Genomic DNA, 144,179 nt, shown 5'->3' with positions numbered 1-144,179 from the left:
CCATTTGGCTTTAAACTACAGTACCACTTTTCTTAAATTGCGTAAAGTCCCGGATAAGCTAGTTAGACATGAACTGCATAAATCAACGTTGCAGGTGTACCTGAGCGCAGGAATCGCCCCGAAGGGCATGTCTCTCTCTCTACCTCCCGCAATTACAAACCTAGACAAAAGTGACCAGTTAGATTGGCAAAGCGTCCTACTTGAGGCTTCACTCAGAATGGTGAAAATTGCAATTAAACACAGTGATAAACAGGTAAAAAAATTGACCACCTCAATCTGGGCCACTTTACGCTCAAACACCACGGTATCGCAACAAGAAGCTGACGCATTAACTGAGTTTAAGAGAAAGAAAGGCACGGAAGTTGAAACTAGAATGCTACGTAAACTTAAACGAGACAAGGTTCCAAACTTCGGTGTAGCTCTTCCTTCGATGCCAAGTCAAAATAGTTCCAATACTGAGCCATCCACATCTGTGACAACTAGCCCACAAGGCGACATCCTTGATACCGAAAAGCTAGACGACATAGCCATCGTAAACCTGTCGGGCGTCTCCATAACCGCGGATGAAGAAAGGCTTCTATCAAAGGGTCTTAATTTCTGCCCGGCAACCGGTCATTTCGACGAATTTCAAATCCTTAAAGACCTGGACAACTTTGCCCGATACTTTCTGGATAAACCTCCCGTACCCCAGAAACCGCATTCGTAACCTACGAGTGATTGGACGCCTCGCACTCAGCGCGACAATTGTCTTGACTTGTATATGGCACTGCGATGGGTACTAAGATGGCACCTAATTATGCCAACGTATTTATGGGAAAACTGGAGACCAAATTCCTCTCTGACTTTTCCTTACCACCACTGATCTACAAAAGGTTTTTAGGTGATTGTTGTGTCGCGCCGAAGCGCCAAAGAACAGAAGCTCCCACGCAGAGGAACAGCACGCAAAGAAATTTTAATATGGCGAAGACACATTTTACAGGGCAAAGACCAGCGCACCCTGGTGGTGAGAATAGGAACCTGTTACATTGCTTTATACATACACAACAATCATAGTTTTCTTATTTGGCCGCACACAGAAGAGAAGCCGCTAGAGTTTATAAATCAGTACAATACTGTACATTCAACCATCCGCTTCACTCACGCTTATTCACAGACCAGTATCAACTTCTTGGATACCACTGTAATTTTAGAAAAAGGCAAGCTTACAACTAATCTTTATCGTAAGCCAACAGATCGTCAAAAATACCTCCACTACGAAAGCGACCATTCCTGTTATTGTAAGAATAGTATACCTTACAGCCAGGCCCACCGCTTCAAACGTGTATGCTCACGGCAAGAGGATTTTCAATCGAACTCTGATCATTTAAAGAACGCACTGGAAAAACAAAAATATTCTCTGCGGGTCATTAACGACGCAATTCAAAAAGCCACCCAACTAAACCGCGCTGACCTTCTTGAGGACCGCCCTCCTCAGTGCAACGAGCAGCGCACGAATTTGTTTAACCTATAGTATGAATTTCCCCAACGTAAATAATATATTAAGGCGACATTATAACATTTTAGAACAAAGCGAACGCCTCAAACGTGCATTCCCATCAGCTTCCGGGATAATTTACAGACGTTCACGCAACCTTAGCGACAGCCTAATTAACTCCCGACTGAATTCGTCCCAACCAAATAACGGATGCCGACCGTGCATGAAAGCAGGATGCCTGGTATGCAACCATGTGCGAGAAACGAACACGGCCAATAGCACGCATTCCCAGTTCTCAATAAAAATCCGAGGGCAGCTTACATGTGTCTCTTCAAACGTAATCTATCTGATACAGTGTGAGGTGTGCAAAAAACGATATATAGGACAGACCGAGACAGCGTTCAGGCTACGTTTTAACAATCACGGATCTCACGTAAAAACCCTGCCGAGCCTGCCAATTTCAAAACATCTTACCCTCCAGAACGACACATTCGATAAATTATCTGTTACACTTTTAGAGTCTGGATTCAAATCAAATCGGGAGCGCGAACACCGCGAGTCATATCTTATATACCAATTTAACACAATAAGGGAAGGAATAAATAGAAGCCTAGGAACACTTGCATCGATTGAGGCGCTCTCGAATAAATAGTATAACGACCATAAATAATATACCATTTGGACCTAGAATGTTGTGGTACTGAGTTTGGAGCTAGAACTGGACAGTGCGTTTTCGTTCCTTTGTTGTGTTGTTCAGTTGATTCCCGTGCATCCTGTATTTCCGTACTTCCTACCACTCATATTGAATGGGTTAGGGCAGCGCAAGGGGGACGAAGGACCAGTGAAAGGAAACACACAGACGCAGCGCTGTGTCTGTGTGTTTCCTTTTACTGGTCCTTCGTCTTTTTTGCGCTGTTTTAACCCATTCAATATGAGCATCAACCAACTCGCCCAACTTTCCACCTTGTTGCAGTTCCTACCACTTTTGATGTGTCACCCAAGTATTCGGCGACCTCCGTGTGCGGCTTCCTTCGCCTTAGATTTCGTCCCTTTGTGTTCTCTGTGCGATTTTTTTTTCGTAGTTTTATTCGGTCAGTCACCTACTCTCGTCCTCGCCCTTTTTGTTTGCGACCTTTGTGTGCGGTTGCCCCTACTTAGAGTTCATCCCTTACCTTCTTTTGTGTGAGATTCTAAGGACTTGGGGCCAACACATCCATCGTGCCATTACATCCATCGAGAAAGTACGTCCAATTTATTGTCATTACATCGATCGTGCCTGTACATCCATAGTGACAGCACATCCATCATGCCATTACATTCATTTTTGGCCAGTTCATCCAACGCGTCGTTACATCCAACATGCTGTTACAACCATCGTGCCATTACATCCTCCGCGCCATCACATTCATCGAGCAACTTCGTCCAAAAGCGTGTCATTACATCCATCGTGCCGTTACATTCATCGTGTCATCACATCCATCGTGCAGCTTCGTCCGAAAACGTGCCATGACATCCAGCATTCACGAAAGTTTCTTTCTTTGTTTAACTATACTGTAGGATGGTTCACATCATATTGAAGAGTTATACGCTAAATTGAATGTACTAAACCGAGTAAAAGGACCCTCTGTGCGTCATGCAATTTATGCGGCCCTCGGCGTCTCGTTGTTTGTTTTTTCCACACTGAACAAAATTTTAGTTACTGCTTTTTTCAGCCTCAAAATCCACTAAGTATTAACATTATTATAGAATTACGCCAGTACACAAAATCACACCTTTTATATCGTTTGAGAAAAAAAAAGTCTCAATCTCTTATAGAATTTAATTGCGATACAGTAACGTTCTGGGGATTATGGTTTGTTTCCTAGTCCCACACCAATGCGGGGAGCAAGTCGTCTGCTTCTTTTGCAGGCGTTGGGGTGACGTCAGAAGGACACCAAGCTTTGATTGCTCTGATTGAAGGATAGTTGGTACACCTCAAAGCAAGCTGCCTTGAGGTCTACCAACTATCCATCATCCAGAACCATTCAGAGCTCGACGTTCTGACGCAACCACAACCACCGCAGCACCACAACCCCTGCAAAAGAAGCAGACAAACTTGCCCTCCGCATAAGAATGTGAATAACGCAAAAAGCCCAATCGCGGCCATCTTGGCTTTTATGGATGTACTAGCACGTTGGATGTAATGGCACGTTAGGCGTCGTAACAGGAAGGATGATCCATTACATCCATTGAACAACTGCGTCCATCAAGCAACTACATCCAACGGGTAACAACATCCATCGAGCAGCTCCCTGCACATGTCAACGCATCCAACACGCTAGTAGATCCACCGTGCCATTACATCCATCGATGGATGTAATGGCTCGATGGATGTGTCAACACGTAATCGATTCTAAGTGGTGTACTCCTATCTGTTCTCCCTACGCACTTTCTTTGTATCCGAACTCTCTCCCCTCTCAAAACCGTATAAACAGAACGACATTTTTCTTGTAACCCTATTCCTGACGAAGACCTGCCTCAGGACGAAACGTCGAATAAAATCCTCCTGGTTTGTTTTCTACCGTCACCCTGCATCTCTCTCTCTCTCTATATATATATATGTATATTTATATATATATATATATATATATATATATATATATATATATATATATATATATATATATATATATATATATATATATATATATATATATATATATATATATATATATCCAGGTTTGCAGTGCACAGCACATTGAACGAAGCTCCGATAAAACACTCAGTTAAAAAAAATTGTTGATGCGACGAATATTTGTTTGCAGAGTGTGATTGTGATCATGTGTGATCAAGCTCCGAATGCCGACGTCGTTTCCTGTTTTGGATCTTCCTGAATGTGACACAAATACAACACGTTTTGGGTGAACAGAAAGCTGTTATACAAATTAAACTAAATACCGTTGCTCGTCGCTTCGTATAAAATTCACCAAGAACAACTCACTCTTCCTTGTTTCGAAAGCGTAACGCGCTTGTCATTTTGTTTCAAAGTAACCAGATATAAATAGTATCACATCACTCGCAGCGTGTGATATCAAGAGTGCAACGCTGTTATAACTGTTTCAGAACTGAAGCGGAATCCTTAGACTATTATCTCAGTGGAATATATTCATTTCTGGTGTCTACTTAGTTGGAAGAAATACGGCATTCATCAATAGGACACTTTAACTAAAGCAGAAGTTCCGATGTCTTGTTCGCTTTAACCAAGTGGCTCAGTATTCATGTCATGTCTGCTTTCGATCTCGTCGGATAGCTCTCCCTTCATACTACGTTGGAAGATTCTACACGTGAACACATCTTTGTTGTAGTTCTACAAAGAGCTGCTTAGTAATCCGCGCTTTACAAAAAAAAAATAAAAAAATAAAACGCCCGTAATAAAAAACAAAAAAACATGAACCTTACAAAATTGCAGGCTTTGCCACGGCAGAAGAGGCGAATAAATACGCAGCACCTTGCGCAATATCAACGCACACTGAGCCTTTTTTTGTTAAATATACAAGAAAAATAAACACTGAAAAATTTGCTAGAATAAAGGACTTTAAGGCGTGGCGGATGGCGGGCGGAGAATAAAAAAGAGCGCCCGCTTAACCCTGCCCACGCCATTTTCTAAGTTTGGTGGTCTTTGATCGTGTGGGCCCCATAGAATGTGACAGGATGTTTCGTTTTGATCTAGCCGTGCGAGGCGCAGAAGCGGAAAGAATGTTTTTATGGAGAAATGAAGTAAAAGATGAGGAATAAGCCTCCATAAGCCTGGGGTTCTTTTCAGCTAACAACAAAATTTAGGAGAAAAAAAGGGCGCATGGAAGAAAAGTAGGACTACTCAACACCGTAGGTATGAACCCTATACAAAAAGGCTTCTGGTCGCTTTTAGGTGTTTATGCACGCCTTCGCTTTTGGAGGCTTTTCCACCACACACATTTATTTGTCTAAGGTTATCACGTTTTTAAAGATAAAGATGTAACAAAAGATGGTCGTGTAAAAGGTTTACAAATGAGCAGTCTGAATTGCTAGCCAAATATGAATCGCTTGTTTTTTTCACAGAAATGCTTTATAGCTGTGTCTACTTCTGCGTTCCTAATTGTTTTGTACTTTCTTGTTTGTTTGGTCAAAGATGTACTGCTAATGTGTCATTTTTACTTTGAGGTTTGGCACTGTCCCAGCTTGATTTTTTAGTGTTTGCTTGTTTACAGTGTTGCGTAAAGTACATCTAAAAATGTACTTGAAGTAAAGTACAAAGTAAATGAGAGGTTATGTACTTCAAGTAAAGTAGTAAGTACACCGGGTGCAATGCACTTGAAGTAACATATATACATACAATATATTTCAAGGTAAATTACAGCCACTTTTAACACAATCTTTCATGACGCCCTTTCACCCCCTATACTGTGTTTTTTTAACTGGTATGCATTGCTCCAGGGGTAATCGGAGGTGCATCAGTTTTTTACAGAAATGGCAGCAAATATTGTATAAGGTCAAGTCGCCGCAGAGTAATTGTTTTACTCCCGCTGAGGAGTTATTAGACATAATCAACTTAAAGACACTTATTTCCGTTGGTCTTACAGCCGCCATTACTTCACTCAGGGAAATGACCAGATGACGTCTCGAAAAAACGCGTTTTCACACGACGATACCGCCATTTTTTGTTTTTTGTTTTTATTTCGGGGAGTGTACATTGAAGTCGGCAGCTTTACTTTCCTTGGAAAATGCAAGTACAAGTTCAGAGAATTTACTTCAAGTAAAGTACAATTTTTCTAAACAGTAGTACTTTAAGTAAAGTGTACATAGAGTACTTCCCAACAATGCTTGTTGATTATTTTTTATATAAAAACGTTGGGAGAATTACTACAGGTTCTAGAACGATCTATGAATCTTTGAAGATCTGCATATTTTGAGTGTTGGGAGGAGGCAACGCAAAAAGGAAATCTTTGCGTTACCCTTCAACATGCGATTCTACGAGTACAGCAAAAACTACGAGAGCACCAGATGAGTTTCAGAGCAGGTGCTGCATTTTGATGCCTCCTTTGAGTGTGTGCCCCTTCTGTAGTGGGCGAGAGCTTCTACGTTGGGGAGAAGTGGGGACCAACCCTTTTTTCAAAAGTGTCGGTCGAGTCCCCTTGAGCTTCGAGACACAACGAAACGCCAGTCTTCGGCGCTAATCCCGCAGCTACTCGGCCTCCCTTGCGTCGTGTGTGTTCGCTCCCCGCGCCTCGTAGCTGTGTTGTTGCAGTGGAGGGGAGGGGGAGGGAAGGGGGGGGGGGGGGGGGGGGGCGGGGGTGGTTTGTGAAAATTTCGGGGCTTTGGACTCTCCAAACCCTTTCTCCCCCCCCCCCCCTTCCTACACCACATGCTTCCCCCTCTTTGCAAATGTCAGCTGATTTTTGAACATCTCATCTCCTTTGTGCAGGAATGTTTGTTGATAGGCAAAACAACAACTAAAATTAGGAAGTAACTTTTAACTTGAGTAGAGGTTACTAAAAAAAGTAATTAAAGTGAACTACTAATTACCGAAATAAAAATGCAATTGAAAGTTACTAAACTACTCAGAAAAGTAGACTACAGTAACTTGAGTGGAGTAGTTGAACTACGTACAAGTCTGTGTATATATATATATATATATATTGTGGGAACCATTGGGTTCCCTCTATCCCTATCTAGGCCTAGCTTCAAGCAGGCCGTGGGAGTCGTCGTCACCAATGGCGTCGGCCTCCCGGATTCAAGGAACGACGAGGCCGAATTCCCCGAAGGGGCCGGTTCTCCCTTGCCCTTTTGGGTGAACGCGCCATCGGCACACCCTTGGGAGTGATTATGGACGCTTCCCGTTTTCGAGTGACCTTCTACCGGCCTCCCCGGGCGCGTCTATTTCCCGCAGGCTACATAAGCCGGCCACCCACCTGTGGCCGGGGCTCTTGGTTAGGGGGAGCTACGCTCGACGGAGCATTCATCGTTATTTTACTGTTCCCCCTTTTCCGTGATCCTGCCAGTTAAGGCAGCGCGGACCTTTCTCCTGGTGATCCTGTCAATTAAGGCAGCGCCAACCTCATTTCTCTTTTGTTCCGCCTACGGGCGCAAAGCGTGTGGCGTAAGCCTAATAAACACGTTTCTACGATATCCCTGTGTTTCGTGTGGTCTCCCGTCCATCGGAGCCTAACGGCAGGCAACGGACGGACCCGGCCGTAGCCGCCATAGCAGCGACCTACGGAGTGGGTGTTGCCTCACAGCGATCAGCAAGGTAAGTCGAAACCCGCTTTATTGCAACCGACGAGTTAAGTAGTGGGTATTTGCCTCACTGAGGACTTTGGGGTAAACTAGAGTCCCACAATATATATACAGGGCGATTCAAGGAGACGCCAGGCTCTTTAAATCGACCGCAAAATTCGGTTTCTTAACCTATCACGCTTCCACTTTGTGCAGCGTTTCCCACAGATGGTACACTTTTTTTTTTGCAAAATTTGCAAAGAGTGAACTTACCTGAGGAAAAAGTAAAGAAAGAAAAAGGCTTAGCTCCTATGGAAATGCAGCGACGCCACCGGTATTCAAACAACACGGCGCTGTTTCGCAAGGGAGACAAGAGATGGCGCAAGCGGTCGCGAAGCCAACTGCCGCCAACGAACGACCATACGACGCTGAGAGCCGGCGTCTTTAGCAGACAAGGGACTGCAGTTCCTTGTTGTTACCGCGCCTGTTTTTGTTTCTGCGACTGTCGCCGCCTGCGGAACGCGCGCCGCTTTTGAGTCGAAAAGATTGTCTGCTAAAAACGCCGGCTCTCGGCGCCGTATGCTCGTTCGTTGCGCCATCTCTAGTCTCCAGTGCGAAACGGCGCCGTGTTGTCTGAAGACCGGTGGCGTAGCTGCATTTCCATAGGGGCTAAGCCCTTTTCTTTCTTTACTTTTTCCTCGGGTAGGCTCGCTCTTTGCAAATTTTACAAAAAAAAAAATGCACCATCTGTGGGCAACGCGGCACAAAGTCGTAGCGTGATAGGTTAAAAGGATACTACAACAAAATTGCGGCGCTCATTTTTTGGTCTATATGTGTTCAAAGGAGCAGCATCACATCGAACATACCAATATCTTCTTGAAAAAGTCACGAAAAGGAATTTTAAAACGAATTCAACGATTAGCAAAGAGCACCTGGTGGATGTCGCTAACGCCTCGCTTGTAATGCCCGTCTAGGAAGCTTGACAGCTAGTGACGGAGGTTGTCTCGCCTCCGGCCACGACGAGACAAGAGGGGCAGGAGTAACTCTCCTCTTCCCGAGAATGCCTTTTGTGCATCCCAGAAGTCGCTATTGTCCCCCTACAAGATTACAGAAGATTAACCCGTCACTCAAAATTTGTACAAAAGCAGCTGCTTCGGTGGCTGGAACGACTAGGCCATTCTCTCGACGTCAGCCTCGCCGTAGCTTTGCTCGTCCTGAGACGACCTACGTCACGATTGCGTTGAATGTCACTTGGTCTCCGCTGGGCCTTCTCCGAGCGCTTGCCAGAGTTGGCCGTTTATAACGAAAAATACAGCCACCAGGCTCAAAATAGAAACGTGCGATTGTCATTTACGGATATTGTGGATCATATTCAATCTATTTTTAACACGACGGGAATATTTCAAATTTCGTTGAAGTATCCCCTTAAGAAACCGAATTTTGCGGTCGATTTAAAGAGCCTGGCGTCTCCTTGAATCACCCTGTATATATATATATATATATATATATATATATATATATATATATATATATATATATATATGTATATATATATATATATATATATATATATATATATATATATATATATATATATATGTATATATATATATATATATATATATATATATATATATATATATGTGTGTGCGTTTGCGTCATGTGTGTAAGTTTCCAGACGATTTTGGGGCCATTGGAAATGTCAAGTGCCACAAGATCCGCAACATGCCCGAAGAACAGAAATTTCTGTAGCAATGTTGTGAAGGGGTAAGCGATGGTCATTCAACAGAGTCAATAGAAATAAAGATTACTATTACTATTATTTATTTATTTTTTGCAAAACGCAATCTTTATAGTTAGCTTAGTAGTGCTTGGGAAGCGAGCTCAGGCGACAGAAAAGACAGGGGATACTGCGAGTGAGAGTCTAAAAAAACATATATCTAGGCATCCTGCTGGTTTGGAAGTAAAAGTGGAGGAAAGCTTTTCAACCAACCAATAAGATTGCTGAATAATTCATGGACCTACAACGGGGAAATGATGGCTTGACAAAATGGTGTCCTTGAGCATCTCATGTGCTGCCACACCGAGAAGTTTTACTACGTGACAACGTGCTTTTTTCTGCTCTCGCTGTTGTCTTGTTTGCTGGCTAGTTACCAGCCTCAGCATGGAGATTTTTTTTTTCGTTTTTTAGAGCATATTACAGTCCTAGAGAGATCCTGAGTGTACTTCAATGAAATCTCTGGAAGGATTTTTACTGAGGTTTTCTAAACTCGATCCGTGAAAGGACGTAAAGAATTCGGTCTACGATAATGTCGCCATGTTGTTCATGTCGGCTGGCGCAACACTTGCACCCACAATTCTTCTAATTTGTAGGGCTCGTTTATATTCCGTCTAAATTCGGGTTCCATTTTGATCTGTCCTTCATGACAACACGCAGGGATGGGCAAAATACATGCAAATATGTATCGAAATACAAATACAAGATACTTCGTCCAAAATGTATTTAATTACAAATCTAATTACATTTCCAAAGAGCATTTAAATACAAGATACAAATACAGCCAAATGTATTTGGTCTCCTCCAAATACTTTTCCAAATACATTCCTCAAAATTTGCGTCAGCGACTTCAGGGCACCTGCAACGGGTTTCTGGGTACCTCACTTTAGTTTTATATCGCACACTCGGGAGTTAGTGTGCGAGCCTCTAGTACGTAATAGAAATATAACGACAAAAAAATGTAATCAGCTTGGACGTAATAGGTGAAAAAAGTACAGAGCTTCAAGCAGCTTTTTTTGTCGATTACATTTTGGTATAGACCAACAAAGAACCGAGACGACCAAGACGCGGAGCACTAGCTAGAGAATTTTTTATTGTTGCAACTCGCACCAGTTACGAAAATCTGGACGACCCGCGCATTTAGAATGTTCCAGGCAAAAATATGGATGGAAATCAGACTGGAAAGCATCACAAGTCACAGGCACTTATTTAGCCAGTCTGCCTGTGAACGTCGATTTCGTGACTATTCTTACCCTGGACTAGCACCGTAATCACAAAGTCACTAAACGCTTGTGCTTGATTGAGAGACACTGCATTCGGTGCAGAACGTAGTTTTCTTCCTGCTCTGGACCGTGACAATAAATTTGAGAGATGTATTTTCGCCCACAAAATTGTATTTAATTACAATTGTATTTGTAGTACCCACGTTTTAGTACTTAAATACACACGTCAAGTACATGACCCACTTTGTAATTAAATACAAATGCGAAATACACGAAGTATTTGAAATACTGCCCATCCCTGACAACACGTCACACCGAGGTATCCAACCCTTGTTTGTATTTTGCTTTTTACAGAGTTGACCACAAGTGGTGCATTTTTTCTATAAAATTTGCTAAGAGGAAACTTACCTTAGGAAAAAGTAAAAAAAAATGAAAGCCGTTTACAAATCCCTGTAACGCCGAATTGGAGCGCAGCTCTTGAGGAGGAGTAGGGAAGGGTTCTGAGGGGGGTCACGTCACCTGCGGGTAGTCACGTGACCCCGGGGGGATGGGGGGGGGGGTCACGTGATCGCGGGGGTCACGTGACCTCGGGGGGATCACGTGACCTCGGGGATCACGTGACCTCGGGGGGGGGGGGGGGTCACGTGACCCCCCCCCCCCCCGGTTACGCCGACGCCGACGCCGCTCAGGCTGGAAACGGGCCCCTAAGAGCTGCGCTCTAAGAAGAAAGGCTTAACTCCCATGGAAAAGCAGCGAAGCCACCGGTCTTCAAACAATTGGTTACCCTATTGTTTTAAGGCCGGCGGCTTCGCTGCGTTTTCATAGGAGTTAAGACTTTTTCTTTCTTTACTTTTTCCTCAGGTAAGTTCGCTCTTTGCAAACTTTATAGAAAGAAATGCACCACCTGTGGGCAATGCTACACAAACGCGTAGCGCGATAGGTTAAGAAACCGAATTTCGCGGTCCATTAAAAGAGCCTGGCCGCTATTTCGGACACCCGATATATAACATATATATATTTATATTGCTAAATTTTTTTTTTCATTTTTGCAGTTTATCCGGTCTATTTTCCTCAGATTTCAACCCGGAAAAGCATGCCACCCGAAAAAAATTAAAATCTCTCTCAAATATTTTGAACGGACAATTTTGCCGTCAGTTTTTGTGGAAAAAAAAAAAGCGTGTCTATCAATAACCGCGGGACTGGCGCGTCGTTCCATCACCTCCGACCGCAGCGGCAGCCCCTTGTGGCAGTTTCAATTGTGCGTGGGCCAAAGGGGCAACGCGAGAAGACGTTCCCTCGCGGGGCGGATCGAACTTTGGGTAGACCCAGAGTGGTACCCCTTCCCCAGCCGGGCTGCCACAAAAGGAGACCAGCGGATATGAAGGGGCACACGAGAGGGGCTGCGGCGCCCGGTCACCGAGGGAAATCGGGTTTCCGTCCGGGAATCTATACGTCGGAACGTTCCGAGGAACCCGCAGTACCAAGGATACTCACGTCCTTCACTTTTCCTCCGTTTTCTTACTCCGTTGGGTCTTCGTTTTCGACTTTTGTGGAGTTAAAATTGAAAGTGTGTTTAGGCGTCTTGGATGGCTGTGCCCCGGTTCAAAAAGTTTGTATATGGACTTCCTTTTCTTCTTCCTTTTTTTTCCTGGGGAGGTGGATGGGAGAATTCACTCTACTCGATTCGGGCAGGATCGCGGAGAAGACTTATAAATACTTAAACAATTAGCAAGGAGAGCCAATTTTTTTTTTTTTTTGGAAACAATATACCCCGAGACGCAGGAACACACGAGAGGAAACGAGCATATATACGTTTCTGGATTTTTCTTGAGTTTATCGTGTTGCCTACCTGCAGTTCTATTCACACAATTACTCAAACAGCACAGTTTTTCCGAGATCGTGCAAGTTCAAAGTATTAGCTTCACGAATGTGTTGAAGGTCGGACGAGATGGCAGTAAAAAGCCGCAAGTTTGTTTCATGGCAGCGTTCAACCGAAGACTTGAGTTTGCCTGCCACTGCTTCAGTAAACTATAGAACTGTTTTATTAGCAGGTACAGCAATACACCTATATTACTGTTTTACAAATCTTACACCAACCTGAAGGCATTTTCAAGCTAGGATTAGGAAATGCCTCTTTCAGTGATGTCACGGGATCACGATACCTGCTTTTATTAAAGGATGAAATGCTTTTGAACGTAACCCTCATTCTGAACATTTCGCTTTTTCCGTCCGTCCGTGTATTTACAGCTAAATTTAGCTGAAAAGTGGCGTCACATGATGTCACGTCTCCAATGCAGCCTGGTGAAATATACGGCACGGGAGCTCCACGCCAATTCAATTTCCTTGGCAAATTCGGCGGGTGAAATCGACGTCACGGGTCCAGATGCCACGTGACCTGCACAGCAATTCAGTTCTTCCGCTAAAGTTAGCGGGTCAATATATGTTACATGCACACAAATTTCCTAACCCTTCCCCTCTCCCTCTCAATCCCCCATCCCTCCCCCATCCTAGCAGCATAACCCTTCTCCTTTCTCCCCGATCCTAGCAGCATAATAATGCTTCATAACCCTAGGTGACCCTAGGGCCCCATCCTCGCCTCCCTCTCTCTCTCATTAGCCCCTCTTCCCATGCCTCCCTCATTCTTCTACAGAGCCCTACCGTATGAAACACCAATTCATATTAAACACTAATTCAGTTTTGCCGCTTAATTTAGTGGGAAAATGTACTTAATGCCACCAATTTCGTCTGCCCATTACTCTCTCCTTCCGTCTCCTTCTTTCCCAACTTCTGCTGCGCCCTTTACCAACCTCACACTTCTGCAGTGCCATTTACCCGTTGCCATCTGCGTCCCTTCGCCTCTCTCTTCTTCCTTCCTCTCTCCAATTCCCTTCCCTCTCTCTATTCTTTCCTCCCTGCCACAGTACCCTTCCCTCCCCTCCATTTCCACTTGCCGTTCTTCCCGTTCCCCCTCCCTGGTCAGGTAACAAACCAGTCCAGATACCTCAAAATAGCGACCGCTTAATTGATTAACAATTGAAAGAATTGCTCCTAAAAACTGCAGTTCATGCATTTTTACTTTGAAGGTAAAGGTCGCTGCCATTCCTTGAACTAACATAAGTATAAGTCATTCCTAGCCCTAAGAGAGTTGCCTACGATGATTAAGCTTGTTCTAGGTTTTGCAATGCTCAAAGTCGAGGTTTACTTATCGATCTAAGTATCGTTCAGTGAAATCGCAAAAATACTTACTGCATTCTGGAAACATGCTATAAAAGCATGCTTTGTGCGGGACTTTGCTTTGCACTTCGCAATAATCTGGCGTTGTTTCAGTGCTGTAAAATATATGCATTCATAAAAGCAGCAACTACTAGAAAGGTCCACCTCACAGGTTCGGAGTGATTACTGCTGCTGCGCATACCGCAGAAAAGCAGAATTACCGGCCGTCCTATGATTCCTTCACCCTATGAGGTGGGCGGTGCGCATATTGCCAAAATTGTCTTGGAAGTCTCAGTGGACCTAAGGCTGTGCGTCATTTTGCCTCTCATACTGCATCCCCATTGAGCAGCGATGCCTCCCCTCGTTCCCATTGGCTAAGCTGATTAAAGGAAAGTAAGTTATGGGCATTCCGAGTGCGTCGTTGTGCGGCACACACTCGTGAACGTTATAATGCTGCCAGTGAATATAGAGAAAAGATGACAAGTTTTGGCAGGGACAGTCCCGCTTTAAAGGTGCATTTCTCCCGTCCCCGTAATTGTGTATCAACGAAGCCTCACGTCCGGGTGTCGTGGGAAAGTGCGTGCAAAGTTGCAAGATGGGAGGGAGCTAAGCGAGTGGAAGGAATGTGAAAGAACACGTACTGTATTTTATAAAAACAAGCTGACTAAAAAATGTTACCTCTCATAGAGTAAATTTAGAGCTCGCTTTGTGGTACCATTGGTTAATGCTTTCAGTTGGCACAGATGTTTGTTCTGTACACCTTTATATATTACTATATTTATGAAGCGTTTTGTTTAAAAATGAAGAAAGGTGCTGGTGTGTCAACTAAACGAAGTTCTTTGGAAGAATATGCATTTTCGCAGGGTACTGCATAGTAGCAGAGCTTGCTTTAGAGCGCAGCTCTTAGGCGGCCGTTTCCGGGTTGAGCGGGTTCGCCGTCGGCGTATGACCTCGGTGACGTCACGGGGGTCCGGTGACGTCACGGGGGTCCGGTGATGTCACGTGACCCCAGTAAAGTCAAGTGATCCCCGTGAGGTCACGTGACCTCACGGTTACGCCGACGGCGACGGCAACGCCGACGCCGCTCGGAGGGAGGAGTAGCAGGCAGGATCAGGAGATAAGGAGGGAAGAGGGGTATATCCCTCCCCTCAGTACCTTTCCCTCCACCTTTTCATGAGCTGCGCTCTAATTCGGCGTTACTGAGTTGTAAACGGCTTTCATTTTTTCTTTCGGCTCTGCTACCCACTTCGGTTCCACCCCCCCCCCCCCCCCCCCTCCCCCGATGTCCCGTTTTTTACTCTGTGGATTGTGATCACCCTACCTGGAGACTAAAGAGTAACCCGTGGATGCAGCCCCGATCGACCGCATAATGGGCTGCCCCTGGGAGCTCCACGTTCCGGTAGAAAGTCGAGCGCGTCGGTTTTAATGGCACGTGAGAGCGCAACTTTTGTATCGTGCCTCCCCGCAGATGACATGTTTCGTAAAAAATGAAGCCACTCGGAGAGGCAGGAAGGGCTGCACTTTTTTGGCCCCCTGCAACCTCCGTGTTAGCTTCGCAAAACTACAAAACTTCTTGAGATTTCAAGGAAGAAAAAAAAAAGCTTATCTGCTTCTCTGTAAAGCAGCAAAAGCCGGTAGCTCGCTCCCGGTCTTGACCAAACAAACACCGTATCGAAACGGCTGCGTTTGGAACGGGAAGCGTCAAGGCGGCCTGGAGGATTAGTGTGTTTACGCTACGACCAAGAATAGCCGTGGCTCGTTTTCTTTTCTTTCCCTGCGCGCGCTAAAGCTCTTTTTCTTTTTTTTTTTAATTCCACAGATTGTGTAATTCCATCCTGCACCGCATGCAATCAAATTACCAGCCAAAGATAGGAACCAGCTACCATGGGTCAAATACACTTCATTGTTTTTGTTTCGTTGCTTGGTTGGAAATCCTTATTGGGTTTCGTTGGTACTTGAGCTTACTCTTTGACGCCGTAATACTTTTGTAATACAAAAAAGCGCCATCTAAAACTATTTTGAGTGTCTTTTTCGTATTTTATTCTGGATTCTGGATTTCGTTTCATTCTTAATGAGAGAGTGCCTCAGATTTTAGTACTCAAGTCTGCAACGAGTGTATATTTTTGTAACGGTAAACACTAACGACATTATCCGTCGTAAACTAGTAGATCAAAAACATCAAATGAGCATGTGAAGACTTCAGTTTCCGGAAGGACACACCGAGTGTGAGATAGAACATTTTCTGGTATTTCAAATACAGAATGGGTAGATTACACTGCTACTGCCTCAGGTGTCACTGGCTATATGCCGTATCATGGCGCACTTGGAACACCAAACAACCTTTGGTCAGTTCAGCTGCAGCTTTTCTCATTTGGGTCCCTCATCACAATCGATGGAAATAAAGTTCTAAAGGAGCAACGAGATCGATAACAATTTCCAGTAAAGACACCTTTCTAACCAGAAAAGGGATGCGTGTTTTATGATTGTGTTGCTGTTGTGGTTATTTTTTTATTCTGAACAGAAACAACTCTTGGCATTAGTAGCGTGCACATTCTACGAAGTTAAGCACTAAAGAAGAAAAAAAAAATACTGGAGCAAATAAATAAGAACTATTTAAAAGTCAAATTTGGCGGTTTTACGAGTGAAACTAATGAAGGGTATTTAACACGGCCCAGCGGAAAACTGTGGATTATTTTCGACCACCTTGCGATCCTTTGACGTGCAACCGAACGCTCCATTACACGGCACCATCTCTGCAATATGCCTCCGTCATATTGCGGGCATGTAGGCAAGGATTCGAACCCTCCACCTGGGGATCCGCAAGCCAGCATTCCGACTGAAAATTTTCGAGTTTTTTTTTGCTTAGTTTTGACAAGCATAAAGAAAAAGCACTGCAAAAGTGATAAAAAATCATGTCGGGCCTGCAGCAACAAACATGACATGGTTGAAAGGATTTCAAATGCGCCATTTTTCCTGCACAGACTCCCAATCAGGCAAACACTTTGAGCTTTCCAGACACATTTAATTTGCCGCGTGATTTCGCAAAAGTACTCATGAGTCTGTCTGACGTCAGTGTTGGCATGCCTAACGACAATACGCGACCTGCGAATGCTTTGAAGCACCACAAGGGAAACGAGGTAGAACGGTACATCGTTGTCATTTTCAACGGCTAAGTACCGAATACCCTGGTTCAGAGGCATAGCGCCTTCTTCAATGTACTTTGGAGAGTGTTCCAATGATATACACCATCTCAGCACTCTAAAAACATATGCTTTACTGTCTCTGGCTTCTTAGACAAAACAATTCACCCCCACGCTACAAATATACACTTCTCATCCAACCATGTCTTAATCTGTAACACTCCGTTATGCAATTAAAAAAAACGATTTTACATTTGCAGGCGCTTCCATTCTCTTCATTCGCTGAAAAACGTTCTGAACTGGATCCGCACAATACAACGATCTCTATAACGGAACAGGGAGAGTAACATCGACAAGGTCCCTAGACAATTTTCCCCGTGGCACTTCACTTAAATATTCCAAAGAAAAACGAGTGGTTCAAACCTGTGTCGCCTGAATGAATTCTCGCCAGTAGCCAACCGGTTGGGGCACACGCGGAAGAAACAACAAGCTTAGGCAAAGCTCTGTTTCAGCGCAGCTGACACATAGTGCGCAGAAAAACATCATTCGCATTTCGCACAAAAATTAATCGGTTCACAACCTGACTCAGAAATAAATGAGCTAATTACAAGCCACCGGATTGGGCATGATGAAAGAGATTCGTTCGGCTAGTCCATTCACAGGTCGATCCCCAAGCAAAAACGGCTAAGACTCTATTTATTTCGTGTACGCTAACGCGCGATCGAGCAGTGCAACAATTGAACGTGGCTACCGATATTTTATGACAAGAAACAAATTGCGCACCGTAGCACGTGTAAACATCGACAAGTCCCTGCTCTTCCATCTCTCGGCTTTGTCGCGCAGCTCGATAGTATGTCTTCTAATATTGCTCGCTACCACGGTAATTTTCTAACTGGACTCCTTAGTACGGTGTAGGTGTGTTTACCCAGTTAATATTTTCAAATACTGTGGGGGCTCAGTTCCCTTTCCCATGCCGGAGACAAAGAGATTTCTGCCAGTTTACCGAGGTACCACTATGTTTGCCAAAAAGCTTAACAAGTCTCACTGTCTCTCTTATGTTATTTTATCCGCACAAAAATGGCATAGTCATCCGCATATGACAATACACGCATCTCACTCAACCTGACTCACCAAGGCGGCATAGAAATTAGTATAAAATAATAAGCCAAATACGGGGTTTGAAGGTGCCAGAAACCGCTTTCTAAAAGTTACGACAAGGAAATTGAATACAATTTGGGTTATTATGGTTAAAAAGAAGCTCCAAGCACCCGTGTCGCACATCAACATTCTTCAATTAAAAGAAAACAATATATCTCGCACGTTTTTGGAAAGCACGATGTAAAATGTCACCAAAGAGCAACTGTGAATCAATCACGGCGTTCACAATTTCGTGCAAGAAAATTAGGACATTCGTAGGCCAAATAAGTGCGAGTTCCAAGTAACCGGTCGTAAGCAGTAAGCACAATACGACGTTACGCTTTTTAAGGTGTAGGACAGACTCACTCCAAGGAAGATCCTCGCGACTGCGTAGGACTGACTCACTCCAACGAAGCGCTCTGTCCTGTCTTCTCTTTCTTTCCTGTGTTCGTCCCCAGTCGCGCTAATTGTGTGTACTAGGTTCAGCCAAATAGGCCATCATATTATTTTGACTGCGCAGGGCTGCTGTTTTGATAAATCCATTGCGTAAAAAAGGTGAATCATGTATAAGCGCAGTCTCAATGCCACCCACTGTGCACCGATTGCCACTGAGACCGTATGATCATTGGGGCGCGATATCAGCCAACTTTTTCAGTGACTGAACTAATCAAAAAGAGATGACAGCTTTGTATAAAATTTCCTTACGGAGGAGTATACATTCAGCAAGTTCTGATAGTGTCCTGATGGGCTCTGATACGACTAAAACATATGGTCGAAACACCGAGCCAAAATCACATGAAAATCAAAACATGAGGTGATAGTTTCACATCATTGTTTTAAAAACGTACTGGGCGTGGGTACCTATATTTCGCACAAAAGGTTCAAACACCCTGTCAGCGAAATGCGATTTACATGGAGTTAGTATCTTAGTTTTTTAGGAAAATAGACTGGAGCTATTTTTGTGCGATATGCCTGAAGTTCTTCGCACATGCGTTCCAGTCTGCCGTAAACACGTCTTGCGTTTTGAAAAAGTAGGCGCTGACACTAGCAGTAGTTTGACGAAGCATCGCATGGGAAATCCCTCCTGTACCACAGCTCCCTCTTTTCGAAAGACGTCTAGCTTGTGCTTTTGCAGTCTGTAGCTGTTGCTGCTCCCTTAGAGCACGCGCGCTGCTTCAACACGTATTCGAGACTCGCTCAATGTAGGCTTGCTGCGCGAACCCGCCCGTGGGCGGTTCTCGGCGTTGTTCCGCTGCTATTGATCGGAATGCATTTCCTCCACAGTGCTTCATGGCAGTCTCAGCAATGGCTGCGAGAAAGTGCTTCGTTCAGACATGTGTCCGCGTACCGTGGGTGTAATGCTTCTCGAATATATTTATTGCTTCCCGGCGCCAGTTGTGGGGAGCTCTTGAAGGACAGATCGAAATTGCATATCGCATTCTTTTGATCAGCGAGGATCTAGAATCGCGTCTGGTACGGCACTTCGAGGAACTGCGAATGCATTTTGAGCAGAACCCATGACATCTGTGGGGAGAGGTACTTGCTTTTCTTAAGGGGGCGACGGCTGTTCTAGGTGAAAATGAATATTACTATACCAATTACAGTTGCTAATAATAGATCGTCAAAATAATAAGAAAAACGGGGTGTCCCAACTGTTACCTGATTGAGGAGGAGATGAGGCACGGTGAGAGGTAGTGGTAGCGTGTACGACGAAGCTCCACCTCCGGCAGCTGCTCCTCAGTCCGGAGGATGGCGGGAGGAAATAAAGGTGCCTGAACACGGTCAGAAACAAGGCGAAAATTTCACTCGGGCTTCGGTCATCTCCTGGCAGGGACGCTATTGGTTTCGGGCCTTCGCGGAGGCGTGGTGGCGCCCCACGCGGCCTTTAAAGGGGCACTGACACATCAAAATCATATTTTTTTTTATTATCCGAAACGGTCGAAAACGATGCCGGGACATTACCCTCAAAATTTGAAATTTGGGAATTCAGTATTCGTGAAGTAAAAAAACAATTTCCAAATGCCGAATTCGAAGTTCCCGCGCGATCGGCGCCGGTGCCTTGACGTCAAAAATTGCGGAGACCTGGGAGTCCCCTTTCCTGTCACCACTCCCTGCTGTTGCCATGGCGACCCAAAGCGAGGAGGAAAGGAGCGAGCGCCGGCTAGCGCCGGCATTGCGGCGGACCGGTTTTGAGCGGTGTCGCCTGTTTTCCGTTGGAGGATACAAATCCAGGAGACGGCACCACAACGAACTCCCGATTTTTGGTATTTCAAAAAGAAGGGCCGTAGTGCGTTCGCAATTGCGTTAAAAAACATGTTTTAGGATTGCCGTCATTAAATGTTATAAAGATGCCGCCTACAAAGCTTCTAAATTTCCTGATTTTTGACGTCACCGATCAAAAGAAGCGAGGAGGCGAGAGGCGGGAAAATCAAACACCAAAAATAAAAAGGCGCGCGTGCGCGCGGGAAAATTTTTTTTCGCGATGCGGTTTTTTTTTGCGTGTCTATGGCTGCAACTTGCATCGTTTTAGACAATAAAAATAAATACGACCTTTGGGGTGTCAGTGCCCCTTTAAGCACGTACGCTCGCGCCTTGCAAGGACTTGAATCATGTGCGCAAATAGGTACGCTTCTTCGAGCCCCTACTCACGTTAATTTATTTAGAGCAAAATACGACCTTCACCAATCGGAGACAGTAACATCTACTGATTTAAGGAAAGGCTCACTCGTCTGTGGGTTAATGTCCCGAGGCGAGAGGGAAAGAATTGTGGGGATGGATGGGAAAGGGTAAGGGACCATGTGCAAATCTTGATGAAGTAATGGATTCAGAGTCCCCGATTTAGCGGATAAGGGAGTCAATGATTTTGTTTTTTTGTGCTGCTGCTGTCCCCCGAGATGGATCGAGTCCTCAAGCGTCGTGGGCCTTTTCTCGCTGGGTAGCGAGTCCCATGCCTCTGCTCTAAAGTCGTCCAGGCTCTTGCGTTCCTAGCTGTATATGTGTCCTTCTGCTTCTTGTCCCTCGTCGTTTGCGCTGTTTTAACCTTTTAAAAAGGTCATACTTTGCATGAGCGGTCAGTCCCGGTAGAAGCGACCGGGGCAGCCACGAAGTAGTTTGTTTTGAGGAGAGATCTGAAGGCTGTTTTAGCGCAATACAGTGTTCGACGCCATGAATTCTAAAGAAAAACACACTGACAGATATTTTTGTACATTCGATTGTAAAACGTTCCAAACTTTTTATTCTGTCACAACACTAAACAATGTTTGCTCGTATAATCGAGCGTGAAGAGGAAAACGTATTCGCGCTTTCCCATAGGAATGTATTACCGGAATTGAAATTGAGACTGCTTGCTGTCTGCTTTAAAATGCAACAACACACTAGCGCCACCTGAACCTCTAGCGTTTATTGTAACTGTATGGGCGAAAGGCCTTGTCTTCTAGATGGTATTGCTTGAGTCTCCCATGGGATCCGGAGGCCATTTCTTTGATTGTTCGCACCGTCATCTTCAAATCGGCACAAGAAAGGAGGGTCGACAGTTTTCCGAGACGCGTTGCGAAAGTCGACGAGGCGAGTCGGGGGGCGAAGCCAATAAGATTTTAATTTAACGGCCTAATACTCGGCCGCGGGCTCCGGAGAATTTGCGTCCAGAGTCTGCTGGGGTAAAGTCGTTCTGCGTTCGCCCTCCCGTAACAAATGGCTGCCTCTAATGCATTAGACAAATTCTGGAAAAAATAAGTGAATCGTTTTAATGGAACGATGGTAGGTGGTAATTGAGGATTAATGTGATCAAAATAACTACCTATCTTGCTTCCACATTTGTTGAGTTTATAATTGATTCTGATCGCTTTTCTGGAAGTTGCCCCAACAAACAGACCGACTAAAATCACTGGTAGTGCTTTTTTGTATTAAATTTGACACCATAAAGCTCCCCCCCCCCCCTCCCCCAGCTTATCGGTTGTGGCGCGGTAGCATCAACGTGTTGCTCGCAATTCGCTACTGGTGCTGGTGATTTTTTTTTTTAAAGATTAGGAAGGATGAATTTTAAATATCTCATTTTTACGGAATGAGGACGAAGAACGACATTTAATCACCTGATTCTTCATGTTCGCGTGTTGCGAAATCGCAGAAGTGGAAACCCCAAAGCAAAAGAAACGGATACTGTGTCCGGCAGTTCTTTTCTCTTTTTCCTTTGCGTAGTCATATGGTTTTACTTCCCGAAACAGCACACCTGTAAAAAGAGTGACGCCGAGTGGGGGCTGTCTTCTGGTAAGCCAAGCTGTCTCTCAAGGCAACCTACTTTTCTTGTAAGTTTTAGATATTTCCTACTAGTAGAGGAAAAAAATATTACTCCCATTAGTATCTAATTAGGTTAATGCGTGAATATTGTGCACACGCATGCTCTATACAAAAGATGGGTTTCAGTTCCACCGATCTCAAAAACTCCGGAATATGCGACCTGCGACAGTTCCATTCCCGGAGTGACCCTATGAAAGCAAATATCGCTTACCTATGCACTAATGGCCTGACGTCAACTTCAAAGAACTCCTCTTGCGAAGCTATGCATATCGCCAGACGGTGGTGGCAGTGCGGGAGACATTCTTGGAATTTATTCTCCAGAATACCTTAAGTAACGTTGTTGTGTGGCGCTGGATGTCAGGAATGTCAGAAAATATTAGTCCTTTCAGGGCACTTTTTTTTTTCGTCTTGAGAAGAGCTTAAATTTGCCGAGCGCTAAGTCAGGTGAATAGAGCGGATGTTTTATTAACGGGAAAACGATCTTTGGCTAGTTGCTACGGATTTCGTGGAGCCGCATTTTGTGAAGCCGCATCTCGTGGAGCCGTGGCATGTGACGTCACTCGACTTCCGTTTCCCCGATAGATTTAGCGGAAAAATGAACGTCACGTAACCTCAACACCAATTTAATTTCCCCGCTACGTTTAGCGGGAATTATGATGTCACATGACTTCATGTCACATAGCCTTACATAAATTCAATTTCCCCCTAAATTTTAGCAGAAAATATGGCGTCTCGTGGCATGATCTCGCGTGTCCTAAACTCAATTTCAGTTTCCCCTCTCGATTTAGAGAGAAAATTGACGTCACGGGACCTATGCATAAATTCAGTTTACCCCCTAAATTTAGCGGTAAATTTGACACGTGACTGACGGGGAAAGTCAATGGGGTGGAGAGGAGTGGAGACACGTGGAGGCACAGCTCGGAAAGAAATGCCTAGAGGTTGCTAGCGCTAAACCAAGAACGTTTCACGTAGCAAAACACTTGCAAGGCCATTCGTGATACAATTTATTTTGTACTGTATTTATTACCCAGGAGCTCCCGAAATTTTAACACATCATGCGCAGGGGCCTTATCATGATAGAAAAATCACTTCTCAGGTCAGAGTTTGGGTCTTTTCCATTCAACAGATTCCCGTAATCATAGCAACAATCTAAAGTAATCATGTTAATGAACCACTTGTTCTTCCCTAGAAAAAGAAAATGTAGCGAACTATCCCGTTATTATCATAGAAACAAAAAAACATGGTGTTGCAGCTGCGACGATGCACGCGTGCTTTTTTCTTTTGAGGTCAATGTCGTGCTTTCTACTTTATTCTCTTGCGTTTCATTTCAAGGTCAAGTGCTAAACACTTTGTTTGTTTTTATCCCCGGTGATTGCCCTGTCATACATTTCCGCATTTTTAAATTATCAGATGAAACTTGAAGCCAAATGTTTTCTGGTCGTCTGTGAAGATCTGAGGCATCACCTTCGCACAAATATTTATAATTTCCGAACCCTCAGTAAACGTCCGTCGCCCTGCCCTGTATTTTTTTATACTCAATACTTCCGCTATTATGGTGAATTCCATTGGTAGATGTGGATCGGTTTCCGAAATTGGCGAGGAAGGAGAAGCATCATGAGCCATTTCACTCAGTGAAGGTGGATGACCAGCGAAGCCGTTGAGCAGACGACACAGACGTGACACTGAATTTTGAGCAAAGGTACGAACACATTTATTGTCTTGATCCGTGGTCATCGTAACAAAAGGCACGCGCCGGCGTCTCATTAACTGTTCTAAAGCAAAAGCCTAAAACAAAAGGCATCATGCACGCGCGTTCGTCAACGCTTTATTTCGGTTATTTACATCGAATCTTTTATAGTAGGAAGGCGTGCGCGTGCTGCGCGTCCGGCGGTCCGAGCTTGGAGTTCTTGGTTGCGCACATGAAAAATCCACGGAACAATAGCCATTAACGGCTTCGCTTTAGAACAGCTCCGCGGCACCCGCTCCATATTGACGAGCGGAAGATGGAGTCGCATTTTGGGAGCAACCTGCGGAGACGGTCGTTGAAAATGGCCTCTGCTTAAACTTACCGGAGCTCGAACTTGACGAGCTGAATTAAATCTACGACAACCAGTCAATACTAAAGTTCCTAGATAACAGCTTCCTATACAAGTAGTGACATTCTTTAAAGCGCCGACTGCGTGACGGTGCATGTTTTAGGAAGTGGATGGCGGCGCACAGCAGGAGTCTGAACTATATAACGCCATTTGGTTCAAGCTGAACGTGCTTTGTCATTTGTATTGGTTGGCGTTACTTGTATAAAGAAGTAGCGAGGGACTTTAGTAAGAACCAGTCATTACTGTTGCAGTCCACCAGCAGGAGAAATACCCGACACAGGTCGAGCACCATACCAAAGAGTGCATGTCATCCTGAGGGGGGTATAGACAGCAAACAACGAGGGAGATTGCCGAGGCGTCCACATATCCCGATGTGGAAATGACGTGTGTTTAAGTGTTCCCCCGATCGCTCGGTTCGATAAAGAACTGTTGTTCCTGGAGACACGTGTATGCCAGTCATAGTGCATAACGAGGTGATAAGACTTGCGTCCTATTTATTCACGGCGATCCTTTATCTATTGCTTTCTAATAAAGTTCAATGGACTTCTTCCAAAACCGACGCGCCCCATCGCGGCGAAATACCACGCAGTGCACTCTGGGAACTAGTTGGCCACTCAGTTTCGGTTTCGACTGAGCAGCTTCATCTCATGCTATCACACCGCGACCGCACGCGCTGCTTGCGTTTTCGATTCTCTGGCTTTTTACGAATGTACAATACACTCACTCTCGAGCGATAGAAAACGAAGACCGAGGCACTTTCCATAATTCCTGAAACATCTGATATTGTGCGTGCGTATGCAAACGTAGTAAGACGTTGCCTAGTCACCTCACCCCACGAATGCATCTTTGAGTTCGGATTTCAATAACCCCATCTAGTATTAGTGAACTACAACTGAAATTCGGTCACCTTGAGCCTTACACGTATTTTGTTAGCCAAAGTCCGTTTCTTGTTGCTTCATTGGGCGAAAAGCAAGCCGCATCCACACAGGAGTATCAAAGTTGAGTCCAGCGTTGACGCATGAACTTTTAAGGAAACGCAATAAATTCGATCTCACTACAGCACAAAATTTACTATGATGTCTTCCTCGTGTCATCATATATATCCCACTCGAATTTTATGCTGATAGACGATTAAGTTTTCGCAAACGCCGAGATCGGCTAGCTACGACGGAGACCCTTAACAAGCGTCCCCTACTCCTCGCTAAGCCTTTTTGGACGAGCTTTTACTGACGCCCAAGTTCTGTGCCTGAACGGTGTGTCTGAAATTTTCTCGGCATACTCAGTCAGGAATAAAGCAAACACATAACAAATATTATGGCCATTAGCAACCCTCAAATGCGCTTTGAATCATTTCGTTCGTTTGGCGCAACGCATAGGGGTTCATGCCCGTCCTGCGCACTTCCGGCGAGCGGTGCGACATTCCTCACACAAGTGCTCGACTTTTGCGTTCTTAAAACGGCTTGTATGTGCGAACGTGCCTATATGATTGCAGGATAAATTTATCCGGATACGCGATGTTGAATATTAGTGGAACGCAAGCGGTTGGGGACTTCACTTCGCGCAGTGCTGCGGGTCAGTACTAATAAGAGATAAGAAGTGTGTTAAAATTGAGCTTTTCAATGGCGCCTCCGAGTTTTACCTCGCGTACTCGGACGTATTAAGAAAAACAGTAATTGCAAAAAATTATATATCGTCTATGGACGCACGAAACAAACAAACTTCCTGATCAATAACACTAATGTAAAGGCGCGAGCTCGATGTATGCATACTTATTGGTTGCTACAGCTTGTTGACTCGTACACAAACAAGATCCCCGAGCTTCGCAGCGTCGAGATTCCCAGCACTGGCTCGTTCACATACCTCGAAACGCTAAAAGAAAGGCTCAAGTACAAAAATACAAGAAGCATATGTTAAGACAAGCTGTACGTCTCGGGCTTGTGCTAAAGCTTCGAGATCTGGCCATTTAGGTTAGTTTAGAGACAACAAATGACGCTCTCGGGACCAGAAAGCATGAGATAAGGGCCGTTAATAGTCCACGCTCTGTGTAAAATCTCTTATCGACGTGCCGATCGAAACCGAAACCATGCCACTCTCCTCCCTGGCCAACTAGTTCCCAGAGTGCAACGCGCGCCGTGTTGCATGCAGGGCTTTATGGAAGTAGTCTATTGAGAGTCAGCGCTCTGTCTGCCTACGTCTCCTCTTGTCCTTCGCTTTATTCGCGCTCTTTTTAATTATTTAGTATGCAAAAGCAACTCGCCCAATTCTTCACCCTATACTGGAATAGGTCAGCGTTCGCCCCCCCTGAACGTCGGGGCACGCAGTGATTGCCAGCGGCGGAGCTCAGATCGCTGGCAAGGCATTAATAAGCACAGAGGTAGCAAACCATCACTTGCAGTGTCGTTGCCTAGTTTGTTCTTGCATTATTGCACTAGAACATAACCGGCGGCATGCAAAGTACACAGGTAAACAATCAGTTGCGGCAAAATGAACACGCCTAAACCTGCGTCTGCTTCCTTCGGATTTTCTTTCGTGCTCTTCCTCGCTCTTCCTTTCGGGATCTCAGATGTCAGCGCTTGCAATTTGCCACGTCCCAGTCCCGCCTCTCGCCGCGTCGTGGGCCCTGCATATGGTTCATGGCCGCGTCGTGGGCCCTGAACCATGCGAGGTAACCTTGTACGAAGCTTAATGCACGCACCGCACGCACTGCCCGTAGCAGCTCGCGTAAACAACCGACCGACCGGAGCAGATCGTACATGCTCGGCCCACGACGCGCATGCGCAGTAGCGAGCTGCTGCCGACTTCCGGGGAGATCTCCCGAAGCTGACGGAGCGGTTGCGGCGCGATCGGAAGCGCTCCACGGAGCTTGCGCTGCCACAAATCTGCGAGCGGAAGATGACCAACTTGAGCTGGATCTGCCAGGGGAAGATGCGCGCTCCGAAAGGGGCGCTTTTGGAGCGCGCCTAATCTGCGACCGGAATTCACCATTTGTCGCACAAATAATCTCCTGTCTGAGAGAACCAGGACTTTGTCCACATTTGCATTTGTCCTAATAAGAACTGGGCACTATAGCGACAGTAATTTAAAGAGACTTTTGAGTATCTTTATCTCCGTATCGAAATACATTTGAAGAAAAAAAATAAATGTATGTGTACCTCAGCTGCAGCCAACAAGCAGAGGAAATACCCGACATAGGTCGAGCGCCGGACAAAGGAGTCCATGTCATCCTGGGGGGGGGGGGGGGGGGGGGGGGGGAGGGGGAGGGGGAGGGGAGGGGGAGGGGAGGGGAGGGTATAGACAACAAACAACGAGGGAGAATGCCGAGAACTGTACCTCAAGCGATACATTTACAGTGTATCGCTTGTATCGCAAAACTTTGCCAGACTTGGGTATCTTGTTAGATTTTTTGCCGTTTTTACGATAAATTTAAAAGATAAAAAAAAATGTGTTTGGTGCAAGCTTCTTCAGAATTCATAACATGGACCCACCCTATATAATAATCCATCACAATCACGAACATAAAGAACAACCTGTGGTTTAGAGAAGGCTACTGGCAAGGATAACAAAATAACCTCCTCTCTCAAAGCCCTCCACTCTTTTCAATTTAGCATAGCGAGCGCTGTAAACGAGTTGAGTTCAAGATAGGTATACGGCTCTGTTGTCGAATCTCCTCACAATATGGCTGACTCGGGGGCATATAATACAACAGTTTGAGGTGCGCCAGCACATCAAAACAAGTTTCAGTTCATGCAAACGCCTTTTGTCAAGTATGGCACGCAGTCTTTACCGTTGAGCAACTATGTGGTTCACCAAGCGTAATATTTTTTTTTGACGGCTTTAGTGTGAGGTAAGGGGAAGTACATAAAATGACACAAAAGAGGAGCACAAGCATTCGCCTCGAACCATGTCCTCCCCATGTAACACCATTCGGGAACAAATTTATTTCTATAAGTATATGTATCTGCATTCCGGAATACTCTTTCAGTGTCTTTTTTTTTTTTTTTTAGAAGTATCTTAGGGATATTTCGTTGCTTAAAAGACGAATGTACTTTAGCATCTGTATTTTGGGGTCTCAAAATACATGTATCTCAGTATTTGTATTTCCGATTACTTTTTGGAGTATCACTGCCCAGCCCTCGTTCTTTTGTTATTTGCTGCCTACTTTTAAGATTACCGTGCGCACCTGCTCCGATGTACTAAACCACCTTTGTCACTCAAAAACGCCCAATTTTTTTATTGAATGTTTTCCATTAGCTGTTCTTAGGGCTAACGATTTACAACTGGTTTGATCTATCTTCACACAAAAGTTTATACGCCGCTCCAGATTTTTTTCCCCCATTTTCCGCCCTAAGTATAAAATACGAACATGTACGATCTGCGGATCCTGGGTTCAATCCCCACCCTTGCCCGTTTCTGTCTGGATAAGCATCGCACCGGTGTGCGGTCGTGTATCGCTACTGCGCGGTGCACGTTAAAGAGCCCAGGCTAGCAGTCGTGCTGCTCTGGCTCAGTTTCCCATCTACTGCGTAAACCAGTGCCGCCGCAGCTCAAAGGAAGACCGAACTTACGCTGTATAAACACGAACGTCAAATATGTTTTCGTTATGCTGTCCTTTGCTCGCCACCGATTCACTTCTGTCACCTTTGTCTCAAAGAAGATTCCGTTAGAACATGTCCTCAACCTGCTTTGTTCGATCCCAGAAATACCGCAATCCCTGCCACTCCAGAAATTATTTTGTTTCGCCTTGTATTCTACCCAAGACGCACATGTCCGCCGAGAATTTAAAACAATCGTAAAAGCCTTCTTTCTTTTTCACTTACACTTCTATGTACTTATAATCTTGCCAGTAAACATCTTACATGGTGTGTTTGGGAACCTAATGAAATGTATGAATACATTACATTTACAGCGCGATCTTGCGTTAAATGCAAACGAAAATATACAAAGTCAAAAAGTTAAAGTTTTAATGTTTCCAATCTATCTGTACGTCCATTTTTACCTTCTTAGTTTTTTTTCTTTGTATTTTTAAAAAAAAAATATTTTTTTAAAAGGTTTTCTTTTTTTTTTCTTTTTTTTTACGGTAGCAGGTTAGGATATGTTAGATAACAACAAGAAGTAAAGCGAACAGATTGTTCAGCGTGGGCCAGAAACTAAAAAAAGCGAATCAACAATTTCCCGGGCGGGAAAACAGTACTTTACTTCTCCTGAAGTTTACATTTGACCCAAAAAGGCACTGGGTATACATCCTGGGCAGATGAAGCTCGCTTCGCGGCAGAGCGTCGTCGCTTGATCGTGCAAGCGGGTACACACAACACACAAGCAAAAGTGGCAGGGTCGAAGTCCTCATCAATTCTTAAAGAATAAGCACTCTCCGAGGGGCCTGGCAGCATGCTTTTCCGAAATGCACCTGTAGCATCTATTTTTAGGTGATTTTAACCACTTCAGCCAACTACACTGTTCGCTTGCCTCGCTGGCTAAACTGGTTAAAAAATAAATAATACCGTTCTGAGTGCATTGCGGTGTTTTATACAAGGCCCTTCCAAGAGTGTATAGATCACCTGACATCTCATATCGCTTCACGTTCAGCTAATTACGCTGGGCTTTGGGAAATCATACACATAGTATTCGCAATATTCAAAAGAGCACATATTGTACAAGCGTAAGGTGAACAGCCCTGGAAGTTCTCATGCAAACCCTAAACGCAAATTACAACGATATTTGAGCCGCCGTGTAATGTTACAACCTCTGTTGAGAGGAAATTTACTAGCCAGATACTGCGCTCTCTGCTCGGATCGTAAACATGCGGTCCTGCAAAAAAAAAAAAAATGTATCACGCCTCTAGATACATTTTTTTTGTTGTTTTTAGAGCACAAACATAGATGTGTTCTTGTTATAGAAATTACGGACAGTTATTCAAAATTATTATGCAAGTAAATTTGCGCTCAAGCCATTGCGGAATGATCTTGATCGCGCGTTTAGTTTAATGATATTTTCTAAAATATTTCCACGACAGCGTGGCGAATAATACTAGCGTTTCTGACGAAACTATATAAACAAACATTTCGGGAATATCAGAAAATCCACATCCAAACAAGGACACATATCAAAGTTATTACTTTGTTTCTGGCGTCAAATACACGTTCATATTAATTCAGGTTGATATTAGCATGCACCAAATAGCGTCGTCATCATTGCGTGCGTAAAGCGTGTTTCACAAAAAGAAACATAAGGAATCACTCACAAAATTGAGACAAAAACACGTTGTGACTAGCTACGTCTAGGGTGCGCAATATGATGCTAGTGTCACGACTAATGCATTCTACCTTCAACATGACTCATATTTACACTCCACCCTATCTGTACAAGCTTTGAAAATATTCTTTTTCTTTAGTATGCCGACAAAATAAAATCATCATGAGTTATCATCTTAATTAGCTTCGCCGCTAGGAAAGGCACAAAAAAAAATTCGCGTCTAGTATATTATGTTTAGAAGCTGTGAGCACGTTGATGAAATTGTACGTCGCTGAAGAAATAAACACAGGGACAAACAAGAAGACACATCTTCATGTGTATGCGCGTTCGTCCCTGTGTTTATTCTTTCAATAGAATATACATTGCTTCCCAAACATTCAACTGACTCGTGTCGAAACCATGCGCAAAACAGCAGAAATCACACGCTTCGGGGATGTTCCTTCTTAATTGTCAAACATTGTTATTGCCACGCTAGCATTCATAGCAATCTTTTTCTTTGTTCCCATTTGTATATTTTGGAGAAACTACAAGAAGTAGAATAATCTCAAGTTCCTTTTTTTAGAAGGCTTACCATTGACAAGAGCGGTTAAGAAAAAATAACAATACTCAAAACTGTATTTTTTAACCGGATTATATTTGTTCGCATTCGTGTTATAAATGTCAGTTTTAACACATGAAGAGTCTGAGACAGTGACATAAGAAAGAATCACCCCAAAATGCAATGGCTTAAAGCATTGGTTGTTAAGGTTGGAATCGGCTGCGTTCTATGTGTTTTAGATACTGTATTTATGAATGCTCTTTAGAAAACGTTATTTTCCTATAGTTAAAAGCTTTCTTCATGAAACTTATTTCGGAGGGGTCAATAATTATTCAATGTTACCTATGCACACGACGTTCTATAAAATATTTTTTTTATTCGCACAAAAAAAAAAAGCACGATGAGTAAATCCTATTTGTGTTTCAAACTAGCCCCCACAAAAAATCTAGCCTTTCGCAAGGTTCTAAACTATCCAAGACAAATATCACTGTTTCCCTTAATCGTCATATAATAATCCATGCAACAAGGTATTCGGTCGTACGCATACCAATTCTGCTCACTGGACCCGAAAATAAAATGAGAGGCACGAATGAGAGAGTAAAGATAAATACAGAGTGAAATTATTTTTAACAAAAGGCGTTTTCGAGAACAAATCATCCGAAGTTAACCGACCGATGTGACGTCCGTTTTAGCTCACGCGAACGCTTCCTGCGAGCGGGATCGTTTATGTATGTGAGGTGATCTCACCGGCCGACAACCTACCACATTAAGAACCAACCACCGGTCATTTGATCACGCAAATAACTTTGGCTCCAGACAGAGAAAAAGAAGTCTCAAGTAGGCACGCAGCAAATCATCTCGAACCTCAATCGCTGTGGGAGTATTTCTATACATTCGAAAGTTATTGCATGTATGCTGCATCGTGATGCACAGAAAACACCAATACTTCGGCACTCTCTCTTTGTGAAGTGGAGTGGCAGCTCGCGTTTCGTTATGATACTTATCTTCTTCGGAGCAGTCTCTGAGTGAAACTACGGTTGCTACCTAGTACCTTTATACAGAGCTCTTTTTTTTCACGTTCTCGCTATTGTTATTGAGAGCTTGAATAATGCTGGGCGTGGAAAATTCCAAATATCTTACTATCATTTCTCAGCCAACAAGACTGCTGCATCCTACGAGAAGGATTCCAAAGATCGAATGACGAGAGAAAGAAAAGATTAAGGCCACACTCCTTGTCAGTGACTATACGCCTCGCAATTGGGTTCATTTTCGTCTTCTGCGCATGAGAAAGGAAGTAGCGGTGACGTAAGAACGCCGAGCCCTGATTGGCTGATCGCGACCCCCTATCTGAGCGTCGTCTGCTCCTTTGCAACGTCGTCTGCTCGCAACGTCGTCTGCGTCTGTCTTACCTCTCCTGCGACTTTCGGAAGTCGAACGAGCTGGACTTCGCATTTCAGAGAGGGCAGACGAAATAACTCGAGCGGTACGTTGTTTTTGTCTAACAACTAGCAGACGCGCATCAAGGAGGGAAGTCAAAGGACTCACTGGCGAGGTGTCCCGAGGTGCCGAGGTTTTGTTTGCTAAGAACCGAGAGTGAAGGTGTTTAGTGTCCCCAAGTTCCCTCCCAAATACTTTTTCCCTCCTTTCGTGTGCGGCGAGACTCCTCACTCTTTGACGGCGTCGGCGGGTTGGCGCCAACGCGCAGACGTAAAGCAGACGGCGTCTGCTTTACGTCTGCCAGTCAAAGCGATGGCTACTTTACCTTTACTGCGTCTGTCGGAGATTCACCGCTTTTTACCGGCGAGAGTCACCGTTGCCTCGGAAATCAAGGAGATGACAAGGGGAAGACCTCTTAATCTAAAACTGAGGTCAGCGATCAAAGTACAAGACGGGAAGGGTTCACAAGGGTCGCGCGGGCATATTCCATTCAGCACGCCGGCCGGTCGTGGGCAGACGGTCGCCGAGTCGGAGTGCCTGCTAGGCCTATATCTGCCGAGCTTGCTTCGTCGTTGTCGGTGGAATCGTCGCCGTTGGAGCTTTTCCCGGGTGTTTGTGGATCCAGCGTTCTTGTTCGTCGTGGTCTGTTTCAAGTGCTTTTTACTTTTTTCTTGCTGCTTGAAGTCGGGAAGCGTGAGAAGCGCACGTAGAAAAATAAACGTCCGTTGGTCGTCGCGACCGCGACGCTGTCGGCCATGTTGATTTGATCGTACGAAGTGCGTAACAGCTTCGGAGCTGTCGTAGGATTTCGTCGTAACCTGCGCAAAACTTACGAAAATTTCGTTTCGTGAATACGAATTTGTTCTCAAGTTTTGTCTTACGTATATTTCTGGCTTAAGATAGTTTTGTGAACCTGGCCTCTGGCCTCTGCACTTTCGAAAGTCGCAGGAAAGGTAAGACTGACGCAGACGACGTTGCAAAGGAGCAGATGACGCTCAGATAGGGGGTCGCGATCAGCCAACCAGGGCTCGGCGTTCTGACGTCACCGCTACCCCCTGCCAGTGCCTCCTGTATAAGTTACACTATGCCTGTCAGCTCCGAGCACTGGCAAGCGGAAGGGAGAGGGCAAATAGTACGTGCGGTTGCCGTGCGGTGGAGCCACCTAGGCGTACAAACTTGCCGTGTAGTGAAGCCAACCATCTCTTCCGTAGAAGGTTCTATAATGTCGCGCCAGCAGCACCGACAACAAGAAATCCAAATGTTTTTGACTGACAGCTCGGGACCAGCTCACCGTTTTCCAACGGAATATGACTTCTAATTTGCCTACCTTTTCACCCGCACAGGACCCGGCGCCAGCCTTTTCTATGCGCGTGATTGAGGGTGACCGCCAAAGCCCGAAGCTGCCGCCAAAGCAGACGGTCAAGCGACCAAGCGTTCTCCGCGTTGGCGCTGGAAAAGCGAAGCCTGGCCGTGCTTGTTTCGTATTTTGTCTCAGCGAAACTCGTTTGAATCAGGGCGGTCACATCTAGAACAGTGTTCCACATGATGTTAAAAAACATATATATGATATATCTTCAATAATAATGTATATAAACATGCTAAAAAAATATAAAAAAAACAACGTCCGCCAGGCGGCGCTACCTGCCCGTACGTGCGTGTTGTGAGGTGAAGCACCACGCCTGGACACCTCTTGGAGAGAAGCTGACAGGCATTGTGCAACTTATAGAGGAGGCACTGCCCCTGCGCAAGAAGCAGACGAACTTGCCCTCCGCATACCAGCTACGACTACGGCTCACTTCTTGTTTATTACAAAGCTTTAAGGAAACGTTTTCGCAGTCCCGATACGGTTCGATGTGCCCTCCGGTACGAACTGAGCATATGCGAGCCTTCTGGGGTAGCGCATGCGCAGTTTGTACCGGAGGTGCCATTGTACCGTATCGGGTGTGCAAACACGGTTCCCTAAAACTCCCTATTGACCAGCGAATGAGAAGCGCGAGCGCCACCGCGCTCCGATGGTTACTCCATCTCGGAGACCTCCCATGTTTTTTTCTTTTGAAACCGCTGTTTGGAACACGTAAAGCTAAAGTTATCGCTGCAAAATAAAGAAATTCTGACTTTAGTCCCCACCCCTACCTGCTACGGGCGTGCGGGCGAATATCACCACTACGGAAGGCAGGTTAAAGAAGCCACGCTACCAGTTTGAGCCCACGCTCTTATCTACAACAAGAACCACTGTCACCATATTCTCGAAGACCGACCTCACATTGTCAAAACATCTAACGTCTAAATGTTTTATTTGTATTTGTTGACCTAGATTATTTTAATGTAATTTTGTTTTTTACAATTGGGACATTGTATTGATCGTCCTGTCCGTTGGATAAATCGATTAAAAGAGGTCCAGTGTATATTATTTGGACCGCCTCCCGATGCAGCATTCACCGAAAAACTTCTGATAGCTTACACTGTAGTTAATAAAAGTATAAATGATAATGAAGACTTCACCGACATCGCCGCCAGGTAAAGTGATTTTTGCAGCATCGTATCTTGACGTGTAAATATTTATACAATTCAGAAATAAATATTCGGGATCACTTTGGTGCAATTTCGATATCATTATGGTGTTGTACGTATACAGCACATTAATATCAACGTAACCAAAAGCGAAAACTCATACCCCTGTACAAGAATTTACATTGACTGAGATGTAAGAGGTTTGACTGCTTACCGGTGGTTTTTTGCACCCGCTCTGCTATCTAATAGGTCTCATTATTCGTCACGCGCATTTTTTTTAAGTGAAAAAAGAGGGATAATCTCGGTTTGATGAGATCAGCTATGCCGGACCAAAAACCCTGCGGTGGTCATCCCGCTCGCCACCACGGCGAAGAAAATCTGCAGCGTGATGCTCCAGCCGACCAGCGAGGCGCCGGAGTTTCCGTTGTCCTTCCGCGAGTGGGCGGCTTGCTTCTGCATCACCTTCCGCTGACTCAGCACCATGTCAATCTCGTTCTCCATTGTTTGCGTCGTTGCGGTCGCGTCGTACCGCGCCTCCGAGGCCAGCGCCTCTTCAGACACCTCCTCTTCGATCTGGTTCTTGTCCTCCCGGTGTTCGAGGATGTCGCCTTGGTCCGGCGAAGCGACGGTAGTCATTGTCGTGCTGTCGACCTTGGCATCGGGGCGCGAGTTTTCGAACTTGGGCCTCTCGTGATCTTCGGTGCAGTTGAGCTCCTTGGCGCTGAGGCGGGCCACCTTTCTGCTGGTACCCGTCGCACCGTCGGCCGCCGCGAAGTCGCACTTGATGTGCCGCAGCTCGCGCCGGAAGTTGTCGTTCCTGGTGGCATTGGCCAGATGCGCGATCCAGGAGATCCTGCAGTCGCAGCTGAACTTGTTGCCTGCAAAAGAAGAGATGGTACGAACGGGGCAGTCAGACACGCTGCTAAAAATAATCATTCGTCGATCCAACCGCATTTAAGCAAGTTACTTCTTTCCAGAAATCGTCAGGAAACTGAATTTTCTGGGAGCCTCACAATAATATCCGACATCTCTGTAAGAGACTTAGCTTAGAATTTTTTTTATTAAATATATCCGCTTTCACTCTGACGCTTTCAGGATGGCTCTATTCAAGTTCACGAGACAAGCTTTGGATACTTTTTTTTTCTTAACTTACTTGTCGCAGAGTCTCAAATGTGACACTTTCCTTTCGTCGCTCCTGATACATAAGAATTATTAATTGAAATTAAGTCTAGGAAAGAAACAAAAGTAATTTGCCTGCAAAGTTAGACTGAAGACCCTACTCCTACTTGCATTCTGCCTTCTTAGGTGCAACAAAAAACGCGGTAGAGCTGGCGTGTCCATCATTGAGCAAACTCGTGTACTGGTAAACTTTGTGGGAATGTCTGTCATTCTTTGATGTTTTAAGGTTCAATATTATAAGGCAAAGACGGCGCAGGCTAGGGTGAGAACAAAGCTGGAGTTTTTTTAGTTCTCCGGATGAAGTAGCTCAGTCTTATTTCTCGAGATTCGGTCAACAAAGAAAAAGTCCACAAGTCCAGTTTTGATAGTATCATATCCCGATGACGGGTGGCCACATACAGTCAAGAGAATGATGTGCAGCGGTTGTACTACGTTAGGTTAGGTTACAGTGTTACAAGGGCCGAAAGTTTGTTGAGGCCCTTGATGCAGACGTGTTACATATACAGAGCAAGAGTAACGTCACCTTTAGCGCCTGGTTTCATTAGTATAAAGCCCTTCTTATTGATACAGGGAGTATATATCAGCATAGTGTTCCACAGAAGGGTACTTTTCACCGCTGCTTATTTGATATTTCCTGAGCTTAATGAGCATGCGTCTCATAGGCGTCGTGCGAAGACATGACATAGCAAATCTGTGTCCCAGGAAAATTGACACTCGAGGACGTGCCGTCAAAACACTGTGGTAAAAAACGCTACATGCAAACTGGAGACTGCGACGTTAATTTTTTTATGGGTGCAAAGGTGGCAAACTCTCATAGGAAAGTCAAACTTAATTAGTTAATCGTGTCTTTTTATCACAACTTGGGCGTACTAAGGCTCAAATCATTTTGAATGACGCATCCTTCTTAGTCTGACGTAAACAATTTTTTACATATGTAAACACATAGATCCAGAAACAAAATAAAGGATAGCACCCACGCTCGGCGATAACGAAGGCCGGACTTACGAGAAAAAAAAAAGGCGTTTAGTAGAGTACAATTAATACGCGCAAATTCCAAGGCCGAGCACATAATGAAGATCTTGGATTAGAAGGCGCGAACAATTACTCCTATTCCTTTCTTTTCCTAGCTTATATGTTTCTTACTCTTTATTTCTGACGAAAACCGCAGTCAGTCTGTGGTTTAAAAGAAAATTGCTTGACTATTTCTTTTCACTTGTTACTCCTGAATGGCGAAACGTTTATTAAAGATAATGCACAACGTCGGCAAACTTAAACACAAATTCAAGGTTACAAAGGAAGTTAGCAAAAAGCTATAATTACTAGCAGCTTCAACCTCCGACGCCTGGGCGCTGCCATCTTAGAATCACGTGACGCGGCCGCCATAAGGTGGCCTTAAAAGGGGGGGGGGGGGGGGGTGCACCGATTTTAAGATTAAAAGAATTTCCCTCTCGTCATTTTTATATTGTTTATCGTGTCCCGGGGGATACAGAAAACATCTCCATTAAAAAATGTCGCGATTCCACTGCATAATCGCAAAGCAGAAGTCGAGCTTTTTCCACCACTTGCAGCCGCGAGTGGCAGCCGAAGGAACCACGGCGAAAAGCTTACGTGACCTCGCTCGGCTCTAAGCTCCCGCATAACACCTGCTAATGTCAGCAGAGAGAGGGAAAGGAGCGCCCTCCAAGAGAGCGCACGGGAAGCTACACGGCACCCCGAATCACGTCATTAGGAGGGGCACCAGGTGTGACCCTGAAGACTGGGAGTGAGTTGAGGGGTGCCAGAAATGCCAATATTTATCTTTCTCTTTTACACAACTAGGACACGCGGGCGATATCGGTTTTCTGTTTCTTACCTTACAAGTGTCAGAGGGCAGCTTCCACAAATGTTTAACCGAAGTCTGGAAATCGCTGTACCCCCCCCCCCCCCCCGCCACCCCCCTTTAGATCGTCGCTCCTCAAACCCCTCCGCGCCTTAAAGAAGGCGTTGTATTCGTTTGTTTGTTTGTCTTTTGTTGCGTTTCACCGAAATTTTTTGTCTTGCTTTGTGAAGTGTCTGATCTTACTTTTACTACTTAACTGCATGCCATCATGATATGCATAACTTCCACACGTTATATTATAACAATTTATGACGATTTGAACCGTCGGTGTACCAGACACGCGCTAGGAAGAAGTCAGCGTTAGCCCTGGCGCACTTTGAGTATGTAGATGTTTTTCAGACAGGCGAGGGTGAAGAAGCCAATTATTTATGACACTGCGAATTTGCTAAGTGATAGTGGCTGAATGTTAATGGCGGAATAAAATGTGCAAGGTATATTTATGATCCGTCATTTATGATCTTAAAGAAAAAGGCAAATATAGTCAACGCAAGAAATCACTATGCACAAGGTGCCCCCCCCCCCGCCCCCCCCCAAAAAAAAAAAAAAAATACAAGTTTATATAAACTGTGAAAATAAACTAGGCGCCGCTGAAAGCTTATTCTCCGCCCAAAGGTAGCGCCAGAGGTCACAACCAGATGCCAAAGTTTCAGCCCGATCCGATACCTTATTCAAAAGTTATAAGTGATTTTCTGAAAATATCAGTGGGAAAATGGCGGCCGACGGAGTTTTCGAACACATGGGACTCTATGGCACCAGACACCCAAAACGGGCAAAAATGGGCTCCTTTTTCCAATTGAAGTTTTCAGAAAATCACTTATAACTTTTGATTAAGGTATTGGATCTGAAACTTTGGCATTTGGTTTTGACCTCTAGCGCTACCTTTGGGCGGAGAATGAGAGTTCGGCGATGCCTAGTTTATTTTTGCGGCAAAAAAAAAAAAAACTGAAAATGTTTTTTTTGTGACATTTAGGGATGGGCAGTATTTCAAATACAAGTATTTGAAATACTTATTTCAGATACTTTGTGTATTTTGCATTTGTATTTAATTACAAATTGGGTAATGTATTTGACGTGTGTATTTAAATACTAAAACGTGGGTATTTCAAATACAATTGTAATTAAATACAATTTTGTGGGCGAAAATACATCCCTCAAATTTATTGTCACGACAATTCTTGTTTTTATTCATTATAATTAAATTATATTCATATTGTAATTAAATACAATTTTGTGGGCGAAAATACATCCCTCAAATTTATTGTCACGACAATTCTTGTTTTTATTCATGTGATAGCAAGATATAATCTCCATCCTTTATTCGGCCATGGGGCTTTTTTCCTTTTCTCCTCCGGCTTTATTTTAAACGCACTGTCCAGAGCAGGAAGAAAACTACGTTCTGCACCGAACGCAGTGTCTCTCAATCAAGCACAAGCGTTTAGTGACTTTGTGATTACGGTACTAGTCCAGGGCAACAATAGTGACGAAATCGACGCTCACGGGTAGACTGGCTAAATAAGTGCCTGTGACAACTTGTGATGCTTTCCAGCTTGCTTTCCATCCATATTTTTGCCTTGAACATTCTAAATGCGCGGGTCGTCCAAATTTTCGTAAAAAAATCTCTAGCTAGTGCTGCGCGTCTTGGTCGTCTCGGTTCATTGTTGGTCTATACCAAAATGTAATCAACAAAAAAGCTGGTTGAAGCTCTACTTTTTTCACCTAATACGTCCAAGCTGATTACATTGTTTTGTGATTATATTTTTATTACGTTACTAGAGCCTCGCACACTAACCCCCGAGTGTGCGATGCAAAATTAAAATGAGATACCAAGAAACCCGTTGCAGGTGCCCTGATGTCGCTGACGCCAATTTTGAGGAACGTATTTCGAAAAGTATTTGGAGGAAACCAAATACAGTTGGTTGTATTTGTATCTTGCACTTAAATGATTTTTTGGAAATGTAATTAGATTTATAATTAAATACATTTTCGACGAAGTATTTTGTATTTGTATTTCGATACATATTTGCATGTATTTTGCCCATTCCTGGTGACACCCTGTATGTTTCTTGAAAGCATAGTGCTCTCACTTCGTTAGAAATTCAAATCAGTTGCTTTTGATCATAAGGAGGAATCATTTTTCCGATATAAACATTCACTTAGTCTGTTTGTTTATGAATTAAAAAAGGTTATACATTGTGCTTTGTCTCATGTCTACAGTCATTCAATTTTCTTAAGATCTTGGCGCCCCGTCAGGCGACAGGAGTGCTCTTTGCGCGAAGGGCCATTTCAAGGAGTGTGCGCGTGCTGCATTACATCCGATACATGTTTTGTGCCTCCTGTCTCAAGAATGGTCCTCTAGATGAAGCCTCTTGGCTTCTCGGCGCTGAGATGCACGGTTTCTTGACACACTCTCATCGACATCACTTGCTGGAAAAGTCCAACATGCAAGCAGCGCTGCAAGCTTCCAGTCAGTGCATCTCTCATATTTGAAAAATGCGAGAAATTTGCTGTTGCGCTCTCCTTGAAAGAACTTCTTGTCGCCGTTCAAATCTACAGCAAATGTGTATGCATCTTATTTACAGTCTAAAAATAGACGTCACAGCCAGGCGAGACGGTCGTTGGTGGGTTATTTGTTTATCGTGTCACCCACGTACTTTTGGCGTTGTTTGCAGCGACATAATCCTCTCCGTAGTTTTTCAGGGGGGATCGGTGGCCGAGTGCTCTAGCGCACACCAGCTCGGAGCACGTGGACCGAAAGCTCGCGCTGCAGAACCCAGGGTCCTGGGCTCAATCCCCACCCCTGCCCGTTTCGATCTGGATGAGCATCGTACGTAGCGGCGTGCGGTCGTGTACCACTACTGCGTGGTGCACGTTAAAGATCGCAGGCTAGCGGTCGTACTGCACGGGCTAGATTGCTCATCTACAGCTGAGAGACTCGTCGCCCGTTGAGGCAGACCAAGTGCTAGGCTGTATAAACATACACACTACCGCCCCCCCCCCCCCCCCCCCCCGTAGCTTTTCATATAAATTTTAACAGCGCTTCAATAAAGAAAAGCCACGTTCACAACCCTAAGGCAGCAATGCATCGTGTAATATATATGATAGTTAAAGGGAAGCATGTAAATGGCTCATTGGTCAGATTTTTTCGTGTCGGCAATCTGATGTGAAAAAAAACATTCAGCGATTGAAGCGAAAGTGCATATATCACGCATACAACACAGCGTAGCATTCGTTTCAGTGAAGAACGAGCACAAGACAAGCATCCGAACAAGATAATTGATAATAAGGCGCTCCTGATAAGAATGCGAAGCACATAGCGCTCACCGCATACGTTTCCCGATAAAGATTACCGTTGCTTCAGCTGCCGCGGCGACTGCAGCTTGCGACGTGGGGTGCAAGGATATAACAGAAGAACCCTCCTAGCAACTGATTTCATTGTTGTCGCAGCACCGCCGTGGGTAGGCGATAGCGATTACCTCATCAACTCAAAATTACTAAAAATACAAAGCATGCATCATGTCTGTTTTTAAACGATATTTTTTGTGAATCCCTCTCGTCTGGTAACGTACCTCATAATTGGAATATCTTCCGTATAATCCCATCATACGTAATTCGGAAAACAAAATTCACCTTTAAACTACCGTCCTATATCACTGACCAGCATTTCTTGAAAAACATGGTAACATATCTTATGTTCAAGTGTTATTAGATATATTGAATATCGTAACCTTCTCCCGGTAAACAAACACGCATAGTTAGGACTCCCGAGGAGCGCAGCGCGAACACAAGGAGCGGGAAAGGGAAAAAAAAAGGCAATACGACCAGCGGTGGCATTTGGTATAATGCAGTGGTGAATCGTTCCAGGTGACACCACAGCTTCGCTGGCAAACCACCTTCACAGCGTGGGTTGGAGCCGCAACATGATTTTTAGTTCCTATTTGAATTAACTTTTTCTAATCATATTTTGAATCATGTTTGATTGTTGCAAGCACTCAGAATAGTTTCATGTAAAAGTGCAAAATCTGCATTTTAGGGTTAAGTGAATAGACTGGCTTACTGACTTTTGGGCAGGTCATGCATACTAGAGTCACCCACGTAAGCTTACATCACATTACTTTTCTCCTTGTTCACAAGCATTATGTTCGTGTATTCTTGCAGTTGGTAGCGCGGTCTTCTTGCTGAGCCTCGGAAATTTGGACCCGCTCTGAATAAGCCACACCTAGATTATGTATAGTGCGTCATCGCACAGAAAGGCTTTAACGTTTATGTCAGAGTCTTTGTATCTGTACGCGCAACCACCAGCTATACTTTCCTTATTTGTACCTATCTCCAAAAATAAAATCATCATTCATTCCAATTTTTATTGTCTCAAAGGTGACTTTTTAATACCGTCGCCACGTCCAAAATTAAGCGCACCCCGCCATCTAGTTGAAACAGTGCAAGCCCGCGGGCTCAATTGTCTGGCTCTTCTTCTGTTTAGGATGCATAATCATGTTCTAAAACAAAAGGGGAAACATTTATTTATAAGCTCGTGAATAGAAACAAAAAAAAAAAAGAAAAACGACGAGTACTTGGATACACTGAACAATTGCTGGCCTAATAAATTGAAAAAAAAAAGTTCTAGCTCAGTTAAAAACTGATTTTACCGAATGAGTTGCTTATGGAAAGGGTCGTGCCCAATAAATGCGGGGAAAGTGACTTGATTGCCAATTATCGCCATATTTCTTCGACCTGTGCGTTGCGTAATTTATTGGAGCATATGGTAAATAAGCAGCTAGTCAATTTCATGGATGAAAACAATACACTAAGCCCCAATTAACACGATCTTCGTAGAGGGTTTTCCACATCATCCCAATTAATTTTATGTTATCATGAAATCTCTGGTTATGTGAACGATCACCTGCAAGTTGATGCCGTTTTTATTGATCCATCAAAAGCTTTTAATCTAGTGCCCCACTATGAGTTAGTTAATGTACGAACTGAATTCCGTGTACCTTCATTAATCATAAGATGCATTACTGCATATATCAAACATTTACAGCAATTCGTTGATGCTAATAGCAGTTTTCAAATATTGTTAAAAGGGCATTCCGGAGTTTTACATGGCTCTATGTTGGGTCCCCTGCTTTTGTTAACATTGTTTAACTGTTTGTTTTTTATCAGCAGTAACGGGTGAATGAAAATAAGGAGGTTTGCTGACGATTGTATAATTTATGCTCCTATAGGTATCTTCAGTAGATGGCCATGGGAATGTAAACAATACCTTATCTCGTAACTCATCATGGTGTTGTAATAATATTATGAGAATTAACATAACAAAAACAATACAATCATGTTACAACACAGAAAAATATACTATGTTTTGACCATAAGCTTGACGCTAAAGTTGTCAATTATAAGTATTTAGGTGATATCACGAACGATCTTAAATGAAATAAATACGTGGACTACAAGAAAAGACAACTAAAAACTGGTATTTACGTAGAAAAATATATGAATCAGCTCCTGTTAAACTTTTGGCTACAAAGCCCTTGTAAGTCCGACACTAGATTATCAGTCTGACGCCTGGAACTCATGGCAGGTCCTTCTTTCTCCCACTCAAATTAATTTGAAATGCCTCAATCACTTACGGCACGTACACTCTTTTCTGATTTCAGAAGCACGACATCGGTAACGGCGCTGAAAGAACCAAGCTGACATGAAGCCATTAAGGAATCGAGGAATCTGCCAGCGGCTGAAATTTATTCTGACTTTTTTAAAAATCGTAAGTACTAAGAATATAAAGTCAAAAAGCCATAGCTCAGAGCATTTGCATCGCCCAAAAGTGCTTACTCCAATTATGCCTGCACAAACACATCTGAAAATCATTTTGTTTGTACAGGCTCTAAATTTATGAAAGAATTTTTGGTTTGCTAGTTTGGTTTGTTTGTATTTTGCCGGCATGTTCTACTTGCAGCAATGTACCCACCTACTAAAATGCCAGCTGAGGATTGCAGTATTAATAAATAATTTAAACAAAACGTTTTGGGGGTTGTTGCTCTTAAGACAGTTTTGGAATTCGACAGTGCTTTAAGTATATTGTTTAATAAGACAAACATTCGTTCTCGTTGTTAGGATGTGAGCTTCGTCATGTTTCTTTTAGAGCGCAGCTCTTAGGGGCCCGTTTCCGGCTTGAGCGGCGTCGCCGTCGGCGTCGGCGTCGGCGTCGGCGTAACCGCGCGGTGCATCATGGGAAATGTCCCATAATGCACCGCGCGAGCCCCCCACCGGGGTCACGTGACCTCGTGGGGGGGCACGTGACCCCCCCAAGATCACGTGACCCCGGTGCATCATGGGAAATGTCCCATAATGCACCGCGCGAGCCCCCCCACCGGGGTCACGTGACCTCGTGGGGGGCACGTGACCCCCCCCCCCCCCCCGAGGTCACGTGACCCCCCGAAGTCACGTGACTCCCCTTAGGTCACGTGACCCCCGCCGATGTCGCGTGACCCCCCAATGACGTCATCGTGACTGATGACGTCACCGACATCCACATCGTCATCGTCATCATCACTGATGACGTCACCGGCATCCACATCGTCATCATCACTGATGACGTCACCGGCATCCACATCGCCATCGTCATCATCACTGATGACGTCACAGGCATCCGCATCGTCATCGTCATCATCACTGATGACGTTACCGACATCCGCATCGTCATCGTCATCATCACTGATGACGTCATCAGTGACGTCACTGATGTCGTCACCGGCATCCACATCGTCATCGTCACTGATGACGTCACCGGCATCCGCATCGTCATCGTCATCATCACTGATGACGTCACCGGCATCCGCATCGTCATCGTCACTGATGACGTCAGTGATGACATCATCGGCATTGGGGGTCACGTGACCCCAAGGTCACGTGACCCCCCAAGGTCACGTGACCCCCCCTGGTTAGTTTAACCCCCCCCCCCCAGTGCCCTTCCCTCCTCCTCCTCAAGAGCTGCGCTCTAATTCGGCGTTACAGGGAGTTGTAAGCAGCTTTTTTGATACTCCAATAGGAGATGCGAGTTCGTAAGTGTTGCGTGGATGCAGTGAAAGTTTTCCTCTGTATCGTCCACTACTACCTCTTCCCGTTATAGGGCTTGCAGTATTGTGAAATAAAATGAAGTGTGCGAGAGCTCGTTTTTATAAAACAATCTGTCACCCGCCACCAATTGATATTGGCTCACTCAAAGTAGATTAGTCAAAACCGAGCTCCACTGGAGAATGGCCCGAAGAATGCATTGCGTAAAAAAGTGAGTCTTGGTTCTCATGCTGACACGAAATATCCGCTTTACAAATTTGCAAAATGTATATACTACATGCAACGTGCACATTCTTGGTGTGGAAGCAGGTTCGCACCCTTAATGAAGGGCGACAAAGCGTTCATGATACCGTACGAAGCAGAGGGACGTCTCTGGTCCCGACAGACCTGGTAGAGGATATTAATAAGAAAATTCTGGAGAACGGACGCTTTTTAACTTTCTGTCCTGCAGCGGGTGTCTCTGACAGTTTTGAAATCATTACTTCACGAAATGGCTATGGCTAGTAGCACAGGTTGTTTTTACGGTGTACTTTCATGAGATGACTATTTTTGTGCCACTATATCTCGAATTCCCTAATATCAACGGTGATTACATTAAAAGATAGATTAAGGTATGGAGCATTTATGCTGGCTACGTTTTTTTCTCGTGTTCAGAGGGAAGTTAATTTGAGAAAACTCCTTGTAGATGTCTTCATAAGTGATATCAAGATAAAGTGAAGGAAATACAGAAAATTATATATTCCTAAGTTGTGACAGGAATGTGTCTTTATAAAAAGAAACAAATATGTACTTTATGTTAAGGGTTAATGAGCAAAAATGCGCAAGAGAAGCCAAGGCACTAAACGACGCTTCCAAATGCAAACTACATAAAAAGGACAGCGAGTGTGCGTGCGAACTTGTGATAAATAATCATAATGTAACACCTGACTCTGTTGGATGAAAAAATAACAATTAACTGCTTTTGAGCTGTTCTACTGTCTTTTCGTTTCGACTTGAGAGACTTGTTAGCTACCGACTGAACGCCGACGCTCCAGAAAATGTGGAGAATCTCGCCAACCGGCTGGGACAAATGAATAATATAATGACAATTTTTTTGCATTAGGAATATCTTTTATATTTGTTTTCGCAGTCTGCAGTATGTATTTTTTTAAATAATGTGAATTTTATTAGTTTACGACCTCTGTTGTCAATATGACCAGTTAAACTGGTTCAATTGCATGGAGTGGACCAGTATACACAGTTGCACAGTATTACCAGTATGCACATTTTCACAGTGAGACCGGTATGCACAGTTTCATAGTAAGACCAATATGCACAGTTTCAGTTTGTCAAGTTCAACAATTTAACCAGTGGCACTAATCCCGTTTGAACTGGCCCAGTTTGCAAAATATTTCAATAGGGGCCGGTAACTGCCCTGCTGTTCCGGGTTGAATTTCTATAGTATAGCCAAGCTTGGCTGACCACTCGGCCGCTAACCTGACCCATGCTGTATATACAATAAAGAGCCAAGCTTGGGGTACCACTGAGCTTCCCTCCTAACCCAGGCCATAATTCCAGTGGTAAGCCAGTCCATGGCTATACAGGGAACTGTCGGTGGTCGCCAGAGTGGTATATCACGATGGGGCTGCCTAGCGCAATGGGGCAAAACAATCTAGGCCCACTGAAACTTCCCCGGCTGCCAAGTCTGGTTCAAGCTTGAGCCGGTCATAATGTGCCGCTTGGGATAGTACAGCTTCGCTGGTCTTTCATCTTCGCCTGTGGGGAAATGCGGAAACATTTTTTAATAGTCGTCTTTATCTATTCTTAAACTACCGTGGGAGAGGTGTGACTGAAAAAACGAGTGATACAGGCATATAGTTTCAGTCAGATCGATATAAATCGTTCCTATTTGCATGCAATCAAGATATCTTAGTGGCTAGGTTTTCATAGGGTCAATGTGCGAATTACATGCGAGTTTTTTGTCAAGCCAGGCAGTAATATAATCGTTTCTTTGCATATTTTCAAGAGGTACCTTTAAATTTAATGGATATTACGTCCACTTATTTGGTTACTGGATTATACATATTGCGTATGTAGTTAAAGGTGCATTGAGTTGAAGTCTATTTCAAAATAACCACTTAAACTGATTTAATGTAGCTGTTCATATTTATTCAAAAAGTCGTATGACCATTTCACTGAAGACAAATTCGTGTCGTCTGCGTGCTTATATGTATGCAGAAGACAATAGAAGTACTTATTTTTAATTTTTCAGTATAGACTAACAAACAGTCAACATTCTAAGCTAGGTTTGTCATCTCGAACATTAAGTATAATATTAGTCTCTTTAAAGAACACGAAAGAACTCAATGCAGCTTTGTGGACCGAAATGTACAGACATTAAAGGAAATATTCTGGACATAATTCCACACTAACTGCAGAGCCAGTCAAGTATATAATGAAGTTGAAGCTCTGGTGTGACGTGAACCCATCGGCCCGAACCTGATTGGTCTACCGGAGAATTGACAAAATATAATAAAATCAATTATTCAGTTTGTTTGTTGTAAACAAATTACATTCTGGCGCAACAATACCATATTTTAGAATACCCCCCCCCCCCCTCTCCGTTTTGGTTCTCAACAGGATGCAACTCAAGGTGCTGGGAACGGTCTACACGATATAAATGAAAACATCTTTAAACATTAAAACCTCGCGCACGCAACCAGAGGTATCTAAACAGAAACGTACACACACACAACACATACCGGCCCAGAAATATAGAGACAAGGACGCACACACGTACACAGACGATCACAAAGGTACAAACACAAATGCACGCCTCCGCACATATACACAAGTAACCTACATTCAGACGCTCATGTCAAAGGATAGCATAATGAAAAAGAAACACAGCGAGTGGTATACAAGACTACTGTCTATACAGGCTCAAAACGAAGCGATTTCATAACAAACACTGATGTGAATCCTTCCCACGTTCATTAAAACGTTCCGCACTGCAGACTACACCACCGTGGAGGCGAGCAGCCTTAAAAAAATACTTCGCTCACTGAAGCTGACGCCTGCATAATCAAGACGATTTAATAATTAAAAGTAATAATTAAAAAAAAACTAACTGGGACAAACTTCTTTACGAAAATAAACACTGCACTTATTAGTTGTGAATTGGGGGGGGGGGGGGGGGGGGGATAAATCGGAATATATGCGAAAGGGATTAAGCCGGCAGAACTAGCGAGAGAGGCAAGCCGTTTTGGTTGTCTGTTTTTGGAAACCCCACCAAAAAGGCCAGAAATGTTTTTTTTTTTTTTTATTAAGGCGCTTAAAAACTTTTTTTTTGAAACGTTTAATCCTTTGATGCGTCCGTTTTTGGTGGAGATTAAATCTACCGAAGCTGCCATATTTATTTTTTCTGTAAGGAGGTAGCAGTTAAAAAAAAGTTTAGAAGCTCATTCAATCGGTTATAGAAAATAGATTTCAGTTACGCATTTACCATGCAATTGGAAGCGTCGACCAGCATTCCGCATTATAAACCGAAAGGTTCATAATGCGGAATACATTACAAACCTTTTCGTTTTTATTGTTACAAAGTTTACTGAATAACATCACAAAGACTATAATAACAAATATTAAATGCAGTCAGCGTGAAGGAAACAGTAAGGTCGAAATATCGCTTTTCTTTTTCTCTTGGAACGGCGTTTCCTCAATCTCCCTGTACTAACAACGTATTTAATAAAAAAACAACTCAGTTAATTTATTTTTGCGATTGGGTCTTCTTTGCATTTCGCTAAGATCTAATTATATACGGGGTGTGATTGTGAACGTATAATTAACTAAATCTTCTTCAGATACTATAGCGGACAGTGTTGTAAGGCACGTGAAAAAATTAGAGGAATGCGGGTATCTACTTACGCTCATCGAAAGAGTTGCAGAAAGATGATTACGAGAACTTCAAGGAGAAAGAAAGAGTGGTAGAGAGCCGAAAAATGATGGTTAAACCAGCCGTTATACCTTATAGAAACACAATTATCCATAGTTTAAAGAAAGCGAGATAAAAACATCAATTTCCGGTACTACTCTCAGCGTTTCAGAAATTGGGTAAACTGTGTGCAACAGTGGAGCAGGGGGATCTGGGGGAGGTGTCTGTAAATAAAGCATTTGACTATATTTTGTACACTGCATGGAAGGGGTGGCGTATAGAATACCTTTAACTTGTGGGAGGGTTTACATAGGAAAGTCTGGGCGTTGCGTAAATGATCGACTAAGAGAGCACGCACCGGCAATGAGATCGTCCCCCGCGGGTAATCTGGCGGAGCACCGCATCAGATGCGACTGTGTCCCAAAATTTCAGGAAACAATTACCTTGAGCGGGAACCGAAAGAAAGTGACAATGGCTACGTTTACATAAATCCGACTGCTGCGCATCAGATTCAGTTAGCGAATCGAATCGGTCCATGTAAACAACTCCGATCGGATCATATCGGATCCAATCCGCTCCGCTGGGACGGGGTGGTTTCAGATGGTCAATCCGAATCGAGACTCTCCATGTATACGCTAGCGGATAGAATCAAGTGCTCGAGAGAGGGATTACGGAAGCTTTGCTTTGCATGCCGCTAGGCAAACCGGACACCTCAGAAACAACGTGAAGGTCACGAGGTTTGCGTTGTGATCCTTCGACACGAGGTGCCGCAACTGGTCGATCCGAATCCATGTAAACGTGTTGGTTGAAGTGGATCCGATTCGCTAACTGGATCCGATGCGCTGTTGTCGCATTCATGTAAACGTAGCCAAAAAATTTTAGAAGCGTATTTCGTAAAGAAGTGTGGTCACGATACGTATGTTAGCGCCCATCGATTGCATTTTATGATTCGGAAGTGGCGCATTCAGAGTCATTTTATAGGCCAACCCTACCGAAAAATCCGGCGTAACTTTTCTCTATCCGGATTATGGAACCGGAAATCTATCTGGATTCTATCTGGACTTTATCTGCAATTTGGGTTTTCAGAAATTCTTCTTTTGTCTGCAATCTAGAATTCGGGTTTCCAGAAACAAATTTCCGGTTCCATAATTCGGATAGTGAAAGTTATACGTGGTTTTTCGGTAGGGAAGCTGGTAAGAATAAAAGTAGACTAGTAGGACGATGTGCGTACATGACATAGGTGTTTTGTTGATAAGGCATATATGTTTTTTTCTTGTTAGATCAATTCAGATTAAACGTCAGCTACAAGTGGGCTCTTGGTGTTTGTGTGTCTTCTTTTATTGGTCCTCGTCTTTTTAGCGCTCTTAATTGTCACAATGGATCGCCAACTAGCCCAAGTAAATACCCTTATTCAGAACATATACCTATTGACGCGGTTCGCACATATTTTAGTCTTGATTAAAATTGTGACCTTCACAATATTTCATACACCACTGCTGAAACAACCAGAAATCTGTTAACTTGCAAATTAAAAAAAGAAAAACGCGACGTAAACGTACGTTGTTCAGGCGGCATATTCTGCGGTGGTGGACCGTTATAGAATTGGCGGTATTTACAAAGAGAAGAGGGAAAACGTCAAAATTATTGCTATTCACATGCTATTGCTTTATTAATTTTTTTATGCCAATGTTGTACCCGGTTTGTAGCCAGAAAACATAGTTTTATTGAGCATTGCTAAACTTGTGTGTTTCAACAAACCGCCCCAATTGGTACATATTCAGGTACATATTCAAGTTCGCTAAGTAGATCGAAGATTTATGTATTATTATTTACATTTATCGATACGACATGACAGAGTCAGCGTGGGTACAAAATCGAATGTTTCCCCTTTTTCAGTTTGGTAGAAGCACTTCACATATGCCAGAAAACAATCTGTTCTATCCCTAACGAGCTCGGCATTTAGCTGCATTATTTCTGGCTCGTCGCTTTTTAAATCAAACACACTGGTCAGGGTGGGTATTCGAACTTTTCACAATTATATATATATAATAGACCCATGTCAAGGAAGACCAAGACGCTTTTTTATTTAAGTCTGAAAAAAATGTTTCGTTTAACGAAAGAAAAGTACAGTATTAGGTGCACCAAGCTGGAAATAAAATATTCTGTGCTTGATTTTTGTACGAAGTTCAGTTACTTCTTATGCATCCTGGAAACAGTAAACTATTTATAGAAGTTTGTCATGTAAAATCTATAGTATGCCAAGCAGTATTTTTTCTACACTTGACAAATAAGGCAAATTCCATTACCGAGATAAAAATTGCCAAACATTGTACCTTTGAGGTGCAGGTGACATATTCTGAGCCTTACATCTCCATGTTTGTCTTTTTATTAGCGCTTACCAAATACTATCCACATGTAGTCCTATCCAGGGGCCGAAATCTTAGTGTTTGATTTATATTGACGAATTATTTTATATTAATTTTTAAACTTCAAAAAACCATTTTTTGGTATTATTAAAACTGCTTTAATTTAAAAATCTTTTTCGTATTTTCTTTATACTTTGTTTTAATAATTCACAGTCATATTGCTTTTCTTGTGGCGTGATCTGAATGCCCTCTTTTTTGTTGTATTTTCTCTAGAAGACGACAAAATCAGACCCATGCACCAGAATTGGCAAACAGCTAGGTTGCTCAAGTTGGCTTTATTTCAATGTCTATATCTTTTATACTCAGGGTCAACTTTCTGTGGCAATGCGGTCGAAAGTAATAGCGCGTGCGCTCGCGCACTTTGAGCGCTTATCGAAGATGCGCAGGAGAGCGTTTCGAGGAGCGCTCGCGTGCTCAGCTTCAATCGGCGCTCAAAGTACAGGAGCGTACGCGCTCCTACTCTTGACTGCATTTCCACAGAAAGTTGACCCGGAGTATAGCTTTCAGACTGAAGCGTTAAATATTTCTGCCACATCAATGAGCTGAGTCGTGTTGGGGTGAAGAATGATATTCCACTAAATTAAATGATGTCCACCCTATCGTCCCCACTAAAAGAACCACCGCCCTTTTCGTATTGAAATTATTTTTCAAACAAACGCACTTCCGCTAGGGTTGGAAGCCCTTAGAACTAGATTGAGTGCACAGCCTGCAAGGTAAATATTTCTTCTTTCCTTTTACGATGGTCAGCAATACTTAGTTTTCTCTGTTCATCTGGCAGGGGCAAGCAGCATGACCTTGTGACCAGTAAGGAGACAACGAGCCGTGAAAGACGCATCCTCTTGTCCCTAGCGCCGAGGCCTAGCCCGCCATCACTTCGGCGCGGTTCCTTTAATCTTACCATTTTTGTTTGCCTCATTGTGCTGCCACTACGCCGGCTTGCGTTGTCGCAATAGACGCGCTGCTTTATGCACATTGTATGTGGTCGGGAGTTTATACGCCATACCTTTTCTGCTTGCTTTCTAGTCGTGTTCTTATGCTAAGGAGGAATTTACCAACTCGATCATCACAACCGTTAAAGACCACACCAACAAGAATATTCAGAAGGACCAGATCTGTCCTGGTGACACAGCGACGCAGCTAGCATTGACGTTCCCTGCTCGAGATTTCTACAGTCGCAGTTCACCCTGTCCGCTTTGGTCAATAGCCAACTTTCACACTTCTTGTCAAGTGTCCTGCGCTGACCACCACTGTCGCCATACAAGGGAAGATTAATTGGAATTCACGTTTTCGCTCTGTGAGGGACCTGAACATGGATCTGCCGAGGTCAGCCCTTCCTTTCCCCCCCCCCCCCCCCCCCCCCCCCAGCATTTCAGCAGTGAGGGATACCAACATGTTGTGCCAGAATTGCTTCGCACGTCTGGGGGAGAAGCTTTCTGTGTCCCGTGCTTGTGAATCAAGCTCAAGTTCATGCCCAAGCGCTGTCTCCAAGTATGAGTTACTGAAAGAAAGGAATAAAGAGATTTCTGGTGGCAAACAACTCCACTGAGAGTGCCGTCGGTAATGAATCTGAAATACCAAAAATTCTTCGTGAAAAGAAATCAAGGCGAAATAAAGATGGCTTTCAGTAGAAATGTCTAAACAAATTGGCTGCTGCCGATATCGCAGAACCAAGCAGCTCGAGTCTCCCAACAGATCGTTCTTGCTTTACTTGCGGCGACTGGTGGCTGAGTATCCACCTAGCCTTTGTCAAGGCGCAGACAAACCGAACGAGGTGCCAGCATTTGACACTTATTACTTCCATCGCTATTTTTACTAAAGCAAGGAAATTAATTCTAGAAGCATCGACATACCTGCTACGCAAGTCGAGAAAACTGCAGACAACAATGATCTTGATAGTTCCATTAAAAGTCTGAGCAAAAAAGACGTTATGAATGTCATTAAGGATGGCAAGAAAGGAGTAGGGATCAAAATATTCATGACAAGGTCTATTCGGGAGACGTACTTAATGTCCAGGAAAGCCAACCCAGAGACTAAATTAGGGATAACGAAATTTTACTCGCTCCGTCCGGAGTGGGTAAAGGTGAATCCGAAACAAACAGTATGCGCCTGCGTGTGCTGCAGAAATTTTCAGCTTTGTTTTACTGCTCTGAACTCTTTGCACGAAGAAGCAATCACAAAGCAGGAGCTGACATGTCTATGTGCATTTGTTCGGATCCAACTCGTGCTTGTTTGGGATGAGAATGGAAGGAATGCCCGAACACACGTAGTCTTACGTTAGAACTTTTAGGAACTGTTGAGGGGGAGCAAGTAACACTTTGCGTGTGGGAGAAAGGAGATCTAATCGAGAGGACAACTCAACCACATGTCTTCCTTGAAGAATTTCAAAGTTGTACCTTTCGGTTTGTTACGCATGATTACGTTCGAAAACTTCAAAACGATGAAAGACGACTCGTGAAAAGCGAAGTAACTAAGACAAGCGCTTTGATTCATTTTGATCTTTCCGAGAATTGGACCGTTATAGTGACCGAATGAAGTTCAAGAGTGTCATTTGCACAAACACCAGCTTTCGATTTTCACGTGCGTCGCATCAACAGCAAAAGGCTCCCGGAGTTTCGGCGTCGTGTCTGAAGACTTCTGCCACGAATCATCAGACGCACTACAGGCAATTCAAAGGATTAAAGAATGGCTGGAAGACAAAGTTCCGGTTTATTCAAGCGTCACCTACGTTTCTGATGGAGTTGCATCTCACTTTATAAACCGTTACCAGCTCTTCGAGTTGAATAACAGTGGCTCTGATAAAGCGAACCGGGGTTCTCGGCATCCGGCCATGAGAAGTCATGCGACGGAGTCGGTGGCTTACTGAAGCACCTCGCCACAGTTTTCGTTACCGAGACGAGGTCCTTACTATGGACGTCGCAGGGCTTCGTGGAAGAAATCCAGAAAAAAACAAGGAAACGTCGTCCTTTTGAACGTACAAAAAAAAGACCTCGAGACATTCAGGCAGCGCAAGAAAGAACAGTGGGCATCCCTAGGTGCTGACGAAGGGACGCTCTTCGCATGTCTGGTCCAAAATTGAAGTTCCTAGTCAAGAAGCTCAGGTGACATTGTGTTCAGTCTCGCCCCTGAGCCCGGCGTGACAATGCGTTAAAGAAAGAATGGAAGTCAGTTAATAAGTGACTGCTATCGTTGTCCGGTAAGTAATTCATTGTTCGTGAACTGGATGAACCATTATCGCACACCTTATTGGGCTTCATGTGGACGGCGAAAACTGCGTTCTGAAATGTGTGTAACCAGTATATTTATTTATATCTATTAACTTATTTCGAATAAGCAGCTCGTGTTTCGTAAAATAGTGTGCTTGTTTTATGCAAATATGTATTGTAATAGCCATACATGACATATCTCGTTAAGAATTTTCAGTTCTTATTGAACAATTCGTGTTCATATAGTTCTTAATAAACAATTCTTGTCTACGATCATAAATTTAATATTCGGACCCAGAAGCGTACAAATGGAGTATTAGCTTCCGATATCCCTGTATGCCCGATTATGCGTTAAAATGACTTGTACTCTCGCCTAATGAGTAGGATTCTGCGTTTTCGGATAAATGCAGTGAACTTCGAAAAACACTCGCCGGTAAAAAAAAATGAGCCGATTCCGATTTATCTTAATAACTACGAATTTTGAGACTGCAAGCTCTATGAACTTCATCTTTTTTTTTTTTCATATTTTGCGAACAATTTTGGCGCGTCCTTTCTTCTTTGTTCTAACTTTTGCGCGTAAGTTAAAAAAAGTACTTTGGCCTTCTATTAACGAAACGCGTCATCAAACCTCCTCGGCAATAGTCGAATATGGTCTCACGTAAACAAAGAAACTGCTGGACAAATTTTTTTGTCTTTTATTTGCCACAGATAAAACTCCAAATACGTTTTAGAAAATAAACTCCTATAAACATCCTATCAATTTGCTAAAAAAGAAACCCCGAACACGCAGAATCTTACTCATAAACCTCGGTTTTGCGTTTTGATACTGCTACATAAAACAAATTTCCAGTTCAGATATGTTTTATTAAAATAATATACATCATTAATAAATTCGAATAAAAATATTCCCCCAAGACGAATTTTCTAATTAAAGCGGCCCCACGCTGCAGTCTTTCAAGGCAAAAACTACAAGCTACAAGCCTTGCAACGAAGCCAACTTGCGGAAACTGTCATTCTGCCGATTCGGGTGTTTTGATGTGTGTTTGACAAATTCTAATGAAAGTACATAAAAAAAAAAAGCGGGCCGGAGGGGGGGGGGGGGGGGGGGGGGGAATTCGGATTACACCTCGAGAAAAGCAATATGACTGGAAATTATAGGAACAGTTACAAATAACACAAAAGAATGCGACTTTTTTAAATAAAAGAGCACTCAAATATTACATAATTTAGATTTTGATAAAGTTTGAAAATAATATAAAATAATTCGTAAATATAAATCAAACAAACGTATTATCATAATAATATGGACCACGAATAGTTCTACACTAGGACAGTATTTGGTAAGCGCTAATTAAAAAGGATATGGAGATACAAGGCTCCAAATGTGTCACCCGAACATCAAAGGTGCAGTGTTTGTCAATATTTATCTTGGTAATGAAATTTGGTACATTTGTCAAGTGTATAACAAAAAGATACTCAACATAAGATAAATTAACACAAAAAAAGAATTTATAGATCTTTTAGTTTTTTTCAGTATTCGTAACAAGCTACCGAACTTCGTACAAAAATAAAACACACAAAATATTTTCTTGCTTCTTCTACGCTTGGGGCTATTATATATATAATTAATTTAAAAAAATCTAAATACCCACCCCGAACAGTCTGATCAATTTGAAATAAAACGACCCTTCTATTGCTTTCTTATTGTTTTTTGTTGTTTTTTAACGGCCCGCTAATGTCAATAGTCAGACAAAAGTAATACAACAGGATGTCCAAAATAAGGCACCCGGTGTTTAAGTTCTTTGGCGCTTTCAATTGGCAAAATAAAATATTATATACCGTTTTGTAACTTTTTAATCCTCTGGAACACGGAAATAATCGGGGCTGACGAACATTACAAGCCAGAATAATTGCCACATAATCCCCGCTAATCCTCCAACGCGAATAGTGCTACCAGCCGGCCAAAAACAAGATGGCGGACACTGGTATAGTGTTCGAAGTTACGAACAGCCTGCCGTCTAGGCTGCACACTGTGTCCGTACATCATTATTAATCGCACGAAAGATAGGACAAAAAAAAGAAGAAAACCCCGAAAATTACGACGCGAGGTACGCTTCGCCGATTACAGCATGGATCATCGAGGCGAAGCGAGGACAGAGGAGGCCTCCTGGACAGGGGTTCAGGACTCGCTCGGTCATATTCGGGTTGGAGTGTACTCGAAGAAGCCCATCGATCCCACCCCCCTTATTTTTTGCTTCGAGCGATGGAAGCGGCGTTGGAGGATTACCGCTCTCATTTTCCGCTAACGAAGTCAGGCTGGGCGGCGTCGACACGGTCCCGGTAGGGTAGATATTAAAGACATCGCATCCTCAGAAGCACTGACGTTTTGTGTGTTCATAAGAAGCACTAAGCTGTTTGGAAACGCTTCATAACGGAACAGATAAGTGCTATTCTACGCCACACAAAACAAACTTCGCTGTTCTTTAGCAAACGAGAGGCCGGTCGTCTGCCCTTTAGGTATGGAGTTGATCTGAACAGTCGCACTGCATCGGCTGATGCAGTGCGACTGTTCAGATTCCTCATCGTACATCACGCACCAGTCATTGCACCAATGCACGTCCTGCTGAAGAAGAAAAAATATTTGTCCAATAAACATATCAGATACTTATTTATCAGTTAAGTTCTGCGTAGATGCTTTTAATTGTTACCCTATATATCTTTGCCTTTGCACTGAACGTATTGATATAATTATTTTACTATTGATGCAACAACTTTGGATCACATTGTATCACTATGAAAACAAACGCTCATTTTTCGGTACTTGGGTGAACGACGCGCTTGATCTTTTTTATTTGTTTTACTGTTTCTATCTTAACGTGCAACGTTAACCACGATATGCTGCCGTTAGCCTACGCATTTATTCAATACCCTAACACTATGAAGATAATATGTTCCTTTGTTGAATAACGCGGGCCCAACAAGTCTCCGAAGCTTCCCAATTTGTACTAATCAGCGAAATAAAAGGCGGCGAGACCACACTGCCATTAGATAATGATAATAACGCTGGTCGCCTTTCCATTTTGACTAAACCGACCAAAGACAAACAAAGTTTAATGTTCGGAATGCATCGCGGCGCAGGACACTGCATGACGAAGACTTTTAGGAGTGCAGAAGCATGAATTATACAAAAAACGTCATAGTCTTGGCGTAGCGGAACTCGCACTCAAACACCTCAGCTTCATTTCGCAGAGACGCCAAAGACGGAGCGTCTGGAGATGTGCACAGATTCGGCCGCCCTGAATGTTAGTTGATGATTGTGAAGAAAACGACCTGTTAAACGACGTTGGAACGACCCGTTATATAGTAGATAGGCAGGACGGGGCAGTATTAAGTCAAGCATGATATGTGGAGGCTTCGTGGACAAGGATAATTTCGGGTGTGCCGCTTCGCTATGCTCACAGCATCAGAGAACATCGCGCAGACCCAATGTTGAACTCGATAAAGTCTAACAATCCGAAAGAACGGGTTTCTTGTTCTTGATCGAATTTACTAAAAGAATGCTGGCGTTAATTTCGTTAAATTTTTATTTAAAAAACGTACAAAGGCACGTCTCATGAAGCACATGCAAAACGGCTCCTAGACCAACATCTTCCCCTCCAACTCGAATAATTTGTTTGGTTCTCCAAAAAAGCTAAAAAAAAAAAAAAACTTATCTGAAAAAAAGCGTCGGAGCGAACGACGCCTTACTTGCTGACACTCGGAGGTAAGCAGAAGGTGTTTCTTTTTCAGGCTCTTTCTGCCAGCTTCGACTACCAACTGGAGTTTTGATTGAAAGACGGATACCCTTGACTAAAATAAAACGCGGAGAGTTGTCGTGTCTCAGAATGGTATGATATATCACATCTCATAATTTACTGCGGAAAGAAAAGTATGGTCTTCAAAGAAGGTAGGTGCCCTTAGAAATTTATCTGCTGTTTGACGTTTACGAACACAAAAGTTGCAGAGGAAACAGGATTCAGCCTTTCAACCTTCTTCGAAAAAGCTATATGTTCCGCGTTTCAAAGAACATGAGGTACCACCAACAACCAACAGACATGTACACATATCGGCGTCTACATCAGTTACATGAACCGAGTTTACGAGTGAAGGCCCGTTCACACTCTTGCAACCGAATACGACCGAGAGTGACGAGACTTGTTAAAACCTCTTAAACTCTCTTAGGACGAGAGAACACACTGGCACGTTGGCGCCATCTATGCGGTAACCATGGAACTGCATTTCACAAGAGCGAAGATCATGCGGTATTTCCGAGGTCAAATGTGCGTAATACCCAGAAGAAAGGCTCGTTTATAACGTTGACAGAAGTTTTTGGAGACAAGAAAGAAAGGATAATGCGCGACAGGAAAAGAAATAATGCCGGACCGCCAAGTATACACTGCTACCCAATAGATGGCGCCAGTGTGTCCTCGCGTTGTAAGAGATTTTAAGGAACCCAGTTTTAAGATGTCGCAAGAGTGTGAACGGGTCTTAAAATCTAACAACGTGATTGACCCTGTCCCGATAGCAAAGAGGGATGGTACCGCCACCCAAATACTACTTTAACTTCGACATCGTGACTAGCGCTCAGTTTTCGGCTATTAGTAAGAACTGTGGAAAGTTTTGCGGCAGAAAACCTCGGATATATATTTTTCTTTTCTATTCATGTTATTTTTTTACTGTTATGTATTAGTGAATTCAGGGATTGGTAAGGCAGGCATTACGATTGTGAAATAGCAGCATTCAGTCATTTCCAGTTTAGTTTTTTATGGCTGTCAAACTGGGAACAAACGAAGGTCTGACGAAGGCCCAAACGTCGTCTCGTTCAGTGTAATAAAACTGCGCAGCCCTTCAGGGCACGTCTTTTCAGTTATGAAAACGGGAGATTTCATATAAAATTAGGCAGAGTAAAAATGCATATATTGTTGTTATCTTGACGAAGAAATGTATGCATTTGAGCGCGAATGGCAAAGTTTGTCATGCTCTTTAACTTGACGTAAATAACGTTTTCTAATACTATCAATATCTCTGAAAAATTTAGAGCTAGCTCATTTAGTGATTATAAATTCGGTACTTCATCTTAAATAAATAGGAGTGTTAATGGTAAATTAAGAAGTGACTGTTTGAAAACGTTTCCAAGTTCAGTATCGATTTTCTTACGAAACCCAATTTCGGTATTGATTTCCTCATAAAGCTGCTCAAAGTGGCCGTCCTCTCTTAAGTCGAGGGTCACGTGCTCTTTTTCCATCCCTCACGTTCGGACTTAGAGGCGACGGGGGCTTACCCCTCATCTTCTCTTGTTTTCGCGTCATTGTATTCTGTATGACGTATTCATTTCCTTTCTCACCTTTACGCTACACCTTTAAAAAAGTAAAAGTTCCTTGATCATTTCGAGGCTGCTGAAAAAGAGATTACAAAAGTTGAGACCTTCCGCTTCTATTGGTTTTTGAAAATACGATTTTAACCATTGTCCGGGCTGCAAGGAGCTTTCTTTTTTATATATCCATAGTATGTGTACAGGGTTTTTTTAAAAACGAAAAAAAAAACATTTTGAAATATATAATATATTTATAAAATCTATTGTTTCAAATAATGAACGAAGAGCGTGTTGATGCGGGCCAAGGTTGAAGATAGAAGAAACATGCAGGACAAATACAATCCAACCACGTCTTTCAACTATCAAGGGACATATAAGAATTCCAAAAGCGAGGATCCGATGAAAGGCGGGAAAATCAAGGAAAGGAAAAGTAACAAAAGTAACTGAGGAGAGAGGAAAAAGAAAAGAGCCGAAAAAAGAAAATGCAAAGTTAGGACGACAGAACTTATCCAATGTGGCCTGTATCATCTGGTTGGGCCTATATTAAGTTATTAACGACGGGTTACAAATCTCAAATTTAGGTACGACAGCTGAAAAGAAAAGTTAAAAAGTTAGTCAGCCAATTTAGTTTAAGTCACTAAATGTTTCTTCATACTCCTCTCCCGGCGTGCACCGCGATCGATAACGTTATTGTGCGCAAATATTCTTCCTGCCAGTGTCTTCTAATTGTTTACACGCTTAGGAAGAACCGCCCTCTATATGAAAGCCCCTAGCACATTAGAAAATTAAAAAGAAAAACTAGTAAAAATCCAAAACAAAGGCAAAAAAAAAACTTCCTGGAGGTTTTAAAAGAGAAGTCCACGGCTTCCACGAGGTCGAATTTAAGAAGATCATCTTTGATGGAAACGTCGACTGAAATTTCGAGGCTTCAAAAATCTTAATTTTCAGACGCTTACAATTGTATGAAACAGATATCGGAACAAACCATAAACATTTACGATACCTACCTTTTTTAAAAAGGGCTTTCTATATCATGTGCTCATTTTATTTTTGTAGCAATGAATTATGTATATACCAAAACCAAACCGGCATCACATAAATAGTTAAAAAAAATTCAAAACAATATTAAATGAAAAAAGGTTAAATACAGCATTGATGACGACAGCTTTTTCTTTAGCAGCTTCTTTTTATTTTGGATAAAACCATTGAGGGTGAGGATGTTTAACTGCGTTTCACCGCTTCACTTCAGTACCTCAGCATTGAGATCTCGCATTAAAAAATGATCATCCAAAGCACGAGAGGCATCACTAAAGTCAAGGGGCTGAGCATTACATTCGCTTCCGGGTTTCAAATCGAGATACGCAAATTCGGGCTCTAATGGAAAAAAAAACATTTTTATAAATCTCATACCGCTCATTTCCCGGTGGTATCTAAAGAAATACTCATCCGTAAAAGCACTTCCTTTAATGAACGCAAACCAAGTTTTGAATGCTTGTTTCTTAAGGTGCTAAAATTTTAAAGATCTGCTAGCTAGTAGCTTTTATTTAATATATGTTAATGGGATAAAGAAACCATTAATCAGAACGTCCAGTCTTTGTCTTAAAAGGGATGTTATGCATATTTAGAAATATAGCTGTGCATTGAGACACTCAATAAACATTCATGACGTGCTTCATTAGGCCTAATATAATACGAGGATCTTTCTTGTTATTCATTCATTTGTCTATTCGTTTGTGCTTGTGAACTGCTTCCGCCTTAGTAACACTGCGCAATATACACATACCAAAAAGAATGACAATGAATTCTAGGGATTATTGAGAAAAAACGTGAACGCGACAAAAGTTGGATTAAAAACGTCAATACAGGGAAGGGAGCGTGGGTGGTATTATACAATTTCTAAATCCGTGTCAGGGAGAAAGTCTGAAAACTTTTATTAACATAAAATGAAAAAAAAATTCGCAAAAATTGTATGGGTACATTAATATAATCGCTGAATTTAGATCAGAGCAATCAATCACTCCGTGAAGGCGTTTAAACAAAAATATAAAATTTCTGTCGCGTCGTCCTGCACTCAAGGTAGAACAACTACTTCCTTCCAAAGGTATTCTATATTTAAAAAAAATGTGCGACCCACGCAGCGATTCCAGAAAATTCGAAAGAAACACTCTTAGACATTTTAATCGTCTATTGGAGCGTGAGCCCGATAGAACTCCATACGGCGGAGGAAAACTCCAACTTTGACCGAATTAATGAAATGTATAATCAAATTATGCAGGCTGACATGGAAAGCTCAAGCGTAATTCTAGAAATAAAACTCGACGCACAGAAGAAGGCATTGACAATGCTATTGAAATATGTACTGAATGAGAGAGGGGTCTATATAAACTTCAAGATCACGGGAGCACCCTACTCTTTGCAACGAGGCAGTGCCAAGTTGCAAACAGAAATTAATAGGCTTTAGTTTCCTAAGTAAAGACATAACAAGTCTTACTAGGATTAAGCGTCAACATGTTCAGACCACACCAATCGCGTTCTGATTTTACATCATCGATAGGTTTCACAGAGTAACTAAGCACCCCCATAATCAATTGAAGGAAATCTACGACTATTCTGAGGCAAAGACCACCGAAATAGTGTCAGCCATGAGGATCTTTTCGGGAGAGTTCAGGCGGTCTTTCCACTTACGGTATGTCAAAGAAAACTGGACTGCTTTAAGAATCTGGTTCATTCTCTATTCATGGCTCCTTTGTTCCAAAAATCAATTTTCCGAACGACCCTCACCGTCCGTGGTTTAAAAAAAATTAAGTCTACTTTTAACAAAAACAAAACTTTTGTACACAATAACTATGGAAAGAACGATAATGTGTCCTGGGATTTGTATGATCTTCATTCATCGATATGTACTTTTGATATAAAAAAAGGCTAAATGAACATTTTACTGAGAAGACTTAAAAGAGCTTTTGAAGTCTATTCCCAGGAAATTTTGGAGTTGTATAAATCCGCCGAAGACAAGTTATGCTATTTCTGGCTTCACGGATTCCGAAGAAAATGTGTGTTCCGACCCTAAAACTGCTAACAACGTTAATATCATTTTTAGAGAAGCCTTTACTAATTAATCGTTTCCCTTACCTAGTTGCGGAATCACTTATAACCACGATTTCTTAGAAAATATCACAATGTCTTCGCGTAGTTTTAGCAAAGTTATCGAAGGCCTCCCTTATCGTTCATCACCAGGAATAAATGGCCTTAATTATAAATTGTTAAAACTAACAGAACCTCACTCCAGTAATATTCTAGCTTCCTTGTATCTGAGTCCCTTGGTGAAGGTTGTTTGCAGAGTGAGTGGAAACATGCCAAGGAAATTCCTCTCCATAAGTCAGGTGATGCGCAATGTTTAAATAACATCCGACCCATATCATTGACGGGCGTCCGGTGTGAAAGTTTGAAGCATATTATTTATAGTCACATAATCAATTTTTTCTTGGAGAATAACATTATTTTCGATGGTTAACGTGGCCTCCGCAAGGGCGAGTTTTGCGAAACCCTACTTTTTGATCTAGTAGCCAATTTTTATGGAAATGTTCATTCGCTTAAGCTGACTGATGTAATATTTTTAGACATTTCCAAATTCTTTGCCCGTGTGGCCCACAAGCGGTCAATACATAGACTTTAAAAATTGATTATGGACCCCGCAATCATAGTTTGGATTAGAGAATTTCTTACGAATACACTCGAATCGGTTTCGATTTCTGATCACTTATCAAACAGCACAGAGGTTAAGTTCGGCGTGCCGCAGGGCTCTGCGTTAGAACCCCTTTTTTTGTTTTATACATAAATGACCTCCCCGCGAACCTTTCTTCTTCGACAAGACTTTTCGCAGATGATAGAGCGTTTTATAGAAAGGTAGTTAAAACTGACGACGCTCATACTTTGCAAGACGATTTCAACTCTCTTGCTTCATGGTGTGAGAAGTGGCAGATGCGTATCAACATAAATAAAACCACATTTATGACTGTGTCAACAAAGAAAACTATAGTTAATTGCAGCTACACAATACAATGGCGTTCCTATCAAAAAAGTAAATAAATATAAGTACCTGGACGGTTTTATTTCCGATATTCTTTCTTGGCTGGATCATATTAACTATGTTATGGGCAAGGCAAGTCGTTCTTTGGGGTTTAATAGCCAGCATCATATGGTCTCCTCATCGGGGTTATCTGAAAACTAAACTAGAGAGCGCTCAAAACAAAGGGGCGCGCTTCATTTTTCATGACTAATCACCTTACACGAGTCGGCATTGAAACAAGGAGCACATTTAGCTCTATTAGAAGCCAGGTGTAGCGTCTCCCGTCTCACGTTCCTTCACGACATGTATTACTATAAGGTTTCTCTCAAAGAACGTGTATTACTTCGAGCCCATCGCATTTTGATAAGCATGATCACGGTCACAAACTTCGCTTACCTCATTGCAGAACTAACAAATTTCGCAACTCACCGTTACAGCTTGCCATTTCAGAACGGAACTCATTATTTCCGTGTACAGTTGAACTTGCAGATAGAGCAAATTTTAAATCGTCGTGTGAAATATTATTCCACATTATCCCGAAATAAATATTGTGTGCGAAGTATCTTTTCTTTGCTGTTCTTTGTTATCGCTACACATGCGTATACTAATGTAATAATTAATAGTGGTACAGTTTTGTTGATTTCCTATGACTTACTTATCACATGTGTTATTGTGCATTGTATTGTCTCCGCCTTTGTAACTCCCGCCCCCCTCCAATATAATGCCCGTAAGGGCGGTTTGAGGAATATTAAATAAACCAATAAATAGATAATATCTGCCTAAATAGCTTGATATCATCGGCGTTTCGCAGAATATCTGAGTTCCTAACAGATGGGCTGGGGTCGTTTATGAAAACATTAAAAATAATGGGTCCAAGTACAGACCTATGAGGAACACCGGAGAGGGTAGCCTCATTGGCGTTCCTCATCTTCTTCAATTATATGTACCCTTGAGGAACACCAAACAGAGTAAACTCTCTGGTGTTCCTATATCTTCCTGTAGACACAGGTTCCAAACTAATTTGAAGTAATTAGGAGACCTGATTTTCTTATCATGGCAGATCCCTCAATAATTAAAGGCGAAATATTTTGATCTATTAATCTGCCTGTTGGACAATTGAGACGGAAATTAAATTCTGAATAAAAAAGTAGCTTTAACCGAGCCCTGATTCTCGGGAAACTTTGATAATTTAAGCATGGTTGAAAGCACTTTTTAATTATTTCTTTTCATCCAAGAATATATTTTTCAAAAATATTCACGTTGAAAGTAACATCCACAAGCGCAAATTGGATTTCAGATACCGCTTTGACATCCAGCCCAGTGTCAATCAAGCTGAAATTATATCCCAAACAGATATAAAAACCACACAATAGCTTGTTAATTCTGAACCTTGGTATATCTTAAAAAAACATAGTCATTTAATTAAGAAAACAACAACTTGAATTCAGAACCCTTCCAGATTGCACCCTTCTACAAATATAAGGTGCAATAAAGTACAGAACTAACTGCCACAGTCAGGTTTGTTTTTGATGCACTTCACACACTTAGAGAAAAGTCATATACTAAACGTAGACTTATTTCTACGTTCATCACGTAAAAAGTACGCCTAACGTATACAAAACGTAACAAAATCTTAGTATTCTTCGTATTTTAACGGTGCTGTTCGCAGGTCGACCCAGCCTCGCAGGAGTTTGTACGCACTAAATGTATGTTTGATATTACTAAATGTTTAACATATTTTCACTGTCTTGGACTATTCTACACTGCGTTTTGTGATTAGCAATACCGTAATACGGAAATCAAATCAACATTTCACGACAAAACACTTCAACGCAGTGCAGTTTATCCCAGACACTTCATATTAAATATATCTCAAACCAAGACGCTTCATCCCAAACGACTTCATGCCAGGAGCATTCCATACTCGGATATTTATTTTTTCAATGTAAAGCGTCTCAGGATGAGGTGAATATACCCTAGACGTTCTAGGCACTTCGTTTTTGTGTCATGAAATGCGCGCTAGAAAATGTCCCCGGTGTAACAGCTCTTGTGAAAAAAACATCTTGGAATGAAATATCTTCGGTATGAATTCTCCGCGACGAAGTGACATGGCATGGTAAAGCCGCCATTCGAATTATACACATAGCAAAGGCGCGAATTGAATTCTCTACTTTTTTTAGTGAGTCTCAGCGACAAAATGACGGACGTCCTTTTGTCACCAGGACGGCATGCCATTGAGGTGCGATACTGCTCGTCTTTTTTATTGGTTAGAGTGAGAGAAGCAAAGACAATTATTGCTCTTTCGAGTTTCTCGCGAAGAAATATTCACTCCATTCCATGTCAGAAGAAATGGGGGGGGGGGGGGGGGGGGGGTATGTTTATACGCCTCAGAACTTAGTCTGCTTCAACGGCCGGCTTGTCTCCCAGCTGTAGATGAGAAATTTAGCCAGTGCAGTACAACCGCTGGCCTAGAGTTTTTAACGTGCACCACGCAGTAGTAATACACGACCGCACGCCGGTACGATGCTTATTCAGATTGAAACGGGCAGGGGTGGAGATTTAACCCAGGATCCTTAATTTCTGCAGCAGCGCGAGCCCAGTTATTTCTGAGTGAAAGTTCCCAGTGTCTATAACTATTATTCACTGAGTTCCTATTCATTTTAAAGAGTGTAGAGTAAAAATTCTTTGTCTAATTTTTTAAACCTAGCTAAACGCGCATCTATTATCAGTATTCGACGAAAGGAACTTTCGTTCGTTCCCAATTTCTGTATTAATTGTGCACTTCTATTCCTTGTTCATAACCTGACCACATTGATTAACAATTTCGGCTTCTACCACCCTGATATTCATTGCGTAACTAAACAACAGTTTGCGATATGTTGGTTAAAGTGGGAAGTGTTGTTGTTTTATAATTTATTGTGTTCTAGACGTGCAGAAACATCGGAACTAATGAAGGTTCCTATTGGAAGCTTTTTGTCCGGTGCCCTCGACACACATTTCTTTTAATAAATTTCAAGGTTAAAGTTCGAGTTCAAGTGCAGCTCTTTATTTGTCACTTGCAAATACACTTCGTCAAAGAGAATCCTCATATATGTTTTCTTGATACCCAATATTTTTATAGTTGTATGATATAAGCCTCCACGGGACTAAAACTGCAGGGTGACCCCTTGTCGCCATGCAAGGCACGCTTAGCTGGATTTATGTTAACTTGAAACCAGCGGCTTACGAAAAAACAGATCCGGTCAAAAAGTTTTTATAAGCAGAGTGGAACTATGTGTATCATGTCCCATTTAGAAATAGCAACTATGATGCGACAACTGGCGAAATATGTCTATGCTATAACAAAACTTCAACAAAACATTTTCCTAGACTAGGTTTAAAAATACACGATAAATCCGAAACATCTCACGTTTCGCAAACCTTGTTCCAGCGTCCTCTGGAGTTCTTGAGTGTATACTGCATCCAATCATCATCCAATCATCGGTTTTCCTGCAATCATTCCAACCAATAAGGAAGGCGATTTCTTCCTCTCCGACGGCTATCCACTTTCAGTAACGAAAGCGATGGTCCCCTTGTTTGTAACTTAGGCAGCGTGCAACTTGTGGAACGGAACCACGTTCGGCCAGTCACATGCGAGGCTAATGAAGTTACAATCCATGGATCGGTGTTTCGAGTGCATTGGGAGCACAAAACCTCGAGGATACCCGAAAATCTGTTGCTGAGGGTTCTCCCTCGCACTTGAATGTTCACGAGTCTTGAATTCTCCGTACTTTCAATAACTCTCAACCATACAATTGCATGTTTTGTGACAAAAACTGAATAGGGATATTGACCAAATACTGTTGGCGCCTCGAGCGCGTCTCCGATTGTTGTCTTTACCGCGTCCTCATTTGTGATACTTCCATGTGTGCCTTATGACACCATAGAAGTCTTATGATGTTGCCTGCAACGGTCGGGGTAGTGGCACAGCAGCGAAGGTGGGTACGGCGAACGCCTGTTCTACTGAAGGTCGTTCTCTGGCTTGACGATTCCCGAAAACGTCGGCAGTCAAAAGTTGGGACGCTGAGAGGTCAAAGGCTGTTGTGTTCGCTTGTCTCTCGTTGTTTGTTTTTTTTTTCTTTTTTTTGTCAGAACATTTTTGATTAACTCTAGGATTGGGACATCCAACAGGATGACAGGCGAGTCCCGTGTCGTCATTTGTTGTAACTTCGAAACCACTTTCGAGGCATGGGCGGTATAAAACTCTAAACCCATAAGTGAAAGACACGTTTCAGGTAATGTAATACTATGTACGTTGCTTAGACGAATGCTCTCACCTCGTACCGATACAGATGCCTGTCCAAGAGGCACCTCCCTTATCTCCCGTCTGACCTACTGTCAGCACTCCCGCGCCCTCGACCCGTTTGTGCGTACGCATCTGTGTGTGCGTCTCTATAACGGATCTGACGCTATAAACGGGAAGAAATTTACTGTGTGTAGCTTATGCGACTGCTCCCATCCTGTACCAATCCGGAGGTGCGTCCGAGCGGGGAGCAAACGCCACTAACGCCGGTCTGGCAACATTCCACGCGAGCCGAAGATTCGCGCAGGAATAATAGTCTCCGATTATCCGCTTCGTCGAGCAGGACTCACGTGACCCTAAAGATGGATGGCAGTCTTTAGATATAGTATACATCAGTGCTTGTTCCGCGAAAATCCAACCGCTATGCAAAAACAAAACAAAAAATAAAGGCGAAAAAGACGAAAGATCAACCTTCTTTGCTGAAATTTGGTAACTTTGGCCATTGGACCCTGGAGGAAGCCCCAAATTCATCGGTTAATTCATTCTTATTTAAATGAAGAGTAAAAACAGCATTAATGAAAAAACCTAGTTCCCTGGTAAAACGTGGAGCTTTAAACTGCCAAGGTGCGGATCTCAAACTCGCGAGTGATGGAGCACCGAGTTATCGATCGCAGACTTTGATGACTGTTATGTTTAGTTGTTGCTTCTATTATTATTATCACTGCAATTTATTCAACGTTAATCAGACAAATCTAGGTGCATCCTGAGCATCGCTGCATACATCGAGAAACAGAAAAAGAACAAGCGTAAAGAATAGAATAACTACCAAACAGGCATTCTCAGAAGTACTGCATGAATGCCTCACGCGGAGTGCTTGGAAGACCATCAATCAATGTTCCTTCAGACAGTTTGGAAAATAACTAGGGCGAGCTATATATCGCGCTCCCATCGACAATGCAGTCTCAGTAAAAGAGAGGCGTCCACCTCTTATGCCACTAAGGCTGCATCTATCGGGGCATGCGCACTTTTCACACTTCTTGGGGTCTTTCAAGGGCATCGGGTGGCAGTATAGATATACAAGCGGCTGACATTGCGACTGAGGTGACGACAAACGTCATTCAATTTACTGCAAATCATACCTGCATCACCATTGGCGCAGAAAATATGGACGCCACTTCGCTGCGGTGGCGCTGTCTCAAAGTATGACGCGCAAATTATAACCATTTGTCACGCCTGTGTAAGTGTAAGTTTGAGCGTAACAAAAGACAAAAGAACTACGCGCTTTGAACGACTCTGTCGAGCACGTGTGGTTTTACGGATCATGAATGTTTCAAGGCAGTATGCTCGCGCATGTAAAGGTTCGGCTTCGCTCACACTTATTGTGAGATAGCCTTGTGCATATGCATGGGCAGTGTCGCAGTGCCCGCAGTTTTCGCATTACGACAAACTTGTTTTTCAACAGTGAGTTGGTCATTGGAATCTACATTGAGTAGACCCAAAACCTTAATGTCGAGTAACACTCGGATTATTCAATATGAGAGCCAAATATTGATTGAACCCTTCCATCGATCGAAGCGGTGCGTGAAGGTTTTGACAGTTCAAACGATTCGAAATTTTGCCAGCGGGCTGCAATATGCTTGAGAGGGTAATGTGTACATTGGTAATTGAAATGGACGACCGCAGACGTCCTTTTAGCCGCATCTGATTTTAGACGGCGGCGGCATACATTAGTCGCTAATGAATACACTTCTCTAAGGTTTTTTGTTTTTTTTTTCAGTTTTGCTTTAAGTGTTCTGAAAGCTGTAAGGTCTTTCTGGCTGTTATTGTTTTATTTATATGCTCTCGCGTGCATTTGCAGCTCGAGCAAGAGTAAAGCCTCACTATAGTAAATTCAGATTTTTGTTTCTTTATAGGAAACATCTTTACTACACCAGAATTTTCACTATATTAGTACTTCACAACTTTGCGCACGTATATCACGAGCGTATTTCAAATGCGCTTAGCTACATTAATGTCTTCTTATCAGCCTCTATCATGGAAGCTCTTTTTCTATACAATGTTACTCTTGCTCTATTCTCTCACTACTCCTATTTTTGTTGGCGCGGCTGATCTCTGGATGTAGATTGTGATAGTAGAGTATAATAGCACACACTAACGCGGCACAACACGAATGAATAAGAATCATATTCATCTATAAGAAGAAAAAAGACACGCTTGTTGAGTCGTTACCTGTCGAAGTATTATTTCTTTTGTCGAAGACTTAGAAAAATAGTGAACTGAGTACGAAAGAAATATCTGACGTATTGATCTATGTGCTCTCATTGAAAGTGAGGACTTCCAACTAGCTGAATAATTTCAACAGGAAATGAATAATTTAGGCGTGGCTTCCAATGCCGTGCGTGTTAATACGCGTTGAATATGTTCACTGTTGGTCAGAGCCGCGCGCCCTTTTATGCATCCTTCGTCACTCAACGAGCACTGCTTCGTAGTCCATACTCTTAGGCATTCCGGAGTGAATGCGGCATCTCGGTGCACTAAGAACACCAATTATTGGTCTTCTCTGAAGCAGTTTAATCAATAATAACAGTGATCTGTATCGTGACCCAATGGCAGTGAAGTATTCGGCAGCAAAACGGTGGGCCTCAGTGCTGAAACGCCATGACCACTGGGATAGCGAAACCATTCGCCCGTCTCACTGGCTAAACTGATTATAGGAGGAGCAGTGATTATGGTCCTACCGTATCACGGGGCGGAAGACAAGCAAGGCGCTTGACAGTGTCTATAAACACGATAATCTAATGCAGTCGAATGGATTGACCCCCGGGGCTTCTCGCGGGCCACTTCAGTTGGGCACTGTCCACCCTTTTTTGCGCGTTGTCGTGATCAGCTGTTTCATCTATTATTTGGCCGCCCTTCCAGCGCAATTTTTCGGCTAATTCCCCATTGCTTATAGGGACGTAAATCTTCCTTAATTGCTCTTTCCCAGCCTTTGGATCGGGCCTTCCCGAAAAGCTGACGCCAGAAACGTCCATTTCTCAAATGATGTTGCCCGAATACACCTCTACTCGTTACATTCGTACGTATTCACCGAACTACGTTACTGACTTCACAACCTCCAAAGGAAAACGTTACATTCGCATAGAACGAGAGTGTCCGCTGTAATCAATGAAAACCTAAAAAACAGAGGTTTTATTATGTTCAGGCTCCTTGCTTCGTCCTTCTTCCTTCGGCATTTTTATGGGCTGCTCTCTTATTGGCTACGGAGCGAGAGTGAGATGATCGGGACTCAACACACCCAGGGTTTCTTAAGAGGCCAGTGAACGTAGCAGCCTTCGTTGCTCTCAGGTTTGGGATGTATGATTTTTGGCAGGGCTGTTCATGTTGTTCTCGCCTTTTTGTCACCGCGCTGTTGGTGGCTTGAATGTAAGTATAACCTCGCGCCTCGCATAATATTTTCTTCTGTTGCTGACGGAAAGGACACGCTTCGCCAAGCGACGCTTCTTTGCTTTATTCTTTCTGCCTTGCCCTCTTTATTAGGGGGAAAGGGGTAAAGCCGAAATTTGAAAGTTAGAATTGGTTCTCGTAATCAATTAACAGACTCTTTTTTTTTTTTTTAGTACGGTGATTTTTAAATTGTTAATATCTCTGATTTAGAACAAAAAATTATAAAATTTTCGCGTAAGGTTAAAGTCATTGATGCATTGTGCCACTTAACAGGCTTCGCGTATCAGCAAAGTTAACTTTTATGCTTCTTGATGCTCTAGCAGACATTTTATTTGTCTGGATATTTGTTCACAATACGTATAATATTCGTTCGCCTTCTCTGATTCTGAAATATAATAGCAGCCTCTACTCACATCATGTTGACATTTCCGCGACAATTTTTCGTGCCGCCTTTTAGTTAGATATTGCAATGATATCGTAATGTAGGCATAATGCTGACAGAAGTAACCCTTGTGTTTTCCTGTGTTTTTAATACTTTTATTGTCTTCATTGCTTTTTTTTTTTTGCTTTTTCGTTTAGGCGTACCAAATTGAAGAGCGTTATGCGATAGGTATTGGGCTGCAAAAGAAAATATATATATTTAAAAATACCCACGGTTATACGTAACTAATCATGGGCGTTGAACGCCGAGCTAGTGCAAAGTAGGGGGGGGGGGGGGGGGGCGAGATCTCATTTTTCCTTCCTTAATATGCCGTGATCGGCGAGCTAGTAAAAAAAGTCGCCAAATGATTTCATATTTCCACCTTTCATGCGAACACCTTGAAAAGAAACACGATCTAAAATCGGATCCGTGTTCGCGATTTCGCATGCGAAGGCGGCTACTTCGCTTCTTCCATCGTGAGGGTCCATAAATTACCGAAGTCACGAAAAGAAAAAAAAAAACGCCAAAAGAAACTCCGTTACCAAAAAAGGTATCAAAGGCGGAGGAGACTAATAGAAGGCGGGGTCAGTTTCATTTGCCATTCCTCTTCCGAGGTCACGAGGAGCGTTTCACCTTGCGGTGCACTGCAAAGGACGCCACGAACAAACTGGGCCAATTCAATACCGTCCGAATGTCACGTGACCATACAGGGAGTGTTAGGATCACACCTGCGGCGCGTAGTGACGTCACACGTGAGATGTGCTGGATTGGCTGCTGTAACTCGTAGCCTCCCCCCGCGGGTCATCGCACCGTGACACGGAGTACCGTTTTTACTCGAGTAATAGCCTCACTGTTTATGAAGAAAACCTGAGGGTTCGCTTATCAGCGGAGAACACAGATTGCCAATCACCGTGATCGATGGCATGATTTCAGCTGTTTACAGGATAGAGATAACGTCCTCGTGCGAAGATACCATATGTAAAGATTGCACCTGTATGGAAAATCGTGTTCTCGATCTGGTCATTGGCTGTGTTATTTATGCGCAACGCAGTGATTGACTGTATATGTGTTCTGTGGGAAAGAAGACGCAAAGTCCTTGTTCATAAATAGTGCGGTTATTACTCGAGTAAACCTCTCTTTAGCCCTAAGGTGATGGTGCGGCGGAAGCTCCGTGCTCGCTGGACCAGACGTACAGTTCGGTCTTTTTCGCCTCGTGATCCACGTTCCTATCCATTCCCACGTAGCTTCCACTGCACTGTCAGCCCAGGGTGCACCGAGATGCACGGGGTCGACGAGCTCACGAAAGGGCAGGTCTGCGTACTTCCGCGCCCATTTTAGTGTGCCTAGATTCCGGAGTGTTGCCAACTGCTCGATCGGGATCACGTGCTTCATGAGTCGCGTTTGCAAAACTAGCTGCGAGGTCATGACGGAAGCGATGATCGTCTCGAAACGTCTCTTACCCTCCGCCCGCTTTTCCACTTGCCATGTGACGACGCAACGCATGCGAACTTGCAACCCATCGGTGCAGGAGGCGACCGCCATCAAATTGCAAACGTTCTTCTGTGTTCGAGTTGTACCCCCTCTGAAATCTAGGCTCTCTAGCCCATCTGAAGCACACCTGGCTCTTCCTCTCGAAACTCGACGGCTCAAGAGAGATTCGAGGGGCGCCGGGAAGCGCGGTCTTTGGGGCTGGAAACGGGAAAGTAGCCGCAGGGTGCCCGACCTCGGGGATCGCTTAATCATTCAGAGGGAGCCGGCACGCGAACGACATCGCTCGGCGTCGCGTGTTCCGGAAAGCTCAGGGCTCGCGTGATAACTGCACTCCGCGACTCGAATGGTGCGCCTTACATCTCCATTCCTGCGTTTCACATTTTTGACACCAGGCCGCGGAAGCTTTCACCGCGCGTTTGGACAGGTGCGAGATCCCCGTTTCTATATATCGCGTCTTCGCCGCTGACAGAGTCTCCTCCTCTGGAGTTGCGCATAGAGCGAGACTAATACGTGACGCGTTACAAGTAACGCGTTACCTTGCGAATGGTTATACGATGAAATGCTTAAAGAAAATACCAATAAACAACGCGTTGTATCTTGTACATTTTTCCTTGCCCCCGCAGCATCGACCACGTGTCACCGAAGAGTGCGAAAGAGGATTCCGCAGTTGCAAGCCTGCCCTTTCCACCGCTCGCCCTCGATTCCTCGTTCGCCTCCGTCGTTTGCTACAACTGGTTCTGTACATACAGCTTCCGGCATTCTTTTCGGCACAGGGGAAAACGCTGCACGCTTTGCAGAAGGTCTATTGACCCCTGTCGAATTTGTAGAAAGTGGACGTGCGGAAAAAGGTAGACCTGCCTTCGAGTAAGTGTCATGTTGTAGAAAGCGAAACGATTAAAAAACCCGCAATTTCTGCGACGAAATTCTCGAAGATGCCAAATGACTGAGTAAGGAAGCACCGCGATCCGGTGTCTCTCAGCGCTGTCAATGAGATAAAAACAAAACTACCATCTCGTTAGGCGCCATCTTGCGCCCATAAGCTCCGAAAATGTTGAAAACAAACTGCCCGCGAACAAAACACGTCGTTTATTTTGTCAGCATATCCGTTACGTTTCTTTTGAGCAATTAGGTAACACACGCTGCGCCACTGCACGGAGATTGCGGCGACGGAAGGGCCATAAAACGCAGCGGTGGCCGGCGTTCCTTGTCTTGGCGACGGCGGTGCGCCGGGTGATGCCCCATCGAGCGGTACGCCCATCACGTCTCCTTTCCCGGAGGGGATGCGGAAAGACGTTCAGATGGTTTCTCCACGCCGGGCGGCGACAAAGTGTCCAGACAGGCGATAACAGCTGAACATTCAATGTGTTTTGAAATGCTAGACAAATATATCGTTAATGTTCCAACCGCGCCTTCGGAATCGGGGTCACCGAAGTGTCTGATAAGGCGGTCGCAGCGGTTAAAGTTTTAACGTGCAAACGTGAAATTCGGAAATATCTATCGGCTCGCGCGCTCGTAGATAGATGTACGCACTACATGATGATAGTAGGAACGTTCGTTTTTATCATTATATCCACAGTCGTTTTACAAGAAACGTACGCTTCACGGCAGCGTTGGCAGAGCACGACCCTCCTTCGCCTTTTACTTCAAGAGAGCACTGGGGCCATCGAAATGTAACAGTAGGGTTGTCACCCCGACTGAGCACTTTCCATCGCTGGAGTAGTTTTGATGACAGTCCTTGCATACTGAGAAACAGAGAGCAAAGAAAACAGAATTATTCTCAATAAAAGTGTCGTGGAGTGTACATTGTAAAATTTCAGTCGTAGTATCGTATTTCCAGGTGTTCATGCTTCAGCTCACATGCCCACATTGGTCTCCAAATAGCCGGTCTCTAAATATGGATCCAAGTTTTCCATCCCCTAAATTTAACATGTAAACACGAGCGAATGAATAGATCTACAATTATCTGAAAATTCACTTTTGCATGCCCAAAACATTACTTGTAATACTGCAGACCTACAAAACATGAAGTGAATTTAGTACACGCAGAATAACATACATCGGGTCAATTCACCTTTTCTCCTTAACGTTTTTTTTTATGTTGTTTGTGAGTAACATTGGGCATTCGTAGCACTACTTTAAGTCGAACGACTGAGAGCAGTTACGATTTGGGAGAAGGCACAGGTGCATTTCGAATATCGTACATAGAGAAAGGTGTAACCGGATTTGCAATATTTGCGGCCCTTTTTCTTCCCCTAGTTTCGAGACCAGTGGTGCGCACCATTCTACCTCGCGTCGGCTTTGGTTTGAAAGGACGAGCGATCTGTTTTGAATCCGCATTGCGACGCTCTACACTAGTGCACTGTAGCTCTACTGCCAAGCGCAACCATACTTGCTCTCGCGTCAGAGGGCGGTGTACATTAATTGAGGCGCATGTGGCACCTAAGTAAATAAATCATTCTTGAGTCGTGGCTCCTGGGCAACGCCGGACATCAAAGGGTTAAACAGTGGATATCACCTCTCTGGAGAAAAGCCAGCAACTGACAACGGATGGAACATGGCCTCTAATGATCAGACTTCGTGATTGGTCGTTGTGATCGGCTAATACCGCAACCTCGTTGGCTGAGGAGCGATAATGAGGCGCTCACCACGCCCTGCGTTTCTTACAATCTCAATCAGTATGGACTTTCACAAGTCCGTGAGTGCATACGGCGAGAAACCGATGGAGCGGAGGACTTCGAGCTTTGGCCAGAATGATGAGTGGGGAGACACAAAGACCTTTATCTCTTCCCAGTGTTCGAACGAGAAACGCAGAACGCCGGCGTTCGGCGTTCAAACATTGAGCGCAGCGAATACGGCATAGAGCAGAACGCGAGCGTTTCAGTGCCCGTCAAGCAGGAGCTCGATATCTGCGACCAATCAGTATGTGTGTGCGCCGCGCTGCGCCGCGTTTGTATACGAACGACGTCGGAGTATAAAGACTCATTCACGCAGTTGCGTCGACCGCATTGCACCGCGTTGCGTCGTGCAGCACAGCGACTTCCCATTGGCTCGTCGTAAGTGTCGCCATAGCAACAGCTCGACGCAAGCAGTCTTAACGAAGTGCGAGTGGTTGCAGTCGCACTGGCACGCAACTATGTGGACGAGCCTTTACAGAGCCTTAAAAGTGAGTAGAGTAATATATCGCCCTATATGCTCGCAAAGCCTAGCAGATTGCCACGAGGAGCAACCGCCAAAATGGAAAAGGTGGAGCGGCACACAACGGATGAGAGAGAAGAGCCACGTGACTGGCGCCCCGCTGCGGCGAGACGCCGAAACAGATTTCTCCCGAGCGAACAAGCGTGTTTGGGGTCCTCGCCGCGGCAAAAGCTGTGCGCTGATGTTCAGGTTCCCCGAGGAATGGCTCTTTGGTGCTCTGTGATACCACATCCTCGCGCTCCAAATCTGCGACCGTGGGCACTCTATGGCTCCGTCGTCGAACTGCCAGGCTTTGTGGGTATAGAGCATGCTATGGTAGAGACAAAGGCTTTGCCTCAACGCACCAATCATTCCACTTGGAGCTCGGCGTTATGGCGTCTCCGCACGCTCCAGTCTCGTCCTCTCTCTCAATTTCTCGCCGTATACTACGCCGCGAGTCACTCGAACCCCCGATCGCTGGTTTTCCTCTAGACAAGTAAACGAATGAGAAGAGCGGTCAGTAAGTCTCTCGGCGGAAAATTAGAATCTACCCCTCTTCAGCGTGACCGTCGAGGCGCAACCCCGATCGCCCTTCTCGTCGGTTGAGCCGATTAAAATAAGACCAACGATTCGTATTCCGAGTGTATCGCTGTGCAGTATTCTGTCACGCGCATCGAGCATGACAGCACTTCAAGTACGACAGCAGCCATCGCTACGACCCGATAGGCCCAATGGAGCAGCGCCAAAAGTGCAACGTCATGGCGCTCATATCGCCTGTGTGCGTCTGCTATCATCGACTAAACCACCGTGACTAAACCGATCACGCACGCCGAATGCACCGCGATCCAACGCTTTTTTTTTTTTTTTCTGCGCGAGGTTGGTTGAGTTGACGCTGCTTGAGAACTTCGCAGAAATCGGCCCTTCTGGTGCAGAAAGCGATTCTACCCTCGTCGCCTTCTGCGCTCTGCCATCTTTGTCTGCTGGGCTGTGAAACGCCTTCTGAACATGCGCTGTAGCACTCTTGTGCGGCATATCAGACGCTGCGCACGCGTTCGCAGCTCAGTGAAACTCAGCATTTTTTTGCCCGGAGGGTAAGCGGTGGAGAGGTCTCCTTTTGCGCTTTTGTAACTCACCCACACGATGACGGCGATTCCAGATCCTAATCGACTCCTCTTTCGAACTCGCTCGATTGAGGCGCACCGGACTTGAGTCCGCCGAGCCGTGCGGCCGATGCGGCATTTGCGGGACCAAGGAAGCGCAAGCGCGGGGGTCAAAGTACACACGCCCTGTTGCCGTCTTTGGGGCCTCCGAGCTTGTCGTTTGTCTCGCTCTGGATTCGATTTGCTCTTCAATCGCTCGGCCCTTGCTATATGCGCGGCCCTGCTGAATCTATTCTGTCGCTCGAGCGAAGGCGCCGATTCGCGCTCTCCGTTGGCCGACAGACCGGAGCTGTGGCCACGGCCAGTCGAACACTTCACTGGAAGCGGGCGGAGTAAAGCTCGCCTCCTTTGGTGACTGTGCGGTTCATCGGGCGACTGGACGACGACCAAACTAACCGAGTGGACGGCAACGGGATTGCATTATTTTCTGCGCGCCTGTGCGTCTGTATTGGGTGTGTGCCTGCGTGTGTGCGTTTGTTTTTGTATGCGAGTGTGCGTGCATGGGTTTGTGCGTATATATGTGTGTGTTTGTGCGCATGTATGTGGTTGTGTATATTTCCGGCGCGTGTCTTTGGGCATGTGTGTTTGTGTGTATGTCCGTATCTGAGAAGAACGGTAAAGCCCCCTTTTAAAGCAGGAAATTGTTTTTATTTCTTTTCGGGGTCATTTTTACGTTTGTGAAGCATGGTGTTTCGAGGAGTATTTCTGAAGCACATAATGTTTATCATATTCCAGATAAAAATGAGGCTATGAGGGCGCCATTTAATTTTATTCAGAAGGTTACGCGTGAGGGTAAAACCATTTACTTAACATACAAATAAATGACATGGGCAAGTGGTACCCGATCAGGTAAAACAAAGAGTTTTCGGAGCGATTGAAGTTTGGAAGCTACAAAGTAAGCAAGATGAGAAAAAGTATTAAAATCCGCACACAAGGCTAATCGGTAAAGACATGACCGCTACCCCGCATAGAGCAATGTGGCCGTACGTACACATAGAATATTATATCACGCGCATGAAAACCGTATAAAAGCCCATAAGCGCAGCGATGACTGCCGATGTTCGACCGGAATCACCGCGATACACCAGGACGAACTGAAGATATAAATCGACCAATCCTGGAAGGTTTCACCCGGGCTTGGTCAAACCATGCTCAATGTAGTCACGTATACAGTCAATTCATGCCGTTGGTTCAGGGCTCTGAGGAACAAAGAGAGACATTACAAACAAGCAGTAAACTGGACACATCTCGGTGAATATCGTCGATTTCAATTTTGTAATACCGTTTATAGTATAATGCGGAGATATGCCCGAAAAGCTGCAGAACTACATAGCTCAAGCTACGACCGATAATATTCCACCTCATTCGCCGCTATCACAACGAGGCAATCACAATGTTCTGTTATTAAGCGCTATAACCACTCAAGGCTCAAGAAAAGCAGACCGTTTCCCGGGCACCTTCTGATCGCAGTCGATAAGAGTGCAGCCGATAAGATTGCAGAAGAAGGAGGTTGATCATATGGTAGTTATTTTTTTCTGGAAATCGATGATGAGCGGTTCCCAAGAACACAGGGGTTCAGGAGAAATTGCTCATTTCACGGACCAAGATGGCGACCCTATGGGGAGCTTGGCGCTACTTTCCCAGAATCCAGTGACTTCATTCACTCCCAGGTCTTGAGGCCGCCAAGCGCTTGTCGATCGTGTGGGCAGCGCGTGTAATTGCAAGCTTGCCAGGTAGAGACAATTGCAAGCATGGCGCCCCGACTGATGCCCCATGGGTACAAGCAGGGTGCCCGAGAGCATAGCTTTGGCAAGCTTGCAGTTGCACTGGTTCGCCCGCACGAGCAGTGACATGGCGGCGCCAGTCGCCTTGTTTGCAATTGTTTATACACCTTATCCACATGGGGGCAGCCATCTTGAGTGTCGTCACTTCTGGTATGCGTTAAAACATTAGGTCTGTTCGATTCGCCTGAACTGGCTGAACTAGTTCAGCAGTGCAGGTATTGGTGCATTCGATTCAACCGGAAGCTGCACGGCCGCTGCACTGGCGCGTTCGATTCATCCCAGTTCTGAACGAGTTCAGGCCCAGTTCCTCAAAATCTTGCACCGCCTCCAGAGTCAGTTCAGCGTCCGTGCAGAAGCAGACGAAAAGAGCAGAGGGCGATTGCAGACGACACTCCTCGTTCGTCTCTGCTCGCGGTGCCATTTTTCGCAGCTCTTGCTCAAATGTCTGCGATGTTTAACAATAACGCCGATACGACGTTGCATTTCATCTCATTTATGATAATAACGTACCCGCGGTGGACGCGGAATTGATATCATAACTGGGGGTAGGAATTTGATTGACTATGATATTCTGAAAGCGTTTTAGGCACCTGCTCGTGTAGGTTTGGCTACCTGTGGTAAGTGTTGAAATACTGGCTCACGTAAATTGTTTCTTTTTCATGCTGTGTGGGGATCCACAGTGTTGATATTCTCCCTTAGCAACACGGGAAAGGTAGTGCAGTCTTGATAGGCCCCGCCTTCAGTTGCTCTTGGATGCATTCTGACGAATCCAATACACTGCAGAGGTCTGGAATTTAGTATATTGGCCCTCGCATGCAGCTGAGCATAATACCGCATGCTTTGTCCGCTGATATCTGGAAGCCCACTAACGGGTCTGGGAAAAACGGCGCTGAGAATCGGCATTGGCTTGGTAGTTCCATGCAGGTCTTTCTTGAGAATCAGCATAAACGCTTCAGCTTGACGCCAAAGTTACGGTTGATAACTGTATTGGCCAAAACGCTATCGTGAGGCCTTCGTCTTCGAGGTGACCGCTATCGACCGCACGCTGCCGCCAGTGACTCCCGACGCAAAATCATCCTGATGCCGCGAACCTATCGTCGAAATGCGGAACTCGGGAGACTTGGAATGAATCTACTGTAGCTAAATGAATGTGAAGGACACGAGCGCTCATGGAAATGAGATGAACTGAACAGCCGTTAAAAATGCAGACAGAAACACATTTCGTGCAGAAAACGTTTTTAGTAGCCGCGAATAAAAAAATATTCACAGGGAAGATTCCGTTACTATACTTTAAAACTAAAAAAACACGAATGGTCTCATCAAACCGCGACTCAATAAAGGTCGCATCTAACGTGGCGAGGAGAAACAAGAGCCAACAGATGCAGACGACACCCATGCAGCGCTTCCGCTCGGAAAGCCGATCACAGCGCCAGTCCTAGCGCGGCGGCTGCACTGGTTCTGTGCCGCCGCTGCACGACTCCTGCACTCCTCTGAACTCGGACAGAACTAGTTCAGAACTTTCTGGCCGAATCGAACAGACCTATTGTCTTGATCTCCCCACTCCACTGGGAGGTGTTTACGAAAAATGCGTGATTGCGACACATTCTTGTTTTGCCTCACCTATTGTTTCTCGCAAATTTCAAGTTTAAATGTGCTATTATTTTTTCGTCCCGCATACCAGATACGGAACCCACGAGACTGAACCCACGTGACGGAACCCACGTGACGAAAGGAAACGGAACGAAAGGAAATATTCCCCCGCACTGACACCGGTAGTGACGTCATTTTCTGTCTTTTTTTGAAAATAACGAGAGTGCGCGTGCATAGCTTTGATAGGCTCTGAAGATGCGCGAGAGCGGAGATTCCGAAAACTCTGGATATGATGTCACGCTCTGGGGGAGGAGGGGCTTCAGCGGTCTTTGAAAATTATTTTATGCAGCCGCCGGGCACGCAGTCGAAACATAATCTCAATATTCGTGAGTCCCAATGAAGACGTCTTAAGTGTGTTTTTTGTTGTTGTTTTTCTCAAATACAGAACCGCTTCAGTTTCCCTCGAAGCTCTCAGTGGCCGGGCAATATCGGATCGGCAGGATTGCATCGACGGACTTTCTCGACCCCGACCCAGCCGCATGCAGACACTTTTGCCACTGACCCGCGTGCAAATCGAAACTTGGCTGTGTCGCTGCGGGCCTCTCAGCAGCTCCGTTGTTTGCGAGGCCGACAAGCAGCCGGGCCCGGTTCTGTCCCCGGCTACAATACGGACACTTCCGGCGTGGCTTTATTTAAAGCCCGCGACCTCCGATCGGTTTTGTTTGGAGAAGAGACGCTGCTGCTCCTGTCCCACCTTCCCCGCCCCCCCCCCCCCCCTGCCCTCCCCCTCTTTTTCCTCTGCCGACTGGATCGCAGATCTCCTGGCGCCCGGCGCGCGCCGTTATTTGCGGCTATATTTTTTAATACCAGGTGCGTGGGGGAGCGGGAGAGTCCCATCATTTCATCGGGTCGTCGGTTTGCTTTTTTGCGGTATAGTTTGTTGCACCTCGCGTGGCGCAGGAGCTCGACTTCAGACGTCCTTTAAATGGCGCGCTGGACCGGCTCAAGCACGAGCCAGGTGGGAATGCGGTGTAAAGCAGTGTTCATACTACAAATACATCACACAAGAGACAAGTCTGCGGACACAGTCTAAGGCAGTTCTTGTATCACATTGGTCATACTCTCTGCAGACGTGTTCGAAGCGTGTAGGAAGCGCTTCGAACATGTTCGAGGCCTGTCCGCAGATGACATCATGCCTGCAGCGTTTATGGTGTACGAGCCTGCGGCTTAAAGGGGCCATGAAACGATTGTTAAACTTTTTCCTTCGTAGCTTTTCTCCTCAACTCACAAATCGCGCAGCGTACCAAACAGTTCAAGAAGAGGGGAAGGAAGAATTCGCTCTTGCTCGAACCCTCGTTTCTGTACCCGGACACTACCGTCCTACCTCTAGAAGATTAGCCCGTCACTCAAAATTCAAACAAAAGTTACTGTTCCCACCCCGTTGACCTCTGAGCTCACAGTACTGTGAAAGGCACGTGCTCGTTGGGACACGAACTGTTCTATCTTTTTCCACGTGATCACGTCCCCTCGCGCATACCCACGCGCAGAGGACGGGGTCAGGTGATGAAAGGGAGGCGGCTGATTGGTCCGGCAAGCGCGTAGCTCCCACCGCACTGTCAGCTTGGGGGTGAAGGGAATATAATGAGGTCGGGTGTCGTGTGACGTGTGTTGGGGACCGGGTGACGTGCTTTGGGTACGCGGATGTATCACAGTGTAAAGACATAGCTTTCGAAGGGAAGGAGGTACGAAATAGACCGCTATGTTTTCAAACGTTCGCAACGAAAATCAGGTTTGTGACTTTCTACCTTCTTTCTTCTGACCCGCTAAACAATATGCAATTCGTAAAGCCCCAATCTAAACTCATTCATTTCAGTCCAAAATTCGTTTCATGGCCCCTTTAAAACACCTAACCGAAGTACTGCGACATTTGCAATAAAATTTTGTCAACTTCGTTTTAAGATGCATTAAAACTCCACTCTAAAAGATTTGGCAGTACCGCGTTAATTCACAGCATAATCACAGCGATAGCTGCAACAAGTCACGGCGAAGTCGTCGGGTATCGGCGTCGCTTTCACGCACCGTGGGGTACGTGAATAAGAGCGTTCGTAACAAAATAAGCGTCTGAACATTTTGTTCCGAACGCATTTTTTTTTCCGGACCGCGTGAAAGCCCCTTTCCCGGCACGGGTTTTTGCATAGTGTCCTCTATACTGAGAAAGCCTGGCAGATCGCCACGAGACGCGGCCGCCGAAAGTGAGAAGGTAGAGCGGCAGGCAACGGATGACAGGAGAGCCACGTGACTGGCGCCCCGCTGCGGCGAGGCGCCGAAACGCACTTCTCCCCAGCGAACACGTGTGTTTCGAGTCCTCGCCGGTGCAAATGCCGTGCGTTGAATACCAGGTTCCACCAGAGTTCCTCGATATGCTCCCCCGCAGGAAGAGCAGAGTTGCGCATTTGTTTTCCCCGCGCCGCCACGCCGCTATTCGCCCAGATCCATCACGTGAGGAGCAAAGCATCCGGCGCCGTGCAAGAAAGCCACCTTTACGGTCGCCCCGCTGACGTTGCTCGCGCCCCGGCGTATGTTCCCCTGCTTTGGCCTCTTTTCCTGTTTTCCACGCGCGGCGGCGCGCGCCACCCCGCTATTCACAAAAAAGCATCCAGGGTGTGCAGGAAAGCCGGCGCTACGGCCACCCGCCGAGGCTGAATGCGCAACACTGCTACCGTAGGTAGCTATACACAGGAACTCTAGGTTCCCCGAGAAATGCTCTCTGCTCTCAGATCCTCGCGCTCCTATTCTGCGAGCGGGCCTCCCTGGCTCCGTCGTCGGACAGAGAGGCTTTGTGAGTAGAGAGGAGGCTTTGGTTTTTGGCATTGACATTGCCACAACGGCACTTTGTTGTAGGCTAGTCTATGTCTTTTCTTTTTTTTCTAAAGAGGGCGTAAAGTGGGCATTGGGCGCAACGAAAACCCTAAGTATATAGCGGGTTGTTAACGCTCTGATATAACGCCTTATCTTTACAAGCAGCGGTCCCACTTTTGATTCCCGCAGGCAGCGGCGATCTTTTTCAAGGACTTGGCGAGGGTCAGCGATATCTTTCCAAAACAATCGGGTGACTCCCGGTTTACTACAATCATGCGGCCCCACCATGAAAGTCACCAGATTCCATAGATGGAGTCCGACAACTCCCAAAAAGGAACGACTGGATTCCGCCGCCTTTATTGTGCGCTATTGATTTACTCGGTAATAGCAAACCTACAAAGACGATTATCGCAGCGACATTGCACTTTTGGTGCTTCTTCATTGGCTGCGTCGAATCGTAGCGTCGGTTGCGGTCAAACTTATAGACCGAAGACCAGTTCGCGCTATCCACTTTTCCCTCGTTTCCTTCTGTTTCCCCTTCTACCCCGGCTACCGTGGCCTGTTCCCCCTCCCCATGGTGAGAAGGATCTTCTGCGTTGCAGAATCTCAAGCCTGGTCGTCGGCCTTTAGATTGAAACAGACAGTCCGCAGGCGACTGTCGGCGCGCGTAGCTGGTTCCTGACGAAGCGTACCTTCCGACGTGGCCTCACGACATTAGGGGTTGAATCATAACGTACAAAGGCATAGCGCTGCGGGCGTATGACGTCGCAGCTTAAGACAAAAAAAAACAAAACATAAACGCGATAAACCTCCTCGATCCCCTCGCGACTAACTTCAGTTTCCCCGAGGGGCTCCTAAAAATCCGAGAGTACTGAGAATTCAAGGCCCGACACCCACCTACTAAGAAAGCAGAACCCGTGAAAAACTTATCATTAATTAAAACGTGCTCGTAACACAATCTTCCCTCGAATAAATTTAAACGTGTCTCACGGCCGGCTGCCCGCCACCGCGGCTGCTCACGGCTGCCCACACGGCTGCCCACAACCAGGCATCGCCACATCATCACGCACGCATAATAGACACATCACGCATTCTGTGTTTCGCGGATTTATTAAAATATTCCAAGCAAGTTTAATTATTTGTTTAATAACTTTCCTTCGCCAACTTGAGAGCGAGGAATCACAAGGATGGTTTTTCTCATTGTATTTTTTTTTTGGGGCCTTTCGTTTCGCGTTTTGTATATCGTCTAGAATTTCTATAGTTGATTCTCAGTGATCAGTTAGCGTACCTTGGAAAGTAACAAAAAAACAAAAACAAAAAACGCCGTATTTGTAACGCGTTTTCTTATTCTGCTTACCAGCAACACATTTAATTACTTTTGGTGTGAAATACGATTCACGGTACTCCTTTTACAGTCTCTTGCTCCATGCCTGATGTGAGTATACCTTCAGATGACCGAAGCAGCGTGCTGGTCGCGGCGGCTCGGCGGCTGCCCGCACCTCAGCCCCGGCGCGAGATCGCTGGCGACCTTCTGCCCGTGACGTGTGGAGAGCATGGCATAAACGGGTCATTAGTCCCGCAAGACCGATGGGCAGCCCCGAGGGCCACATCGAGTGGACGGCGCCAAGTGGCCGGGCGCCAGATACTCCAGCCGCCATTCCCCACAAATGGTCGGGTAGGCGCGTTAAACTCATTTGTTCGCGCTTCATTCGTTTTGGGTTAAATACTCGAGAAACGTGAGAAAGAAATGTTTTTTTTTTTTTATTAGTTTTCTTCTGAGCATTGCAGGACATACCGCGTTGGCTCAATGACGGCATCAGAACCAAGATTTCATATTCATTCTACAGGGTGCCACAAATAGCGCCGAGGCTCTTTAAATTGACCGCATAAATCGGTTTCTTAACCTATCGCGCTAAAACCCTGTGCTGCGTTCCCCACAGGTGGTGCATATTTTCTATAAGATATGCACCACCTGCGCCATTTTAGAATCGGTGAATCACCCTACCCCTTCCAAGCTGGATCCGAAGCACAACCCCATGCGATGGTGCGGGGAAAAAAATATATAACGCATTTTTATGACGAGACCTAGTATATACAGGGCGCAGCCATGATGGATGCACGCTCCCTTTCGTTTCATTGAATACGGTCTTCAGCAACGTGAGTATTACCGCGCTCGAACATGTATCACAACGTCCCGTCGTAGCTCTGTTTCTACTCGTGAACTTCCACTTTCTTTATATACTAACGCTTTATTTTTGGGCACTGCTCGAGGGATATCCGACATTTCTCTTCTACCCTCACCGCCCGCAAATAAAACAAAATGACGAATCGTGACGCAGGAACAACGCATGCCATCTTATATACAAGAAACATGGGACCCAAAGCCCACTCAAAAAAAAAAAAAAAGGCAGAGGCAAAAGCACACACCCCACGCACCTATAGAGACACATGTACACGAAGGAAGGAAAAAAAAAGGCGAAGGACTTTACTGCGTCCTTGGCTCCTCGTCCGGAAACTCCGGGCATGAGCCAAAGCGAGCCCGCGGCCGAGACAGAAGGCGTATCTCCCGTTCTTGATCGTGACAGACGGACCGAGAAGCTTCGTTCGCGTCGCTGAACGAAGCGGGCCGAGCATCAATCCAGCACGACTTTAGGAAAACAAATACCAGGGAGTTATCGGAGACCAAATGTGTGCAGGATACATACGAACTGTCGCGTAAGGAGACAAAGGAAACGCCTATTTCTTTTTTAACGCGGTGTGGTGTTCTTTACACTACATACCTTTAATACTTTTGCAAGAGATTACGTCAAGATGCGAAAGCACGTTATCACAGCAGCCAAGCAGGACAACGCTAGGTTATTACTGTAGTTCGCAGTCGTACTTAACGAATGCCCTCCCAACGGCACTCTAAAGGAGGGCCCCCCGCAGAACGCGAGACAACAAATTACGGTAAACAACACCAGGATGAAGTTTCACTTGCTCATTGTACGGAGTATAACGTTTAACTTGCTGATTGTACAATGTTTGTGAGTATAACGTTTCACTCGCTCATTGTACAATTTTCATGATTATGACGTTTTACTTGCTCGTTGTATGATGCTCATGAGTATGATGTTTCACTTGCTCATTGTACAATGCTCATGAGTATGACGTTTCACTTGCTAATTGTATAATTCTCATGAGTATGACGTTTCACTTGCTCATTGTACAATGTTGATGAGTATAACGTTTCACTTGCTCATTGCACAATCCTCATCAGTAAAACGTTTCACTTGCTCATTGTACAATGTTGAGGAGTATAACGTTTCACTTGCTCATTGCACAATCCTCATCAGTAAAACGTTTCACTTGCTCATTGTACAATGTTGATGAGTATAACGTTTCACTTGCTCATTGCACAATCCTCATCAGTAAAACGTTTCACTTGCTCATTGTACAATGTTGATGAGTACAACGTTTCACTTGCTCATTGCACAATCCTCATCAGTAAAACGTTTCACTTGCTCATTGTACAATGTTGATGAGTATAACGTTTCACTTGCTCATTGCACAATCCTCATCAGTAAAACGTTTCACTTGCTCATTGTACAATGTTGATGAGTATAACGTTTCACTTGCTCATTGCACAATCCTCATCAGTAAAACGTTTCACTTGCTCATTGTACAATGTTGATGAGTATAACGTTTCACTTGCTCATTGCACAATCCTCATCAGTAAAACGTTTCACTTGCTCATTGTACAATGTTGATGAGTATAACGTTTCACTTGCTCATTGCACAATCCTCATCCGTATAACGTTTCACTTGCCCATTGTGCAATGTTTATGAGTATGACGTTTCACTTGCTTATATTAAAAGGCTCATAAGTATGAAGTTTCACTTGTTTATTGTACAATTTTCATGATTATGACGTTTTACTTGCTCATTGTATGATGCTCATGAGTATGATGTTTCACTTGCTCATTGTACAATGCTCATGAGTATGACGTTTCACTTGCTAATTGTATAATTCTCATGAGTATGACGTTTCACTTGCTCATTGTACAATGTTGATGAGTATAACGTTTCACTTGCTCATTGCACAATCCTCATCAGTAAAACGTTTCACTTGCTCATTGTACAATGTTGATGAGTATAACGTTTCACTTGCTCATTGCACAATCCTCATCAGTAAAACGTTTCACTTGCTCATTGTACAATGTTGATGAGTATAACGTTTCACTTGCTCATTGCACAATCCTCATCAGTAAAACGTTTCACTTGCTCATTGTACAATGTTGATGAGTATAACGTTTCACTTGCTCATTGCACAATCCTCATCAGTAAAACGTTTCACTTGCTCATTGTACAATGTTGATGAGTATAACGTTTCACTTGCTCATTGCACAATCCTCATCAGTAAAACGTTTCACTTGCTCATTGTACAATGTTGATGAGTATAACGTTTCACTTGCTCATTGCACAATCCTCATCAGTAAAACGTTTCACTTGCTCATTGTACAATGTTGATGAGTATAACGTTTCACTTGCTCATTGCACAATCCTCATCAGTAAAACGTTTCACTTGCTCATTGTAAAATGTTGATGAGTATAACGTTTCACTTGCTCATTGCACAATCCTCATCAGTAAAACGTTTCACTTGCTCATTGTACAATGTTGATGAGTATAACGTTTCACTTGCTCATTGCACAATCCTCATCAGTAAAACGTTTCACTTGCTCATTGTACAATGTTGATGAGTATAACGTTTCACTTGCTCATTGCACAATCCTCATCAGTAAAACGTTTCACTTGCTCATTGTACAATGTTGATGAGTATAACGTTTCACTTGCTCATTGCACAATCCTCATCCGTATAACGTTTCACTTGCCCATTGTGCAATGTTTATGAGTATGACGTTTCACTTGCTTATATTAAAAGGCTCATAAGTATGAAGTTTCACTTGTTTATTGTACAATGTTCATGAGTAGGACGTTATAGTTGCTCATGCCACAGTGCTCATGGGTATGACGTTTCACTTGCTTATTGTACAATTTTCATGAGTACGGCGAAGAGCGGTACACCAACACAACGGAGCTACGACCACAGGAGTAACGAATAAATGTTGGTTCACTCACTCTCTCTCTCTCTCTCCCTCATGATTATTACACTTCACTTGCTCATGGTGCCTGTGCCACTTGTACCTTTTGGTTTAGTCTTATTCTGACCTTCGTCATCCGCTGATATCCTTTTATTTTGCGCCGTGATTGGCTTTGGCCGTGTTCTGCAAGAAAGTGAACTCGTACTTTTTTAGAGTGCATAGTCAAACGTTGCCAAGCACTTCATTGCGAATGGGTCATTATCTTTATTTTAGTAATCGCGTTGTCACTACAAAAAAGGAGGCTCGTACGTTCCATTGGTTGTTCGTGAATGATCGGTGCTCCGAGTGCATTGCCGGAGAGTCTACGTTCGGGAACCTCCAAGAGTGCTGACAACGAGAAGAGCAACGTTGCCTTCAAAATTCAGGACGGACGTCATACGAACACCACAAAACAGCATCTTCGACGGAATACCCCGCCAATGCTCCATCACAAAAGACGTCTTGAGCAAATAGACGTAAGTGAACGCTGTTCGAACGACTTCTGAGCGTCGATGGAAGGAAAACATCGTTTCCGTGCCGAATTCAATTTTGCCAAGAGGTTTCTGGAATGCATCACCACGCTTGTATTTTGTTCAAATTTGCTTCCATATCCATCTTTGTCAACAAACTTCACTAAAATAAGATCTGGGAGTAAGATACGGCAGGCTAATAACCAAACCCTCACCCCCCTCCCCCAATCCCCACCTTCGAGAGTTATATTTGTTTTCGCTATGAAAATATTGTTCTAATACAGATTATGTTGAAGAGGGACAGTAAGACGATTGATGTCAATGCTGCATTTTGTTTTCTCTTTGTGCTGTTGTTCTTGTTTTATTACATGCTCGTGTGTCATCATCGCCTTCCTTCTCTCGGTTCTGCTTTTAACGAAATTGTCGTTCGGTGATAGCAGCGACTTGATCGAACCGTTTTCTTGTCGTGGAAAAATAATCGCTTTTCCGTTCTATTCGTGCAAAACATGTGAATCAACGTTACTAAACCACTCGGTTGGGAAACTGCCATAGAGATTGCTCTTTAAAAAGGGGCCCCGATCTGTCCTCGAGAACCGAAGTAATTGCGAACACAACGCCGCCATTTTTCTTGCAGCAGCCACTCGAGGCACTGCACGTGACTTCTATTTTGGCTTTAATCGGCCATTTTTGGCGCCGAAACAGATACAGCGGAAGAGGTTACAAGGGCGCCACCACCGTCTCCCCAGCGGACGCACCGCGTCTTACTACCCAAGCTAAAATGCACCTAGGTCGGGACGCGCTACCTGAAAGCACCGCTGAGGCATGGTTGTATAAAAACAGTGTTAATTGTGCACAAAACCTTGCAATCTAAAAATTTTAAAAACATCACGCGCCCCTCATTTTGTACTTAACTCCAATACATTTCACGCAAAAAGTGTCTTTTCCGTTTGTTTTTACGCAAAAACAAGCTCTCTAAAAGCTCAAGGTGACCACAGTACAGACAAATCATAAAGAGTGGCGCTGTTGTCGTATTTAGCTCGGTCTCGGTGAACGCCAGTGGCCCACCATTTCGACGGCGAGTTTCCGAACTGAGTATTTTAGTATAACGTTGATGTGAATATATCTAAGAGACACGATGAGAAGAAGTAAGAAATCTTAAAGCACTGATACACTCTCAGAACTCCCTAAGTGTATATGACGCCTGGATAACAAATAAGATTGGTAACCTGCTTCAATGGTAAAGCAGTTTTAGCAAAAAAAGGACAAGGCCTTGTCGCAGTCTTCGTACTCAATCATCGAGCCGCATTAGGGGTCGTATTGAAAAATAGCTTCGGTGGGGGCGCCTAAGTGTTTTTTCTTGATAAATAACAATTGCGAAAGAGCGACAAAGCTTTCCGGATAAAAAAAGATAAACATCCAATTAATCAAAAGGAGCAAACGGAAGAGTCTGATAAAGCATGGATTAGAGCGAAACAAAATCAACCACCGAGGCCGGAGTGCTCAAGAAAGTAAAGCGTTCTGAGTCATCCAGCGATGATGCATGGAGCCAGTCGAAAAGGCGATGTTTCCTCCTGAGGGGTATCCCATTCCGCAGACGCGTCGCGTTGGATACAGAAAGCTTTCCAAAGACAGAAATAAAAAAAAAAAATCAACAAATTGGTCGTTGTGATTGTTTACGCATCTACTGGAAGTTCCTGAGAAAACAGAATCGTATCTTTAGGCCTGGGTAATTCAACTATGCACCGCAAAGAGCTCGAACTTCGTTGCAATGTTACGCTATATTTGGGATAGAGAACGCGGAATTGTCAAAACACGACCTGGCCAAATGAAATTTGAGGAAAACTAAATTTCTTAATAAGCCGACGTCCACCTAAACCTTATGTCATCAAAAAAGTAAGGAAACTGTGGGCGACTGTAGCATTTACTTTAAACTAAAAAAAAAAAAAACGTGTCAGCAACAATTAAGATATTGTTTTCTTCCTTTCTGAGAAGTTGTTTTTCAATGAAAAAGATGCCAAAGGCACCCAAGTGTTATTTCTTGTTGTGGCGATATTAGGCTTAAGTGGACGTCTGCAGTGTTGAGAGAAATTTCGTGTTTCTCGATTGTATTTTGGTTCAGGTAACGTGAGGGTCTTAAAATTATGCGTTCTATCCCAGCCGCTGGCCTCACACTCTCACAAAAATTGAGCTTTCTGCGATGAATAGTTTAATTACCCGGGCAGAAAAACACCGTTCTCTTATATTGGAAACTCACTGTGTACATCGTAGCTTTGTTCTTGAGGTACGACAACATCGGTTAATCACTCTAAAGAAGCGATTTAGTCTGTAAAACTAGAAATCTTGGCCGGCTTGATGAAATCAGCGTCCCAAGCAGCACATAAACGTGAAGAAAACGTCGAAAGAACGTCGAAGACGTCTGTAACGTGACGTCGTAAAACGTCGAAGGTCCGGACGTTACCTTCCTTCGACGTCGATGAAACCTTTAAATGTCCGCGAGAAATGGTGCACAGAAGGTCGAGGGGACGTTCCAAATGACGTTTGTTGCACGTCACATGCACGTCTCAGTGGGCCGCTGCGTCCTCCCTCGACGTTTATGATACGTGTGTTTACGACATCCGGACTACCAACGACGTTCTCAGAACGTCGAGAAACCTTTCCAAATTACGTTCCCTAGCCGTCGTGGGAAAACGCTGTGTCCCACTCCCTCCCCCCCCCCCCCCCCCCCCCCCCACCAAAAAAAAAAAAAGTATTTTTTTTTGTATTATTGTGAAGGCAAGTTGCAATCAAGCAAGTACGAAGGAAGTAACTAAAACACCGTTTTGGGACGAACTGTTTATTTGAGCATGTCCAGACACGAGATGCAATACGGAGAGCCTTCAAAAGACGTCCCTGGATGTGCCAGCCTCAAAGATATAAAACAACAAACAAAGTCACGCAAATAAATGAACAAGAGACGATGTCACGGGGCGCGGAATGTTCCAGCGCTTACCTCGTTCTGCTTGATTAATGCGCCTGATTTAGCCGTCCCATTGCGCGTAGCTGGTACTCTCGCTGCGTGCACGGGAATGGTTTCAGAAGGGGGATCCGGTCCGCTGGGCGTTCTTGATTGGGATCGTCGGAGGCGCCTGAAGGGTCTTGATCGGAGACTGGACTTGACGCGCCGTTATGTGCACTGCCACTTGTTTTCTGGGGGGCGTCATTCGTATCCTCACAGGCACCTTGATCCAAGCAGTAGTACGATTCAACGTGTGAAGCGTTATGGCCTTGAAAAATATCCTCGAGCCGTGACTGAATACGACGGCGTTTTTGGCGATCACCGACTTCTTCATGGGGGCGACTTGAACGACTCATCCAATCGCAGCACTAATACTGTATGCAGACTCAAAAAAAAAAAAAAAATCACGGCGACATAGCAGCCTGCCTCTTAGACCCGTAGACGTGACGGCCGGTGCTAGTGACTGGCTTTCGGAAAAAGCTGGACCGGGTCCCAGAGTTGTTCTGTCTGGGTCAATTCGAAGAACAGAACATTCAGTGAAATATTTTGGGAACGACTGAGAAAACTCAGAAAATACTCGCACCCGGAACTTAGGCTTGTCAATTGTTCGTCCGTCGCTATCTTCCCCCACTTTTCTCTCTCGCCCTCTTCTTGCCGAGTTTCCCGACGCATCGCATGGGGCTCTATGGAGGTGCCACTGGCATCTCCTCTGCCTACCTTTCGCCCTCTCTCTCGCACCGTGCCGGCTGTTTTTTTTTTTTTTTCTTTCTTTTTTTGTGTTTTTCTTTCGGCACGTACGTGCGGACAGGGCTTGAACGCTTTTTGGACCGTCATCTGGGCCATTCAGGGGTTGGCATTATGAATGTCAATTTCCACAAACCGTTGACAGTATATACCGAATTTCGTCATTGCCGGGCATTTTATTTTTTTTTTTTTAGTCAATTCCAAAAATGCGCAAGTGTGCAGTGAGATTGTGCTCTGATATAGTGTGTGCTGGCATGCGATTTTCGTTTGGGTACGTCACCAGTGGCAACGAAAGCCAGATCTGTACTGACAGTCACGTGACAAGACTTTGCGCCCCAATCTACCGAAAGTGCTAAGGCACTGGAAGTTGGTGTTATCGATGAACTGCGATGTTGATGCGAATTTTTTGGTTGTGCGCAGGTGAGCATGGGTTACAAAATACGAAGAAAAATTGACGAACCTTAAAACAATCTCGGGTGGTCGCGGAGCAGTATGGATGCTCCTTGGAAAGGATGCAGGCCTGAAATCACCTGGAGAGGGGATAGTGTAGCGGCGCCCCTGAGGCGGGTGCCAGGGCCCAGGACCCATGGAAGACGACAACGCGCGTGCAAAAAGCAAGAATGGTACAATTCGATCCGTTCTAGACGCCATGGGCTTCGCAAATTAAACCTGTAACTATATTTTAAACAATCCAAAATTATAACAAGCACATCTGAAAGGAATGATGTTCCCAACATGCTTTCATAATATTTTTTTTCTTCCGTGTACATTGAGTCTTGTAAATGCCCTCTTTAGCGTCATCGATGTGCAATTAATAGCATTTTGAAATACGCAAATTAATGTATAAATAATTAAACTTCTCAACCTCTCAAAAATTAAGTTTCGTTTGCGGCTCTTGAGCACTGTCACCTTGACCACAGTGATTCTGCGGCTGGAGATTGAGCTGGAAAATCTAAAAACGTCGAACAAAACGTGAGTGCTTGACGTTGCCAGCACGTCTTGTATGACGTTTACGACATTTAGGTGTGAACGCGACGTCGCAGAAACGTCACTGACGGGCAATAATGTAATGTCACCCTGGACTTTATTTTAACTTTGAAGACACGTGAGTGTTCGACGTTGCTAAAACGTCTTGTCTTGACGTCGGGGCGACGATGACGACGTTAAAGTTGAAACGTGACGTCGCCAGCACGTCACGGACAGGACGATAATGGGACGTCATTTATGAACTTCAGTTCAACGTCAAAGCAACGTGAGCGTTGGACGTTGTGAGAACGTCGTGCATCGACGTCGTGGGAACGTTGACGACGTTTGAGTTGAAATACAACGTCGTCACAACGTCACTGATTGGACTCTAATGGAACGTTATATAAGGACGTCACCTCAACATCGAAAAAACGTGATCGAAGTCATGCGGGACGTCACGGACGTCCGGGACTTTTTCTCGACGTTTTCGCGACGTTTTGTGCTGCCTGGGGTCTTACCTTAGTCTCTGTGAAAGAAAGCCTACGTTAAGCCTGGCGAGCACGACCGCCTAAAGGCACGTTCACACTCTTGCGACCGAGTAAAGGCCGGTTCACACATGCAGCGAAGCGCTAAGTTAGCACTACGTGAGCGCTCCAAGGAGCGCTCATGTGGCGCTTCCTAGCGCGTGACGTAGCGCTCGGTTAGCGCTTCACTAGCGCTCTGTTAGCGCTTCAGAAGCGCTTTTTTAGCGCTCTGTTAGCGCTACAGAAGCGCTTTGTTAACGCTCTCATGCTCCTTGTGCCGTGCTTGCTGCTGCGAAACAGCGCGTGCACGTCGATTCCTTTGTTGTTGTTTTTCCTTTGGTATGGAAAGAAGAGGAAGTAAAACAGCCGCTCTCCAATCAAGGGGCCGGGCAGGCGATTCAGAGTCATGGACTCTGAGTTACTAATTGATTGGGTACGACCTCATCGCTTTCCTATTCGATATGCATGACCCTGGTTTCAAAGAGACGCAGTTAAAAATAATCGCCTTCGAAAGAGCTCCGTGTCTCGGTCCCTCAACCTATGAACAAGGTTCGCCGGGTACCCGTCGGTATCTCGGTGGCGAGATATTTCGCGCAAGCAGAAGGGTCTGGGCGTTAAGCCATCCATACACATATGCACTAATTGCGTATCTAAGAGCACTTGTCGTATTTCTATTTCAGCATCCCACATGTCCGCCATGGTGCAGCTGAGGCACACCCAACCACAAGAACCGGAACCGCAGTGCACGCGCTAATCCGCAGCACCGCGGTGCAAGAAGCGCTACTGAAGCGCTAACATGGCGCTACTGAAGCGCTAACAAGGCGCTACATGGAGCGCTAACAAGGCGCTACAGAAGCGCTAATCGCGCGCTATGTTTGAACAAAGTCACGCGTAGGAAGAGCCACATGAGCGCTCCTTGGAGCGCTCACGTAGCGGTAACTTAGCGCTCCGCTGTATGTGTGAACAGGCCTTTAGACCGACAGAGACCAGACCGGTTTTTAAGCCTCTTGCGATCTCTTATAGACCAGCTGCGCTCCAGCGCATCCGGTCCTAAGAAGTCACAAAAGGCTTAAAAACCGCTCTGGTCTCTCTCGGTCTAACTCGGTCGCAAGAGTGTGAACGGCGCTTAAGGTTTGACTTCACGTGTAACTTACCTCATGTAAGCATCGGCAGTAGCTTTTTTCTTAACAGTTTTAGTTTAGACGTTGACTCTAGAAAGCCGGCCCTGGAGTTTTCACGCGCGTCGCGTGCAGTCAAGGGCAGCTCGAGAACGGCAGGACGCGTGTCTTTCGAACGGCCGCCCTCCAGCATGCGATCTATGCCTTCAGCCGTGCTTCGGCAGCGCGGGCGCGCTCGATGTGCACGAGGCACCGGAGTGTTGTTGATGGCAGGATGTTCGCGCCGGAGACGGACATCTGAAGCTCCTCCCTGCAGCTCTCACTTTGTCAGTTATACAGACGCTTTAAAGGGAAACTCCGCTTCATTCTCGGTTGTTACCAAACACTGCGACTCTCTTTAGTATCATCTAGAGAGACCGAATATCAAATATTATAACGTAATACCGCCTAAAAGATCACTAAACCGGCCGACAAAACTGAGACGTGCGAAGTCATTAAAATCCGCTAATGTAGCGGGCGACGTGCGGCGCAGCCAACGTTGTATTTCCGTTGTGGCTGACGTCTGTTGCATACGCAGTTTTTTTCTTAGTATTTTCTTTTCCAGGGAGAGCTTACCGGGCGGCGCTACGGACGCGCTCCACGTTTGAGCAAGCAAAGAGGCGAGCCTACTACAATAGAGATCAGTAAGCGTGATAGACAAAAAAAAAAAATGAATGAGAACAAGAGAAACAAAAAGAGGGAGAGAGAGTTGTACGGGATGACGGGATGAGTTTCGCTGACACACCTGCCAACCGGTGCCAACCGACTAGCCGCCTGGGTTGCAGCCTACATAGCCTGCTTCGTTGCGGCTTGCGTTGCCTGTTCGCCGCCGCGGCTAGGCCCGCCCTCCCTCCTCCCTCCTCGCCCTTCCCCTCGCATCCGCGACTTACCTTTTCCCCAAGCGCGCCGCCATCTTGAATTGTCGTCACTTCCAGTATGGGCGAAAACATAACTTTGCCGTCGCCACGCCAATAGAAGACGTTTAGGATATAAGCCTAACCGTCACATATTCTCGTTTTGGCTCCCCTCTATTTTTTTACTGGTTACAGGTTGAAACGTTTTACTATTTTGTCGCCGCCCATACTGGAAGTGACGACAATTCAAGATGGCGGCGCCCCTGTGGAAAATGTCTATAGACCCTCTCAGGCAACATTTCATGGGCGCCGCCATCTTGGCGTCACGTGACCCTGCCGCCATAGCCGCCCTTCAGTTTCTCGTCGTTCCTCCGCGTTGTGTGCTGCACCGGCCCCTACCGGAGCTTTGTTTTCGCGTTTATTTGCGTTCCGCGTTGAGATCGTGTGTTTTCTTTAGGTCTTTTCGATATTTCGGGCTTTCATTTAATCATTTGATATCTATATTTCAACATATCTCTTGTATTTTCTTAATTATGAAATGGAATCCGGGAGCGAACGGATCGACGATACACGATTATGGCTTCAGAGACCATGTAAGTTCATCCCATTCTAACGTTTTTCTCGCTAATAAAGGCAGTCAACACCATTGCGACATATGCAAATTTTAACTGACGCAGTAAGGCTATCCAGTCGTGCTTCTCGCTGCATGTGCGCGCTTGTTTCCGTAAAGCCGACCCGCATGTAAGCGATTTAGCGTGCGACGAGACGAGCGACGGCGACAACGACGAGATTCAGCGACGAAGATTTCTCACTGTCGCCTGTTGCATCGCTCGGTTTTTTGGGTTTTTAGAAAACGTCGCTCACCGTCTAGGTCGCTTGCTCCCGTCGCTTCCATGCGGTTTGCCTCGTCGCGCGACTGCCCGAGAGACAGCGAAGGGGGTCACCGTCGCTTGTCTCGTTGCTCGCCGAATCGCTTGCACGCGGTTTATACTTAATATCGAGGCGCGAATGGTTCATTGCTGTGTGCATAGAAATTAATTGAGTATAAACCGCATGTAAGCGATTTGGCGAGCGACCAGATAAGCGACGGCGACCCGCTTTGCTGTCGCTCAGTCAGTCGCGCGACGAGGCAAACCGCATGGAAGTGACAAAGCAAGCGACCAAGACGGTGAGCGACGTTTTCTAAAAACCCCAAAAAACGAGCGATGCAACAGGCGATAGTATTTGTAAATAAAAAAAAAAATAAAAAAAATCTCCGTCGCTTGTTTCGTCGCACGCAATATCGCTGACATGCGGGTCGGCTTTACGGAAACGAGCGCGCACATGCAGCGAGAAGCACGACTGCGATAGCCTTACTGCGTCAGTTGCAATTTGCATATGTCGCAATAGTGTTGACTGCCCTTTATTAGCGACAAAAACGTAAGAATGGGATGAACTTACATGTTCATTGAAGCTTCATAAGTATCGTCGACCCATTCGCTGTCCGATTCCATTCCATAAATAAGAAAATACAAGAGCTATGTCGAAATATAAATATCAAATGATTAAATGAAAGTTCTAAATAGCGAAAAGACCCATAGCAAGTGCAAGATTTCAACGCGGAACGTAAATGAACACGAAAACGAAGCTCCGGTAGTGGCCTGTCATAGCCTCCTCTATACGGAGAAAGCCTGGCACATCGACGACGGAGCCATAGAGCGCGCGGCCGCAGGAAAAAGGAGAGGAGGAGCGCGCCGAACGGTGACCAATATGGTAGCGCAGAGCAGAAAGGGCAGACCTAGACAGCGAGCGCTTGGGTCATGAGCGGCCGCTCCCCGAACCACGCTTGTTTTGTGTTTTCGTCACCGTCGTTTTCGTACTCCGGGAGAAACGGGCGCGGCGATTCGAAAGGGCGCAGGGAGAAACGGGAAAAGATGGACGTTGAGTTTCTCCTCTCCACGATAGCGACAAGAGAGAAAAAAAAAAAAAAAAAAGATTGTTTCTGCGTTTGGCCGCTCGCTCTTTTCTGGCGCTAGCGGGCAAGGTTCTCTCCGCTCCCGTTTCTCCGCCCCTCCTTTCCCATTTACGGCGGCCGTCTTTTCACGCGACGCGCCAGGCTTTCTATGGGCCTGTGCAGCACAACGCGGGGGAACGGCGAGAAACTGAAGGTCGGCTATGGCGGCCCGGAAAGCGCGCGAAGGGCGCGCCGACTGGTGGCAGCTCGAGTAACTGACTCGCTGAAAGCGTTTTTTTATAGTAGATCACGTGAATTCTTGTATTCCACGTGGGTGCGTATGCAACTGACGTTCAGGTTACAATGTTGCCCGGCTGTGCCGAAGTTTCAGTTTCGGTTGGTGATTATGGTAAATAACAAGATCGCAGGAAAAATATTTTGCTTTTAATAAGACAAACGGTCTAGGGTTGTTTTGAAGTACTTTTCACGTTTATATCATCCACTATCTCAAAATTTCAGAAATCGAGCGGAGTTGCCCTTTAAACACGCGCCAGATTGAACCGCCAATGCCGACCTTCTCCTGTCTTACAAAGATGCCGAACCACTGAAGCGGGCGTTGACGAGCCTCCACAAAGGCCTATGCTGTGAAAAAGGACACAGTAGCACCCAAAACGGCAGTAACCTGTCCTTCTGTGGTAATGATGAAGTGAAGCGAACGGAATAAGAGGAAACACAAGCTGAATGTCGGTTATGGCGGCGCCTATGCACAGCTGCCTGAGAGCGTCTACAAAACGCCTTTCGTTTCCTTTCGTTCCGAGTCCCGTGGGTTCCCTATTTGGTATACGGGACTAAAAATAATTAACATTTCAACCTGGAATATGCGACAAAGAATACCTCAGGCAAAACAAGATTTTGTGACTATCACGCATGTTTTGTGAAAACATTCCAGTGGCGTGGAGAGATCAGAACACCTTTACCACAAGATGGCTGCGCCTTTGTGGTAAAGGTGTAGAGTCTGAATATTAAACGTTCAAAAAAGAACGCCAGATAAGTAAGACGTATACGTTAACTTGAACGATTCTTCTCGGTTTTATTATTAATTGAAGGAGCTAAAGCTCTAAAGTAAGACCCCTTTTTACACGCTCCTCTCTCATATAAAAAAAAACGGGCAGGGGCGGGAATTAAGCCTAAGAATGAACGTTGCATTTTGCAGCCCGCGGTTGCCCTCCTGTTCGTTCGAACGACTGTGCCCCAAAACAATAGGCCGCTAATTTCATTTTCCCCCTCTTTTCCCCGGGAGAAAAAAAAAAAACGAAAAAAACGAGGCCTTTTTTATGCTTGAAAGCTGAGCGTCTGACCTTTTGACTCACGGTCCTTCCTCGTCCAACCTGACCCTGGGTCACACTTCCCGTTATGCCGCTCGCAAAAGTTAGGACTCGGAAACATTTTATAATCCTTAGTTGCAGGATCGCTGGCTGGCACCAGCGGAGCGGGTAACAGCCAGCGACACGGTATACCCCCGTGTGTGTTCCAGAACAGCACCCTCGAATCCCCGAGCCTAATTGTTACATCTCGTACCGGACGCCTTCTTTTTGTTTTAGATTCGTCGAGCATGACGAACAAGAAGCGGCATGGCTTTAACGACATAACACGCTCCCTTATGCAAACCCCCCCTCCCCCTCACACACACACACAAAAAAAAAAGGAATAAAAAGTGCCGCCGGGGACATAACAAACGACGCTGAGTTAATTACCGCCGCTTGTTACTGGTTCGCGTCGAGCACGAATAGCAAATGGCAAATAGCGTCGAGCACGGGAGAGCGAGCACCGTCGCTCGCTCTCCCGTGCGGGAGCATGCGGTCCGCTCGGAGGACGACGTCCATTCTGCCCTCGCTGACAAACGACATCGGCGAGACAAAAGCCAGGAGGGCACACCGCGCTTGTGGACGCTGCGGCCACCGCGCTATCTCGCTGCAGCCGGCCCCCTTCTCCTTTCCGCTGCTTCCCTCGGCAGTGCGCTGGGCACTGCCATGCCGCCGGACATTGGATTCCATACAATACTGTCCCGGTTCTTTCTGTTTTCTTTTCCTAGGGTTCTCGCAACATGTCACTGTACCGAACGCGACCGGTATTGAGGCATCTCTCGGATGTCCGCCTGCGTGGTGGTATTTCAGTTTGTGCTCCCTCGCCGATTCGTGACTTTCGGATGGTCTCGTCCCCAGAGCAGCGCATGTGTTGCAAAGGGCGCCCTCCACGGTTTGAGGGAAGGCTGGCCGAAAAAACAAAAGTGAGAGAGAAGGAGAGAAAAGGAGAGTGAGAGAGAGGCAGAGGGAAGAGTTGTCTCTGGGATGTAACCGTGAGGTATCGGCCATCCGATGGCGCATTGGGGCACGGCGGAGGAGAAAGACTTGGAAAACCCAAAAGCTGCATCGCGAGATGTATTTGTAACACTGAGCGTTCTTCTCCCTTTAGACCAGTTAAGGCAATCGGGAGTTATGGTACATCGTTGCAATAACTCTGATAACGATACTCGATAGTCTGCCAACGCCTGTGCGCATGCATCGTGCCGTTATCGGGTGTCGTTACAGGAGGTATCGGAACGATGAACGATAACTTCCTAATAAAAAATACAACCACCTCCCGTAAAACAGCAGAAAAAAAAAAAGTTGGACGTATTTTTTATATTGAGGGGGCATGGCCAATAAGTATAAGCCGGGATGCTGTTCGCCTTACTCATTGGTTAAGCTGAATCTGCAGGAAGCCCAATTATTATGGCGCAGTGAATCAAGGAGTAACTCCGGTGCATTTCCTCAATTTCAGGCTTATGACTGTTTTTAGTAAAGGAAGCGTGCCTGAATTAGGAGGTTATTCATTTTTTTTTTTATGCTTCGTATATTTTTGTTGATATTTTTTCTGAAGGTGTATCATCATGTATTGCCTGATGCTACATCGCAGACTTCGGTTTTTGGTCTAAACATATGTTTCGACATTGTCGTTCGCTGAGCCGATTCCGCAAACAGCAGTGATTGGCTGTTCACGTGTTCTGCGGGAAAGAAGACGCACGGGCTTTTCTTAGAGTGCAGACTCATAAAAAATGCCGCTCGTCCCGGCCATGGCTAAGGAGCTTTGTCTTTTTTTTTTCTTTTTTTTTTTAGAACGCAAGATAGGAGTAGCAAGCTTCTATGAAATTTATATAAGCTTAAAAATAAAATAACAAAGCGACCTAAAAAAAAGCGGCTTCATGAAGTTTTTTTTTCTTCTTTTTGTCCAAGACAAACAACCGGATCGCGTGACTTTCTTGAAATATGAGAACAACCTTGAGAACACCACCACCGTTTTTGTTTTACAGCGTGAGTCTTTCATTAACCGTTTTAAGTTCAGCAGCTGTTGCAACTTCGGTTGTGTGAACTCTCCCGTCGTTGAAGCGTTTGCACAACTCATGTATTAGCGCGAAAAGAGCAGAGTGAATTCATAAAGAGCATCAAGTATCAGCTCGCTTCAACGTGACTGAAGGTCATGTGATACATGCGACGGTTGGGTTCGTAAAATGTCAACGCTGCTGGCGCCGCCTATCGTGCGGCGTGCTTCCGCCACGTTGGTGTGCGCTAGTGACTCCCTCTTACAGCAAACACAATGGAAGTGCGGGGTAAACGGAAACGTTTACGAATATACCACCTACAAGGCAAGGCCTGTGCGTGACGTCATCCTTAGTGGATGCTCAACGTCGCCGTGTACTAGCGTCACACTTGTTGCAAGACGCTGCAAGACGCGCAGGCAGCGATGCTGAAGAAATCTACAGGGTGCTGCAGAGATCCACTAGTAATGACGTTCCTTGCCTTCTAGGCAGTATTGCTTTTGCATAGTTTTAAGGCCCTCCAGTGTCCTTTAACTGAATTGCGACACTTGTAACAACCGCCACAATTCTCACGAAGTTTAATTCCACAGCTTTGTGCTCTATTACGGCCGCAGGTAGCGTCTCCATGTTTTTGAAAGAACGTTATTGAACACTTCGTCGATTCGAAATGGTGAACGCTTGAACGAGTGATGATAACTCCCGCATAAAAAAACAAAGCGTTTGATTTTTTTTTTTTTTTTTATGTTGCGTTAAGTCGGTGTATTTCTTTCTTTTAAGACGTCTCCTTGGTTTCAGACTATTTTTGCATAACTCGATCCGACCGTACTCATTAAAAACACGAATATAAATTTACTTTTCTGCAAAAACGAACGCGAGTGAACAAAAACTAAATTGTTAGATGCTTTAATAATGCGAAGAGTTTCTTCTCAGAGCTAATCGTTCAAACTGAAAGTGAGTTACTTCCCGGGAGTTCCAATCAAAGTAGACACAGATGACAAGTTCCGGTGCCTATCTTCGTTGAAGACACGAAAACACTTTATACAGTGTACAAAATCTAGTTTGGTACAAAGGTACCAAATGGTGCTCCAAGGTATCTGGTTGAGTTGAAATTACGTAGAGGAAAGAAGCCGCCAGCTAACACGTCGTATGAAAAAGGCAGTCTGCAGAAGTTGTCTGAGGCTTTTACTATGGCGGTCCCGTGGGTCATAGAAGCGCAGTCCGCATACATGTTCGAAGAATGCATGGGGCAAACAAGCTTGGAACGGGCTTGAGGCGAATCCGCAGATTATCCCGTCTGCAGCGAAGGCCGTGTCTTTTGTTTGATCATAGCCTCCTTCATACTGGCGAAGCCTGGCAGATCGCCACGAGATGCGGCCGCCGAAATGGAAAAGATAGAACGGCAGACAACGGATGAGAGGAGAGCCACGTGAAGGGCGCCCCGCTGCGGCGAGACGCCGAAACACACTTCTTCCGAGCCATAGAATGTCCGCTCGTGCTCATCGCGTTCCTCGTGCTACCGTTTCTTTTCTCGTCGGGTTCGAAAAACACGTTTCAGATCCTCGCCGCTGCAAAAGCTGTGCGCTGACGTTTATGTTCCCCGAGAAATGGCCTCTGCTATCAGATCCTCGCGCTCCAAATCTGCGACCGGGCATTCTATGGCTCCGTCGTCGAACTGCCATGCTTTTTGAGTATAGACCTTTGCAAAAAGAGCGCTCTAGCCGCCGCCATTTGGTTAATGGAGCCACCCCTATCAGCCAGAAATTTCCTCACTCGCGCGCCGTCAGTCGGCACGCGAGTGAGGTAACCACATAAAAGTTAAAGTGCGAAACCCCATCCCTTTTCCCTCTCCGCCCCAAGACGTCAACTCTGGTGGATGTACACGCAGCGCCGCCTAGGTAGAGTCAACCTCGCCGCCAGGACGTCTTGCAGCGTCTCACAACGAATGTGACGTTAATAGCAGTCGGCGACGCCAAGACAGACGCGTCAGCCGCTTTGCTCTCGTCGGGCTTCGGCGTGTTTGCCGCTGGCGATCCACTAACGACGACGTCATGTGCAGGCCTTGTCTTCGAGTTTGTGTTGGCTGAGGTGGCACACAAGGTGCTTGCCGCCCGCGTCCGCTTCTTGGCGAGGCGTCCGAACACAGTGCTGAGACCACCGGCTCAATAACTATCGCCCATTTCGACGGCACTGCTGCAAGAACGCCTGACAGTAATACAAAAAAAATAAAAAAAAATACTTATTTCGTTTTATTCTTCGCGGAAAACCTAATTTGTTACTCATCTTCTTAGCTCGGGCGTAATTGCTATTCATGTACGTGTTCTAAACTGTATCCGTGTGCGTAAAAAAAATGTGTCTTATCTTCCTCTTCAAGGACATAACAATCGGTGAAGAGGCCTAGAGTGCTCTACGCATGGTGCCAGAAGCTAAAGAACAATGCAAGCTTAGCGCGAAGCCACATCGCTTGTTTATCTTGCAATGCAATGCAATGCACGCGCGCGTGTGAGTGTGTTTGTGTGTGTGTGGATGCTCATGCGCGCGCGTGCGTGTGTATATGCATCCCTGTGTGTTACCTTAAAGATGCGGAATACCTCCGTGTAAACCCAAGACGGAGGAAAACTAAACGCCGACAGATCAACGAAGTCTCAAACGCAGCTTTGAAGTATATTCAACAAAGATCGCTTTGTACATACGTCCACACCTCCTTGACGGATTCAGAACACCTGCTCGCCCAAACCACACTGTGTACCGTAACCAGACATGTACAAATTACTCAAAAAAAAGTACTTAAGTTAAGTTACTGAGTATCGACGGCAAAAGTAATTGGAGTAGAGTAGAAATTACGCATTTGTAATAGTAATTGAGTAAACTACTAACTACTGTAAAAAAGTAGCGAGTTACTTTGAAGTTACTTTCGAAGTTACTTTTTTATATTTTTGTGGTAGCAAAATAAACAGCAGTTTTGATCAATGAAAAACCCTGCGAGCCTAAAATAAATGTAGTCTATTGATGGCTTGCCTTTTTACGAAAATAGTTTATTCGCTCGCAGAAGCAATTGACTTTCAAAGTTCTTGATAGGAGAGTTTTCCTTTTAAAGACGTCCTCAGCCAAGCTAAACAGACGTTTCACCGACGCGCTGAATGGAACGGCACCGTTGAATTTGAGAAACAGGCTGTGCAGGGTCGGGTAAGCGAGTGTCGGCATCTTAGGTGTCTATGGCGAAACATGTGAGGTTTCCCTCGGGTAGGGAGAATCTTTAATAACAAACTTTGCTATTTTTTTATTTTTTCTTCGTCAAGTTGAGATTGTTATGACTAGCTTCTCTTTATTCCGACGACGTTCTGAGAGTACGCTGAGCGAGTGTACCATACTTTCAAGGGTTCAAGTCTCGCGCCACGACGATGAGATCATCCGGACGACTGCGCATCTCGTTGTAGTGCTAGTGCTACGCTGTGGAAAAAAAAAAAGTTGTTTTGGTTTAACAGAAGATGGGACCGCTGACACCGGGTTCAACAAAAGGATCTCCCAAGGGTAAGTCGGAATCCTCGATGGCGACTACAATATTCTGACGCGCCTGACACGCCTGACAAGTGAATCGTTTTTAACAAAGAGGAGGTCTCCCAGGCATGGAAGGTCGGGACTCGGAAGGACGCGAAGGATTCCATGAACAAGCATCGTCGCTCGTACAGTTGCAGCTGGAAGCGCGAACGTGCTCCCGTCTACGGATTATCCGTGCCAGGGTTTGTGTGTGGGGGAGTCCGGCTTTGGCAGAGACGTATGCTCTGACGACGAGGCGACCGTTGGAACAGGCGCCCCGCTGCAAGGTCATTCCAGTGGCACCTTTCGTGGACCTTACCGCTGAGTCAAAACTCACTAAAGACAGACAACACGAAAACAGCAACAGCGCTCGGAGTGAAACCGTCTTTCATGGTTGCAGCTGGAAACGCGGCGCCTGTGTGCATTACCGGATTAGGCCAATACCCGACCAAGTTGTTATATCTCTTCCTGCATTCGTGCGCGCCGTTGTTATGTTTTGGCGGCTCGTCGCCACCTTGGGCCAAGGACGCCTTCCCGAACAAGGGGGCCCCTTGTTCGGGAACGCCACTTTATCTGCCGGCGTCTTATTCATTTCTGCGCTCAAACTTCCGTTATGAGCAAAATTAGCACTAGATTTCGAAAGCAGTTAGTAATTTGAGTAGAAGTTACCTGAAAAAAGTAGTTAAATAAAACTACTAATTACCCAAATCAAGTTGTAATTGAAAGTTACCAAGTTACTCGAAAAAGTAGTTAAACAACAGTAGTTTGAGTAGAGTAGTTGAACTACGTCCAAGTCTGAGGTCCGTAACCTCCAACCGATACGGAAAGACCGGACAAGAAAGCCAAAACACAAAAGAAAGAGCACGAAGAAAAGACACAAAAGAATAAACCCAAACCAAAGAACCAACATGTGGCAAGGTCAAATATTGTAATCGGCAAGTTAGCATTAGCAGATAGGCACAAACTCAGAAAACATTTCGCTCCCGTAACGCGACAAGAAAGGTTCACTGACACAATTTCCAGAGATTGTAATACGCGTTCTTTTCCTTAGCACACTCCAACTGCTTTCTTTCTATGCATATAAGACATCAGTGATTTCCCACTCTGGTTCACAGTTGTTACACTCGTCTGTATGATTTTTTTATTTTTAATTTTATTTCGGGATTTGATGCATTACTTTTCACCGCCCTTTTATGCTCTGAGGTGCGATACTTTAGGCGCTAAGGTATTTTTTGTAAAATGCCTTAGCGCGCACCATCATCCGACATTTGTAGTACCCCAGGAGTTTACTCTTCAACTCCAAATAAATTTGGCTAATTTAATCATTTATATTTTTATCCTTACAGGATACGTTCTAGGAGCGAGTAGAAAACATTGAACATGAACGGCATGAATGAAGGAACCCTTGGATATGTCCTAGTATATCTACTACTGTACACATTACATTTTGCTTTACACAGGCTTTAGAAATCATAAACTCAAATAAAATTGGTGCGCTCTATTATATAATGAACTACATTCGCATTATGTGTATGAGATAAAAAGATGCCTAATATTTATTGTTCGTAATTTTGTAATCCAGCCGTTATGCTCATTTTTGTGGAGTTTTGTTACGGTGTTCCTCTGCTTCGTCCAGCTATTCTGCGCACATTAAAGGTCATCTGCAGATTATAGGATTTCACTATTGCCATTACGAAATGGGTGAATATAGTAGATTTGTTTGGTGGACTATCATAGTAGAATAGAGTAGAACTGTTTGGTGGACAGGTATTCTCTCAGGCAACAGTGCTTTTTGTACCTGACATTCCTTTCCGGCGACGCCGGTAAGAAGCAAACAAAAAAAGAAAGAGAGAAGAAAACAAAAAGTGCTCTCATGTTTTATTCGTTCAGGTACTCGGGAAATTTGCGCCAGGTCAAAATTCCTGGAAACAAGGTGACCCAATTGTGTAGCGGCGCGGGACTTACAAAATCCGGATCGATCCTGGCGGGTGTCGTCTTCAGCCTCCCCGACTTCAAATGAGACCACAAAAAAAAAAAGGTTTCTCTTATTTTGAATAGCGGTACGCGCCATACTTGACCTCTGTCAAAATAGGAAAATCGAAGGAAAAAAAAATCGCCCGTCACGGATTGTCTTGCTCCGGTTAAAAAATAACTTAAAAACGGAAGAAATTGAAGGGATGCAGCAAGAAGAAAACTGGGGGAAGGCGGCGGCGATGCCGTAACCAAATTCAGCTCTAGCCTAACATAAAAGGCAAAATGGTTCCCTTTTTTCCACGCAATCGCCTCTCCCTGTTTTTCTCTCGCGCAGCAACTGCCACGGCAGTAGAAAAAATGTAGCGTGTGTTTGTTTGTTTTTTGTTTGCTTTTTTCCTCCCAGCGCTATCCGAAATTCGGCCATCTCCCCCAGACTTTGTCTTCCCCCAAAAAAGAAACTCGTTTTCTTCTGCATGCGATCTCTACGCACTTTCAAGATTCAAGAGTGCTGTAACTTGAACAAAAGGTAAGGGCGCAAACGAGCTGGCGACAAAAACCCCGAGACCCAGTCTCGGGGTTTTTTGTCGAAATGCTGCAACCTCACGTTTGGTCGTTTCCCCCCCACACACAGAGAAACAAAATAAAAGAAAAATACACGGGAAATAAAGATGGCTTCGGATAAATCGGGCTCTTACGGCAACGGAATGGATGCTCCACGATTCGATCGTTTCCCTATAAGCTGCAGGGGGGAAAACAATCGCCGCTCTGGAATTGGTGTCGTCGGTCATTTATTTTTGCATTTCGTCGACCGATCACTTGTATAGAAAATGGTGATGCCTATCACAGGCGTCTAGGTGCACGACAGAATGTACCAACCTCTCGCAGGAGCTAGGGTCGAATGTTCATTAGATATATTCTACTGTTTTCGTGAAACACGATGAATCGTAGGAGACATATTTTGGTCATAAATTGCGATTTGATGACTTAAATGGACGCGCTGTGGATACGTTCGGTATTAAATTAACGTTTTCTTCTAACATCGCGAAATATTTACTTCGCGACACTTATTTGAGCAGCTCTAAAATATGCTTCTATTTACGGGTCGAAGTCTCAAACTAGAAAGAGCCTTCGGAATCTCTCCTAAGTGGAAAATCAGCCTCAAGAGGAAAACAACATGGAATATATAAGCAGTGATAGAGTGCATGAGAGCTGGTAATGAATCGACATCTTGTAGACCCTAAAATAAGGAACGAAGCAGGCTTTTATTTCTCGAAGTAGAAGCATGTTTCAGAACCACGAGCTTTCGGCCATGTGTAGATTATTTTCGCGTTGAGGAAAACGCGAATTTTTATTCCCGCGAATACACTGTCAGTTCTCCGTCTGCATTTCTTCCCCTTTAAGTAAACCCATGGCTACGTGCGAAACTCACTGTTTACAGACGAGCGCGTTTGCCGACGGCAGCTATGAATCGAGCACTGCGCCTGCCCAAAAAACCAAAAAGCGATGTCTTTGGGCATGCCCACATTCGGGGCTCTCCGACCAAGAGCGACCACGCAAGAGTCGGCATATAATATGTAAGACGCAGGTTTGTTCGCGCATCACCCGCAGAAGTCATCTGGTTCATACTCTGCCTCGCGATACTCTCAGAACAGCGATGGCTTTTATTGCTTTAATATGCGCGGGTAATGAGAAGGGTGATCGATATCGCGATTTGTTTGCTGTGCAGTTTCAGCGGGCGAAGGGTTCAATTTAAAAAGAGCAGGGCGTGGCTTATTCCGTTCCTGATTCGTGATTGGTTCTCCGACATTCCTGTCGACCCATGCCGCCACCTGACTGGCTGAAGAGCGGTAATTAGATGCTCAGGGGCAGTGTTGGGTAGTATCGTGATACTAAAGGCTGGTTCTCACATGCAGAGAAGTGCTAATGTAGCGCTGCTCACGTGGCGTCAGCTACTTATCGTCTGCCATGTGCAACAGTTTCGACGGTGCGATACAAAACTGGTGAACGCTCCCGTCAGCACGCGCTTAGCGCGAGGTCAGCGCTCTGCTTGTAGCGCTCCACTTCATGTGTGAACAGGCCTTTAAATCGCGATACTGTAGCTTGCTACTTTTTTTCGTAACATTTAATTGTAACTCGATACATATTTTTTTAAGCAAATGTGACGATAAATGAATACTTTTTTGAAAAAAGTAACTAAAAATATGGAAGACGTTTACAAATCTCTGTAATGCGAAATTAGAGCGCAGCTCTTGAGGAGGAGGAGGGAAGGGTATGCCCCTCCTTCTCCTCTGTACCCTCTCCTCCTCCTCCCCTGCTCCTCCTTCTCCATTTCTTCTCCTCTCCCCTCCTCCTCCTCCTCCAGCTAATTTTAGCTGGAAAATTGACGCTGCATGACTTCAAACACTAATTCAAGTTCCCCGCTAAATTTAGCCGGGAAAATGACGTCACCTATGAACAAATTGTTTCTCCACTAGATTTAGTGGGAAATTGACGTTACGTGACCTCCACATCAGTTCAATTCCCCGCTAAATTTAACGGGGAATTGAATTGGTGTTGAGGTCACGTGACGTCACTTTTACCGCAAAATTTAGCGCGGTTACGCCGACGTCAACGGCGACTCCGCGAAGCTCGGAAACGGGCACCTAAAAGCTGTGCTCTAAAACTATCTGCTAATATACAGATACCTTTCGCAAAAAAAATTACCCTATGATGCAAACACTCCAGAGGGTTCGACCATATGCGGAGGTTGGGCCCAAGATTAGACGCGACAAAATGAAACAAGAACTAAAAACTTTTTTTCGTTGGAGCAAAGTACCGGCGCAGATAGCAGACGTTTTTGTACTCCTGTTTTTCCTTTTTCATCGCGCGGAAAAGCGCAGTTAGCATTTGCTTTATTTCAACCTTTCTGTGCTTGGTTCTCTCGCCCGTCTTCACCCTTTCCGAGCTCATCAAACATCCTCGCCTCTTCGGCCAAGCGACAGACCCACCTCGCGGGAACATGCAACGCGTAGACGCCTAAACGTTCTCCGACGTTCAGCGCAGCGAAAGCAGATGAGCGCAGAACACGCCCGTTTCAATGTGCGGCGAGCAGGATTCCAATATCTGCGATTAATCAGTATCTGCAAGCCGCGCTACGCCGCGTTTGCTGCGCTCTAAGTCGATATAAAATATAAGATATATAAAACCTCGGTTTTCTGCAGGGAAGATAATCGGATAATCCTCCTAGCGCTCCCCTCTTCTAAGCTGTGAGGGGAGCCCAATTGAGGCAAGGTAGAAAGTGGAGAGGATACAGGAAAGGAGGCGTGCAAGAGAGTAAAGCGGGAAGGTCTTTAGGGAAGCTGAAAAGGTTTTCGAAGAAAACGAGTTAGAGGTGAATTCTAAAGTACTTTTATTCCATGAATCTGAATATCACGTTCGTTTTCCCCGAAGATGTATCTAAACGCGAGAAAACACAAAAACCTCCGATCAGTCTTTACTTCATAAAAGGATATTTCGGCCGCCAAGCGCGTGTCGCTCGTATGGGCAGCGCGTGCAATTGCAAGCTTGCCAGGTATATTCCCCGCACTGACACCAGTCGTGAGGTCTCTTTCTGACCTTTTTGGAAATGGCAAGAATGCGCGTCATTACTTTGATAAGCGGTGAAGTTGCGCGAGAACGGAGATTCTCAAAGTTCCTTTTATGACGTCACGCTCAAGAAAGGAGGGGCTTCAGCGGTACTTTGAAAATGATTTTCTGTAGCCTCCGTGCACCAAATTGAAAGATAACCTCGATAGTCGTGATCCTGGAGGTCAAATGAAGACAATTTAAGTGTTTTTGTTCAAATACAGAACCGCTTCAACTTCCCTTTAAGAAGATGCTGAGTCGAAATTCGTAGCTTACAAAACAAGACTTGAGCGATAAGCGGAACGCTGTACAACCACAAAACATCACTCATACAGCGATATCTCTAACGGTTACCTGTATTTTCGGAAAAGAAGTACGCGATGGAACACGGCCGAGGAGGCCGACGAGACATGTCACGTCACGATTCCCATTCCCTCTCCTCTTTGCTTCGTCCCCTCGACCAGCTGAACCGAAGCGAGGAGGAGAAAAGCGAAGCCGCCTCCCCTCATTCTCAACTGTTCCAGGAGGATCGTGGCGTCACAGTTCTCGCTTGGTAGCGCCCTCATTTTCCAAAAGTACGGCCATCCGTTCGAGATATCGATCTATAAGTGATATTTGGAATTCGTTCAACGGTTCTGCGGCTTTATTTTGCGAAATCTAAATTTCGGGTCAGCATTGCTTTGACGGCGACCTGGTCAGCGCCGAACGAGAACCTCTGTCGTCGGTACCACATCAGACGCGGCATCGGTTCTACAGCAGGGCGCGATATCGTTCCAACTGTTGACTTGTTAGTTAAGGTTCATGAATATACGCCATTTCCAAAAGGCCATGAAGCAACACTGGCGGCCGCCGTATTTTTGACATCTCTTTCTGAGCGAAGGGTGAGATTCAATTCGAGTTTACGCCGAGCTTTGACGTAGTACTCGAGTCGAGTAGATTTAGACCCGAGCGCGCCCCAAGCGCTGACGCAGCACTTGTACCCATGCGGGCTCAAAGTGCGTCCCCAAAATATGGCGTCTCGTATAATCGACGCGACAGCTACTGGAGGAGGCGCAGTTTGAAAAGGACCAACATACTCTTTAAATATTCAGTGCCATCTGATAACTCATAAGGCAGTTTCACTTTCGACAAACCAACGGCGGTCAAAAAAAATGCATATAAACAGGCATCGCTCAGATATTTGGTTCTCCAATCACTTCTTAACTCTCTCTTCCTATATCTCAGTTTCGACAGTGCGATCATAAGAACTGACCACTGCCAAAGCGGCGAACGAAACACTCCTGGAATAAATTTCAGTCACCAAAAGGTTTTAGAGCCACACTTGTGCCAACAAGTTGATTGGATTGTACTCCAAAATGAACACTTGCGCAGCTGTTGTATCTAATTGGTACGTCGAGTTGTACCGATGACTCGAATATGCCTGCCACATTGTTGTTGCGGTTGTTTCCAAAGTAGTTCGCTTTGTAGTATATTCAACTTCTTCCTCCATCTTCTTCAAGGAAGCCGCCATTAGTTCGGCACAGATACCACACATTTATATGAGACTATTGATCAAAGTTGCCATACGGAATGTCCAAAAGTATCTATTGTGTTCCCAGTTCACCAAAAAGCAAAATACACGTGCAGATGCTTGCGAGGGATAAAACGCGATTTTTATGTCGCCTATTCCGATTCGTCTTATATTTACTATTGTAATGGATCTCCGCCATTCTTCGCGCAGCCTTCGAAAGGATGTTCACCCAATACTTTCTTCCCGCGCATTCACATAGACAGACAGCGGGAGGGAACACAATCGTTTGACCCCAGCGCAACCGGCAGCACGCACCTCGTGTGGCGCGATGGCCGGGCAAATACGCACGGAGGGAGGGAGCTGCGCGGGATTGTGCGATAGCTCACCGGAAATCGCACATGTGTCCTCCTTCGAGGAAATCCCCGCATGGCAGCCCCTCACCCGTGCCTGGATTCCGTTGAACATGCACTGTGTGCAGCTAGGACCCGGAAAAATGTTTGCCCGTACGGTCGCCCAGACTGAATGCACGATGCCTTGTTTCTCTGATTTGTTTTCTCCCATTCCGTGATCCTGGAAACAGTTCAATGAAACGAGGGTGAACTACTTAGAGCCGGAAGAGATGATGTTCGAGACGGAAAGTTTCAGATGTATACACATTTTTACAAAACCATTACCCGATGAATGAAAAGGAACCTCGTCCATGGGAACCTCAGAGACGCACCTTTCCTTTCGCTAAAGCCGCGGTCTAACTGCTAACACATCGTACAAAAGACAGTCTGCAGACAGTTTTTTATCGCATGTTTCTTCCTTGTATAACGGTCCGGTTACATTGGACGTAAAAAACCGCCTGCAGAGATGTTCGAAGTAAATGCACGAAGCAACCAAGCTTCGAACATGCTTCAGGCGTTTCCGCAGATAATTCTGTCAATATGTCTGCAGTGAACATCGTGTCTTTCGTGTGATATATGAGCAGGGTAACTTCGGTCAAAGAGAATGCGGAGCCCAAGTTCGTCTGCTCTGTGCGCATGGATTGCACCCTCGTCAAAACGCCGATGTCTGATTGGCTTTCACGGAGGGATAGAGACCTCAGTGCTAGCTGCCTTGAGGTCTACCCACTATCCTCCCAATTGGAGGCAATCAGAGATCAGGATTCTGACGTCACCGCAACACCTGCTCAAGAAGCAGAGGAACTTTCATTCTATATTGGCTTTTCAGAACGAACCTGAAGAAACGCCAAACTAAAAAAACAAAAAGAAAACATTTTTTTAACTGCTATGACTTTAGAAGTTCCGTCTCGCACTTCAACGAGTACTATAAAAAGTGAGCACTGGCGTCAGGTCATTATCTACTCGAGCGCGTATGTTTTAATGCACGCTATAGCATTCAAGCTATCAACACGTTGTATCTCCGATGTCTGGCCATCGTATCGCAATGTTCGATTTACACTGATGGAGGTCGACCTGTTAAGTGCCATCGAAACGTTTTATTTAGATTCTTTGAATTATATGCCCAAAGCACTTGGAGGACACTTAAGCTTCGCCTTTAGGACTGGAATTCGATAGCGAAACATAAAAACTTATAAACTCCCGCTCGTTCTTAAGCCATGACCTAGTAGGTCGTGGCTTCGAAACCCGCATTAAAGTTTTAAATTTTTATTTTAAGGCAAATGAATTGCTTCTTAAGGTAAAATCATTTGAGACATGGCGCGAATTTTAAGCCGTATTACACATCTTGTTTTTTCAATCACTTTAATTCCACGCATGACGTCACGTTTTACGTGAGCGTAGTGGGTTGTTCAGCACAAGGGCATCTGGCTGTGACGTCATGACACTATCGACCAATCCTGGATTTTAGCGCACGCCACCGACGCCGGCTTTCGTGTGACACGAGCTCCTTAATGCTCTCGCTTTAAAAAGAAAGATAAAAAAGACAAGAGGCATCAAGTTGGCGAGCGGTGATGAGGATGCTGTGATGTCATCGTAATAGAGCGTCGATCTACCCCTTTCTTTCCACTGTTATTGCAAGTCACGTCATCTGTGACTTGCAAGTCAAGTGCAAGTCACGTGATCCGTTAATTCCAGCGGCTGCTGGAATTAACGGGGGATTCTTGATAACCCACAGTTGCGTGAGCGACAGACACGAAACGAATCGAAATCTACCGCGTCCCTTCAAGCAGGATGATCAAAGAACGGAATTCATCAATCCAGCAGCGTATGAGTCAATTGTATAGACTATAGAAGTTGCGCTGCTTTGAAGAGCACCATAAATTACCTTCGGTATCTATCCGTCTTTTGTAGGAAGTAGAATACACAAGAAATATAAATATATAAAACATAGTCGACTGAAAATACCTCAACATAATCACTGACTCCGAGACGGAAAGCGAAAGCCGACTCTAAGAAGCCTAAAAAGTTCAAAGAAGAAGGAAAGGCTTCGGTTTCCCCTTATTCTTAAGGTTTTTCGCGTATGTTTGAGTTTGTGTGTGTCTGTGCTTAAGTAAGTGTTTGTGTTTGTGTGCGTGTGCGTGAGAAAGAAAAGTAGATTCGACTTCGTGCTTTCTGGCCAGACGAGGAAGCCGCCAAAGACCGGGAGCCCGGAATATTGGGGTCACTCTCCACGGAACATTAACACTAATGGCGGCTAATCCAGTTATCCGTCTGCAACGCCTCCCCCACAGGGCCCTTGGCGTCTAGGGGATTCCCGGTCGTCTGCTCGATGCGTTTCCCTTCACGCCGACAAAAGCTCTATCGAATCCGGCAACGGCAGTCTTAGTGCTGCCAGCTTCGATTAGACGGGCGGCCTTGCTTATTTCGTGATTTGTTCAATGGCCTTTCCGCCTCTAAAGAAAAGCGTGAGCGGAATAAGGAGACAGCCTCTGTTTACTCTTTGCTTTATTCTTTAGGTGGTGCAGCGATTACAGCGGAGCTCTCTTTTCCAAATCAGAATTAATATGGGCATCAACCCGGTGACAATTCCTCTAAAAGCTGTTTTCTACTCACCAATAGTCGCGACGCAAGCAGTAATTTCATCAATTCCTAAATTCAGTGCAGTTACAACGGTGCATTATGCAAGCGTCTCTCTTTAGAATATAATGACCGACGGGACTTATTGAATATGATCTTTCTTTCTAAAAATCTGAAACCAATGGAGATGCTCCAATTAAGCCTGCCTCTTCAGATGATTGAATCGCGCACAGCTCTTGATCTAGCCGACCAACTTCCTCCGATTTTGTTTAACTTAAATAAAGCTAAACAATATTTTCATTTAAAAAGAAAGAAGAAACATTTGAATTATTCCATTCAGTCTTTCGAATCTACGAAAAAGAAGGTAAAAAAAATTTTCGATACGGAAGACCAATTTTAATGCAATCTGAGTTTCTTTCGAGCACATGAATGTGGCATGGAATCGCAACGTTTTCTCGGAAGTCACGTGAGCCAAACATATCCCACATAAACTTCCTATATACAGGAAAAGTAGCGAGAAGCTTTGATCACACCTCCGAGGTCAGCGGTAGGAAGGATCCAGCAGACATGGCTGTATCTGGTCGCTGGCTGCGCCAGCTACGCCGGCTTCGCTTTCCGTCGGGCAGATCCGGACTTGTTCAGATGCTCATGCTAGTTTTGTTGAGCTGTTGTCGTTTTCCCCCGTAGCTTTTCGGCGATGTCAGGGTACCTAGGTTAGACATTTACTTCTACTTTTTGAAATTTCTGTGGCGTGTATGCATGGGCGTACCAACCGGGGGGGGGGGGGGCGCAAGAGGGGGGCGCTTGCCCCCCCCAGCGGGGGGCAAGGCAAGTGTTTTGCCCCCCCCTACCCCCCGAAACAGCCGCCACTGGTCAGGGCCAAATACTGGCCGGCGGCGCCCAAGAGATACCAAGGGCACCACCCCCCCCCCCCCCCCCCCCACCCCTGAGGGTGGGGGTCCTGGTTTGCCCTCCCCCCCCCCCCCCCCCCCCCCGGTTCGAGAACAAGTTGGTACGCCACTGTGTATATGCGTCTTATGGGGGGGGGGGGGGGGAGAGGGGTCAATTGCCTCCACGAATCATATGTCAATACGTCACTGCCGTGACCTTTTCAAATGGTCACGGGATTTACCATCTGGGGTTTTGGAACATTCAGAGTAGAACTTTCGGCGCATAGAGCATTCGTGCCTCGATCGGACGAGAAAGTTCTCGAACTTACGACAATACTAAATTAAACGAATGAATAAAATACGCGTCGCTCCCAGGAATCGAACCCGCACGAAAGCCAAGCACGGTAACAACTCGGACACGCACGCGCTTGTTCGGCGACGCGCGTGGCAATATGTCAGATTAGTATGAGGCTTTTAATCATTTGTTTTTGTGAGCTGTCTCTGTTTTTGTAAGAACTGAATAGTGTGACCGTTTTTATTATTTATTTACTATAAATTATAATTTGCCTGTTAAACTTTTGTAGAGTGATGCCTTTTTAATAATTTTTCATTTATTGTTTCTGTTGTTGTAAAAATTGTATCTGAGCATGTGTACATGTGCTTACATTAACTGCTGTCTGGGCAAGGATAGTCTATGGTAATTTGAAATAAATACATGCCACATATTTTTATCTCAAGGATCGGTTACTTTATTTCTTCATTGGTATTTTCTCACTCCGGTAATAAACAAAGCCTGAGCCTGACGTAGCTGAGAGCAAAACTTTGCTTCATATTCATCAGACAGACCTATATGCAAGAAACATTCCAATTATGATCCGTCAAACCATCGAAATTGCGTGATCGGTGCTCAGGGTGCACAACCCCAAAAAATGAATGCACACGCGGATATTTTTAGACTGCATGCAAGATCGTGTCATTTTAGATTGTAACTTTGTAACATCATCCACTATTCAAAGAGAATTTCTCGAGTGATTCAGGATGCGCTGGAACAGCTCTTCCACGCAGGCACGCCAAAAAACAAATTACGACTTGTTATTTCGAGACCTAGAAGCACCCTTGGAGGAAAGACCGTAAACAACCGGACCGTTCGCAAGACACGCACAAGTCAGACGGCCGTGGTTTGGATAGATCAGAAATGTATATTAAAAGAGGGGCCTCGCTTCCGCGTCGAAAAGCGAGTCCGCGGTGTTCAAAATAGTCAAATGAGTCATCCTCGTCCATAAACAAACGTACCCCCTCACCATCAGGGTGCATGACTAAACTAAACAACACGGCGAAAAAAAATAACGCCAAAACAAGGGCGCAACTTTCCTTACTCCATTTAACAAAACTAAACAACCCGGTCAAATAAAAAAGAAAAAAACAAAACAGAAACACCAAAACGAGGGCGCACCTCTCCTTACTTCATTTTCTTCGTTTAAAACAAAGAAACAAATGTATAAAACGAAGGTCTTCGTGAAGAGCTAATAAAAAATCAGAGAGGAACTTCGATTCGAAACTGCCGCTTGCAAACGTAATGAATATATTTTTTTCTTATCCTAAAAGTTGCTATGCTTCGGACACGGGGTTGACGCCCGAAAACCAAGAGCTGCAAAAGCAAGCGCAAACCCGAGTTCCCCGCTTTTTTCCCCCAAAAATGTCGGGAAGGGGAAGGCCAGTGAAGAGAACGGAAAAGAGCCAAGAGAAAGGAAGGTCGAAGCGAAACGTGGCAACAAAGTGTCCTGTGTAAACACAGTCGTGCCCACCGACTCGTCCCCCGCATGCGCTGCGCCGTAAACAAGAGATATAGGAGTCTGCAGGAAGCCGGGTTGCTCTGGACGCAATAATGATGGAGTTGTATATCTTTTTCTTCGTATAGCTATATGTCGGTAAGGGGGTGGAGAGGGACAATCAAAAACGCATCACTCGCCTGACCAGCGGTCTTCTTGTTTTCTTTCTTGTACCGGCACTGTGAACTTTACCAACCCCAGAGCCACTAAACAAGATATGACTCAATGTAAAGTAGCGTTAACAATTTTGATGAGTGGATACAGTGTTGCCAGTTGTCACAAATCCCTCGCGGACGTGCCTAACACGAAGCGCTTTGTCGTGTGTACTAGTTGTCACATCAAGAAAAATAAAGTTTGCGCATTATTCATCCGCAGCACGAAGTATAGTCCTTACAACATTTGGTTGTCGGAAAAAGAAACTATGCTGTTCGCGTCTGGAAAGTGTACGTCTTGATAAAAATAACGGAAAGTAGATCTAAAATGCTGCCACGTATAGCTTAAAGCTTGCATCTTTAATGAATATTTTCAATCGGTATTTTTGCCTGCGAACAATATAACGCCAGTAACGCTTACAAACAGATACGATGATATGCCTCCAGTTGAGGTTGGTGTCGAGGGAGTCCTAAAGCTACTAAAAAATTTAGACGAAACTAAAGCGATTGGCCCTGATCAAATTTCGCCTAGGGTTCTGAAGCGCTGTGCTCACGCCATTGCCCCATATCTTTTTATAATCTTCAACCAGTCTTTGCTTGAGGGGTCATTACCGAATGATTGGAAAGTAGCTCATGTAATACCAATACACAAGAAGGGACCCAAAAAAGATGTTACAAATTACAGGCCGATTTCTTTAACAGCAATTTGTTGCAAACTACTTGAGCACATTTTGTACAGCCAGATAATGCAACATCTTAGTTACCATAATTTTTTCATAGATTCACAACATGGATTTAGGAGAGGTTATTCTTGTGTCACGCAACTAACCGAGCTCTATCATGATCTTGTCATGTCCGTAGATAAGGGTGAACCGACTGATTGTGTTTTTCTTGATTATAGGAAAGCGTTTGACACAGTGTCGCACTCGTTCTTACTTCACAAATTGAATTGTTTGAGCATAGATATTACCACACTAAAATGGATTCAGTCATACCTGAGTTCGCGTCAGCAATGTGTAATTTTAAACGGCGAGGCGTCTCATTTTGTTGAAGTTACGTCTGGTGTACCACAGGGGTCGGTTCTGGGGCCATTGTTATTCTTAATATTTATCAATGATATTCATGTCAATGTAACTTCCCAACTGAGATTATTTGCTGATGATTGCGCTGTGTATACGCGTATAAAGAACGGGGAGGGTTCCGGACAACTGCAGGCTGACCTAGATCGAATAGAACAATGGTGCGGTGAATGGGGGATGCAACTTAACGTAAAGAAATGTGTTCATGTTAGCTTCACACGTAAAAAAAAAAAAAATTTGACACACAGTATTATTTAAGCAATGAGCTAGTAACGAATGAGAATAAAGTAAAATACCTCGGAGTCATTTTGTCATCCGACTGCACGTGGGATTCGCAAATTGATGATGTCATTATGAGGGCGGGTCGCGCACTGGGCTTTGTCCAAAGAAACCTAAAAAACGCTACACAAAAAATAAAAGAACTAGCATGTCTTGCCTATGTAAGGCCACTTCTAGATTACGCATGCACTGTGTGGGACCCTTCCAAAAAAAATCGCATTGATGGCTAGGAAAAAATACAAAATCGTGCCGCACGCTTCGTCCTGGGCCAGTACGACCGTTTTTCTAGTGTAACTAACATGAAACAATCACTAGGATGGGCGTCATTGGATCTTCGGCGAAAAAATTTACGGTTGAAATTTTTATACAACATTTATCATGAAGCTACTGGTATTAATAGCTAATCATACCTCTTAAAACCAAATTATTTTTCCAAACGTAATGATCATGTGCACAAGATACGCGAATACTGTACTAGGACGGAGCTCTGCAAAAATCCGTTTTTTGTGAGGACGGTCAAGGACTGGAACGCTTTACAGGAATGTATAGTTTGTGCTGCAAATGTTGATATGTTCTTTTCGTTATTATTCGCCCCCTGCAATAATGCCTTCTAGGCGCTGCAGGAGTTTCCTGAATAAAGAATAAAGAATCTTAATTCACCGCACAAAGAACTAACTCTTAGCGAAAAAGGGTATACTTTGTCCACACACAAAATACATTTCGAATGTAAAAGTACCTGTTGTTGGGCCACTTGATGGTGACTGTTTTGAATCATGGTTAAAAGCGCTAAAAAGAACGCAGGCGCCCGTGTTTGTCTTCTCTCTTGTGTTCCTCTTTTGTCGCTTTTAACCGTGGTTCAAAAGAATATTTTGAGTACGTCATAAATAAATTTAAGATCTACTGCTTATTACATTAAATGTATGACAAATATGTCTGCATAATATTTAATGTATCTAAACGTATGCCATAAATATTATTATTTATTTCGCATATATTTCAAACTATGAGAACATAAGGGCTCTTTTTGCATGTATATCAAAATAAACCAGTAATATGGAAACATATTTTTTATATATTTAAAAGTACGCGATAAACATATGTGTAGAACACAATTAATATACTAGCATCATTTCGGAATATATGTGGACTATCTATTTGAATGCATAAGGGTGTATTTAAATTTTTATTTCTGGTGTAATTAGAACGAGTTAAAAGTGTACAAACGTTAAAATATACATGAAACGTGCTACTAAAATGGTATGATTATAACCTTCTTGAAATAGTGCTTCTAGTAGTAGTAAAATAGTAAAACGTGTGACCGTACAACCCAAAAAGCAGAACTCTCTATACTAAGAGAGTTCGGCCGATTGGCAGAGCTTGTCGCCCGCTGGAAGAAGCGGACTTCACGATGCCGCAATGTGGAAGTTTTGTTTTTGTTGTTTCGCACTCCACTCTCCATGCGCTAGTTCCAATTGGCGGTAAGGAAGCTGTTTTATAAACACAAGTTCTTGTACTCGGGCACTTGTTTATGCTTGAAATTCGTTACTGTGTACAAGCACCATTCATATTTTATTTATCTCCAAACCCATACCTCATATACATATATATATATATATATATATATATATATATATATATATATATATATATATATATATATATATATAATTATGCTTTCTCAAACAAAAAGGAATCTGGCAATCGAGCGCAAGGGTTCACAGACCTCTCCTATATGGCGCCCGTTGCAGCACTAGCTTTTGGCGTTGTTCAGTTTTAGGACATATAATATTCAAAATATTGAAAGGTCATTTGTGACAAACAAGGAATGAATTCAAGATCTTATTATTTTAAGAGATTATATTTGATAAGTACGCTTGAACGGTTAATCGTGTGAACAGCAGCAAAGACACTTACACTAACGAGCACCTTCATTACTATGGCGGGTCGCCTCATGCATGGCGTGCCTAATTGAGATTGTCATAAATTCAATACCAATATATGGCGGAGCCCATATGCCAATTGGACGGTTGCCCAGCGCTGGCCACCCTGGCATTTGTTCCTTGATCTAGGGATTTTGTTGATCGTTCAGAAGAAAAGAGAAATTTGCTCAAATCTAGGGATACTTTTTTCCGGGGAGGTGTTAATTATTTTTTTTAAAAAGCTTGTACAAACGACAAATCCTTTTTTTTTTTTACTTACCACAAAAAAAATGTTTTTAGAGGTGTGGGTATTTATACAGATATTTTGAAGGAATTATTGCAAGACCATGGTACCATGCTGGGCGTACACATGCTTTTTGCCTGTAGACAATGTTAAAGGAACCGACATCAGGTTTTGGCAAGGTGCTGAAGATGGCATTAATATGATTGACAGAAAACAGAAGTCGCTTCGTAACAACGATCTGAACCTACCTGCTGAAGTAAGTGGGGAACGCTTCTGGAAACATATGAAAGACACCAAACAAAGTGACTGCAGTCCGATGTTTCTATGCTCAGCACGTTTTTGAGCAAGCTTCTTTGCTTGCGACATTTTACTGCGACAGTTGAAAGAGTTTTCTCCCAGGTTAGCTTCATAAAAACCAAAACAAGGAACAGCTTGGCAACCTAAACCCTAGAGGCTTTCCAAAACGTCAAACGAACTCTAGGCTGAGCAAACTTTTATGAATTTGCAGTGCACCAAGCGCCACCCTGATCGCATGAAAAATGAAATGAACAGAGTGTAAACACGTATTCATCTGTTCGAGACTGAGTAGATGTGTATACATTGTCAACCTTCTTCACCCGCGTTTTATTTAGAAGCTCTGGCAGAAACCTCTGCGTACTTTTTCTTTGTATGCACTATTTTTGCTTTTCTGATTAAAATGTCAGGTAAAGTAGAATTTTGCTTTAATCGGTATGACGTCCCTTAGCAAAAAGAGGCCGTACTTGAAACAAAGTTGAAATATATTAAATATGAATATTGATTTTGTATTCATTCTATATTTTTTTGTCCACATTCGAAATACGCGAGTAGGGTATTCAAAATACGTCATAAATACTAATCAGACAAGTTTTAGATATACCAAAAAAATAATTCCTTCTCCCTCAAAATGACATTTGTGTATTAAAAACGAGCTCCACATATTTTTTTTATTTTGTTAGTAAACGGTGTCCCTGTGGCATTTGAAGGCACTACTAAATACATACCACAACTACAGATTAGAAACGAACGCAAACACCATGACGCACTGAACACCTGAACCACAGTCCCGTTGACTGCTCTAGAGCCTTATATAGCCTGCATATTGAAGGTAATCATTTGGCCGGTGACCACCTCTCCACTTATTAAGGTTCCAAGTATTCGCTCTTCTCCTCGGTTGTCTGTCAAAGAGGAAACAGTGTTTTGAAGTTCGAGAACGATATCTCTTCCTTTTAGGAAGAGATATCGTCAAGTACAACTGTAATAATTCGGCGCAGTTGCTAAAACAATATCCACAAAAACGGCTCCTAGAAGGAATGTTATTGCTTTTCCGCATAGCACCAATCAGGTTGAAGCGAGTCAAGGCAGTGGCTTCACTTTAAAACAGTTATTATGCTTTTCTTTACTAGTTGACTATTTAATATGGTCATTAACGTCACTATATTAAAGTCACTACTCACATCACGTACAATGGTGAGTATATACATTCAGTGAACTAACATTGTGCTAACACAACGACACCAAAATATCTGCTAACAGCACTTGCTGAAGCTTTCCAGCATCAGCAAGTGTTGTGGTTGAATTTCTCGAACCCCGTTTGTGATTGGCGTGCAAGAAACTCATCAAGTGAGTTCTTGAAAGAAAAAAAAAACAATAACATAAACTGGGCTGATTTTTCAGTGCGATGCTGCACAACTCAATTGACAAACTAATCAAATGCTGTATTTAGGTACTTCAGTGTACTCCACATCTGCTTGAAGTTAACCTCTGATAGGCGACCTCTTCAATACTTTGGTAGTTGAAGTCAAACTACCAAAGTATTGCAGTCAAAAGATACTTAGAGCATAACACAACAGTATTTACGATTTCCACGTATTTTAAGACTATTCTGCACATATTTTTGATTGCTGCATTCTTATTGGGGTTGGAGTATATTTTACATGAAATAAATAATTACTTTAAGAAATCCATGAGGAAGGTATTTTGTGCCTATTAATTTATTATTTACATATTTCAGAACGCATGAAGGGAACTTCCAATGTAGTTTTAATAAAGGTATTTTAAAAATATTCTCAGAAATCTATTTTAGTACAAAGTAAAAAAAAAAGTGTATATTTTCAGTCCATTTTTTGTGTACTTACAAATATGAACTGTACTTCAAATACACTCAAATTAGAATGTAGTATATTTCAAGTGTCTTAGTTTTCGCTAAGGGGTATTTAAGTTGTTGGTTCAATAAACAATACCTCTGAAAGCTCCCTATAGTGCGCTGCTGTCCTTATCGGTTATCTAGTACTTGCATAATTATTGCCTATGTTATTATTTAACAGGCCCCAGTAAAAAAATTCAAAAATTTAAATGGTCACTGTATTGCTGTAATCTATTCTTTAGCTGAAACATAACGATAATCTCAATATTTCCTTGGGCAAAGACATTTTCCAGACATCTAGTGAAATCTAAAATATTTTCGGATAACATTTGGTGAAGAAGTGACCTCGGAGTTCGGCAACACTGCGGTTGCTTGTCTTCCAGCTGTGGCATGTTAAAGGAGCAAAAGGTTATCTGTGCATAGTCCGCTATATTTTCAAATTAGCGTACTGAAGAGTAGGCTTTTGACTTTCTACCCTCTTTCTTTTGGCCCACTAAAGGATATGCGATAAGTAATATCCGAATCTAAAATAATTAATCTCAACCTAAGTTTTATTTCATGGTCCCTTTAACGTGCTTCTAAACGGCAAGCATATCGCGGTTGCCGGAAAAACCCATTCTTCATCAAGAAAGGCAGATCTGTTTTTAATGACTGTGTTGAAGTCTTTATTCTGGTGTGGCTTATATTTTTTCTCTTAAAACAAAACATAAAAAATTGTGTATTGCTGAGTTAACGGTCGTTGTAACAAGAACACGGTGCGCGTGCCTGTTTCGACTTTGCGAAGGACATCGCAATAACATATAGGCTAAATGGCATTAACATTTCTCGTCTGGTACGGGTAGCCTGAACGTCATTTACATAAATGCCATCTCCGTAAATGACATTTGAGCTGCTCGTCCGACAGGGGTATAAGCTAAGCTTGAGAGCATGGCACAAAAAAGGCAACACCGAGTATGATATACACACATAGAGGGGTAATTTTTTAACTCTCTGCGAAAGGCCCAGCTTACTTCAGATTACGCTTTTTGGCAGGAGAAACTTGGTGTCCCGTGACACGTAAAAGCGAGACGCCAAAGCGCTACAAAACTTACGCTATGAATTATGTAACGGCATTATTCACGTGGCATGATCACGTTCTTTGGGTTTTATAGTGTAGCCGCTGCAAAACATGCTTCCTCGCGGATGGCGTTTTCGTATACCATTGGCTGGAGTAAGCTATCATTTGATAAGTACAACCAAACAAAGCTTCGTGGGAAGTTGCAGTATGAGTCCTCTTCGTTTTCTTGAGTCCCGAAAATTCATCTAACATTGAGGTGCCCCGCGCGGTTTTTCCCTTATTTGTGATAAGAGTTCCGTGTTTTCGGGGTTTTATTTTACTTCAATAACGGTCGTGTTTCTTCAGGGATTATTTTTTTCAATAGATTCGATGTTCTTCGGTGCCAATTTCCGGGGTCAGATACACAATCAGCGTTAATCGGGACATGATTAAACAAATAAGACACTGGAATGGTATTTCCCTAACTTATTAGAACACCGGCTATGATCTGTATACTTAGGAAATGTATTTCTGCCGTAACGAAATCGAAGTGGGATAGCGGATGTGGTTCCGAAGCATGAAGCAGCCTCACAGACACCTCAGTGGAAGTTCTGTTTAAGGTTAACATTAAAATGAAACTTTAAACACAAATCCTCGTCCCGAGGCTTTTCAGTTTTTACCAATTCGGGGTTTTCAGTTGTGTCAATAGAGAGCTTAAGACTTTCTGTTCACTTTTTATTGAACATAGTACACCTCGACTAGATGTCTAGAGTCACTAAGTTTCTGAATAGTTCCTGACAGGGTAAGAACGGTAGGGAGCACTTTCAGTTGTCCCACCTTCAGCGTGAGCCTACTACCCTTGACAACGCTTCGGCGTTCGTGCACCTCGAGCGCCCGCGTGCAGTCAAAGCACGACGGAAGGCGTGGGGCGCGTGCTGAAGGCCAGGCATTCGGAAGACACGCCCTGCCGTTCTCACATTTTAAGTGACTACAGCGACTTTAATGATTATATTAAACTAGTGAACTAGTAGAGAAAAACAAATTAACTTTTTACAAAGTGGAGAAACTGCCTTTACTCGCTTCATCCTGAAAGGTGATATGCAGAGAAGCGATAACATTTCTTATATAAGCCGTTTTTGCGGATGTTGTTTCAGCGACTGCGCCGAGTTATTGTTCGTTGAACGAATTATTATTAGTTGTAAGAGATACCGTACACGAGCTTCGAAACACTGTTTTCCCTTTGGTAGACTCTCCATTAGGAGATCGGATATTTGGAACCTTAATAAGTGCTGAGGTGGTCACCGGCCAAGTGATTCCCTTCAATATGTACGCTATACAAGGGTCTGGAGCAGTCAAAGTGACTGTGGCTTAGGTCAGTGGTTCTCAACCATCGATGTTTCGCGGACCCCTTGGGAATCAGCGGCGATGATGGCGAAAAAGCTTCGTGGTGAGGGGAGGGGAAAGATAATGGTTAAATATAATATTGATTTAATAAACGGATATAGATAAGGGCTAGAGTGAACTAGATCTCTCTTATTGACGTACACACTAGAAAGCTCGCCCGAAAACTGAAACATTTCTTCTCGACTTGAAAAAAAGACAACTTTTATACCCGGGCTTGACTGATGAGGCAGGACTTCGCAGACCCCTAGAATGCTTTCCCGGACCCCAAAGAGCCCGCGGACCCCTATTTGAGAACCACTGGTTTAAGTGTTCAATCTTTTATTGTGTTTGTGTTTGTTTCTAATGTGTAGTTTTGGGATGTCTGTAGAGCTTTCAAATCCACACAGGGACAAAGTTTCGTAACAAAATCCCCCCCCCCCCCCCCAAAAAAAAATTGCGTGTTTCATTTTTTTAACGTTATTTTGCTGCAGCCATTTTGGCGCAGAGTGAAAAGCTGTAGTAAGCTTCCAAAACTTCGCTGAATGTATGGCTATCTGTAAATTTGTTTTTCTTTTTAGGTGGCTGTAGATTTTTATTGAAAAGCTGTAGCATTTCAATTGAAAAGCTACAGAAAAAGCATCTTTGAGGCGACAGAAAGTCTGTTGACTTTTTTATTAAAAATCGGGCCAATATTCTAAAGAAACTCAACAGAAAAGCTAGAGAAAGTAAGATGAAAAGCTATTGCCATTTATAACCTGTGATGACGTTTTTGAACAGCCGTTCAACAGAAAAGCCCCACAGTTTTTGTAAGGGTCAGATGCTTCAGCTAAGGCGAACCTGGCTACTGCGCACGACCAATGTCCACACGGGGCAAACGCGGGCATGTTTAAAAAAAAACGTGTTTGTGTATATCACACATTGTAGCTCTTGCGTTCCACCCCGCTTTAACATGCGCTCTAAATCTTCCCACGAACTAACTGATTTACTTTTTTTTCGAAGCTCAGCAGGTGTCCGGTGAGAATCATAGTTTCTTTTAATATTAAAAAAGATAATTATGTAACACCGATTAAGCCTTCATAAGTTGATCCCTCAATAAATTGGCCCGAATACGACATCGATGGCTTTTGCGGGCGAGGTATAGTTTTGTGCAAGAAACTTTTGGTCGATATTCAATCAACAGCCGGTATATGATGAAAATAAATCTTATAGCTACCGTTTATAGTTTTCGTCAAGCTGCATAGTTATAACTGTGGAGGTCATGCGAGCGCAGTTGTGTTACTTCTCTTTTCGTATCGCTTCCATTCGCACGAAAAGGTACAATATTTGTACGGCGCGAGTCGTCCAAGTCACCTTCTTTGATGCGCAAGCACGTCCGACGAGAGAGGGTCCTTCGAGATATGAAAATACTCCAACCGACAGTTTAAAGAGAGAGCGGGGGAGGACCCCCAACTCGCTGACCGCTGTTCAAATTGAAAGGCCGCAAAAAAGGCGAGCACGTTTCAAAGCCCACGTGATAACCGTTAAGAAATTCACCCTCCAACTTCGCATAGTATTAAAGCGTGATCCCATTTTGTTAGGTTCCCCACCACAGAACACATATATTCAGTCACGACAAAAAGTTTAACAACAATCGACATGTGAATTTTGCCGTCTTTTTTTTAATTCACGCTTTTTCTTCTTTTCTTTTCTTTTTTTTTTTTTACTGCCGATTCCCTGACAGCATTCCTAAGACACGAGTACTATTTGCAGTGGCTAGTACGAGTGTGGAATGAGGAAGCTGCTGGGAGTGCTCAGAGCTCAAACCCGAGTCGCTTGCTTGAGTTACTTGCAGAAAAAAAAAAAGGCGTAGCTATTACCGGGCATCTCATTATCGTTCCGCGCAGCCAATCGGTCTGCGGAATTCGCAGGTAAAAACGCCCAAGAACGAAGCAAGAAGCGTGAAAATAATAAGCCCTTCGTTCCTTAAACTGCCATGGACATGCACTCTGAGCAATCTGGAGCGGAGCTCTCCCACATTGCCCTTGGGAAATCGCTGCAATCTACGGAGGGCCCGCGGACAATGACGTCGCTGATAAGAAGTCTTCACTAAGAAAAACTGTCTGTGCCGTGGCACTGAGCCATGACCATAGCCCCCTATTGGGGAGGAGATCAAACAGTCATGCCTCTAGCGGCACGCTTCAGCTGTGGGGGCAACAAAAAGAATTTTCTTGTTTGTTTTTGATCAGCGATATCGAAGATGACGATTCGAAGGCCAGCATTGGTCAGAGCGAAGCGCTCGTGTCCAGGGCGTGCATGACGAGGTTCAATTTCTTTGCGATGCTGTGTTAGTAAACACCGGGCTGTGGGGACAACAACCTCGATAAAGCGCCCCCTGTAGTACGATATCCTGCCCAATATACTGACAAAGCCTTGCATATCGCCACGAGAAGAGGCCGCCGCAATGGAAAGGGTGGAGCAGACAACGGATGAGAGGAGAGCCACCTGATTGGCGCCCCGCTGCGGCGAAACGCCGAAACCCGCTTCGCCCGAGCGAACAGGTGTGTTTCAGGTCCTCGCCGCTGCGGAAGCTGTGCGCTGACGTCCAGATTCCGCGAGAGATTTGGCTTTTTGGTGCTCTGTGCTACCAGATCCTCGAGCCCCGAATCTGCGACCGGGCACTCTATGGCTCCGTCGTCAAACTGCCAGGCTTTGTGAGTATAGAGGAGGCTATGGCGTGACATGTCACCGTGATCAGTGCCACAGCGCATCCTGTCTTCACGGTCTAAACATGTTATGAGCCCTGTCGTTCACCGACGGCCCTTCGTAGATTGCAGCGCTCTTCCAAGCGCTTGGCGGGCGAACATACGCTACAGGTTGATTAGGGTGTAACGGTGAGCAAGTGTTCTAAAATGTGTCTTTGGTGCATCGAAGCCCCTGAGACATACGACAATCAAAGGGCAACATAGGAAACGCGTAGGGTACGCGCGATGAGGAGGCAGCCGAGCTCGTAGCGATCATTGGTTGACGTCGGGGGGAAATAAAAGCACTTAGGCAAATTTAGGGGTAAACAAACGCACGAGGTGCGCGAGGAGCGGGCGAGCCTTACACGCTGTAGAGTAAACATTGTACTTGTTTAAAGGAGCCCGGCAAAAACAAAAAATGATCCTGCTTTAAGTGACGTGCCTATCAGCGACAAGCAGGAGCATTCAGTGACAGAGCAGTGACGGGGTTCGTAGACAGCGTGAAGAACTGAAAACAAGTTTATCCACTGGCAGCACGGACTGCAAGTAACCCTTTCTAATGATTTGGAGCGCGTGGTGTTCGCTCAAATATGCAAAAATAAACACCCACACCTGCGGGCCGTGGGCATTCTAAGACTCGATTAAACATGTGGGCATTTCACGATATGGGTGAGAATAATCATCTGAAGCTTGGCCTGCCGTGACGTGTACCAAATTCGTTCGGGGCAATATTCTCACTCTTGTAACTTCGGCTTCGTTCGAAATTATGGTGAAACAGATTATACAACAATCGTCGCTCGGGGTGACTGTAATCTCCTCTTTCAGGTGCTCTTAATTTCGAATTGGCTTTACGAACTTTGCATTTTTTATCATTCCGCTTTCATATTGTTACTCGAGTCCGCGTTTTCGTACGCGTGCCAGTTATAATATTTTGGAAGTCACAAAAAAGGACGTACCATTTCGAAACCGCGAAACATAAGGTGGCATGTTTGATCAATGTTAGAAACGTTCGTGAGCTCTGTTTTTAACGAAATACTTAGCTTCCCGTCCACTGCACTCAAATGGGCGAAAAATAACTTTGATGTGTTCCGCTACATTGACCCCATGTCGTCTATTCTTTTAAATATTGTCACGAATGACAAGTGATGAGGTGACTACAACTTAAGTAAACTAAGCGTTTAATGGGGTGAACTTGTGCCCAAAACAAAAAGGGAAGAGAAGATAAAAATTGAGTGTCGCGGGCGTCGATGGCGACGTAACAGCAGGATCGAACGCGGGGGCGAGACTGACTTTGGCTCGCCACGCGAAGCCCCTTATGTACACGCGTGGGCTCCAGGAATAATCGGCGTACAATGCTTGACGCGTAGAACATTCGGACCTAGAATAAACATCAATGTTCTCGAATTCACCAGAAGATTAAACTAAAAGAATATATAAAAGATGAGTAACTACCAGGAATCGAACTCTGGCTCTTCGCGATAACGGTTACTCAAAAACCGCGCTGTTTACTTGGGCAGCTGCGCGCGCGGCAATATACACGGCTTGAACGTGTCGTCATCGCACCATGATGGTAGTCATCCCTACTCGTTCCCGGCGATGAAAATTAATTTAGTAGTTCGGAATCGGCGATGCAGAAGGTACGAACTCGGCAGCAAGGCCCCCACAATGGCAGCTGATGCGACGTCAGTGCAGGCCATGCATACGTCACTGCCCTGATACCAAATTGCCTGCGCAATAAAATTCCTACGCACCGCCGAAAAACGCTTAAAACGAAAAAAAAAAACCCTTTAGGTCAAGCCTTAACGAACCGGATGGCTTCCGGACGGGAAATCATTATCGAGAGGCGGAAGGAACATTCCTCGCGCTTCTGGCGGGTGCCCATCTGGGATGTCCAGTCGGACCACGTGAAGCACTGACACGATCCACCCGTCCAAAATAGCAAATGTTGAAAAGAGGGAACGCAGTCACATCGGTTTCCAATAAAGGAAATCGATAAGATGGCTTTCCTTTTATGTTCCTCCCTTATGTTCCAGACCGCTGGACCAGTCGGAACAAAGAAAAAAATGATAATATAATTGCAGCGGAGGACAAAGAGGTCGCTTTGTCGGGATGATACCGCAAACAAAAGCGACCCTTCAGTTGGGTAGTCCATGGAATCGATATAGACGACCGCGCAGGAAGGGAAGTATCACTCGTCGCAATTTCCTTCGGTATTGCAGCTAAGCTCTCCCTGGCTTCCTAATGCAGAGCGTTGCTCCCGAAACACCAGAGTATTGTGTGTTTTTGTTTTTTCATCAGTTCGGCCATTTAGAGAGGCTTTCGGTAGCCCTCTAGCCGCAGTCACACTACTTAAATATCTACCATAAACATTCGGTGTTCGCTTTAGGCACGATGACAGAATTACCTGCGGACACCCCTCAAGCGTGTTAGAAGCTTGTTTTCTTCATGCAAGCTTCGAACATGTCTAAAGACATGTTCAAAGTTGACGATAACGCATTGGTTCTTATTGGACAGATAACTTGCTAGCCACCTAAGGACAACTGTTGGTAGCTCCAGTGAGGGTAATTTATGTATGAGAAGGACATGCGGAACTGCATCAAAGGCTTTTTGAAAATCCCCTAATACAGAATTTGCCTGGAAGCCTTCATCGTGCGAAGACAAAATGTCGCGGGAGAACGGACTTAGCCATGTAACAAATAAAAAAAAAAGACAGATCTAAACCGTGTTGCTGAGGTGTGAAAATAATGTTCATTTCAAGATGTTTAACGATACTGGAGTAAACAATATATTCAATGGTTTTGCAGCATACGTTGGTGAGTGATATTGGCCAATAGCTAGTAAGGTTGTTTCAGCACATGATTCATGAATTGGTAAATATTCGCACGTTTCCATTCGCGGGAACGCCTACTGTCCTCTATGGATTTGTGACACAATATAACTGAAACGGTGACAAAGCACGAGCTTATTTTGTTTTCAAGAATTGGTTAGAAATGCTATTTGGTCCACTCACAGCCCCTAATCTAAGGCTCTGGAACAAAGAACGCACATCGTTTTCCAAAACAACATTGACAGACGTATGGACAACAACTCCAGCCCTACCGCGTTAAAACTCCGGTAGAGATTGAAAATCTCCGATATATGGTGAAGAGAAAACAAACGGAAAATATGTGTTGAAACACGCTGCCTAATGAATGTCTCCAGCGAAAGTGTTATGGCCATCAGATAGACCGGGAATGCGAACCTCATATTTTCTGTTAGACTTAGCAAACTTCTAATTTTTTTTCACGTTAGTTGCCAGGTGTACGAAAACAAATTCAGCAAGCACACTTTTAAAACGATTCCACGAACTGCACATATTTATGTGTACGGGGCATTCTTCAAACTCTAGTAGGAACGAAGATAGGTTATCTGACATGCAATCAAAGTTACTCTTATCGTAATAAAATACTTTCCTTGAAATCGATCTTTTTATTCTGATGTAGTCGCAGTTAATATTACCAACAATTATATCATGATCACTAATACCTGCAGATATATTAATGAACCAAACGAACGTAGGGTTGTTCCAAAGCACAGGACCTAAATTCAATGAAATTGATACAGCGTATCTTATGGGAGCATTTACATATTGATAAAACCCATTTTCACTAATTATGACTTCAAAAGTGGAGCAAAGACTAGATCTGCTACGTAAAGTGGGTGGCTTCTTTCACCAGCTGATATCGGGGAGATTTAAATCACCGCCCAATGATGACTGGTCAGACACTAACACAGATAAACAATCAGGTAACTCCTCGAGTGGTTTCGTATCACTGATTCCCGGAGGCCTCTAAAAAACCCGGAATGGCTAGCAGATGTTCGTTCTCCATTTCTATCTTGCACCAGACAGATTCATCTGAATGATCATTAAACGGCAATCCAATGCTCTTCATTTACTTTTAACGAGAACAAAAACGCCACCTTCGCTTGCACTACGATCGTTACGGTGGACGTTGAAATAAGAAGGAAATATTTCTGAATCACAAATGGGGTCGTCCAACCGCGATTTTGTCCCAATAACTGTCAGGATTAATGACAGCAATCAGATCATCGAACTCACTTGTTTAATGTTTCATACCACGACAGTGTATAACGATAAAAACATGTTCTCTTAGTTCAATTTTACGACGCTCGACAGGGGACCTTTATTGCTATTGGACGCAATCAACAACACGGTCAGTTTCGGAATCGTCCATGAACGTTTCTCCACCTATAGCAAGCGTGTTAAAGCGGCGTTTGAACCTGTCGTTATGCTCCTTAGCATACTGAAGCAGTTTCTTTCTCTCAGACCTTGCACGTAGCAAAAAGCCCTCGCTGATTGACAAATAACTGCTCTTTAGTTTGTGACTCGGAAAACATTTTAGCGCTCAAAACACAAGGACAAAGACGAGAATCAGACACCACAGTGCGCTACGAACAACTCATTTTATTACATGAAACGTCACTTATATACCATCCGTGTCTGATATCGCCCCATCACTAGCCAACCCGATGCCATGCCGCGTCAGTGAGGAAGGCACGTTCCTTGTCAAGTAGATCAACTGAGGCCACGCTGACACATGCTGCCCCACCCTTCCTAATCTCATCTGCCTCGACTATCTCCCTCAGAGTTTTTTACTTGTGGCCCGCCAAAACCTTTCACTCGAAAAACAACGGCACACCTTTGATAATGATCGGACAGACGACCGTCCTGATAATTTCCCTAGTTTAAGTTTGTGTTCCCTTAGCCTATCATTAACACACCCACCGGTCTGACCTATATACTTGTTTCCGCATCTGATACACTACTTCCTCCGCACATTCAACAAATGGATTCCACAGGTTTCAGCACACTGCCAGAAGGAACCTTACGAAAAGGTTCTGTCACCCTACATAATCTACTAAGTGTGTTTGGTGCGGAAAACATTACTTTTACGTTCGATCTATTGGCCACCCTTTTCAGGCCATGCGCCGTTTTGTGAATGTACAGAGCGCGACACTGGAACCAAAATGTTGTCCTAAAAAAAATTATTGTTATAGAAAGAGCTCATTTACAGCCCTAAATAAGGGGTAAAATTGCGTGCCCACTAATACTCTTTCCTAATAAAATTCGAAAAGGCGCCGTTGTCGTTTTCGCGCAAACAGTGTTGCGATGTATACGGTATCACCTCGACGTTTTGTTTATCTCTGAGAACCGTTGGGCGAGGGCAAGCTTCACTACGTAATCTTTTTAATGCGACCTCCGCAACTGACACCACTACATTATTCGGGAAGCCAGCTGCCAAAAACCGCCTATACTGCGTGCCCTGACCTTCTGACATCACATCGTGGCAGGATTTTATTAAGGCGTTTAATACGCACATATTGGTTCTCGTCGTTCTCCTTGTGTTTTGAGCGGTAATATGTCTTCCAAGTTCCAAAACCAAATAGCCCAACAATCTACTCTACTGAACTTTAGTTTGTGGGCTTGGTCTCATTTGTTTTGTTTTTCTTTGAATGAACGAAGCTGTATGACGATCAACCCGCTTTTTGTTGAAGGGAAACTACCGATTATATGGGCGCGATTAATTATATAACGGTTCAACCTGAACGCCAAGGTTACTATCGCATACCGATAAATCATTTCGTTCGGATCTTCCCACGTGTCGCTGGCAAAATCTGGCAGCGCATTAAAAAAAATATTTTTATACCTTTTTTTTTAACGTCATGCCGCACTAAGTTGCGCAGCTATGGTTTCATTTCGTTTTTATTAGCAACTTATTTCGGTTCCCAATTCCTTCACACTCCCCTCCTTTTGCCATCCAGTCGATCCGGGCTGTGAGAGCAGCAAGCTTCTCGTCTGCTATCTGCTGATTTCGCTTAATCTACCTCAAATCTGAAAGGACCTTACTTGTCCCTCCTATAGCTTTGGTATAACACAGAGTGCTTCTAAAAACTCCCTTTGCTGCTCCGCAGAGAGAGGACCAGGGTTACTTTCACATCACCAGATATAATTAATCATTTTTTCACCTCGGATAAGAGAACCCGAGATCTCAAAGAAGGCACTTCAGCGGCACGCTGAAAAACAAGTTCTGTAAGTGCAACAAGTTGGGCCTCGGTGCCGTTTCACAAGGCTCTGCGTAACGCACAATAGTACCATAAACGTAAGGTGCACTGAGCTGAAGAACGAGAATACGTGAGTAACCCGCCTCCATATGACGGCACTGAAACCCATCGGGTATTGGCAGAGCAGGTTCTTAAATAGTTCATGATCATATTGCCACGCGCGTGCTGAGCGGGTGCGTACATGGCCGAATGGTTACCCTGTTTGGCTGTCGCGCGGAAGATCTGGGTTCGGTTCCAGGTAGCGGATCGTTCTTTTATTTATTCTCTCTGCTTGTCGTTCTCGCAAATTCGAGAACTTTCTTGTCTGATCGAGTTTCGAATGTTCTACGCGCCGAACGTTCTAGGCTGAGTGTTCCAGATACCAGGGGCTCCCCGTGGCAAGCCGCAGTCAGTCTCGCCCCAGCGTTCGATCCTGTTGTTACGCCGTCATGGACGCCCGCGACGCGCTATAGTTATCTTTTGTTTCCTTTTCCTTTTTATTTTGGGCACAAGTTCGCCCCATTAAACGTTTTGTTGGTTACAGTTTTCGTCGCCTCATCAGTTGTCATTCGTAACAATATAACGTCCACCGTTGTTGCCAGACGTGATGATCGACGAAAGTCGTGTCCGGGTGAAGCAACGTTAAATACAGTGAAGAATGATCAGGCAGACAGAACGGAATCGCCGGGAACTTATCCCTGATCCATGTTTCCTCGGCCCGAAACGTTCTAAACTGGGCACCGAATGGAACGGTTAAAGGCCGCAGAAACTGAAAACCGAGAATACGTGAGTATCCCGCCTCCATGGCGGATGGGATTCTTTACCAAATGAAATTTTTACCCTATCGTCACTTGGTGTTCTTGTAGATGTTATTCGTGCTCTTGTGTTAAATTTGCTTTGAATGATCATGCGTAACCACCCCTGCTATGGCTTAGTGATGCAAGCCGCAATATAATTTATATAAATTAAACAGCAAAATTGCGGTATAGTCGCACATGTGACGTTTTGGGACACGTGAGTATTAATCTGTAAAAACTTCTACCTTGGAATTTTGTCTTTGGACAAGGACTGTTCTATTTGGTATCTTCTGTGGATCATGCATCTCTTAGAATACTTACGGTATCGATTCAGTCTACGAGTTTCGATATCCTGGTTTAAAATCAATATTTCATAAATTTCTAAAAATAACTGAGAGTAATCTTAAGCCGCTAAATTACAACAGGTATACAGGAAAACAGGCAAGAGAAGCATAAAAATTATTCCTTTTTATTAAATATTCACATAACTGCTCTCACACTGTTATCTCTCTCTCTCTTATTTTGTTCTGTCCCTGACAGCCAGGAAGAAAAATAAGACACTTCACCGTATATATTATTCATAAATTACCATATCGTTACTGTCTGAATACACTATCCAGGTATAAAATCAAATGTGAATCCATTTGTCTAACTGGGTTCGATAACGCCAACTGGACATCCCATGAGATAGGCTAGATTGAACGCTGTCGCCTGCCTTTTGCTTGTCTTTTCCACTCCTATTATAACTTCCTGTTACGCTAGATGCTTTTTATTTGCGCCATTAACCCTCTACACCAGCTTACGGAACCCTTCTTGAACCATGGACTTCAATTTTACTAAAAGGATGAGTTCATCCGGAATCTGAAACTTGCTACCAGCCATTTCTGTGTACCGATTTGTGCATGTACTGGTTTAGATGTAGAGTGCCGCAATCGGCCGGGGATAATGTTTCAAGATCTGTTACACAAAACCGGTCCACCTCTCTGACCGCGACGCCCCTTTCATATTACGTAAATGCGGTCTGTTCATCTCCCTAATGAAATGGCAAGCAGGAATTATCAGGAATAAAGCCTCGACGCCGACACGACTGACTCAGACTATGTTAGGACTTAATTCCCGGGAGCTACCGCAGGCGAACTGTCTGTTCACCTAATGAATCTCTCTTGAAGCAGTTTTGAAACCATCTGGCGAACTATCTGAAAACTACTTGCGATCTATCTGGAAAGAGTCTTCAAACTATCTGACAAACTGTGGCAAGCATTTGGCAAGCTCTTTGGAAACTACATTCGGCGAACTATCTGCAACTGTCTTAAAACTCACTGGTAAACTTTCTTGTAGGTGTGCGGCCCACAGTCTAAAAAATCTTACAAACTGTGTGAAACGTTTATGGCAAAGTAGTATCTCAGAACTATCTTAAAACTATCTGGATAACTACCTTCAGACGGTCTTAAAGTACCTATCAACTACCTTCAAACGGTCTTGAAATATCTATCAAACTATGTTTAAATTATTTTAAAATTTACTTCGAAACTATCAAGATTTTTTTCATAAAACAAATCCGTTAGGTAGAGATTCTGAAAACGAAAAAGAAAACTCTCTGAACACTATCGGGCAAAACATTTGAAACTTTTCTTGAAAATATCTGGCAACTATGTGGAAACAAGAAAATTACACTTACTGGAAAAGTTTTAAGGGAATTTAAAACTCGTTTTAAGTTGCATATCTTATATTTCGTATATTTTGACATATTTCTTTGAACCAAGTTTACTAGAGTCTATATTCTGTTTCATACTTAGCGTACAACGCTCTAAAAACTGCTGGAGCGAGCATGGGGTACGCGAGCAAGCAAATGATCTCGCAGATCATTTGCACGCGTTTTCGCGCAAACGAAACCATAGATAAGGCCACGCCCGCGCGCTAGTAGCTGTGACAGTGTTCTATACTAAGTATGAAACGAAGTATACGTATTTTCCAAGGTACCGACATTCTTTTAAATCTTTATGTCAAAAGACGTTTTGATTTCTAGAGTTCAGAAAATATTGTAAGCGATTTTGGTTTATAAACGTTTTTACTTAAAACGTGTTCCGATCTTTTTTTTTTTTTTTTTTTTGTTTAACATTGATTTTTTTTTCTGTACACGATTTTGACAGTATGGTAGATAGGCTTGAGTTTACTAATTAAACCCATTGCGCTTTTGTAGTACTACAACCTGTAAAACGTTTGGGAGGGAAAGACGTGCACGGATATCAGAAACCTTATATCGGGAAAACAATAATAAAAAAAAAACGTTACTCAAAATTAAGAGATATACAAGCGGCATTTTTATTCATTTTCAAACTATTTTTAGTTGTTTTCAAAACGGTATTTCACTCCTAGTTGCAACATGCTGAAGGAAGAATTAATATAGAATTATTATGATTGGGAACCACAGAATGTCCATAAGTCTTCGGGTAACTTGTAGAGGCTTGTCAAATGATTGTGGCAACCTACAATTCCACTCATTTTATCTATTTTTTTCTTTAAGGGCCCTCGTGTGAGGGAATTACATAGAGATAACCTAACAATAACCTTCACGCGTTTGACGTTTCTTGTATCGAGTATTTCAGGCTAGCCCTGGTACAGCTCGCCCGCGTACTTCATTGATTTAAGAGACGATCTATGTAAAAAACAAAAGGTTTTCCAGGTTGGTTGTTGTGTTGAACTTTTCATCTCCAATTCGAAATTCTTAAAACCACTGTTTTACTGTCTGCTCAAATGCAGCACCTTCTCTTTGAATTTTATTAACATTTAAAGCTAGTTCAAGAGCAATCGAGTTTAAATATGTAAACAAGATGCATGCAAAAACTGGCATTTTCTTATGGGAACAAGTAAGAACCCGATAAATAATAATTATCTTGCAAACTTCATTTTAAAAAGTTTTAAATTACTGAGTGCTTATTCTTCAATATTAATGAAACATATTAAATCAGTTTGAGATAATGTAATTTTATTGAAGGTCACCCTTGTTTTCACTGGGATTGAATTCCGTCAGAACTTTACGAATGTTCTAATATTTTAGATGCCTGGAAGTTATCTGCGAATTATCTATAAACCTTGAAACTTGTCTGGACGCTGCCTATAAACCCTGAAGACTATTTTGAAACTCTCTAGCTAATCATCAGGGAATCTCTATGAGAAGTAGGAAATCGATCCTCTTCATGGAAACTTGTGCAGTATAGTTATCGCAGATTCACAGCCGAAATAGTTAATAAATTTCCAAAGTGGTGAACTGTTTGTTATATTCTTATATCCGAAGCAGTGTATCGATGCATCGGCAGTCATTTCCTCGGTTTACAAATTTAAGAATATCATAAAGAAAATAGGAAATTTCCGTAAACCGTACGCAAACACACTGCCTTGCTAGTGTAAGCACTTGCCGTCGCTTTGATTACTCATTGAGCGTGCGCTTGTGGAGCCCGGAATCCGCAGTGTGCGGTCTATGAAAAGTCCCTTCTGAACCAAAGCCCGAACTGCAGTTCTCGTAAAAGACCATTCAAAAAGCACTGACCAGTGAGGCTCATGTCGAAGGACTCGGCGTCAATCTTCCTCAAGTCCTGGACAGTCCTCCAGGTAAGCGTGAGCAGCTGGTTCTGCGATAGGTCCACGGTAAGCAGGTTCGGCGCCCCTAAGAACATGTTCGCCGGTAAGATCCGCAGCCGGTTGTGAGAGAAGTAGAACTTCTTGAGGCGCGGCAACCCCTCGAAGGCCAACGGGTCCACCTCCGAAACCTCGCTGTATTTGAGGTCCAGTTCCACTAGCGCCGGCGTCCCGCTGAAGACCCGGGCGTCCAACCTCTGCAGCTTGTTCCGGAACATGTCCAGCCGCTCCAGATGGTCGAGGCCCTTGAATGTGCCCTCCGTCAGATCTACGATCATGTTGTCGCTGAGGTCCAGTTCTTTTAGCGCACCCAATTCAACGAAGGCCATGTCTTCGATGCTCTTTATCTGGTTCCGCTCTAGGAATAGGTGCGTCAGTGCCGACAGACGCGAGAGGGCGCGAGCGGGGAGCTTGACGAGCTTGTTTTCGCCCATCTCCAGTTTTGTTAGGTGAGGCAAGTCGGCAATGGACTCCTTTTCCAAGTCGGTGATGTCGTTTGAATCGAGAGATAGCGTCTTTAGTTTAGGCAGGTTATAAAAAGAGTGAGTCTTAAGCGTGCCAAGGTTGGCTTGAGTGAACTTGAGGCTTTCCAGGGCAGGCGCCGCGGAACGCAGTGCTTCTGTCGGAACGAAGTGGAGATGGTAGTCGCTGCGGAACGTGCTGAAGGCAATCGAAACGATCGATGGCTGATTCTGGAAGGCATTAAAGACAACGTGGTCTTCTGTGAGATTTCTCACAACAAAGCAGGTGATTTCGACGTCGTCCTTGCCGATGTGTTTATTCTCGCACTTGCAATACATCGGCTGGTCCCTGAGATCGCAGAGTTCGGGGACTAAATCCAAGTCATCGCCAAGCGCTGGTTGTAGTGTTGAACACAAGAGAAGAAAAAGCAGACTGAAGAACCTGAAAAAAAAAATGGAACTGATTAGGATTTTGGTAGTATTTAAAACAACAGTGCACACTAGATGAAATTATATACATAATTAATATCTTCGTGAATGCCAGAAAAAAGTATATAATCATGAACTGACTAGTATCTACCATCATAGAACACTTCTTCGAACCATTCAGCTTGTTGATGACGGTTCCCACGCATTATACAAAAAAAAAACGTAGGTGCCTTAAACTATTATTGTGTTTAGTATCTAATTTTAAATCGTATGTCAGAGCGTTTCTCTGCCATCCTTGTCAAATTAAACGCGATTGAACTCGAGAGAGCACCTTCTGGAATTCTCAAAAAGGCTGCCGACGTTTTTCTTTTTTCTTTTTTTTTTCTTTTTTTTTTTTGAGATCTGGCGGGTTGCTTTTAAAGTTTTCACCAGCTCCTATTACAATAAGTTCTTTTTTTGCCAGGCGTTTGGTGATTTAACCACAACAAACTGCGGGAGTTGCACGGTGTCCGAAGACACCGAAAAAAAAATCATTTCTCGTCTAGGATGCGGTACAGGTCATAATGACTCATTCTCTCCCCATGTTCCGAGTTTCACAATCCCTACTCCACTATAAGGTCTAGACCTCTTTCAGCCTTGTCATCTACCGGTATATATTTCCGTATAGATCAAAGTGTTTGACTATCCGAGTGTTCCGTTGTAAAGTAAAAGCACGGGCTTAGAGTGTGTGTGCTTTATTAATAACCCCTTAATTCACTCACAGCTGAAAAAAAAACTCAGGGCCTTGCTTATAATGTGATGATTCTCTCCCCGGCATTCTTACCGAGTAACGCAGCACTCTTGCCTGTGTAGCGATAACAAGAGGATCGGAACTGCCACGGCCTGTGATTTTTAGGTTGTCACCAACGTTACTAGGATACTCAGTTGGAAAACTCACCCTTAAAATCCGTACCTCTCGCGTCCACCAAGACCGAACGAGATACGATTATAGCTCCGTTCTTTAGCGGCCGGCAAGCCAAAACATGAAAGTTGTTTTATATAGCTACTGCAAGATGGCGGTGCAAGATAGCCACACCGGCCCTTGCGCTACCCGGCTAAACCGGTGAGTGCACCCGTGCAATTCCTGCAGTGGCCGCAGCGGGAAAAACGACGGCGTTGCGATCGCGTCTAGTTCGGTTCTCGAGTACGGACCGGAGCCACTTTTCAAAGCAGGCTCCTATGGCGGTGTCCCAACTGAGTTGTTCTAGTAACCTTGGCTGTCACAGACTATTGTTGTGGTTTGGACGTTCAGATGAAGGTGATCGCTATCTTGGGGGTCTAGTACCTAAGTATATTTACAAAACGTCAACAAAGGTATGGATGTCAAGCATAGGAGAAGATAAAATTGCTATTTTCGGGAAATAATTGAACCCTAACTATGACTGCAAACCCTTTTTATAGACTTGTTCATTTGTGCTTTTTTATTTTCTCCTCTATGTGTCGTAAAGGGTGAACTGCTTGAGCGAGAAATTATTTTGCTAAAAGTTTATTCATTTGGTTTACAGATACTGCAGATATATTAGAGGAATTGCACGAGGAGAGGATGAGCACGAAACAAATATTATCACGCACGCAGACAAAATAAAAATAAGATCTCAAGAAAAAAGGGTAAGCAGTGCATACCACACGGCCAGAAGTTTAGGTGTGACAACGTCTACGCGCCGAGTCTAGTGAAATGTAAGGCATGTATCGAACGTAACAGATGTATTTGTAAGTAACGGAATTAATACAGATATCAAATGGAAAATATTATTTGTTTGTCACAGAAAAAATGGAACGAAACAGATATTTTAATATGAGGTAGACTTATACAACTAAACGATATATAAGAAACCGAACGAAACGAATATCAAGCCAGAAAACAAGCGTATTCAACCCCACGGCACACGGGCAATCGCAAACAAGTGCGGATCAAAACGCGAGTCACCGCGTCACCGCGGCCGCACTGGACATGTGATGCGTGTCACTTGATGGCGGCGTGGGTGATGTCATGCCAGCAACTGACGTACTATGACCATCTTGGTGGTGCATACCTGTTGTGTACTGAAGGTATCGTGAGAGAGCGCGGCGCGCGAGCGTGGGCCAACGGACCTGCGCGTGCTAACGCGAGCCACGGCCACTTCTACACGGAGCCTTCTGGAACGGAACCATGTTGTACATATCGGAGTTAGTAAAGCGGGGCGCATCGCGCTAAGTCCACCAAGGTGTCCTGTGTCGCTCGGTACTTAACACAGGCGACGAGGTAAACGTGCAGTATCGGCGGCTACAACGCTCAACCGTTCCAGGTATGTCTTCCAACGTACAGTTCGAAGAGTTTTCGCTTAATGACCCTGCGTCCTGGCCACAGTATATCGAGCGCCTAGAATTCTTTTTCGTGGCGAACAACGTAACCACGGCAGAGAAGAAACGAGCCGTCTTGTGTAGCGTCTGTGGCTCTGCAACGTACGCCATCTTGCGCTCTTTGTGTTCGCCGAGCTCGCCAGCCCAAAACGCCGTATAAGGAGATAACACGAAAGCTTCAGGAGCACTTCGTCCCTCAACCGTCGGTGACCTTCACACGTTTCCAGTTCTTCAGACGCGACCAACGTCCAGGTGAGCCTGTGGCGACCTTCGTGGCAGACCTCCGACGCTTGTCCGAGCACTGCGAGTTTGGAGGAATGCTCGACGACTTGCTCAGAGACCGTGTCATTTGTGGCCTTCATGACG

At 44.3% G+C, this 144,179-nt stretch overlaps 1 protein-coding gene across 1 annotated transcript; it reads right to left on the bottom strand.

Annotated features, from left to right (window-relative positions):
* Positions 1 to 35,634: 35,634 nt before the first annotated feature.
* Positions 35,635 to 141,640, bottom strand: LOC121837525 (connectin-like). The gene is made up of 3 exons (XM_042293133.1): positions 141,609 to 141,640; positions 140,456 to 141,447; positions 35,635 to 36,197 (listed from the first exon to the last, which is right to left on the bottom strand). The coding sequence occupies exons 1-3, from the start codon at positions 141,638 to 141,640 to the stop codon at positions 35,635 to 35,637; spliced, it is 1,587 nt and encodes a 528-aa protein (XP_042149067.1).
* Between the last annotated feature and the right edge of the window lie 2,539 nt (positions 141,641 to 144,179).

The sequence above is a fragment of the Ixodes scapularis genome, unplaced genomic scaffold (genome assembly GCF_016920785.2).
Source record: "Ixodes scapularis isolate PalLabHiFi unplaced genomic scaffold, ASM1692078v2 PGA_scaffold45__5_contigs__length_3442486, whole genome shotgun sequence".
In the NCBI taxonomy this organism is placed as follows: domain Eukaryota; kingdom Metazoa; phylum Arthropoda; class Arachnida; order Ixodida; family Ixodidae; genus Ixodes; species Ixodes scapularis.
This window is presented reverse-complemented; position numbering and strand designations above follow the sequence as displayed.

Excerpts from the sequence above, each read along its gene's own strand:
- LOC121837525 (XM_042293133.1), bottom strand. The coding sequence starts at position 141,640 with ATGCGTGGGAACCGTCATCAACAAGCTGAATG. Across the intron at positions 141,448-141,608 it reads CGTCATCAACAAGCTGAATG|GTTCTTCAGTCTGCTTTTTC; the intron begins GTTCGAAGAAGT and ends TTTTTTTTTCAG. Across the intron at positions 36,198-140,455 it reads CTTCGACATGAGCCTCACTG|GCAACAAGTTCAGCTGCGAC; the intron begins GTCAGTGCTTTT and ends CTTCTTTTGCAG.